This window comes from Bidens hawaiensis, unplaced genomic scaffold, assembly GCF_021521415.1.
Source record: "Bidens hawaiensis isolate Kalapana, Puna unplaced genomic scaffold, B.hawaiensis_p1.1 tig00001647_1, whole genome shotgun sequence".
In the NCBI taxonomy this organism is placed as follows: domain Eukaryota; kingdom Viridiplantae; phylum Streptophyta; class Magnoliopsida; order Asterales; family Asteraceae; genus Bidens; species Bidens hawaiensis.
Window position 1 is genome coordinate 1144204 of NW_027491093.1, and position 144179 is coordinate 1288382.

General features: G+C 36.9%; 4 protein-coding genes and 1 pseudogene across 5 annotated transcripts; 3 read left to right on the plus strand and 2 right to left on the minus strand.

The window, feature by feature from the left end:
- Positions 1 to 17789: 17789 nt before the first annotated feature.
- LOC143590456 (valine--tRNA ligase, mitochondrial 1-like) lies at positions 17790 to 37949 on the plus strand (annotated as a pseudogene). The gene is made up of 21 exons (XR_013145475.1): positions 17790 to 18029; positions 24884 to 24982; positions 25066 to 25137; positions 26345 to 26514; positions 27496 to 27568; positions 27681 to 27746; positions 27830 to 27913; positions 28452 to 28529; positions 28657 to 28740; positions 28824 to 28903; positions 29814 to 29871; positions 29949 to 30251; positions 31001 to 31171; positions 31256 to 31455; positions 32171 to 32573; positions 33931 to 34184; positions 34965 to 35459; positions 35547 to 35638; positions 36600 to 36699; positions 36792 to 36937; positions 37712 to 37949. The product of XR_013145475.1 is annotated as a valine--tRNA ligase, mitochondrial 1-like (transcript).
- An 11482-nt stretch (positions 37950 to 49431) lies between these two features.
- Positions 49432 to 53291, minus strand: LOC143590339 (uncharacterized). Its single transcript, XM_077070849.1, has 5 exons — positions 52799 to 53291; positions 51994 to 52331; positions 51607 to 51906; positions 50250 to 51521; positions 49432 to 49970 (listed from the first exon to the last, which is right to left on the minus strand). The coding sequence occupies exons 1-5, from the start codon at positions 53139 to 53141 to the stop codon at positions 49599 to 49601; spliced, it is 2625 nt and encodes an 874-aa protein (XP_076926964.1). The 5' UTR covers positions 53142 to 53291; the 3' UTR covers positions 49432 to 49598.
- A 4772-nt stretch (positions 53292 to 58063) lies between these two features.
- LOC143590467 (uncharacterized) lies at positions 58064 to 60560 on the plus strand. The gene is made up of 6 exons (XM_077070939.1): positions 58064 to 58074; positions 58176 to 58332; positions 58413 to 58482; positions 59810 to 60007; positions 60168 to 60267; positions 60355 to 60560. The coding sequence occupies exons 1-6, from the start codon at positions 58064 to 58066 to the stop codon at positions 60413 to 60415; spliced, it is 597 nt and encodes a 198-aa protein (XP_076927054.1). The 3' UTR covers positions 60416 to 60560.
- A 436-nt stretch (positions 60561 to 60996) lies between these two features.
- LOC143590329 (uncharacterized) lies at positions 60997 to 100827 on the plus strand. The gene is made up of 8 exons (XM_077070842.1): positions 60997 to 61031; positions 61123 to 61237; positions 98212 to 98368; positions 98449 to 98518; positions 99847 to 100044; positions 100205 to 100304; positions 100392 to 100604; positions 100688 to 100827. Exons 2-7 carry the CDS (start codon positions 61188 to 61190, stop codon positions 100450 to 100452), a joined length of 636 nt encoding a protein of 211 aa, XP_076926957.1. The 5' UTR covers positions 60997 to 61031; positions 61123 to 61187; the 3' UTR covers positions 100453 to 100604; positions 100688 to 100827.
- LOC143590320 (uncharacterized) lies at positions 89586 to 93346 on the minus strand. Its single transcript, XM_077070836.1, has 4 exons — positions 92857 to 93346; positions 92052 to 92389; positions 91665 to 91964; positions 89586 to 91579 (listed from the first exon to the last, which is right to left on the minus strand). Exons 1-4 carry the CDS (start codon positions 93197 to 93199, stop codon positions 90215 to 90217), a joined length of 2346 nt encoding a protein of 781 aa, XP_076926951.1. The 5' UTR covers positions 93200 to 93346; the 3' UTR covers positions 89586 to 90214.
- Positions 100828 to 144179: the final 43352 nt, after the last annotated feature.

The following is a 144179-nucleotide window of genomic DNA, read 5'->3' on the forward strand; positions in this document are numbered from 1 at the left end:
TGTATAAGGAAGGTATGATACGTATGCTTTGTGTATGAACGTGATAAAGTTAATAAAAGAAGGAAATGTATGGTTGTATGGTTGTATTGATACGAAAAGGGTACCGAGTCCTAATAATACTCGAGGTACGATGTATGGTTGTATGGTAACGAAGAGGGAATCGTACCCTACTAATATTCGAGAACTAGGGAACCGAACCCTACTAATATTTGAGGAAAGAGGGTACCGAGCCCTAATAATACTCGAGGAAGGAGGGTACTGAGCCCTAATAATACTCGAGGAAGGAGGGTACCGAGCCATAATAATACTCGAGGAAGGAGGGTACCGAGCCCTAATAATACTCGAGGAATGTAGGGCGTAATGCTCTTTATAACGTAAGATATGAAAGCAAATTAGTACAAAAGAAAGTATGAAAGTATGAAAGTATGAATGAAAGAATATAAGTTTGTGTGTATTGTATAATGTATGATTAACTAGAACTCACTCAGCGTAGTTGACTTTTAGTATGCACGCAGGTGAGTAGGATGAGGCAGCTCGCTTGAGGAGACACGTGGCATTGAATAAGAGGCTGGCATCAGAAGGCTCAAGACTGATATGTTTTAATTACTTTGTTTTTGAAAGACAAGTTGTTTGTTTAAGACAAGTTTTGGATTGGTACGAAATGTTTTATGAAAGTTTTTAATGTTCCGCGATTGTTTTAATTAACTTTGATATTTAGAACTGCGTTTATGAGTAAATCCAACACGAAAGTAGGGCTACCGGTAACGGGGCCTTACACAAAACGCTTTACCCACAAAAGATTTCCGTTTTAACCATTTTATCAAATTGCCCTTTCATTTTCAAGGCTGAGCCTACCGACACATCCCAAGTTAAGTGTGTTTTCTTTTATTTATCTCATATTATTAGTAGTTTGAAAAACCAATTTCACAATAAATATCATCATCTCCCACTTTAACGCAAAAAACTAGATTCAAGGGACATTTTTTTAAAACTTTATTCAATCTTTTTTTTTAACATAAACTCGATTAAAACTACGACTCAAATATCCTACGACTCAAATATCCTATCCCCACACTTAAATTATGCATTGTCCTCAATGCAAGGATATGGACGACTTAAAACAAAAATAAAATAAAATCGGACTACAAAAACTAAAAATCTAAAAATTAAAAACAAAAGCAAAGTGAAAAGGTAAAAGCTAGATAAATGGAAAAGACTTAGCTGGTAATATGCGAATGAAACATGAAGCTAAAGTCTTCTTCCATGAATGCCCTCCAACTACGAACGTGCTCAGAAAATGTAACTCTTTTTCTCACGAACGTAAGCGGCCAAACCAAACAAACATGTCTAAAAATGTATCTTATCATAACGATAGATATTAAGCAATTAAAGTATTTTACCAACCAACAAATAAATCATGAATAATTAGCAGAAAATAAATAAATAAAAAGTATACGGCTCGGCTGCTCCATCCCCACACTTGTCTTTTTCAATAAATTCTTCCTTGGGGATCATCTCTCTAGCTCATACAATCTCTCTTTTACCTAACAAAAACTTAAAATCGCAAAAACAAAGACGAACTACAAAAACTACGTTAGTGACTCGATTAAATATACAAACTCCGTGAAAACTCCCTACACTTGAACTTAATCAGGAGGTTTCTCCTTGATCTGGACCCTATCTAACCCGTTTAGTTCCACCCGGAATTTATTAAACATTAATATATCAATGATGGAACCGCAAAATATTAAACTAGAACTAAAAATCAGTAACGGTTCAGACCACCTATATTTAAACTTACCTGGCAAGAGCCGAATGCGTTTTAAGTATCGAGAAGACTGGTCGTGTTTGACTATTAATGGATTTTTCATTCCCGTAGACCATCTTCTAAAGAATATGCAACTTCGGTTTTCAGGTAACCGATCATCCTCGACCTTCTCCCATGGTTTTAATTCCCGATAAGCATTCAAAACATAGTCCACGGGTCGGCAATAGTGTTCTTCCTCTAACACCACATCCTCATCTACACTGTCCTCTACAAGTAGGGCCTCGAGAAACGCAACATCCTCATTAACGTCTAATGTGTCTCCCCGTCATAATCTAACATTCCATCTAACTCTGGATTCAAAATATCATCTTCCTCGTTAAGCTCATTATCCACCTTAACCATATCCTCAACACCAAACATTAGCTCGAGTGACTCTCCCAATTCTATCTCTTCCTCAAACACAGGTTTCACCATAATTGATCTCAGATATGCAGCTCACTCCTCCTCGTCACAATCATCATCGGAGTCACTACAAAACTCTGTACAATTAGTAACACATACTTGTGAAACCTGAGGTGGGACTTCATCAACCACTCGTGTCTCCGTATCCGGGATGATCTCCTCTTCTTCATCTACATATTCCATGATTGGCTCTTTCCCTTCTTCTAGAAATGATGTTCTTAAAACAGTCAATTAAATATTAACTAAATTAACAAGTAATAAAAACTAGACTTAAGACTCAACTACACAAAACACCGGCAAGTGAACCGGTCAATTGTACCAAAGCTAAGTAAGTCCGGAATATCGAACCCACAGGACTCTATAAATTACGTTAATTAACTAATTAGACTCGACTTACGACACGACTATTTATTATTAATGTTTTAAGGGGGATTTTTAAACTAAGATTAAACTAAGAAAGTAAATAAACAAGCAAACGAGAGACAAGCAATTAAACACAAGATCGAAACCAATCAGAGAAGGAATCTACCTAGGTAAGAATCCCATGTATCAACAATTATCAAGCAATGGACAAATAACATGATTATGGAAACTAATCTCTAAACATATTCATCTAACAATACCCTAAGGACCTTTGACTGAATCAAATGAAATCCAAAAGAACAATTATTAGATTATTAAGCAATCAGTATTATTGATTTCCGCTAAGTCATCAATTAGCGTTAATTAATAGTATCTATAGCAAGCAATCTTACGAAACACTAAACCTTAGATAACTTGATAAACTAACATGACATCATGAACATGGATCAACACAATAAGCAAGAATATTGTCACAATCTATCCTAGCATGTAATTGACCAAGACACACGAACAACTCCTCACCTCACAGCTATTGGAATTTAGCAAAATATTTAAAACCCTAACCAACTATCAACAAGCTTCTATGATCTAATAGGCCTATTCAACCATAATAATCAAAACACCAAGTAAAGATTAAACACGAACCCTAAGATCTAAAGAACACAATCAATAGAAAACAAAATCCATGTGAAGCAATAGTTAATAATCAACCAAGATAATAAACACTTATATGCATCATGTAAACAAAATCAAGTCTTTTACTATTAATAAAATGAAACCATAATCAAAGCATAAGTCCAAAGCAAGAATCAAGTCTCAAACTTGTTCATCGAATCTAGGTAGACATGAAGTCAAGCCTAGAATCATTATTGAAAACAATTCTAAACAAGTCTTAAAAACAAAGAAGCAAGACATGATAAATAATGAACAAGGAACGAAAGTTAGAGCGATAAAACCCTTTGCAATTGATCCTTGAACACCCGGATGAAAGCTCTCTTGATCCTCCTTGATTCCTAGTTCCAAGACTCCTTCAAACCCTTGGTTTCTGGCTCAAAATCGGCTGCAATCTTCCTTTTTTACGGCTGGGAATGTAATGATGTTTATATAAACGAGTTATCGGGCTTGGACTTTGCAAAACGTGTGAACAGTGAGCCCTAGGCGCCGTGCCTAGACCCCTCCGCGGGCCGCGGCGCCCCTTTTGGGTGGCAAACGGATTTTTTTTTGGTTATTTTCTTCTTATTTGTTGCTAAATCTTGATTAATCTTCTCTTGAACTCCAAGTAACATTGAGAAACTTCTAGACCTCCTTTCCTTTGATCACAAGCCACCAACTTCATGAAAATAAATCAAAACTCTTAAGTGAAGTAATCATGTAACCGTTGACGAATAAAACGGACATAAGCTTCGCATGAAATGATATAAAGAATTAAGACTTATCATGTAAGACACCAAACGATTAAAAACATGTAAAAATATAATAAACTTGACTCAAAAACCTTAATTAATAAAAGATTAACAAAACTTGAACTAAAACGAACTCAAAACATTAAATAAATATAACTTTACATGGGATTCGAGATGTATAAATAGATGTATATCAGGAAACGTAGGGAACAACTCGCCCAACCGATTCATGTATCCCAAATAGTTGCCTTCCGCATCATACTTATAACCAGGTGTCGGCTGCTCCTCCAGCCTCACACTCTCCTCTTCGGTTTCTCGAATAAATCCGCTATCTGACTCGTACACGCATTGGGGTTTCTGCTTTGACTCTTCTTCCACCTTTGTCAGTTTTCTAGAGAGTTCTTTAACTGCCTCTTGGAGACCTGCAAAAACAGATATTTGATTTCTTAGTATAGCATCATGTTCAGCTAATGTTGTTGGTATTGGGCATCTTTCTCCAATGGTCGGGCCAACAACTCCTCGATCTTATTCAAATACGCCTCGTCACCCCTGTTAGGGTTGCTCTCGGAATGTTGACCATAATCTTGCCCATGTTTGTATTGATATCCCTGATCTAGTTCAATATAATATGATGAGGACCCCTGTGAAAGATAAGACCGTTGCTGCACACAAGGGTTAGTACGATTATATGGAAATGCACGAGTCATATGACAACCAGCGCTTCTATAACAAATAAAGCGAGAACCCTTGTATGGACAATCATAGTGTAAATGAGGATCACCACATGTATGACAATTAAGGTTACTAAAATATGGACATTTAATGGTAAAGTGAGGTCCATTACAAATTTCACACATAATTACAAGAATCTAAACAAGTAAAAGACACGGACAATTAGACACCTACGACTCACAATAATAATAAAATAAATAAAAAATAAAAAATAAAAATAAACATGTAAAAAGCTAATTAACTAAAACCCTAAAAACTCAAAAGCAAAAACACAATAGTACGTATATAGCAAGTAAGTCCAATCAAAACTAATAACGCAATCGCCAGGAGTCCCCGGCAACGGCTCCAAAAACTGATGTGGTGAAAACAGTCAATTAAATATTAACTAAATTAAACAAGTAATAAAAACTAGACTTAAGACTCAACTACATAAAACACTGGCAACCGGTCAATTGTACTAAAGCTAAGTAAGTCCGGAATATCAAACCCACAGGACTCTATAAATTACTTTAATTAGCTAATTAGACTCGACTTACGACACGACTATTTATTATTAATGTTTTAAAGAGGTTTTTAAACTAATATTAAACTAAGAAATTAAATAAAAGGGTAAACTAAAAATAAGCAATAAAACACAAAATCGGAACCAATCAGAGAAGGAATCTACCTAGGTAAGAATCCCATGCATCAACAATCATCAAGCAATGGACAAATAACATGATTATGGAAACTGATTTCTAAACGTATTCATCTAACAAAACCCCAAGTACACTTGACTGAGTCAAGCGAAATCCCAAAGAACAATTATTAGATTATTAAGCAATCAGTTATATTAACTTCCTTGCGGTTATCAAATAGGGTTAATTAATAGTATCTAAAGCAAGCAATCTTACGAAACACTAAACTATAGATAACTTGATAAACTCATCATGACATCATGAACAAGGATCAATGCACTAAGCAAGAATATTGTCACAGTCTATCCTAGCATGCAATTGACCAAGACACACGAACAACTCCTCACCTTACAGCTATTGGAATTTAGCAAAACATTTAAAACCCTAACCAACTATCAACAAGCTTCTATGATCTAATAGGCCTATTCAACCATAATAATCATAACACCAAGTAAAGATTAAACATGAACCCTAAGATCTAAAGAACACAATCAATAGAAAGCATGATCCATGTGAAGCAATAGTTAATAATCAACCAAGATAATAAACACTCATATGCATCATGGAAACAAAATCAAGTCTTTTACTAATAATATAACAAAATCATAATCAAACAATTGTCTAAAGCAAGAATCAAGTCTCAAACATGTTCATCAAACCGAGGTAGACATGGAGTCTAGCCTAGAATCATTATAATCAAAGACAAATAACTACAACCAAGTAAACAAAAGAGAATCATGATATAAATTGAACAAAGATAATGAAGAAGAACGAAAGAACCCTTTTTAATCGACCCTTGAACAATCGTGTGAAAGCTCTATGATCTCTAATGTAATCAAACTCCAAAAATGTTCATCCTCTTGCTCTTTCCTCTCCAAAATCGGTTGCCAATGATTGTCCATTCGGCTAGGTTTGCAAAAAGATGTTTATATAACGAAAATCGGGCTTGGGCTTGCAATTTTAGGCTGACCAGAAGGCCTAGGCGCCCCGCGAAGGCATCCTGGGCATTTGCCTTAGCGCGGCGCCGCGCCCCTTTGAGGGGGGTCCGGATTTTTTTTTAATTGTTGTTATTTGTTGCCAAATCTTCATATTATTCTTCCTTGAACTCCAAGTAATGCTTAGAACCTTCTAGATATTCCTTCCCTTGATCACCAAGCCACCATCTACATGAACACATAACAAATCATTAGTGAAGTAATCATGTAATCGTTAACGAGCAAAACAAGCATAAACTTCGCATGAAAAGATAGAATGAATTAAGTTTACAATGCAAGACACCAAAAGAGTTAAAACACTAAAGATATAAACTACTTGACTTAAAACCTAAATTAATAAAAGATAAACAAAACACGAACTAAAACGAACTCAAAACATTAAACAAACATAACTTTACAAGGGAATCGAGATGTATAAATAGATGTATATCACCCATTCTTGAGAAGACCAAGGGCCGATTCCTTTTTCCAACGAAGTTGCGGGCCGATTCCTTTTTCCAACGAAGGTGCGGGCCGAACCCTTGGTTTCGGACTCGACCTTTGAATCAGGTGCGTATGTTTTAAACCCTCCTCCACTTAACGGCCTCACTTCTGATGGGGCAATCTCCATTCTATCATCGAGTGACGATTCCACCACTCAAGAATAGGGGAGCTCTGATGACGATGCCTCTGAATTTTCCTCTGTCTCGCACCTATTGGCAGAGTTGGAGAAGAAGAGGGCATTCTCATTCTTTTAGGCGGGTGATGCGAGTGCAAAAACCGCGGACTCTGGAGAGGGATCTTCGAAGAAGAAACGGAAGACTCACCGTCCTAAAAAGCCGCAATATAGTCTTGCTGAGCGTATGGAAACGGTAGAAGGTATGTATTTCATCATTTTTTTGAATGTTATCTAAGCATGACCTTCTTGTGCAGATCCATTGATCTTTGGGGACGATGTGTTTGAGAAGTTACCATCTCCAACCCCCATATCTGAGAAACAACCGTCTCCTCTTCTTGAGAGGACAACAGAAGATAGGACGTCTACTCCTCCGGTTGAGACTACGACAGAGGAGCAAACGCCCAGTCTGGGAATGATAGTTCTTTTGACTATCTTTTTCAGACTGGGACTGTTGCCGGTTTCTAAGATGGCGGCTCGGCTGTTAATACGGAGGGTTTTAGGACCGACGAATCTCCGCCTCGTCCTCCTAGACAAATTTTTTCTACCTCTTCCCCTTTAACTACTGGTAGGGAAGTAGGTTTTCAGGTTGGGCAAGCATTCGGGGGGTACCCGGGAAGCGACAACACAAAATGCTCCTCAGCAATCATCCTCCATCCCTGTTCGCCTTCATACAACAAGTTTTGAATATTGCAGAGAATCGAATCTGGGTGATGACTACAGTTTGTTTGTTCCTGACTGGGACATCGTCAACGGGTCTCGTTTTACTAACCCGGACGTTTGTATGTCGTTTGTTGGCCAGTGTGAACACCCGCAAAGCGTAATCATCAACGCGGCCGCTCTCACTATGATCTCCACACTGATTTTTCTTCGTCCTTTGCCAATGATTTGTCTTGTGGACAAGAAATATTATGCGAGTGGTGAACAATAGGTGGTAAACTGGGGGAAGATTCTTGAACCGTTGAGGAAGCTAGTAAGAAGGCAGCGGAGCATCGGTCGGCGGCGAAATGGAAATTATCTGATGCCGAGATCGCCCTTAAGGGTGAAAAAGACCGGAATGTTGCCGCTGCCCGTCAATGGAAAGAGGCATGTAAAAAGCAAAATTCCATTCTTGAAACTGCCCGGGCTGAAGCTTAAAAGAGAAAGGAAGACTTGGCGGGAGCCCTTAACGCAAATTCGGCTTTAGAAAGCCAAAATCCTGCCAAGGCAACCGGATTCAAGAGCTTGAAGCGGAGCTAAAGCTGCAAAGGGAACAGGCCGAGATTAAAAACAAAAGTGTCACTGAAATACAAGCTGCCTATGACTCCCTTTTGCAAGCTCGTGAGGAAGCCAAATCTCGCGCCACTGAAGCTTCTGCAGCTAATCAAAAAATGACCGACGAGATGCGGGATCTTAAGAGCAGGGCGGAGCGTGCGGAGCAAGATCGTCAGTGGTTCCTCATGCGGGGGCTTGACTCTGTGTGTTTTTTTCGTCCGTTATCAATATGTATTTGATGCTACTGATATTAATGAATTGCTTTTTTCCCTTGTCAGGTCATCCGTCATATTAAAGGAAGCGCAAAGCTAACTGACAGCTTTGCCAACTTAATGACCGCCTCATCCTAGCTTGGTCACGTGAGAGGCTTTATTGAAGGGATGGCCTACGCTCAAAGTAATCGTTCTTTTAAAGATCATCCGCTTCATGGCCTTGATGTCAAGCACGAGCGAGATATGCGGATTAGGGAACATGATGGTCTGATCTTCCCGCTACAAAATATGCTCCCGAAGTTTGCCTCAGCCAGTGACGACGTGCAACAATTGAGGAACTTCTTGACTGATGAGTCTGAGGAAGCCTCGTCTGAGGATACTTCACCAAAGGCTCCGGAAGATACAGCAGCCTCGAACCCATAGAACAGGTTTAGATGTTTAATATTCTGTAATCGTTTCTCCATCTTTTTGTAACTGTCTTTTGACTACTTAATGGAAAGAAACCTTTTGTCTTGTTTGAGAATATTATATTGTTTGAGGAAAATATCCTTGGAAGATATTTTTGTAAGTCGGATAACTTTGATGACGTGGAGGAGAGAGGAACTTTAAGGGACAACTGACAAGACGTGTATGACGCCGCCTGATAGCCTGTTCGCACTTTCTTGAATTTCTCGCCTGACGTGTCAATCATCTGACGGTCCGTGGTTTCTCTCTCCTCTGATACTCCATCAGTCGCATTAATTGCGATGCATATAAATAGGTCACTTGTGGTTTCCAATTTATCTCTTTCAAACTCTTTTTCTCTCAAACTTTCACAACTTGAACTTTCTAAGATTTATCTTCTTCGTTGATCAAGCGTAATGGCTGGTAACAAGAAGAATACTCTAGCAATTCATGAAGTTATGGTGAACTTAAAGCAAAAAGACTATGATGATGTCGTCAATGTGTACGGTCTTGCACCGGAGAGGGGACCGGAATGTCTGGCCGACGGTTCAATCGCCACTAATCCTCCATCGAGGAAGATGGCCATATATATTGATTTCTTTACGACGGGAAAATTCCGGTTACCCGTGACAAAGTTTATGAGGGCCATTTTGACATCTTATAGCCTTCATTTGTCCTAGATTCATCCCTTTGGGATACTGCGGGTTCGTCACTTCGAGTTCTACTGTTAGGCCCAGGTTATGAGCCTACAGTTGCTTGATTTGCTGTTTTTTATAATCTGACGAATCGCGACGGGTGGTATGGTTGGGCTTCTACCAGAAAGGGTCCCATTGGTACTGAATGGTACCGGAGCCTTTATGAGTGGAAGCCCAAATTCTTCTGGATTCGGGAAGATGCCATTCCGTTTGCGATGACTCGTCGCAAAGCGGAAGACGCTTCCCCATCCGTTACTGCGACCACTGAGATCAAACTTCCATGGTATCGTACGTTAACCCAGACGCCTACGCCATTGCGGGCGATTCATGAGGGAGCTCTGGTGCACGCGAAGATGAGTCGATTATGGTCGTTTCCCAACTTGGAGCCATATTTCGAGAACTCTAACAAGAGTGAGCCGTTACTTTTGTTGTTCAGAATTTCCTTTCGATATCCTACAATTTTTAATGACAGGTAAAGGCTCTATTCTTTCTTCCCTCCTGAACAAGGTGGAAGGGATGATGGTGCGCCAGCCCATTCATCCTAACGAGTTGCCGTTTCTTGAACGCACCCGGAGTAATTTTTTAGTCTCCACCATTCATGCGGAACCCGTGGTTTCTGAGGCCATGTACGCCAAAGGTGAAAAAATTACCGCCGAAGGTGAGGGAATTCTAAAACCTCGCCCTCTTACCGCTATGACTTCCAGCGGGGTGATAGTTCTTCTGTCATCTTGTGAGGAATCACTACCCCGTGATGGCGATGAACTTAATGAAACTATTGATTCTACAAACGTCATGCATTCATCTATAGGTTTGACCCGGAAACTTGACAAGAATCCTGCCACTGCGGGTGATGATGACGCTGACGATACTGCTGAGGGTAATCGTTCAACTGCTGATGACGTTACCCCTGAGGGTGTGCATCAAACTGTTGATGCGGGCGTTTCCAATGCGGCCGGTAAACGGAAGGTTAATCCTGCCAAGGCTGTTCCATCAAAGAAGCCGAAAAGGCAAAAGCCTGCTGATTTGGAAACGCGCCTACAACAACTAGACTCGGAAGACAACTCCTTGGGTAAGTTTAATGTTCTTCCAATTTATCGTTTGTTATGGGTCACATGTATATCTGATCCATTGTTAACATTTATCAGTGGCCCTGAATGATTTCTCTGAAGATTTTTCAGGTCTAAAAAACTCAAAAGTGTCGTCTCATCCATCATCTCCTCCTCCTAACACCGCTCAAGAACCAATCGTTGTGGCAGATGAGTCTCCTTTGAAGAATAAGGAAGTTGATGATACTGATCACATCAGTATGTCACCTTCCTTCAATGTTCATCGCTTCAGAGATCAAGGAGGTGTGAGCACATTCGCCTATGGGCCTCAAACCTCTCCACCTTCTCACGAGGAAGATCCTACCCCACATCACTCACGTTAGTCTCTACGCCGAGATTCGACATTCAACGACGTGGATGTATGTTTTGAATACTTGCGGGAAAGCCTTCCTCTCGCCGAAAGGGAGCGACAACGTCGCCGTATTCGCCAAGAGTTATTAAACTCAAACTCTTAACATATGGCGAATACTATTTCTACCAATCAGGAAATAACCCAGGATTGGTTGGCGATGAATGAGGAGTGGGACTAGCTGTCGGCTGCAACGTCTGATGCTAAGGAGGAAGCCCTTAAGGCTATTGATCAGACCAGAGAAAGCCGCCAGGCGTTGGAAGCAGAGAAAGCTGCTCGTTCCGCCGCTGAGGAAACCAAAGTTGTTCTTCAAAAGCAACTGGATGAACAAGCTGAGTTGATAAGGACTCTTCAGCCTGAGTCAGCGGTAAAAGACAAGCGCTTGACTGACCTTGCTGCTAAGATCCGAGATCAGGCCTTGGAATGTGCAGGTCATAAGATGGAGCTTGTCCGCGCTCAGGCGGACAAGAAGTGGTTGTTGGCGGAAGGAATCCCCGAGGTAATTGTGTTTTTATATTCTCATGATTATTTGTGAAACACTTGCTTACAATTTGTTTGCCAGGTCATCACCCAAGTCCGGGCGAGTGATGAACTCGGGAATTGTGTCGCCATACTGCTATACGCATCCAAGCAAGCTGGCCGCCAAGTGGACTTCTTGATGCAGCGGTAAAACCAAACAAAAGATTGAATCACGTTGATTCAATCGAATACCGTGATGAACTTCCAAAGCCTAAAAAAAATCCCACCCAAAGGTTAGGGAAAATGAAGAGAAAAATTAATTATTATCAAATTCAAGTCTGCCTTTTGAAATTACATAACAAACATATAAATAAGAGTTCTAATACTAAATGGGCCTAAGACGGGCCATGGGCCAAACACAAACCCAAAAATAAAAACATAAAAAGTGCTGAAAAAACAATAAAAGGCCCATAACTTTACTTAGGAGTCATATTTGGGCTTTGGACAGGGGCCAAACCGCCGTAGGCCGGTTGCCACAATGGGCTCCTCGTCTCAAACTTCAATTTGACTGGTAATAGGCCAGAAACGGAGCTTCGTGGGCCAAGTTATGCCCGTTTTCGTGGGCCACCTTTGGAGACACGATCATGGGCATCCAAATATAACATGGCCTGTTCATCAATACATGGGCCTGCATCACTTCTAGGAAGGTTATAAATTTGCCTCAGAATCTAAGCTTCCGGAAGAACACATTTTACATGGCAAGAATACTGTTGCCGTACTTATAGAGAAAACAAAAATCTTTGATAATTTGAAGTTTTCTCTCGCGGAGCAAATATCCGAACTTGCAGACAAAGAGGACGATATTGAACAGCTTAAAGACCTTCTTGACCTTGATAAGGAAAAAGATCCAAATAACGCGGAAGGCAATAACGCGGAGCATGAAAATGCAGCGCCATAGATACATTTTTCTTCCTTGTAATTAAGATCTTTTTGTAATCCCTTTTAAGAAGTATTAAGAAGTTTTTGTTGTCCGGTACACTTTGTTTTATTCTTCATAATATAAGTGTTTGTAGGATCTTCTTGTGCGTCAATAAAGGATTACATAATATATGACAGAAAAAAAATTTCCATAGATGAGGCATAAGCCGAATTACAAAATATGAAATTACACAACTTTGCTAGTCTATTTAGGCGCGCAGACTGAAAAGAAAAAACTTATTACATATAACACTTCTTCAATTGGGCCCCATTCCAATTCCTAGGGATCTCAGTCTCGTCCAACTTTTCTAACTTGTAGGCACCTTTAGATAACACTTGTTTAACTTTGTAAGGTCCTTCCCAAGTCGGGGCCAACTTGTCCGGAGGCCTCATTGTTGTGGAAGACAAAGTCTCCCGCATCGAACTCTCATTTTTGGACCCGCGAGTTATAATACTTTTGCAATTGGCGTTTACAATTGTGCTCACGGATCGATGCTAGTTCCCTCCTCTCCTCAAGGAGGTCAAGATTCATCCGGAGTTCATGATCATTTTCATCAATCAACAAAATTCTCGCGGATGGAATCCCAATCTCGGCTGGAATCATGGCCTCTGTGCGGTAGGTTAAGCTAAAGGGGGTCTCAGAATTACTAGAATTCTTTTAGGCGCGGAAGGCCCAAAGTACATGGGGCAATTCGTCAACCCAACCCGTCCATTTAGTTCCTAACCTTGCTTTGATTTCTTCCTTGATTGTCCGATTAGTTCTCTCAACCTGACTATTTGCTTGCGGGTGGGCTACGGATGTGAAAATTTGAGAGATCTGTAATTCTTTCAAACATTCATGTAGCCCACTGTCCGCGAACTGAGTACCATTATCACTAACGAGTTCCAGCGGAAGACCAAACCGGCAGATTATGAATTCCCACAGAAATTTTTTTAACGCTTGTTGCTGTTATAGAAGCAACCGGTTTGGCTTCCACCCACTTCGTGAAGTAGTCGATGGCTACTATTAAAAATTTGACGCATCCCGAGGCTTCGGGGAAAGGTCCCATTATATCGATAGCCCATTTCTGGAACGGCCAGGCTGAAGTGACTGGAACGAGCTCGTTCTTTGGTCGTAGTGTGTTAGGAGCATGACGTTGGCATGAACCACACTTTCTGATTTCATGCACAGCGTCCAGATGCATTCCTGGCCAATAATATCCGGCATTCATTAATTTTGCCACGACCATGCGCGGGCCTGCGTGAAGACCACATATGCCTTCATGAACTTCTCTGATTAAATAGTTCGCGTCCTCGGCGTCTACACATTGAAGTAGTGGTCCGAGGAAGGAACGTCGGTATAGAACACCGTCATGCAGTTGATAGTTCAAGGCTTTGTGTTTCATCTTCCGAGCCACCGCTTTTCCTTCTAGGAGGGCTCCTGAAGACAAGTATGCTATGATGGGTGTCATCCAGGATTCCACTCTGGTTTGAATTACCAAAACTTGATGTTGCGGGACAGATGGGCGATCCAGTATTTCAATGCGGATGTCTTTAGCGAAGTGTTCGAAGTTCGTTGAAGCCAGCTTGTTAAGAGCATCCGCCGACTTGTTCTCGCTTCGTTTTATGTGAATTACTTTGCACGAAGAAAACTGAAGCATCAAATCTTTCGCTTGTGACACGTATGAAGCAATTATGTCATTCTTTGCTTCGTAAGTGCCATTGATTTGTCCTGCAATCAACATGGAGTCCACGCGGGCTTCTAAGTGTTTCACCCCAAGCTTTTTGGCTATCCGTAAGCCTGCCAAGAAAGCTTCATACTCTGCCTCGTTGTTAGTACTCTTAAAATATAACTTTATGCATATGTAAACTCGTGGCCTTCGGGATTGACTAGCCTAAGGCCTGCGCCAAATCCCTCGCTGCTTGAAGCCCCGTCCGTGAACAATGACCAAATTTGTCCTTGCTCAGGAGGTGCTTGGGGTTGCTGCTCAATCAAACATTCTTTCTCTTTATGTTGCGGAACTTCAGTGACGAAGTCCGCTAACACCTGCCCCTTGATTGTTGGCCTATGTTTATATTCTATCGCATGTTCACCTAGCTCAATGGCCCATTTCGCCAATCGCCCAGACAATTCCGGATTACTGAGAACGTTCGTGAGTTTGTATCCAGTTAATACGTTGATGGGGTGTCCCTGGAAGTACCTGCGGAGGCGTCAAGCGGCATAGACCAGTGCTAAGACAAGTTTTTCCAGCATTGAATATCTAGTCTCTGGATCTGACAATGTTCTACTGACGTAATAGATCGGCGTCTGAACGTTTTTTCTATCCGTCAGGAGTACAGCCCCAATAGCAATGTCTGATGCTGACAAATATAACGTCAAAGGTTCCTCCGCATAAGGTGCTGTCAACGTGGGTAGTTCCATCAAACATTTTTTTACCTCCAAGAAAGCTTGTTCCGCTTCCGCGGTCCATTTGAATTGTGCTTTCTTGAGGCAGTTTCTTAATGTTGAGACGAACGGATAATATTTAGCTGCATGATTCGCCAAAAAACGATTCAGGGTGACCAATCGACCGTTAAGTGTCTGAACCTCTTTGAGGGATGAAGGAGAAGGCATGCGGGCTACGGCTTGGCCCTAGTCCGGATTGGCCTTGAAGCCCGCACTAGTAACAATTACTCCAAGAAATTTTCCTTCTTCCATTATGAATGAACACTTGGCTGGATTCAACTTCATGTTGATACCTCTTAAGGTTTCGAATGTCTCTTCGATATCCCTCAACATTTGGTCTTCCTCAACACTCTTGATCACAAGGTCATCCATGTAGACCTCCAAATTTCGACCAATCTAATTTTTAAATGCTATGTACATCAGTCGTTGATACGTGGACCCCACATTCTTTAGTCCGAAAAGCATCATTTTGTAGTAAAAGGTGCCTTGATCGGTACGAAGTGCTGTTTTGTCCTCATCGCCCGCAACCATACGGATTTGATGATACCCTTTGTAAGCATCCAAAAAGCATTTGAATTTGAATGGGGCTACATCATCAACCTTGAGATCTATTTCGGGCAACGGATAATAGTCCTTGGGACACGCCTTGTTTAGATCCTTGAAATCTATACACATCTGCCACGTCCCGTTGCTTTTGGGAACGATAACCGGATTAGCGACCAAGGGATGATATTGAATTGGACGAATGATACCAGCATGGAGCAAATCTTGTACTTGATCATTCATGGCTTTCGTCTGTTCTGGGCCCATCTTTCGCTTTTTCTGGACAATTGGTGTAAACATTGGGCTTATCCTTAACTTGTGTTCCGCAATACTCCGCGGGACACCAGTCATGTCCGCAGGTTGCCAAGCGAAGATGTTCATATTTTTGGTCAACAGCTGTTTTAAGAAAGTCCTCACTATTTCTGAAATAGCGGGTCCGATTATGACTGTCTGATCGGGGAATTTCTTGTTCAAAACCCATCTTTCCGGTTCAGTCCTTAGAGATTGTTTTGGAATCTTACTGGGCTTTGAGCTTTCTGTTGCGAAGCAATGTCGACTAACATGAATTATTGCTACACCGGTGCGGGTTGGAACTCCTACCGCGCCGTGAGCCATGGACGGGTGAGCATTAAAGTCACCGATTGCTTCTCTCCCTAAGATGATGTCATGTTTGGAAGTTGCTGGAAGAACCAAAAACTCAACTTCCTCAGTTCTTGAGTGGATCCCATCACTTAAAGTAACTGGGAAGGAAATCACCCCTCGCGGGTGCATTACCTCCCCTCCAAATCCAGATACAGGAGCATGAATAGGCTTCAACCTCTCCTTATCTTCCTCATCAAGCTGTTCAAAGCACTGTTCGTACATGATGTTAGATGTACTACCGGTGTCAAAGAAAACATATTGGGAGCGATAGTGGCCGAAGAGAGCAGTGATGATCAAGGGGTTTTTGTTACTGGGACCTCCTTTGATTCGTGGAAATATCACTGGCTCATTCTTCCACTCTTCTTCGTCGGACTCTCACCTCTTCCCCCCAACCCTTCGTCCGCCTTGGATCATGTGCACGTTCAAGTCCTTGACTTGTTTTTAGATGGGCCCTGGTTATCCCGCACGGGAACTTTACCAGTCCCAGGTTTTCCATCTTTTACCAAGTGTCCAAGTTTCCCATACTTTACAGCCGCCTCAATCTCGCTTTTCAAAGCGTTACATTCGTTCGTGTTGTGACCGATGTCATTGTGAAACGAACAATGTTTTTTGGCATCGAGGAATGATCTCCTCGTGAGTGGCTGCGGTTTTCTGAAGCTCACATTCTCTGTGGTGAGAATTTCAGCGGGAGTCTTTTAAAGTGGAGTCCAACTGTTGGGACCTCGATTCGAGGGTCCCCCTTTGTTCTTATTACGGATGAGAGATCTTGCATCGAATGGTTTTGATGTTTCCGTATTTGGCTGCAGTCTTGACCAGATTAGTCCCTTTGCTTGTTTATTGGGTCGTGGAGTTTGGAACTCTACTTTAAACTTTTGCTTCGAATTATTATATCCCAATGTTTTTTCAGTTCTGGCAAATAATTTTGCCGCAGTCATGATATCATCCCATTCCTTTGGCATTCCATCTCTACCAGTAAGTGTGCGAATCAACGTGTCACACTTGACATTCTTGCGGAAGGCACCGCGAAGCCTGTCCTTGCTGATTCCCTCGATGTTAAGACTTTCGTCGCTGAACCGGGTAATAAAGTCTTCCACCGATTCGTTAACTCGACGGACAACATCTAAAATTTCTGACTGGTCACGCGTATGCTTTTTCTGCTGGCTGAACTGTTGAGAAAAATTTTTCACCGGATCATCCCAGCTGGAGATTTGACCGTCAGGTAGCTTTTCAAACCATTCTCGCGCTGCCCCTGTTAGTATCAATGCGAACATGTGACACCAATAGGGGAGCGTCCATCCGCTCACACCACCAACCGCCACGAAGTTTTGAAGATGATCGCTTGGACCAGTCATACTATTGTATTTACTCACCGATGTAGGTATCTTAGCGTTAACGGGAAAAGGTGCTGTAGCAATGCTTGCAATAAATTTTGACTTCTCGGCAAAGGATGCTGGACGGTATGGTTTGGTGAAATCCTCCTATGCATCGCTATGATACTCAGTGTGGCGGACTACATCCCGCAGACGACAATTTTTTGTCCGCGAACTCATCCTGCTGTCACCCGTATAAAAACTGAAGTCTCTCGGGTGATAAGTTGAATCATAGTTGTCATACTCATCCAGGTAGGATGGCATCCGCATGTCGATGCGAGGACGAGGGCGCAACCTTTGTAGTTCACCAAACTCTTGTTCCGTCTGTTGACTATAACGGATCTGACTTCCTCTCACTGTTGGTGGAGAAGAAAGAGATCTCCGGGGAGATTCTTCGTAAGTCAGAGTGCGAGCGTGGAAACGTTTATTCCGCACTCTACGCTCATATTCAGTTGTCAGGTTCTCTTGCTGGATGCGGAGCCACTCTTCCGGAGACAGTATTTTCTTTTTATAACTAAACTAATTAAATAAAAATCAATTTATTTAAATAATTAAATAAAAATGTATTAAAATTAAAAAATAAATACAAAAAAATACATAAACTAAAAAAAAATACACGAATAATAAAAATAAATTATAATAAAAAAAACACACCGAAATAAAAATATACATAAAAAAACTAATCTATTCGTCTTCATCCCCGTCGTCGTCATTGTCCTCCTCCTCGTCTTCGTCCTCGTACTCGTCTTCGTCCTCCTCAACGGGACGATATCCCACACGTGTTGAACCAAATCCGCTTTCAGTTGGTTATGTATATCACTTGATGTGAGCTGGTGAATGTTATACGTTCGTTGGTCTTGGGTTGGTTCAGGGAACTGTTCTGGAACGCTTCCTGGTATATAGTGTTGACATATTGCTTTTCCCTCGTCTTCTAAAATCATATTATGCAATATGATACACGTATACATGGCATCGCTCATTTTTGCCAACGTCCATACACGACAAGAGTTTTTCACATAATGCCAACGTTTTTTCAGAACCCCGAAACACCTCTCGATATCCTTTCTCGCGGACTCTTGCTTCTTCTTAAAATAATCTCTTTTTTCTTCGATAGGGTCTTGAAACGTCTTGACGATGATCGAGTACTCTTGAAACGTTCGTTGGTCTTTGGTTGGTTCAAGGAACTGTTCTGGAACGCTTCCTGGTATATAGTGTTGACATATTGCTTTTCCCTCGTCTTCTTAAATCATATTATGCAATATGATACACGTATACATGGCATCGCTCATTTTTTCCAACGTCCATACACGACAAGGGTTTTTCACATAATGCCAACGTTTTTTCAGAACCCCGAAACACCTCTCGATATCCTTTCTCGCAGACTCTTGCTTCTTCTTAAAATAATCTCTTTTTTCTTCGATAGGGTCTTGAAACGTCTTGACGATGATCGAGTACTCTGGATATATCCCATCTCCCAAATAGTATCCGTGACGATAAATGGTATCGTTGGCATAAAACGGTAAGACCGGTATGCTACGGCTAATGTAATACTCTAACACGGGTGACGCGTTGAGAACGTTTATGTCGTTGTTGGACCCGACTGAGCCGAAGAAGGCTGACCAAATCCAGAGGTCGTGTGAAAAAATGGCTTGAAGACTAACCGTTGGCACTCCATGGTCACCACGAGTGTATTGACCTCGCCATGCGATTGGACAGTTGGCCCACTCCCAATGCATGCAATCTATACTCCCGATCATTCCTGGAAAAGAATGTTTGCTTTCGTGTACATCATATATGCGAGTCAGGTCGTTTGATGTAGGAATCCTCAGATAACGACGAGAGTATAATTGTATTATCCCTATACAAATAAATTATTAAACAATATTTATATTTAAAACAATAGTTAATACAAACAATTTAAATATTACCGATGCAAAAATTCTCCAACGCATCTCTCGTTGTTTTCTCAGCCATCTTTAAATACTCGTCATTGATATTGGTCGTGTTGCCGCATGCGAGGATGCGTATATGTGACACTCATCAATTTCAGGTTAACTCCGTTAATCCAAACTCCGTCAATTCAAACTTAAGATCACTTGATCTATAACGCACATCTCATTACATTTAAAATAGAGTTTTAAATGACACTTGACAATCACTACATACGTAGTCTTTCGGGATTGCACCGAAAGGCAAACGAGTTGACGCAAACCATTGGTGAATAAACGAAAAACATCCAAACAATAATTATTTGATAATTATGTGTTAGGCTTATGTGCTATTTGATAATATTATATAGAACACTAAATCAAGATGCAAACAAGTCACTTTAAGCTAGAAAAGTAATAATTAGAAGTTGAGGGGCCTTTGTGTGTAACATATTATTATTAATAATATTAAAAACCCTAACTCCTCTCTCCCTCTCTCTAACCCGATCGGACTCCCCCCCCCCCTCTCTCTTGCGACGACAGCCACCACCACCACCATATCACCTTCGTTTTGGCCTTAGTTTTCATAATCGGAGCATCCCGCACTTAGTTTTCATTAGGGAGATGAAAGTGGTAATAAATTGATGTTTATAACAATATTCTATATAATATTTCTCTTGGTTAAATTATCTTCACACTATTGTTTCCTACTATTGTTCATTCAAAATCCTTCTACAACACAATATAGATTGTTCAAATGCCCTTTATAAGGTATATGAAATATTGAAATTTGGTTGGTTTTTAAATATTTATATTCTCTATTTTCATGATACAAATGATGTTGATATTCGACAATTCTACAATTACTTCAAGTTTGGTCACATGAATATTGATAGAATCTTCTAGTGTGATAGGGGATCAAATAAAAATCCATTGGTAAACCCAAGCGGTGTCGATACCGGACATTAAGGCGGTAACTCAACACGAATTTGTTAGATTTCAACTACGTTCGTTACGTTATCAAAGCTAAGAAAACAAAATAAATATAAAAATTGAGGTGGCCCAGTTAGATAGTGTCAGTCGGCAAAACTTGAGCGTTGGTAAAACTCGTACGTTATCGGTCCCGGGCCGTTGAGACGATTAGTTTTTACTTGATTCCAATATCGGAAATAAAAAAAACGTAAAAAATAATATCCAGAGAAGCAACCAAAATTTGACTTCAAAATTCTTCATTACTTTTACTTGTTCACCGTGTTCTTACTCTCTTCGTAAACCCTAGCCGCAATCGCTTAAAGTAATCCATTCATTCGGTAAGAAGTGTAGGGGTATGGTACTAAACCCGGTTTTACGACCCTAAATTTATTATGTTTGGCTTATTTTATTATATGGACTAATACAATGTTATTGGGCTGAGAGGGTTTTGTGGAGGTAACCCTAACTGGGCTAGGCCCATTAGGGTATCATGATGGTGGCCATGAGACTCTCTATATAAGGAGGTCTCCACCTCCTTACTAAAGGGTCATGCTCAATAAGAGCCACCACCACTTTTTTGTGTCTGTAAACAAGAGATCTTTGAGATTTCTTAGCAGTCACCTCCACACCCCCGAAAAACAATTGCAGGTCTCAAGCAGCCGGAGAAGAAGATCAAGACGTGGTTCGTTCATCTCGAAAATCCGTGGAAACATCGTCATGGATCAGGTCAGATTCATTTCATGCTTCGACATTGGCGCCATCCGTGGGACGGCAACGAACTACTCTTCGATCTTCATCTCGGCTGTCAGATCTCTCCCAGGAAAAACCCAGATCTGGAAGTTTACAGAAAAAGGCTTCAAGGCTTGTTCTATTAAAGCTCAAAAAGATCCATAGATCTAAGGGAGGCTTCCAGATCTATGCAAAAAGAAACTGCCTGATTCGAATGATCAGGTCTCCGGATCTGTGATGTTTTTAAATCTGCTCCGAGCTTCAGATCTATCTAGATTTGATTTACAGATCTAGATCTAGATTACAGACCTGGATTTTAGGTTTAAAGTTGCAGATCTGACTCTAAAATTGCAGATCCAGAAATTACCAGACTTCCACCGCCATGTACGCGCGCCTGCGGATTCTCACTCCGCAACCGTGCATGTGCCGTCGCGGAAACCACCATGTGGGTTTTGCGCAAGAGACCTCCGCCATGCACGCGCACTCACGAGTCACCACTCCGTCGCCGTGCATGCGCGCATCAGGCCTCGCGCCAAACTTAAAGGTTGGGAATCCTCATAATATCCCATATGGCTACGCGCCAAACTTAAAGGTTGGGAATCCTCATAATATCCCATATGGCTACACGCCAAACTTAAAGGTTGGGAATCCTCATAACATCCCATATGGCTACGCGCCAAACTTAAAAGTTGGGAATCCTCATAATATCCCACATGGCTACGCGCCAAACTTAAAGGTTGGGAATCCTCATAATATCCCATATGGCTACGCGCTAAACTTAAAGGTTGGGAATCCTCATAATATCCCATATGGCTACGCGCCAAACTTAAAGGTTGGGAATCCTCATAATATCCCATATGGCTACGCGCCATACTTAAAGGTTGGGAATCCTCATAAACCCATACGGCTTCGCGCCAAATACAAGACCGAACGCGGCTCCGCTCCGTTCAACATGCACACCACCATGATGCTTGAGCGCAGTCGCATATCACATGCTCATGCACCACATATGCTCACGCATCACAGAGGCTCACGCATATTACATATGCTTACGCATCACATGCTCTCACATCAGTCTACGCGTACGCGCACGCAACATCTGCGCATGGCGCATGACACAAAGTCTACGCGCACGCGCATGCAACAACTGCGCGTGGCGCGGGACATCAAGTCTACGCGCACGCGCATGCAACATCTGCGCGTGCGCATAACACAAAGCCAGAGCCTATGCGCACGCGCACGCAACATCTGCGCATGGCGCACAGTCTACGCGCACGCGCATGCAACAACTGCGCGTGGCGCGGGACATTAAGTCTACGCGCATGGGCATGCAACATCTGCGCGTGCGCATAACACAAAGCCAGAGCCTATGCGCACGCGCACGCAACATCTGCGCGTGCGCATAACACAAAGCCAGAGCCTATGCGCACGCGCACGCAACATCTGCGCGTGCGCATAACACAAAGCCAGAGCCTATGCGCACGCGCACGCAACATCTGCGCATGGCGCACAGTCTACGCGCACGCGCATGCAACAACTGCGCGTGGCGCGGGACATCAAGTCTATGCGCATGCGCATGCAACATCTGCGCGTGCGCATAACACAAAGCCAGAGCCTATGCGCACGCGCACGCAACATCTGCGCATGGCGCACAGTCTACGCGCACGCGCATGCAACAACTGCGCGTGGCGCGGGACATCAAGTCTACGCGCATGCGCATGCAACATCTGCGCGTGCGCATAACACAAAGCCAGAGCCTATGCGCACGCGCACGCAACATCTGCGTATGGCGCACAGTCTACGCGCACGCGCATGCAACAACTGCGCGTGGCGCGGGACATCAAGTCTACGCGCATGCGCATGCAACATCTGCGCGTGCGCATAACACAAAGCCAGAGCCTATGCGCACGCGGACGCAACATCTACGCATGGCGCACAGTCTACGCGCACGCGCACGCAACATCTGCGCGTGGCGCGGGACATAAAGTCTACGCGCACGCGCAAGCTTTATTATTATTATAGCTCGTAAGCCGCAACTCGCGCAAGCTTTATTTTTCTTATAGCTCGTAAGTCGCCTCACGCGCAAGCTCCATTATTATTACAGCCCGTAAGTCGCCTCACGCGCAAGCTTTATTTTTCTTATAGCTCGTAAGTCGCCTCACGCGCAAGCTTTATTTTTCTTATAGCTCGTAAGTCGCCTCACGCGCAAGCTCCATTATTATTACAGCCCGTAAGTCGCCTCACGCGCAGGCTTTATTATTATTATAGCTCGTAAGCCGCAACTCGCGCAAGCTTCATTTTTCTTACAGCCCGTAAGTCGCCTCACGCGCAGGCTTTATTATTATTATAGCTCGTAAGCCGCAACTCGCGCAAGCTTCATTATTCTTACAGCCCGTAAGTCGCCTCACGCGCAGGCTTTATTATTATTATAGCTCGTAAGCCGCAACTCGCGCAAGCTTCATTATTCTTACAGCCCGTAAGTCGCCTCACGCTCAGGCTTTATTATTATTATAGCTCGTAAGCCGCAACTCGCGCAAGCTTCATTATTCTTATAGCTCGTAAGTCGCCTCACGCGCAAGCTTTATTTTTCTTACAGCTCATAAGTCGCCTCGCGCGCAAGCTTCATTATTCTTATAGCTCGTAAGTCGCCTCACTCGCAAGCTTTATTTTTCTTACAGCTCATAAGTCGCCTCGCGCGCAAGCTTCATTATTATTATAGCTCGTAAGCCGCAACTCGCGCAAGCCTTATTATTCTTATAGCTCGTAAGTCGCCTCACGCGCAAGCTTTATTATTCTTATAGCTCGTAAGTCGCCTCACGCGCAAGCTTCATTATTCTTATAGCTCGTAAGTCGCCTCGCGCGCAGTTTTATTATTCTTATAGCTCCGTAAGTCGCCTCGCGTGCAGGCTTTATTATTCTCATAGATCCGTAAGTCGCCTCGCGCGCAGGCTTTATTATTCTCATGACTCATAAGCTGCCTCGCGCGCAAGTTATGTTACATTATTATCAAGATGCGCGCTCCATCTTTTATCAGGCCTCGCGCCACTATGATGCGTGCTATATCTTATTTATGCCAGGGCACCATCATTATCACAAGGACCGCAACATGTCACCATCATGGGGAAAACCTCCCAAAACTCAGACAATAAAGACAAGGCCGAAGGAAAGGGAAAAAACCGCCCCATGACCTAACACACCTCATAAAGTCCAGCGCTCCACCTACACGCTTGCGCGCCCAGGAGCAACGCTGGACTTGGGGGGCTTGTAGGGGTATGGTACTAAACCCGGTTTTACGACCCTAAATTTATTATGTTTGGCTTATTTTATTATATGGACTAATACAATGTTATTGGGCTGAGGGGGTTTTGTGGAGGTAACCCTAACTGGGCTAGGCCCATTAGGGTATCATGATGGTGGCCATGAGACTCTCTATATAAGGAGGTCTCCACCTCCTTACTAAAGGGTCATGCTCAATAAGAGCCACCACCACTTTTTTGTGTCTGTAAACAAGAGATCTTTGAGATTTCTTAGCAGTCACCTCCACACCCCGGAAAAACCATTGCAGGTCTCAAGCAGCCGGAGAAGAAGATCAAGACGTGGTTCGTTCATCTCAAAAATCCGTGGAAACATCGTCATGGATCAGGTCAGATTCATTTCATGCTTCGACAAGAAGCATCATTCCCATTGATTATCTGCTGCGTAATTTGTTAGTTATATTGTAGAACAACAACAACAACAACAACAGCATGTCAAGTGGAACAAATCCGGATGTTCAATTGTCAGAAGAGGAGCTTGAGAGGAAGAAGAAGAAAGAAGACAAGGTCTATCAATTCATTCATTCATTCATCTTTTATTTAAACATATTATTATTATTCACTTAGGGTTTAATTTTTTGTATTTATGATTCACAGCAAAAGAGAAGGAGTTGAAGAAACAAAAGGCTGCTCAGAAAGCTGCTGAAGCTGCTAAACTCAAGGTATTTCTAATTTATAACTAATTTCATATCTGAATGACTTTTTTTTGTTAGTTAGAGCATATGGTTAGAGTTAGTTATTCTGTTACAGTTTGTTGCATTTTCTGTTATGATTGCCACTCTTGTAGAACTCGCTTGTTGCTAGTTAGAATAGGGACTGGCTATTAATCAGGATTAATCGTAATGGAATTTATATGTAATTTTCCAAATATACACACACACGCACGCCAAGTTCTATATATAAAATTTTCTAAGACCGATTTTTAACAAATTGTGATTAGTCGGTGGGGTAGCGACACGCGATTAATCGGTGCCTAGTCGGGATTTTTGCAACAATGATTATGGTATGTTTTATCCTTAGGGACCTTTGCATTGTATAAATTGGTTGATTGGGATATTGCATACACTTACATTGAGTCAGTATTATTTATGAAGTTTAAATTAACATTTAACACGCTTTTGATGTTAATCGAGTGTTTTTTTTAAGTGTGCTTTATTTTTAGCATTGCATTGTATAATCATTTGATTGAGCTATTGCAAAAAGTTACATGGATTTGATATAGTTTATGAAGTTTAAATTAGTATGTTTTGATTTTAATAGAGTTTTCTTATGTTTAGTATTAGAGCTTGTAGTTTGTTATTCTGTTATAGTTTGTTGCATTTATGGTTACTTTCTTCTTGTTTTATGCTTTGTTTTCAGCTCTGCATTGTATAGCTCAGCTGATTGAGCTATTGCATACACTTACATTGATTTGATATTATATGAAGTCTAAATTATTATGATTTGATGTTAATACTTAGTAGAATTCTATCATGTTTATTATTTGAGCATGTACTTATAGTTAGTTTATGTGCTATAGCTTGTTGTGTTTACAGTTACTCTGTTATTATGATATGCCTTTTCACTTTTGCATTGTATAGATCAGTTAATTGAGCTAGTACGTACACTCACATTGATTTAATATTATTTATGAAGTTTAAGTTAAAATGCCTTGATTTTAATAGAGCTTACTTATGTTTAGTATTAGAGCTTGCAGTTGTTTGTTATTCTGTTATGGTTTGTTGCATTTACGGGTTATTGCATGCTTAATTTTCAGCCTTGCATTGTTTAGATTAGTTGATTGACCTATTACATACACTTGCATTGATTTGATGTTGTTTTTGAAGTTTAAGTTAATATGATTTTGATTTTAATTGATTTGCACTCAAGGCTCAACAAGGGCAAACTTCTTCAAAAGCCAGTAAGAAAAAGCCGGGACGGGCTGACACAGGTGATGAAAATCCTGAAGATTTTATCGACCCGGAAACGCCTTCGGGTGATAGGAAAATACTTTCCAAACAAATGGCAAAACAGTTCTCACCTGAAGCAGTGGAGAAATCGTACGTTTTGATATGAATTGTTCTTATTTTACGGATCCACATGGGCTTTTAAACGAATTTTAACTTTAATCATACAAACGGTATAACGCACAATTAAATGGGTGGGTTTTTCTTGTTTGAGCTTGTGGTTAAGAAAACTAATGTGTTTTTGTTCATTTATGTTTGCTCGTTAACAGTATAAAAAAACGGTGCACTGACGTAAATGAACAAGCATAGCTGAAAATAGATGAACAGACATCACTTGTCACTTACTAAAATTAAATAAAAGTAAATGTGAACAACAATGCGTGGAGCCTAAAAAAGTTTTTAAAAGGTAGACTAAATTTTAATGGTTCTAAAACTTTAAAAACTATATAATAGTGAAAGTAAATGAATGAACTTAAATAAACGCGAATTAACGAATAAAAATGAAGATAGATAGATTTTAAATGAATGAACGTATACGAATCTTCATGAACGTAAATGAATGAATGAGACATTTGTTAATGCTCGTTTGTTTAACCAAATGTGAAGAATATTGTGTTCATGTTCGATCATTTATTAAACACAACAAACATAAATGAACACACATAGCTGAAAATAGATGAACACGCATAACATACTAAGGCCATTGGTGGAGCCTAAGAAAGTTTATAAAGGTAAATTAAATTGTAATGGGTTTAAATTTATAATGAATGTATAATTGAACGTAAACGAATGAACTTAAATTAACGTAACATAATGAACGTAAATTAACAAACATAAACGAATTTAAATCAACGGATGTTTACAGACATGACTGAACAAACGAGACATGCGTATATGTTAGTTCAATTATTAAGTAAACGGGCCTTTTCTGCACAGTTCGTTAAATGTTGGTTTGATTACAGGCCTACGTCTACTGGCTACAAGTTTTTATTTTCTTTAGTATAGTCGATACTTTTTTTTTTATTTATTTTATTTATTTATTTTTTTGCTTATTTTGAAATATTTTTTTGTTAGATGGTATTCATGGTGGGAGCAGTTGGGTTTCTTTAAGGCGGATTCCAACAGCACTAAACCTTCATTCACAATTGTGAGGGTTTCGTTACTTCACTTATGAATATTAATAATCACTTTGTAAGTATTTTTAAATATCTGTAGAAACGGTTGATTAATTTACATGGGTTTTGTTTGTGTTAATTCAGGTTCTTCCACCTCCTAATGTGACTGGAGCTTTACATATTGGTCATGCTTTAACTGCTGCAATTGAGGTTTAACATCATCTTTTTATGTATCAAAGTTATGGTTTTAGTTTCTTTTAGTTTTAAATTGATGTTGATTTTTGTTCATTTAGGATACGATTATTCGTTGGAAGAGAATGTCAGGTTACAATACACTGTGGGTGCCTGGAATGGACCATGCAGGGATTGCAACTCAGGTTCACTTGGCCTTTTAAGATATAAATACTAAGGGTTGGTTTTGGGCTCACCATACCAAAAACCAAAAATTTGGTCTTGGTTTTTCAGTTAGGTTGGTTTTTCGGTTTTAGGTACATGCAAAACCGAAACCGAACTGAAATTTTGGTTCTACAAAAACATAAAACCAAAATGTTGGTTTTTGTTTGGGTTCAGTTATTTTGGTTAGATTTTTACGGTTACAGATCTGTTTTTTTAGTTTCGTGCACACCACTAATAAATACTAGAGCTGGCACAAAATGGTGGGTTGGTAAGTTAACCTAAAGATACTTTTTTTGAGTTATTTTTTATTAACAAATAATTAGTCTCAAATATGATCACAAAAGTAAATATACACTTTTAGCAACTTTTACGTGTGACCCTGTTTTACTTCAAGCTAATTGCTATGATTTCGTCTTTATCACCCGTTTATAGAATTCAAATTGACCCATGCATAATATAGTAGGTCAAAATGTTGTGGCAATTTGTTTCTATATTTATTTGATGCTGCTTCGCTAATAGGTCGTGGTGGAGAAAAAAATCATGAGAGAAAGGAAGTTGACCCGGCATGACGTGGGCAGAGAAAACTTTGTAGCTGAAGTGAGTTTGACTTTCTTTATATCATATCATTCTCTAATAAGTGATACTTATTAATTATCAACCGGTGCACTATAATAGCTAGATTGAGTTCTAAAAAGTTTCCATCATAATTTTGTATTGATGTAAGGTATGGAAGTGGAAAAACGAGTATGGAGGTACAATACTAAAACAACTTCGGCGATTGGGTGCATCTTTAGATTGGTCACGCGAGGTAACAAAGAAATAAAGTTTTACCATAAATTCTTTTTTTGTTTGTTCGGAAACTGGTCAACCTTTTGTTCTGTTTTATGATAGTGTTTCACAATGGATGAGAAAAGATCAAATGCTGTAACAGAAGCTTTTGTTAGGCTTTATAAGGAGGGTCTTATATATAGGTATTATTATTATTGGTGTCAGAGGTTCAAATTTTCTAACCATTAATGGTGTTTTGTCAAAACGGGCTTTGCCTGTTGATGTTAGGGCTCAGTAGCTCACTGTTTTGATCCAGTTACATGCAAGCAGGTTGTATTGGGTTATGTTATATCTCTAACGCGTCAAATTGGCAATTTAAATCATTTAGTTTTAATGGGAATTGGTTAAATGGGTCTAAAGACACCCAGGGGTGTAAACTAGCCGAGCCTGAGCTCGACTAGGCCCGAGCTTGACTTGTTTTGCTCGTTTGAGCTCTTTTTCTAAAGCTCAAGCTTGTCTTATGTGTTGTTTTTTCTAGTTCGAGGTCGTGCTCGGCTTGTTATTATTTATTAATTAATTTATATACATTTTTATCATTTTAAGTTTCAACTTTCATAGATAACATTATATATTGTCTCACAAACAAGCTTATTTTATGTGAACCTAAGGCTCGTTCATTAAACAAGCTAATTTTAAGGCTCGAGCTCATTTAAGGTTGGATTGCTTGAGTTTTTAACTAGCCAATCTTGAGTAGCTCACCAGCCGGGTTGGCTCGGTTACACCCCGATGTACAACCATTTAAATCACTTTATGCATTAAAGTTATAATAATACTGTAATAAAATGGTTTTGTCACTGAATTTAAAACTTACTATTTGAAAAAAATTGAAGGATGGGATAAGAAGTATTTTGGGTGATCTGGTCAACTCAACTTGATCCGACCTGTACAGAATTGTTAAAATCTACCAGTTTCGACCCATAACAAAATTAAGTATTCACTTGAGTTTTTTTTTTTATATTTTTTATTGTGAATGTTTGTTTCTTAAAAACTGACATTATTATTTCTTAACTTGTCATTTGACTAAAAATGTTTTATCTTTTGCTTTCACTTCAGAGATTTACGGTTAGTCAACTGGGATTGCGTGTTGCGAACAGCTGTATCTGATATCGAGGTACGCAATTACTTTTTATTTCTTCACATTTGCAAATAACAATTTACTCATTTTACATTTTACCGCTTTATTTGTAGGTTGATTATGTTGATATTAAAGAAAAGACACCTCTAAAGGTTCCTGGATATAAAAACATGGTGGAATTTGGTGTTTTAACATCGTTTGCATACCCGTTAGAGGAAGGTCTTGGTGAAATTGTTGTGGCTACTACTCGAATTGAAACAATGCTTGGAGACACTGCTATTGCTGTTCATCCTGATGACCCGAGATACAAACATCTTCATGGAAAGTTTGCGAGTCATCCATTTAATGGAAGAAGACTTCTTATTGTTTGTGATTCTATACTCGTTGACCCTAAATTTGGAACCGGTGCAGTGAAGGTAAGATATTGTTTAAGATATTTTTTTTTAATGATTGGGTCTGGCGTAAGGGTTTTATTGATACATGTCAAATGGGTCGAATGTATAATAGTCAAATGGGTCAACTTAACCAGCCTGAAGCATATTAAAGTTACCAGTTTGACTGAACCTGTTTTGACTCGTTACACATTCGGTCCGGTCTGACAAGGACCATTGTGTCATGTTTGTTAAAGATATTATTAGTGCTTGTGTCTTGTGATTAGGGGTGTAAACGAGCTGAGCTTAACTGAACCTGAGCTCGTTTAGGCTTGAGTTTGACTTACGGGAGCTTGAGCTAGGGCCGTTTAACTTTTGCTTATTTATATATAATTAGTTTATATATATATATATATATATATATATATATATATATAGTTCGTACACATATTACAATTGCTTGTTTAAGCTCATGAGCTGGCTCAAGGTTGAGCTCGTTTACTAAATGAGCCTCAATAAAAAGCTCAAGCTTGTTTAAACTCGGCTGTGTTCGAGTTTTTAGCGAGTCGATTAAACGAGCTGGCTTAGCTTGAGCTCGTTCCTTAATATAAAGCTTGATCTTGTTTAAGCTCAGATGGATTTGAGTTTTTAGCAAGCCAGTCTCGAGTAGCTCATAAGCGGCTTTGTACATTTAAGCTTGGCTTGATTTGAGTTTGGCGGGCCAATATTGAGTAGCTCACGAGCAGCTAAGCTCGTTTACACCACTTCTGATGATTCGAAGGTGGTGATTTCAGATAACTCCAGCGCACGACCCTAACGATTTCGAGGTTGGAAAGCGTCATAAACTAGAATTTATCAACATTTTCACTGATGACGGGAAGATAAACAGTAATGGAGGTTCAGAATTTGTTGGGTTGCCACGTTTTGAAGCTCGTGTGGCTATAACCAATGCTTTAAAGGCTAAGGTATTCATTAATGTTACTTATAAAGTTAAAATTGGGCAAATGTTTTCTAGTTTTTTTATTTTAATATTTTTTCAATGGATATAGGGACTGTACAAAGGGGAAGAGAAAAATGAAATGAGGCTAGGGTTATGTTCTAGAAGCAATGATGTGATTGAACCTATGATTAAACCACAGTGGTATGTTAACTGCAATGGTATAGCTAAAGAAGCTCTTGATGCTGTTATGGATGACACAAATAGGAAAATTGAGATAATGCCAAAACAATATGCTGCTGAATGGAGAAGGTATGTGATTACAGAAAGTTTGTAACAATAATAATTTAAGTTTGTGAATAAATTGATTAGAAGGTTTTATATAGGGGTTGCATGGGTCGGTTTGGGCTTAAACTGAACTGATGATTTCGGATTTTGTGGAATTGAGTTTTTGAAAATTATTTTGTTTTGGTTTTTTCAGTTTTTATTTTGGGTTCTGTTTGGTTTTGTCATTTGGGCTTGAAAACTTTTAGCCAAAAAAAATTATTTGGTTTACACTATTTTTTTTAATTTTTATAAATTACTAAAAACACAAATCAAAAATGAAAATCCATAAATCTGGTTTGGCCTTTTTGGATTTTTATTACGAACGAAAAACCAAACCTGTGGTTTTTGTTTGGGTTCGGTTTTATCAGTTTAACATTTCAGGTATTTTCAGTTACAGATGTTTTTCTGGTTTCATGTACACCCCTAGTTTACACATTATAGTTACGCTTTGGGCAACTTTCAGCGTGTTTGACCTGTTTGGAATCTTTTTTCGGAGTTAGTTTCTCGATTTTACTCGCTTGACATGCTAAATGTTAAACCTAACCCGAATCTATTCATTAGTCAATAAACGGATAAAAGATGTCACATTTATTACGAGTGCTCACTTTAAGCACTACACCATATTGGTATCATACATATACGTAGTATAATATCATTTTTCTTATCATTCAAACATTATATTAAATTTTTACCTCCTCAGATGGCTCGAAAATATTCGTGACTGGTGTATATCAAGGCAGCTTTGGTGGGGCCATCGTGTTCCCGCATGGTACGTTACATTGGAAGATGATAAACTTAAAGAACTCGGGGCCTACACGGACCACTGGGTGGTGGCCCGCAATGAGAAAGAGGCTGAGGAGGAGGCTAACAGAATTTTCCCGGGAAAAAAGTTTCAGTTGGCCCAAGATCCTGTCGTACTAGACACTTGGTTTTCTTCTGGGCTTTTTCCATTATCTGTATTGGGCTGGCATGATAACACCCAAGATTTGAAGACGTTTTACCCGACTTCTGTTCTTGAAACCGGGCATGACATTTTGTTTTTTTGGGTTGCGCGTATGGTGATGCTTGGAATGAAGTTGGGAGGGGATGTACCTTTCAAAAAGGTTTGTTTAGTTTTTGTTAATTTTGACTGTTTCCATATATATCCGGTGCATACTCGCGTTGTTTGTTTGTTTAACTTTTAACCGAATAAAAGATCGAACACGAAGAATTGAACGAACGTGGTTTACTTGGTCGTGCTTATCTGTTTTTTGGTGAGCCTTTTGATCTACGTTTTGGTGAACCTTTTGATTTACGTTTTGACTTCTTCTATAAACAATAGGCCTATATATGACCTGGACGAACATGAACGGGGCATGTTCATGTTCATTTGTTTAACTTTAAATAAATAATTGAACAAATGACGTATTTATGTTCTGTTTTTTACTGATCTAAAATTAGTAAAAAGGAGCCGTGAACAATAATATGTTGGGCCTAAAAAATTATTATAATAGACCAAGTTATAATGGGATTAAAAATTTCATCATCATCATCATCGTACTCAGTATATCCCACCAATAGCAATGCTATGGTAGGGTCTGAGGAGGGTAAGATGTAGACAGCCTTACCTCTATCCCATAGGGATAGAGAGGCTGCTTCTGGTGAGACCCCCGGCTCGATAGTAGTTTTGCATCAAGCCTTGGACATAAGGCACATAGCACTCAATCATCGGGACACCGGCTGATTGGTGCATGTGCCCTTGTCTTTCGGCTATCAACGCCACCACATGATGCCTGATTAACCTTCCGCCACTTTTAACGTTATTTTCACGAGATTAGTAAAATAACGTCAAAATTAGTGCAATTTTACTTTTGCCCACCCGAGGGTTCACACATATATACATTATATGCGCGCACCGCAAGCAGGGCGTGGGATTAAAAATTTAAACTAATCTATTATTAACAAAGGTAAACGAGAACGTAACTAAATGAACGTAAATGATCTAAACTCAATAAAATGTAGCCTTGAACAACAATATGTTGGGCCAAAAAGTTAATATAATTAGACTAAATTTTAATGGGCTTAAAAATTTATAAAATGCATATTAATGAACATGAACGAACTTAAACAAACATAAATGCACGTAAATGAATGAACATAAACAGCCGAGCAATAACAGATGTTCACAAACATATATGATCGAATGAGACACTTGTTCATGTTTGTTTGTTTATTTAATAAACAAACATAAACGAATTTCTTATGAATGGTTGACTGAATGTGGTGAGTTTATAGACCCAATAAACAATAACTTTGTTAGAAATGGTTACACAAAATATATACTTCAGTAATACTCTTTTTTCCAAATGCTTAAAAAATGCACTTCTAGTGAGTATTATTATCTATCCATTTGACCATTTTTATATCTATTTCTTTTTAAAGCATTTCTTTGTTAATTTAAATACATAAGTTTGTGTGTAGGTTTATTTACATCCCATGATTCGTGATGCACATGGACGAAAAATGTCCAAATCCTTGGGCAATGTGGTGGACCCCATTGATGTCATAAGTGGCATCAAATTGGAAGATCTTATTAAGCGACTTGAGCAGGGTAATTTGGATCCATCCGAGATGAAGGTTGCAAAAGAGGGTCAAAAGAAAGATTTTCCTAATGGCATTGAGCAATGTGGTGCTGATGCCCTTCGTTTTTTGCCCTTGTGTCTTACACAGCTCAGGTACCCATCTTTATATTTCTATGTTGTATTTATTATTTGTTTTGTGTGTTTCACAAATTCTTAATATGTAAAGAACTTTTAGATAAACCACTAAAATGTAGGGCTGTAAAGGGAGCCGAACTGAGCCGAGCCAGTTTGAGCTCGGGCTCTAGCTCGAAGTTAAGCAAGCTGGATCAGTTCAGCTTGTTTATGTTAACCAATTGAAAAGTCGAGCTAGTAAATAATTCTAGGCAGATTGTGGCTTGTCAAGCCGCCTCGTTATTTTCACATTGATATATATATATATATATAGCGAAAATCATAATTTTTGAACATGCACAATGCAAATCTTATAAACTAGAGAGTTTGTAGTATTATGTGTGTGTGTATATGTATATTGTATATATTAAATTATTTATGGTTCAGTTTAAACGAGCCAAACGTGTGAGCCAGTTTTTAGGAAAATGCTTTTTGAACAGCCTTACCAAAACGAACATTCCTATATATATTATATATATAGTGAACTATAAAATTATTTTTAAATATAATTGCTTTGTTTAAATTTTTTTTTTCTATTTTAAATGATTTATGTAGTTATATTTTCTTCCATTAGTAATTTTAACTTAGTTTTGAAAAGATGGGTAAATAAGTAATCTTATTATTTCTAGATAATTAGTTTTGCTATCACACATTTGAAACCGATCATCAAAAATTTATTATTGAAAAGCTAATTAATTAGACCTTTATATTTAACAAGTTTGATCCTTATAGATACTAACGTTGTGTTTTGCATGATTCTAGTCGGATAAAATAAACCTGGACATATTACGTGTGGTTGGATACAGACAATGGTGCAACAAACTATGGAACGCTGTGCGATTCGCCATGAGTAAACTTGGTGACGATTATACCCCTCCAACAACAATAGAACCACAAAAGATGCCATTCAGTTGCCAATGGATACTTTCAGTACTAAACAAAGCTATATCAAAAACCATATCTTCTTTAGACTCTTATGAGTTTTCAGATGCATCAAGTGCTGTGTATGCATGGTGGCAATCTCAACTTTGTGATATTTTCATTGAAGTTATTAAACCTTACTTCTTTGGTGATAATAATGAATCTGCCAAGCGTTATGCACAAGATACGTTGTGGGTGTGCTTGGATACAGGGTTGAGATTACTCCATCCGTTTATGCCATTTGTTACTGAGGAGTTATGGCAACGACTTCCGGTATCAAAGAATTTTACACGTGAGAAGTCTATTATGATATGTGAATATCCGTCTGTTGTCGAGGTAAGTATTGACCAACTTTGACCTAGCATTTGTCAGATCTAATAACTGACACTTTACTTATTTTTTTGTTTTTGTGTTATTTTATAGTCTTGGACTAATGATCAGATAGAGTATGAGATGGAAGTGGTTGAGTCAGCAGTGAAATCGTTCAGATCAATCAGAGGGGAAACAAAAGAGAAGTAAGTGGTGTTATTAAGCGAACCAAACGAACACGAATGGATCATGTTTGTGTTCGTTCGTTTAACTTTAACAGCACAAACGACCGAACACGGATGGGCAATTAAAAGAATGTGGTTTTCTTGTTCTTGTTTGTGTTCGTTCTGTTAACTTTAACAGAACAAAAGACTCAACACGAACAATTAAACGATTGGGGTGTTCTTTCTATGGTCATTCGTTAAGAACGTGAACGTGTTCTTGTTTGTTTGTTAACAAAATAAACGGGCGGTTCACCAGCGTAAACAGATCTGTTCATGTTCGTTCAGTTAACACGAACAATTAAATGAACAGGGTTTTCTTGTTCATGTTCGTTTTTTAAGAAAATGAACGTGTTTGTGTTTGTTAACACTGTAAACTAGAGGTTCATGAACGTAATCAACCCTGTTCGTGTTTGTTTGGTTAACGTTAACGGAACAAACTATCGAACACGAACAGTTACATACGTGGTTTTATTGTTCATGTTTGTTCATTAATATAATGAAAGTTTCCTGTTCTTTTGTAAATAGTAAACGAACGAACATAGTTAAAACCAATTAAAATTAAACAACAAAGGCCTTAAAAGTAATATATTAACGAACAAACAGTAACAGATTAAAATTATCGAATGTAAACAAACGTTCATGAACATAAATAAGCTGCAAGACATGTGCTCATGTTCGCTCGCTTAACTATATGAACAAAATTTTTGTTCATGTTCATTCGTTTATTTAAAATGGTTAACCAAACCATCGATTTTCAGTTCGATTCAGTTTGGTTAGTTGTAATAACGTTAGTTCTTTCTAAGTTTTGTAAACCAAGTTAACTTTCTTATTTCTAAAAAAGCATTCTGCTTGTAAGTTATTTTTGCTCACTTGTTAATCTGTTGATTGGATTTTGTCAGTTATTTTTAATATTTAATATAAAAGAATTTTTCATCTTTTTCAGGCGAGCAGGTTTTGCAGTGTCACGAACAGATCAAATTGCAGACCTTTTAAGGCGTCATGAAATGGAGGTTTCAACACTAGCAAACTTGTCATCTTTGAAGGTGGACGAACTTGTCACATGTTAATGGATTTTAAAGCAATTTTTTTAGAAATCTTATTATAATATATATATTTTGGTTTTGACATCTGGCAGGTACTCACTGAAAACGACCCTGCTCCAGTTGGATGTACAGTGGCGGTTGTAAACGAAGCACTTTCAGTATATCTCAAGAACCAAGGAGCTATTGATGTTAAAAAGGAACGGGAAAAGCTTAATGCTAAGTTTACAGAGTTACAGAAGTAAGCAAAACTCTCCTTGTATAGTGTTAATGGTCATAATACCATCTCTGTTAAATAAAACAGGTAAATAGGAAATTATGAGTATTAAAAATGGGTTTATTTGATTGGGTAAATATGATATGATGCAAGTTTTCAGAGGTATATATATTAAATTGCTCACGTTCATTATGTTTATTTAGAAAAAGGAGCAGTTTCAAATCTATTCCAAGTTTTATAATATCATATTTACTTTCCTAAAAACTAAAATAAAATCATTTACTTGTAATAAACTTGTTTCGCTGAATGAACAAAGAGAAGAATATGCTTCATGTAATACTGCTGTTTGCGTATTATGAAACTAATTTCGAAGAATACATGTGACTATATTATTAAATACATAATGCACTAACTTAACAGAAACCCTATTATTGCAATAATAATTTAAATTTGAATAAAACAATTTAGGAGGTTGTATGTATTAAAATTATTCTTTGGTTGACTTTCTATCCGTTTGACATTGCTGGATGCCTGGACCCGTTGTTTTTTCTAGCCAAAGTTTGTTATTTTCAGCTTAAAAGGGGTTTTTTTAATAATTTTTTTATTATTACAACTTTTCTACGGTTTTTTGTGTTTTCAAATCAATTGTCAAATATGATATAAAGTTCCAATGATAATCAAAATATTTAAAAATACATATGGGGGACGACAATTGACCATAACCTGTCTTTTTGGTAGCTTTCTTTATATGTTTTCTCAACTTGATTTGACTCTATTAACGTCTTATTATTTTTGTAGGCAAAAAGATAGTTTAAACAAGGCGATGGGTGCCAAGGGGTATGAGGAGAAGGTGCCCGCTCATATAAAAGAAGAAAATGTTGCAAAACTCGCTTCGTTGATGCAGCAGCTACTTTCCATTGAGGAAGCCACTCAACACATTGAGAGCCAAGTAGCTGCGAATTCTGAAACCTAAGCCTAAACTTCAGTTTTTGTGTTTTGTTATTCGTACTTTAACTTATCATGATTTTAATAGATTTCAAGCATTTTAATAGATTTCAAGCGAATGCTTTGATTTCGTATACAATACTTAATGACAATTTTGATCTAGTTTGACATTTGTGAGTATTTGTATTCTCAACTTGATAATTCAAACATGGTAACATTTATCTTTCTAGTGGCACTATGGACACTAGTTTTCGTAGTTTTTATATTTTTTTTAAGTAACAAACAAAACAAACCTTTTACCAATATATTTTAAAAATAATAAATTTTATATAATAATGTATTTTATGCTAAGATAACATTTTAGACGGCTTTCATACCGTTTCTTGGACCTCTTAAGATTTACGTGACATATACTAACATGTAGATGCAAATATCGGTTAACCGGCTTGGCCACATTTGTTGATAACTGAATCAATTATTGTTCCGTGGGCGTCATGGGTGGAAATATAGAAATCGTCTAATAAACACATATAATTACAAACGACAATATTTCCCGTCCTCGAAAGTAAGTTAATAGAACTTGTCTAAATTCGAAGGATAGACAAAGTCTATTAAATCAGATATTAGATATAATGAATTGTTAATTAGAAGATCATCAGAATTTGTACATTCATCTGTCGTCATTTGAAACCCCCCCCCCCCCCACCACATTCCCTTCACCTATATCCAATAGTTAATTCGCAAATTATTTTATCTCTTCAACATATAAGGATTGACATCTAACTGTGAGCCTCGTGTTTTTTTGATAGTTTAAGTAACTTGTGCTTTTACAATGTGTATGAAAAACTACTTGAAGTGTAATTTAAAATAAACATGAAGAAAATTCTATACGGTTTAACTATTTATTTATCAAAAGTATTATAAATTTAGTATCTACAACTTCCTAAATACTTCCTTGTATATAAGATTTATACTTTAATTTGTAATTAATCAATTTAAAGGTCAAAATTAAATTAACTACGCAATTGATGAATATAATGTAAGAAATTACCTTGTATTCAAATTCCACTGTCAAGCTCCAGATATGTAATTCTAATAAAAATATAGTTTATAAATATTTCGATAAATAAAGTAAAAAATCTTATACAACAAACACCAAATAAATTAAGGTTTTTACCTAACAGCCGATTAGAGATTGAGCATGAGATGATAGTTTATATAGCCTTTTGATATCTTATTTTCCATTAGTAAGATACTAATAATGTATTCATTTTTTAATACATACAAAAGGTGAATAAAATATATTTTAGTGGTTCTTAAATATTTAGTAGTAATTGAAGCTTACAATTGTATAATAGCATTATTCCTCCTAATCATTATACCTCCACATGGGGCGTCATCACCATAAAACTGCCTAAAAAAACTTTTAATAATTCCTACAAAAGTAAATGATATAAATTTAAGTAAACATAATAAATAAATTAAATATGAAAATATGTTATTAAGCTTGGTACCATATATTGTGAAACTGAATCTCTTAATTTCTTAAAATTAAAAAAGTCAACACATGTTCCCATTTATATAGAGAATAATTAAAGATTTTAATTACAATTAATTCATAAACTGATTATTTTGTATAATTATGGTAAATTGAATGTTATGTGATTTTGGTAATTGAATGTGATTTTAATCCGGTTATTCAAATGATTTTGAATTTTGGGATATTTAATGATATTAGAAAAGTTAGTCTCATCATTTTTATTATAGAAAGCAATTAATTTTGATAAATGACTATCATAAAGTAAATTAAGGAAACTTTTAAATGATTTATCATAAAGTAAATTATCCCTTCTTTAGTAAACATCATTTTAATATAGAAATATAGTATATACATAGGCTTAATTAATTGTATCATATCCCGTGTAAAAAACATCCTTTGAAGTTATTTTATACATTTATTTTTAATTAGTTGACTCAATTAAAAATTTTCATTTCCATATCCCGTCTCTAGTAAAAATTATTTTAATATATAGGCTTAATTAGTATACATTATTTTTTTATAAAGCTAAACAAAGTTATATTCTAGGCTTAATTATTTATGTTATTGTTAACTGCGTCTAATTTTAGATCTATGAGAATTGACAATTCATACCAGTTACCAAAATTCGTTTAATTGATATGACTAATTATATTAATGGTAATAAATATCAATTACTAACTTATTCTTGTACATTACTAATTTTATGCTCTAGCTTGAAATATGGTGTAGAGTTAAACATATCAACTTTAATTATATTGTAATTAATCGTGTTTAAAACATTATATCACCTGACCTAACTAAAACACGTATTATAAGAATCTTTATAAAAACGTAAATACTTTAATTAATTAACAATAATAATTTATTGGTTACCTTAATTAAAACACGATAATTAAAAAATTATAATAAATACATATTAAATTGGTCAAATGTATTAAAGATTCCATAATGTACGTGAGCACCGGATTATTAACTATGTACCTAATTTTGTAAGTGGTCAATAATTCGAATTTCAAAATGGTTCAAATAAATAATTTTTATTATTCACTTAAGGAATTTAGTTGAAATTGACATTAAATTCACAATAACTTGAAATATTTAGAAGAAACTAATATTTTTTTATTTAATGCATGAATATTGAATAATTATGAAATGAGTTTATATTTATGGATGGTATTCAAAAAAATAAAAAGGGTTGAAAAAAATTAGTCAAATTAGGAATGAGAATTATGTTTATATATGTAAATTTTATTTAAACCTATTCAATATAAATGGTCAAATTGAGTCAAATCGTTAATTTATTCAAATTGTTGTTATTTAAACCTATTCAATATAATCAAATATGTAAATGTTATTTAAACCTATTCAATATAATTGGACTTTGACCAACAACAATATAAGACTGATTATCTTACTATAGATAATTTAATGTATTATAGAATAATCAACTAAATTTCATTTCGGGATTATATAATAATCAATTAAATTACATAAATTGTGAAAATAAATAAATACATGAATACTAACATAAATATAAATCAATATTAAACAAAAATAAAAGACATCTTATCAAACAATTCTCAATCCATGAAATTAGCTATACCAAGTTGGGGACAATAACCTGAGATGATAAAATTAAATACTAATATTAATATCACATAATAAATATATTACAAATTATGGAAGATTTGAATCATGTGAAAAAATGTAAAATTGATGTTATAACTTACAACCGGAAATTTGAATCGCGTTACCAGAAAAACGAAATAGTGAAGATCTCCATTGAATCTTCGATTTTGATATATAACCTAAAAAGACTATAAGAAAAAATCATATAAATATTAATATAAATACAAACAAAAACAGAAAATTATCAGTTTAATCTTTAATTTTGATATAAAATTTAAAGATATTATAACAAAGTAATATAAAAATTAAAATAAATATAAAACCTTACTGGAAAACCGTAATAACTCCAACATATTAATTCAATCTTTGATTTTGATTTACAACCTAAAGAGATTATAAAAAATTTATATAGCAATTAAAATAAATATAAAACATTACCGGAAATATGAATACAAAAATGGACGATATAATAAAAACAACACAAAATAAAAACCTTTGGCACAAGGCTAATCGTTTTTGCTAAATAAGGTTTGATGGTGTAAGATTACCCTATTAAAGTTACTTATTTATACGAAATGAATTATGGGAGACTCATTTATAGAAGGAAGGTATATAGCTAATTGATTAGAAACAAAAATTTAGGAAATTTCAAAAATTTTCAAATAACTTTTAGTAAGAACGAATAAAAGGGAAATCGTAATTAATGGAATTTTCAAATTTTGAATTTAAATCCGTAATATAAATCTAAATGTTGACTATATATAAACATTTAAACATCAATTATAACACCATATATTATGTAATGTAATTTATATAAGGTGTGAAAATAAAAGTTACTAATTTTGTTTTTATGTATTAACATTAACAGAATATGAATACAATTGAACACTAATTATCAAATCCAATATAATCAATTAGAATATTTAAAATCAACAATTATTTAAATCAGTCAATAGGTCAACATTTGTATTTATAGTAAATCTTAAGGATGTTTAATAAAATATTTAATTAATTGAGATGAATTATGGGAGACTTTTTAATCTAGGAAGGTATACAGGTAATTGATTAGAAACAAAAATGTAGGAAATTTCAAAATTTTCAAAAAACTTATAGTAAGAACGAATAGAATGGAAATCGTTTAATCTAGGAAGGTATACAGGTAATTGGTTAGAAAATTGTAGGAAATTTCAAAAATTTTCAAAAAACTTATAGTAAGAACGAATAGAATGGAAATCGTAATTAATGGATTTTCAAATTTTGAATTTACTAATGCAATGTTACAAATTAGATTAGTATAAATGTAATATTATTTAATCTAAAAGTTGACTATATCTAAACATTTAAACATCAATTGTAATGTAATTCATATAAGGTGTGAAAATAAAAGTTACTAATTTTGTATTTATTTATTAACATGCGTCGAATACTATGATGTCTAGTGTTTTAATTTATCCAATATTATCAATTTTGTTATTTTAAATAACCAATTATTTAAATTAGTCAATAGGTCAAATCACCAATCTGTATATTATTTGATTTGATTATTTGTTACGTATATTTGTTATGATTAACCATCATTAAGTTTTACTACATTCACTAAAATTAATTATTGTATATTATTTGATTTAAATCCAATATAATCAATTAGAATATTTAAAATCACCAATCTCTATATTAAATCCGTAATCTCTTCTGTTGATGAAATATCAAGTAATTATCTAAATTATATATATTATATATTAAATCCGTAATATCTTATATATTAAATCCATATATTATATATTATCTATATCTATTATATAAAAAAAATAAAGCCTGACGTAAAGAAAAAAATGTTGTGAATGAAATAAACCAAAAATAATAAAATAAAATTAGTTATAAAACATAATTATATGGAGAATTATTAAGTTCAAACATAATTATAAAATATTCAAAATTCAAAATTAAACATTAAATGAAAGAAAATACTGTAATAGCATTGATGAATCTTATTTAAATATATTTTTGATTTATTTTATTAAGATGAAAAATAGAGAAGCAATTGATATACATGGTAAGTATAGTCATCAACCAATAGGAAGGGAAGATTTTGACATAAAGCCTATTGCTTTAATTGTATAGTTAGATTCAGCTAATAATTTATAATACAACACAATATTTGATAATTCCATTTTCAGACGACCTCTGTCGATGGTATTTCAGCACCTATTTGTTTTATGAGTTTGTTTTACTTTCGTTCTCTCATTTTGATCATTTCCTGTAATTAGTATGTTATCAACATTAACCAATAAAATCACAAGTGAGGAATTCTCACTTTTAACAAAGAGGAGTGCTCACATTTTCATTGAATAAAGCCGCGTTCAATAAGATGGGCCAGTAAAGTCATAAATGATACAAATGGGCATTTACTGGTCAAGGAGCAGGATATCAAACTAAGATGACAAACTTACTTCCAAAATCTTTTTAACAATGGAAGAGCTTACCAAGAAGAATATGACAACACAACCTTCCAACGACAACAACCGAATAACTGCTATAGCCGACGGATCACACGGGAAGAGGTGCAGACTGCACTTAGGAGGATGGGAAGAGCTAAGGCGCTTGGCCTAGACAACATACCCATCAAGGTGTGGAAGTGTCTGGGAGAGGAAGGAGTCATGTGGTTAACTACTTTGTTCAATATTATCCTCAAATCTGGTAAGGTGCCAGACCAGTGGAGGAGCAGTGTTGTAGTTCCTGTATATAAGAATAAAGGAGACGCCCAATGTTGTTGTAAATACCGTGGAATCAAACTACTAAGCCATACTATGAAGCTATGGGAAATAGTGATTTAGGTTAAACTAGACAGGACACTCAGGTTATGGTGAACCTATTTGGCTTCATGCGGGGCCGTTCCACCATAGAGACAACACACGTTATCAAGGAAGATTGATGGAAAAGTATAGGGAGAAGAAGTGTGACTTGCATATGGTGTTTATTGACCTAGAAACAGCCTACGACAGTGTGCTACGACAAGTTCTTTGGGAGTGCTTGGAGGGTAGAGGAGTCCCGAGGAAATATATAGAGATAACTATGGATATGTATACCAGGAGTGCAACAAGTGTCCGTGCGCCCGTGGGGGATACTGATTTCTTCCTCGTGGAGGTAGGCCTTCACCAGGGGTCAGCGTTGAGTCCGTTTCTTTTTGCAGTAGTCTTGGATGAGTTGTCAAAGTCGATTCAGGGGACACTACCGTGGTGCATGATGTTCCCAGACGATATTGTGTTAGTGGCTGACAGAATACAAGATCTAAACATGAGGCTAGAGGAGTGGCGAACAACCATAGAGACAAAAGGTTTAAGGATTAGTCGCTCTAAAACAGAGTACCTCAACTGTGATTTTGGTAGGTAAATGACAATGAGGACGCCCAGATCACCATTGAAGGGCAAGTGGTTCCGCAGGTAACGAAGTTTAAGTATCTAGGATCATTTATTCAGAGCGATGAGGAGTTAGATAGTGACGTGACCCATTGAGTTCAGGTAGGATGGTGTAGATGGAAAGCAACCACAGGTATATTGTGCGACAAGAGATTCCCAACTAACTAACAGGAAAATTTTATAGGGTCGCAGTTAGACCTTCAATGTTAAATGGAAAAAAATGTTGGGCCATCAAGAAGGCACAAGTGCAGAAGATGGAGGTAACAGAGATGAGAATGCTACACTGGATGTGTGGGCACACAAGGTTAGACCGAATAAGAAACGTTGTGTTTCAGGAGATATTAGGGGTAGGTAACATATCAGACAAGATAAGAGAGTGGAGATTGAGATGGTTTGGACATGTGAAGAGAAGACAGATGACGAATCCTGTTAAATCCGTAGAAAACATTACTATAGAGGGGAGGATGGGTAGATGACGGACTAAATTGACTTGGGATGAGATGATTAGGCATGATTTGATAAATCTAAACCCCTCTGAGGACATGGTTGAGGATATGAATTCTTGGAGACATAGAATTAAAGTAAGGATTTTTAGGGAGAAATGAATACCTTAGGGGCTTCTATTTACCTGGTTTTTGGTCACACACCATTATGGTATTTTCTTTTCACACAGATATATATATATATGGTGCAATTACTGTACGCTAATGCCTTAACGTAAGGTAGGTTCGCGAGACGCTCAACGGCAAAAACCTAAAGTGCTCAGAAAACGCTCACAAAACTTAAACGCTCAGCAAACGCTCAAAAAACGATCTTTGTAAAAAAAGTGAAAAATTGATCGATTAACCATCCAAAACAGTTTTTTTCGGTGAACAAATGATTGATTGGATATGTATTGACGATACCGAGATGTTTGGATGTGATTTCATGGATCGATTCGTGAAAAATGGATTCGCGTACGTAATATACGTTAAGCATTAGTGTATTGGATCTTTTCACTATATATATATTATCTATTAATGTATAAGTATTATTATTTTTACTACGTGCTATTATTAATTATATTAATATTGAACTTTGATTTCCTCTTATATTTCCTCATACATATGTTTTTTTAGAGCTGAGGGTCTCTCTGGAAGCCATCTCTCTTTCCCATTGAATAGAGGTACGGTGTGCCTACATCCCACCCTCCTCAGACCCTACTTATAACTTTTATATTGATGGGACTTCACTGGGTATGATTGATTGATTGACTAGTTTTTCATTCCACATTTTAGGGACTTGTTTGCCCTTATTAGGATTTACTAAATCTGCATACTTTGGTTTCATTCTTTGAAAATAATACCTTATAGTAAGCACATATATACTTCTTCATTTAGAGTACCATAGGAAACAAAAACTTTGTTAATGTCAAGCTGGTAAAGAGACGAGATTTGTTCAACAACAAAGCTGATGACACATCGAACAATGACCATTTTTACAACTAGAGAAAATGTTTCATCAAAGTCCACATCTTTCTTTTTAACTATGTCTTTTTGCAACAAGTCTAGCTTTGTATATTTCAATTTCACTTGTGGATTTGTATTTGATTTTGTAAATCCACTTATATCCTATTAGTTTTCTAACCAGGTCGACTAAGATCCATGTGTTCTTTCTATTCAACGCCTTTATCTCTTCATTCATAACATTTACCCAATTAAAATAATGTTTTATTTGAAGGTAATTTTTTGGTTCACATGAATGACTTATTTAAATAGGGCACATGTTGGGTTTGTGGAGGCTTGGACTCGGTTTACATGAAGACGGATTAAATGGGTGTTATAAAGATGGAAGACATGAGAGGTTTTGGGCCGGCCCTATATCTCTTTATTAAAGCCCGTTTATGTTATCTTATTCCTTAAGCTAGAAAGCCTAACTAATATCTATATAATGTGATATTTGTACTTGTATTTCCTCACAAGTGAGGCAGTAGCAATAATAAAATACCCTGGTTGTAGCCTGTGAACGTAGGTCAGTCTAGACCGAACGTAAATCTCGCGTTTTCATCTTCGTTTCTTTTTCTCTTGCGGTATTATTCGTGTTTGTGTGTTCGCGAGATCCTAACAGTACAAAGCATTGATTTTCAAAGAGTAGTTTCGAGTAAGGGATTACTCCATAGAAGAGTAACCAAGTTTCAGTTTTGTTCTAATCAGGACACTGAAGTAAAGTTTTGTTCTATTTAGGTCACTTAACCTTTATTTAGTGTTTCAATCCTAATATTTGGTCTGGATAATAGGTTATGTAGGTTTTTATTTTATTTTATCATTGTTTAATCATATTCTTTTATGACAATATAATTAAAAGGTTTCTAATTTTTTTTGGTATGACTGCAATTAATAATTTCTACCATTAAAATTTTGAATAGCACCCAAGTATTATTCCAAATTTTTATAAAAAAATTGGTATTTGTTTTATAAAAAAACCATAATTTTTATAAAGAAATTGGTGAATTTTTTTTCATTATTTCAAAATTTTTGTGCACGTCTTTACAACTTTAAAATTATTCTTTGCACTTTTTTTTACTAATTTTTGTAATTTCTAAAAAATATTATGCAATGTCAAAATATTTGATAATAAAAAAAACCTAAATAACATAATATCCGGATTAAATATTTATGACTGAAACATTAAACAAATGTTAAATGACTCAAATAGAACTAAACTTTGCACCAATTTTCTAATTGGTATAAAACTAAAACTCGATTATTATCATATAAAGTAATTCATTGGAGTAATTTACTACCTTTTTCATATCATATATAACAATTTTTTTAATGATGAAGTCATTATTATTAGTATTATTATTATTATTATTATTATTTTACTTTTTCATTATTTTTTTTGGTGTGGACGAATTTCTTGTGGAACTCTTAACAAGGGTAATTTCACCATCAACCTCACTGATAACTGCAACCATTTCCTGAGGCTGCTGAGGTATACTCTCGTCATCAAGGTTTTGATGGTGGGAACCAAGCTGGTGATTGGTGTTAGCCGGCTCATTGTGGGACCTCTCATCATCATTGGGTATTTCACTATTATGAATATCTCGCTTACATGAGTTAAAACAATAAAAAAAAATTTAAGTGTTTATCTCATGTACAGTTTTGCAATAAGGATGCAAACAACGATGTTATCATCAACTATGATTATCTAACAGTTCAAGTACGGTTGATATAGTTGAAGCGTAATCAAAATATGGTTTTTGGGATGGAATTTGTGGCATCAACCTATATGGTTTCTAGTTTTTCTAAGTTCTCCCCTAGCCGAGTGTGAACGATTACCTTTTGATTTACCAGAAGAAGAATTAATAGCATGTTATCAAACTGAATATTCCGGTATCCAATTTGGTTTATTTTATGTTCCTTCATTCTTTATTATTTGTCACAATAACTCTTTTTTTTGGTGTGTGGGGGGGGGGGGGGATATTTCTATTATAGTGGATAATTTATTAATATCAATTGTCATTGAAATGACTTTTCATTTTATATTTTGGCTATTTAATAACATAATTTAGTAAATTATAAGTAATTAAAAATTAATGTTACATCCATGTTATTAGCTGACTAATTATGGATGAAATGAGAAACAAAGTAACATATTAAAACATATTTAATTTTAATTTTAATTTAAATTACTTAATTAAATAATTGTTAAAATTGGTAAGAGTTTATGTAGCATCCTATGTGGACATGCTAGAATGGTGCTATGTGTCCAAATAGTTTTGTTTTAAAAATATAGTAAGATGCTTAAAACGCACAATTTTTAAAATCGCTCTATTAATTTAAACATCATCATTTAGTTTTCATCATAAAAAATATAGGATTTCATTTATCGAAAGGTCAATGAAGGAATGCCAACATGCGTCTATTATTGAATTCACCCGACCCGACATTACCCGTTTGGGAAACATCTTGTGCGCAAGGTAACTAGATGGGTAAGTTGTCAAACCCTAAAACGGACAATTGGGTTACGAGCGGTCATTTTACTAGAGGTTTATAATCTACCATTGTGTGAATCCTGTTGAAGCACATACTCAAGGGGTGGGTTCATGATAGACGATTTGAAATTGTAAAGCAGACTCCCCGTTTGTTGAAGTCTTACCATTCGTGAAAGAAGTATGGATAAAAGTTTGATGGTGTTTATGGGAAATTAAAATGGGGTGTTAGCGTTGCCATTAGCTTCAAATGTTGATTTCGGTTGCTAAAACATATCTAAATGGACCACTTTTTCCCCAAAAACAATTTCGTTCCATCAAAGTCGTCTTCAGATTTAATCAACACTAGAAGAAGAGGTTCCCTCCACTCGGATAAAATCGGAAGTGCTACAAAGATTATGACAGGCTCTATTTCACCTTACCTCCAGCTTCCACATACAATGAACGCTTGCATTTGTTGAAGTACATTTCGTGAACCGTCATGACCAACCAGTTTCTAGTTTATGTAACCAACCCCCAACGGTTAATCCACACGTACTTTTGAGTTAACAGTTATTCCTTTCTTTATTATGGAACAACAAGTCGATAGTAACATCCGAAGTGGTCCAGGCGAAACTTGATCAATTCACAACCTCCAATAAGTCATGTGGCTACGACCGCTGGATCAATAATTCGTGTTTGTAATTCATTTTTTTTCTATATCCTAAGTTTTCTTTTATTAACTTACTTCTTTTATAAATTAATAATCCCAGACACCAGATACATGCCATTCTTTCTCTTATTGCTTGATTGTATCATCCCATAGGTTTCACATGCAACTAGGGTTTTATTTGGTCACATTCTCGTAATCTGGTTCAAATGAATTTTTCATATAGTTGCAAGACAATTTATGTCTATGCAGTTACCTTTTCCTTTCTAAGTGCTACCAAATGAACAAACATATTTATTACAACCTGTGCACCCAGAAAAGCACAATGACAACTTACAAAGGCAACCATTTAGTCCTACTAACAGAAACAAATTATTCAACCCAAAATCAGACATGAACTCCCACAATGATCTGCAACACAACTTACAAAACCAATAATTAAACCTACTACTAGATACAACATAAAGACATTATTATTCTTAGAAAATTAGACATGAACTCGACCATTAAGCTTCTCGAATTCTGTCTCATCATTACAGTCTTCGTTGGTTTTGAACCCCGGTCTTGAATCCACCACCTGCCTCTCTTCTGGCTGCTTCTTCATCTGCTTTTCTTGCTCTTTGTGCCATCTCTTGTTCTTTCTTCATAGCAGCCTCTCCTTCACCTTGTGCTTCGTGTTGGTGTTCACTTCCTTCACCACCGCCCCATCGTGTTACCGTCTCTTCTTCATATCCTCTACCCTCCTCTTGTTGTCTAGCGGCCTCTTCAATATGTTTCTGTCTCATAGCCGCCTCTTGTTGTCTAGCGGCCTCTTCTTCATGTTTCCGCTTCATAGCTGCCTCTTGCTGCCTAGAGGCGGCCTCTTCTTGTTGCCTCCTCATTGCCTCCTCTTGTTGACGAGCAGCCTCAGCTGCTTCTTGTTGTTGTCTTCTAGCCTCCTCATGTTGTCGAGCAGCCTCAGCCTGTTGTTGTTGCCTTCTAGCCTCTTCATATCGTTGAGCAGCCTCAGCTGCTTCTTGTTGTTGTCTTCTAGCCTCCTCATGTTGTCGAGCAGCCTCAGCCTGTTGTTGTTGTTGCCTTCTAGCCTCCTCATATCGTTGAGCAGCCTCAGCCTGTTGTTGTTGTTGCCTTCTAGCCTCCTCATATCGTTGAGCAGCCTCAGCCTGTTGTTGTTGCCTTCTAGCCTCTTCTTCTTGCTGTTTTCTAGCGGCCTCTTGTTGTCTAGCAGCCTCTTCTTCTTGTTGCCTCCTTATGGTCTCCTCTTGTTTTCTGGCTGCGGCCTCTTGTTCTTGTTGCCTTCTGGCTGCGGCCTTTTGTTCTTGTTGTCTTCGGGCTGCGGCCTCTTGTTCTTGTTGTCTTCGGGCTGCGGCCTCTTGTTCTTGTTGTCTTCGGGCCGCCTCTTCTTGTTCTTGCCTTTGTCTAGCTAATTCCTCCTCTTCCTGTCTTCTCCTTTCGGCTTTCTGTTCCTGTTCTTCCGCAGCCTCCTCTTCTTGATGTCTCCTTCTGGTGGCTGCCTCCTCTTCTTGTTGTCTCCACCTTTCGACCGCCTCCTCTTGCTGTCTAGCAGCCTCCTCTTCCTGCTGTCGCCTCTTGGCCTCCTCCTCTCTTCTCGCCGCTTCTTCTTCCCTCCTTCGAGCTTCCTCTCGTTCTCTTTCCTCTGCCTCTTTCTGTCTAGCTGCCTCCTCTTCCTCCCATCGCCTCTTAGCCTCTTGTTCTTCTTGCTCTCTTCTCGCTGCTTCTTCCTCCCTCTTTCGGGCTTCTTCTTGCTCTCTTTCCGCCTCCTCTTGTTTTCTAGCAGCTTCCTCTTCCTCCTGACGCCTCTTAGCCTCTTGTTCCTCCTGCTCTCTTCTTGCAATTTCTTCTTCCCTTTTTCGGGCTTCCTCTTGCTCTCTTTTTGCCTCTTCTTCAGCCCTCTTTTGTGCCTCCTCTTGCTCTCTTCTCGCCTCTTCTTGTCGCCTTGCTTCTTCTTCCGCTTCTCTCTCTCTTTCTTCCTCTTCTCTTTCCTTAGCTTCCTCCTCTTTTTCCCGTTGAATTTCCTCTTTCATTAACCTTTCTTCTTCTTCCGCACATGAGGTGCATTCCAGAATAATGGCATCACTCTGAGCTGATAACATTTCATCCATTGTTGTGTTGCTCACACCCAAAGAAGCTGCCAGCACCCCTTTATCCAATACCTGGAAAACCGATGCTGAACCAACCAAGTATTGTGGATGGTTATTCTTTTGTGTAGTCGTGAATCCCAAGAAAATAAACGACCCGTTGTTAAAAGAGATCTGAGCCATTGGATGATATCTTGGCACTACAAACACATCACCTTCTTCAACTCTAAACCGCAAGTTTTTACACTCCGCTTCGTCTACAGTACTAGGACACACCACATGAACCATTCCACTTCCTTCCAAAACTACTGCAATCTCCGCTGTCATTGGGTTCCAATGCGGCCCCATCATCGACCCCTAATGTCATCACATAATAATATCACTGTGTAAATAATTTCAAAATATGTATGTTACAAAATATTAATTCTTCATGGTTGCTAACCTTGGTCAGATTAACCAAGAAGATTCCAAAATCCGAGTCCTTCAACGCGTCCATCTGTTTGCTTGTAACAACAAGACTCCACCCGTTGCAATTCTCGAAATCATGCTTCGCTTCTAGGATGTTAAACGCCTTTCCCTTTTTATTTTTGTTCAGTTCAATCAAGCCGTTACCCATAATCCCAAGGAAGGCTCTCATGCTCCTATAATGCATCTCGAACATTTCATTCGCGGTCGAGACTCCGTGCACAATCATTTGTTGTCGTCCTCCGCTTCTCAACTCCTGTAACACTACCTCGTTAACCTGAACAAGAAACATAACAGTTTAGGTTTAGCAAGTTGTTGATCTTCTAAGTATCTTTGTTGTCTTAATGCTTTGAACTCTTCTTACATTAAGTGCTGCTTGAAGGACTTTGTTATCAAACCCGAACAGCAAATCACCAACGCTTGAATAGGGTCCAAACGATGATCCTTCCTGCATAGAAACATATATTTTGTAAGTGTGGTGTTTGAGCATTGAGTTTGAAGTTTGAATACATACTCGTATCTCCTCCTTGGAGTCGGAGAAAATGGCGGTGATACGAAACTTCCGCCGTTCGGATTCTAAGTTGCTTTGTAAGTAGAAAAAAGATCCGGTGCGGAGCCGATAAACATCTCCGGTTCTCAAGTCTACTTGTCGAAGTTTTTTCTTATCCTTCTGAAGATCAACCCAATTCAAAGTTCCACTTCCTGATTAAATGAACCGGTGTATTATTAGTTCAAATATAGAAGAGGCCATAACGGTTATTTATTTAAGACATGTTATATATTTGATTTTTTTTTATTAACATCCTATTTAGGTTGTAACATCTACCAAAGTTAATATCCAAAGTTAATCAATACCCAGCCCGTTTTCGGCCGGTTAACTTCCTTATCTAAATGAGACACATTTATTTCTTTAGTAGTCTTCTCTTTGGGTTAAATTGTTTCACTAAATATTTAGTCGTGTTTAATTAACTTATCTAACTAGTAGCCTTTGGGCTAACTTGTTTAACTAAATAGGTAGTGTTGGCTACACATGTTTAATAATTAAATGGATTACACTTGTTTACGTAAATGTGTCGTTTTGGCATGGCATATTTATTTAATAACTAAATGGGCAACTCGATCGTTAATTAAACATGTTGACCCGTCCATTTAAAATGTGAAGTAAGTACCTGAGTTGACATAGAAAACCATGTCGGAATGAAGAAGCACAGGAACAAAAAGAGAGTTTGGTTCCATGGTAATGAACCGGAGATCATAGAATCCATCTTTACCATCACTCACTTTCACAACCGCAATCTCTCCGAACTCGGTAGAAACCGCAACCCACCGCTGATCTTGTCTCACCACCGTCCCATGTGTTCCGGCCACCGGCACCGGAACACTGCCACCACCTCCCACCTTTCCACCACCATGCAAGGCTGTCGTTGACTGTGGGTAGAAAACACAAACAGATACGATAAATATAACCCAAATTGAAAGAGAATTATTATTATTATTATTATTATTAGACATTGTTGATGAAGCTTTGAGCTGGTTGAGCTAGCTAGTGTGTGTTTCTGTGAAGAAGATGGTCACATTTATTATATGGAGTGTGAGTTATGTGGCAGTCGGGTGTTGGACACGTGGATGATGGGTTGGGTACGTGGAGGGGATTGGTGTGAGGCATTGACTGTCTTTTTCCTTATATATTTGCATGAGAAGTTTTAAGTTTATCAGAACCATTCATTTCATGACCAAGACATAAATAAAAATTCAATTTGGATAATCGGAATAAGAGTATTTCTTTTACATTTTTTAACTTTTACCATGTGATTCACGGATATACGGCAGAAATAACTGGGTATTTATATAAATAACTGGGTATTTATAAGTAACCTTCTAGTTTCAAGCATTATTAATAAGAGCACCCACATCGCTATGATCGTAATTGTAATTGTGGCCCGTCCAATATGGCACACAACAAACGTGATGTCGCAAACCTCAAGTGTTGTAGAAAGTTATCCGAAAGGGTGGGGTTTGTGCATGCCAGAAGACGAACGAAAAGTGAAGGCCACCCCCCCCTCTCTCTCTCTCTCACACTATTATAATAATTTTTTAATAGAGTTTTTCGAAAGTTTGGTGTCGTGGAAGAAAGTAAGGGTTTTTGAGAAAAAAATTGAACATGATGTTGCGCTGATATAGTGGTTTTGGGATTTTTTTAAATGGATTAGGTGGTTTAAAAAATAGTTTTAGGTTGTTGACCAAATTTTAAGTTCTTTTAGGTCGTTCAAAAATGATGGTTTACATTTTGAACGCTCTAATTGTTATATTATCCCCCTATATAATAAAAGACAATCTTTTAAGCCACTTGTCCCATTCTCCTTAAAAATGCTGATGTGTCACTCATATAATCAATTTGCTGACGTGTCAGTTTTTTAGCAACGGTAAAACAAAACGGGTTCACCAATCCATTATCCGGTTCATCAATACATTCAATTTTCAGAAACCCTAACACATCTCACAAACATATCGCTTCTCATGTTCTCTTCTCTGCCTCTTCTTCTTTCTTCTCCAGAAACCCTAAATAAATCACTGTTCATCTATGCTACTGCCATATTTCTCTCCATCAAATCAACCTTGGCTTCTTGAATAACCTACGAGTCATTTACTTGACGAACGTTCCCCTCATTTCAAGGTACGACTCTTTCTCAAACTTTAGATCTGCTTTATTTGTTAGTTATTTTTGATATGAATTAGTATCATTACTTTGATTCTGTTATGACTTCCTTTTTCTTAACATTTTTATAGGTTTGACAAACAAAAAAAACTGAATGTTCATACAATGAATTGGTCAAATCCTAACTAAGTTGTACTTGACGGGCACCTAATTTTATGGTATGAGTATTTTGTCAAACTTCATATCTGGTTCATTTGTTAAATTTTGTTGAAATTAATTAGTGGTGTCATATATTTGGACTAAGTTGTACTCTTTGCTGATTATTATATTATGACTTTCTTTTCTTTCACTTTTTTTTTATAGGTTTCACAAACAACCAAATGCTAACTGAGTGGTCTTACGTTGGAGGCCATTATGTAAAAGCTATCACCATCAAACATTTCATATTTAGGCTTCCTTATCATTCAAAATACGTAAGTTAAAATTATATATTTATTTTTGAGATTTGAATACTTTTCACCCGCTTAACTTTTGTATAATTTCTTCATTTATTTTATTAGACATTTGCAAAGGGTGTAAAGAACAATGAGATACCTGCAAGAAGCGTGTTTGGGTTGGAATTATATCAGAACCATTAGTAACATTTGCTCTTTCATGTGAAACTTGATCCTCTCTTGCCGTAAGTTATAGTTAATGTTTATTATAACCACATTTCTGATACATAAACATTTATGATAAAAGTTTTTGATCTTTTATGGTTAATTGCAAAAGTTATAACCAACTATATTGTGCCATTTCCATCTGCAAAGCTAAAACATTGATGGTTTTCTACCTAAAATAAAATTTAGACCAATGTTGGCTACCTTTTTATTATTTAGTAAATATAATTAAACTTAAAAGCAAATATCAAAACTGATTCGGGTATTTGGGTTACTAAAACTATTCGGTTCACGTAATTACATTTATGGTATGAGTATTTGGTGGTTCGGGTAGTTCGGGTATTTGGTCAAATCCTAACTAAGTTGTACTTGACGAGCACCTAATTTCATGATATGGGTATTTGGTCAAATCCTAACTAAGTTGTACTCGATTCTCACGAGTTTGGTTCGGTTTCAATTTTTTTCCATCTTTACTAAATTTAAAAAACATAAACTTAATAACAAAAACTGGTTTTTTCGGTTTTTAAAGGTTTAGTTCAGTTTTGCAGTTTTCGGTAAATGAAATACCGAAACCGAACCAAAAACTTGGTTGTTAGAAAAATCAAACTTTATATTCTCTCTATCGAAACCGAACCGGAAAACTCAGTTGTTTTAAAAACCAAATATATGTGTGTTCAGTTTTTCAAAAGTTTCATTCCTGATCTCCACATATTATGAAAAAATAAAACCCCTACTTTGAATTTGCAATTATAAAACAAATGCTCAGTAACAAAAACTTTTTTTACGTTTTTAAAGATTTGGTTCAGTTTTCGGTACATGAAATACTGAAACCAAACAGGAAACTCGATTGCTTGAAAAACCATCTGTTATTCAATAAAAAATGGATTTATATTTTTTAATATCTTGATTTCAGGAATTCTAGCTTTGATTCTGAGACGTTTCGAGTTGACCCGTAACGTAATGCTTTATGCTCATATTGCTTCTCCTCTTGCTTCGGTCGTTGATTATTGGTTCCCTTGCCCAAGTAATTATAATTATATCTTTATACAAAGTTTGGTTTTTAGTTACTAAAACCGTTCGGTTCTCGATTTTGACGAGTTTGGCTCGGTTTCAAATTTTTCAGTCTTTATTAAATTTAAAAAAACATAAACTTAATAACAAAAATTGGTTTTTTCGCTTTTTAAAGGTTTGGTTCAGTTTACCAGTTTTCGGTAAATGAAATACCGAAACCGAACAAGAAACTCGGCTGTTAGAAAAACCATAAACAATAAAAAAAGGGATATATGTATTAAGTATTTTGATTTCATGAACTCTAGCTTTGATCCCGAGACGTTTCGAATTGACCTGTAACGCAATGTTCAGTATTTTTATGCTCATATGTTGGTTACAAATGCTTGGGATGTTGATCGTTGGTTCTCTTCCTCAAATAATTTTCTTTATATATATTTATACAAAGTATGGTTTTTGGGTTACTAAAATTGTTCGGTTTTTGATTTTCACAACGAGTTTGGTTTGGTTTTTTCACTCTTAATAAATTTATAGAACAAAAATTCAATAACAAAAACTGCTTTCTTTTCCAGTTTTTAAAGGTCTGGTTAAATTAAAGGTATGACTCTTTTTACATACATATCAATGTTTTTAAATCTTTTCAAGACCTTACACCAAAAAAGTATAAAACTTTATACTCTAAGCACTTCAAACTTTATTCATATATTCACTTTTCTTAAAATAACTTTACAATTGATATATCTTTCTCAATTCAAATCTGACTTTTTTGTTTTGTAACACTCAATATACAATCAATAAATATATTTTAAATATTTTCAAAACCTTACACCAAAAAAGTATAAAACTTTATACTCTAAACACTTCAAACTTTATTTATATATTCAGTTTTCTTAAAATAGCCTTACAATTGATATATCTTTCTGAATTCAATATGATTTTTTTTTGTTTTGTAACACTCAATATATAATCAATAAGTATATTTTTAAATTATTGTTTTGTTTATATGTCTGATTTATATTCTCTCTATCGAAACCAAGCCGGAAAACTCGGTTGCTTGAAAAACCATAAACTATCTGTTATTCAATAAAAAATGGATTTAAATTTTTAAATATTTTGATTTCAGGTATTCTAGCTATGATCACGAGACGTTTCGAGTTGACCCGTAACGCAATGTTTTGTATTTTCATGCTTATATGGCTTCTCCTCTTGCTTTCCATGTTGATCGTTGGTTTCCTTGCTCAAGTAATTATCTTTATATGTTTATACAAAGTTTGGTTTTTGGGTTACTAAAAGTGTTCGTTTTTCAATTATCACCGGTCTGGTTCGGTTTCAACTTTTTTTCAGTCTTTTATTCAATAATAAAAACTGTTTTTTTCGGTTTTAAATGTTTGGTTTAGTTTCCAGTTTTCGGTACATGAAAAACCGAAACCGAACCGGAAACTTGGTTGTTTGAAAAACTATCTGTTATTTAGTACAAAAAGGATTTCTAGATTTATAAAAGAAGGTTTTTTTTTTAAAAAAAATTATAACAATTTTGCATTCTTTCTTAAAGTTACTTTTAAACACAGATTTGAAATTAATCTCATTTGTCTTTACATAAATCTGAATTTGATTTGACCATACATATAAAACCTCAAATGAGATAACTATTTGAGGTTTACAACTTCTATAAATTTTACTTTTTCAGTCAACGATTTATGTTGACATGCACATATCTACTATTTAAGCCTTTTCTAGACTTTACACCAAATAGGTAAAAAAATGGCTACCCTAAAAAGTTCACACATTCTTCATATATGCAAACATCTTTCAAATAATTACCCTAAAAAATTCAAAATTTGTTTCTCTTTTGTTACAATTAATGAGGTTTTAACTTTTATACAGGGATTTGGCCTTAAACTTTTTGATTGGGACTTGTCACTTTTTATAACCTTTTCACGTTTACCAATAGAGATTCAATTTCATGCTTTTTTGATGCATACTTAAAATGCATTTTTGCTTTACATTTCAACATTATAAATACTACTCATTCTCCATCACATTTCAACCAAACCCTTTTCTCACTTCTTTGTGTTCATTGAGTTCTTACTCTACCAAATACCACTAAACTCATGGAACCCAAGTACTATTATATTCTATTCATATTTTGTTTTCTTTACCATGTTTCAACATAGTTAATACATTTTTAAACATTTATTGATAAACATCTATATTTCTATACAGCTTGCCTGCACTTGGTAACATTACCTACCTGAAGGATCTGGATTTGTCTCGCTGTGATTATACGGTCAAGGTTCGTGTCATCGGGTTATGGAAACAACCGATGTACAACAATCCTGAACAGTTGTACTCCATTGAAATGATCGTTGTTGACGAGCAGGTATATGTTTCTTCATTAATCATATTATCATTAAGTTTATTTAATAAAAAACATCACACTTTTTCATTTTATCCCTGTAGGGTACTACTATGCAAGCAAATATTCTTCGTCGATGGATTTCTAGATTTGAAAGTATTCTCAATGAATCAGGTTATACTTTATGGCTTATCAAAACATGCTCATGTACACTCTTTGCTTAAAGAATAGTACTAGGTTTTCTTCTATGTTTAGAAAATACCACATTTACTCATTGTTTTGTAGGACTACCCTTACAAAAGTAGTCTTTTTTTCTTATTATTCATAGCATTGTAAATTGTTTGGATTTAGGATTGTAAATTGTTTGAATCTAGGAGAATATTTTAAGTCACTTTATGCAACTCGAGATTTAGGATCTGAGTCGATGTAGGTAATAATTCTGAAGTTAGGTTAATATAATGTGTCAATGAATATTAATTTGAATGGTTATGGCTATTGCAACTTGAGATACAAAAAATTGTAAGTATAAGCTAATATTTTATGTGAATGAATATTTAATTTGAATGGTTCTAATAGTAGTTATCACTTTAGAACACCATTCAGTTTTTATTTGGTTTCATTGATTTCAATACATTTAGCTATTAAGGTCTTACAACTAGGGCTGTCCAAAATGCTCGTCGCTCGTTCGTCATTCGTTCAAAAATTGCTCGAAAAATGTTCGTTCAATTTCGGCTCGGTTTGGAAGTGAGCCGTTCGGCTCAGTTTGGTTTAAAAACAAACCAAGCACGAGCAAAGCCTCGCTCTGTTTGGTTCGGTTCGTTTTGCTCGAATTATTTTTTATTTGTTAGTTTTATATATAAACTTTCTGAATATACATAAAAGTATACTACTTTTTAAAGTTTTTATAATTTTAATCTTTTGTGTTGATTTCAAAGTTCAAATTTAAACCATAACCGCTCATTTTATATATGTTTTGTTGTTAACTTTTAGTTTTTTACATGTTAAAGGTGGAACTTTAGACAATTTAGAGTTGAAAGTATTGAACTAATGATATTTGAAAGTTTTAGAAATTTTAAATTGGAAACTTCGTACGAAATCAAGCAAAACCAAGCCGCACCAAGCCGCTCGGTTTCAAACCAAACCAAGTTCAAGTATAAAGATATCGCTCGTTTCTTTAAATTCAATCCACTCGGTTCGGCTCGCTTTCAAACCAAACCAAGTATGAGCATATCCGCGTTCGGTTCGGTTAGGTTCGTGAACAACCCTACTTACAACTAACTGTATGAACCTGTTTTCATTCTCTCTACATTAAAAGCATGACGAATTATTTTTGTTATATTTGCTGCTATTTTTAGAAAGTAACATTTTATAACTATAATTATATGAACCTGTCTTATAATTATAATAATCCTATTTATCCATTGTTATAGTAATTTGAAAGTAACACTACCTTGCATTACTAAACAATTTAATTAAAAGCTATAACATTTATTTTTTCTAGACTGTTACTACATTGTCAAACCGACGATTGGTTTAAACGAGTCCAAGTACAAGTACGTTGAAAACCAAAGCAAGCTAGGAATCTATTGTGACACCGAAATCTACCGCTGCAATCAATTCTCTGGTCCAACATATGGGTTTTCCTTCACAAACTTTAAGGGCATGGTTGAACAAACTATTCCTGAAAATCAACCACTAGGTAATAAAACACCTCATCAGTTTTATTCATTATAACTTTACAATAACTTTACAAATAGTCTCCGCTGTATAGCTCAGTTGGTTAAGGGGGTGTAAGACTTGGAAAAATAACTTTACAATACTTATTTGTTTATTATATATTTTTAATGGTTATTTGTTAGATGTTATTGGATTTGTTGCTGATGTTGGGAACCCTAAGAAAATCAAAACACAAAGGGGGGATGACACAAAGAAACTGAATGTCGTTCTTCAAGATCTACAGTTTGTCTTTTTCTTATATTATTTAAATATAAATTTTAACTCTCACCAACTATTTGATAAACATTTTTCTTAATTACTTTCTTGAAGGATGCAAAAAATTTACTTGTCGTTGTGGGGTTCTAATGCGGATATGATGCTTGAGCATTGAGAAAAAAGAGAACAAGATGGTCTCATTGTTGTTATCCTACAGTTTGGTTCACTGAATTACTTTGGAAGTTCGGCTTTTGTTAACAGTTGTTTCAGTGTTTCAAAGATTTTCATCAACTCTGACATTGATGAAATCACTTTCTTTCGAAACATGTATCCTAACTTTAATACTGAAACAATACTTTTTAACATCTTATTATTTACTTCTATTAACCAGTTGATGTTTTTTTTAACAGCCTTCTTGAGAAATCTGCTGCTTCTTCATGTTCCACTCAATCTTCTAAGCTCTCAGGAATGTTTTTATCTTTGTATGATGAATTCATTGTAAGATCTAAGTTCAATAACATAGCTGAACTGAATCTGCATCAGGTTATATACATTAATTTATTATAATAATTGCTATATCTTTTAAGTGCTTATAACTTATAAATACATTTTTTAGGTGAAATATGTTGTAATTGTTGGGATAGTTTGGTTGATACCCAAAGACTTGCCGTGGTATTATTTGGCCTGTAAAACCTGCAACAGGAAGGTTACCAGCGTTTTGCTGACGAGGGGGAGGTTTACAAGTGCAAAACCCAAACATGCAATAATAGTGCCATTCACTTTCTGCAAAGGTATTAACAAATTCATGAGTTATCTTAATTACATTATTTATTTCATATTGTTTATATTTGCTTACCAACTTAACTACAATATACTATTTAGGTTTAGACTTCCACTAGCTGTCCAAGACTCAAGCGGAATTGTTTCATTGACATTATTTGATCGGGATGCTTGCAAGCTGCTCAACTCAACAGCCTCAGCTCTTATCGACAAATATGTAAGTCTAAGATCTGCATATTACGCAAACTATAATTAAAGATTTTTAAAATTTTTCCTTCATTTAAAAATTTATGTATACTACAGGGGATTGATACCGGCGACTCTCCCACTGAATTTGATGTCCTTATAGGAATAAAAATATGCTTTTAAGATTGACATCTCACAGTACAACTTAGATACCAGTTCCTCAGTTTTTGCCATTACTATACTGACTGATGACGTGGACGTCATTGCTGAACTCGAAAAGAAGGCAAACATTGTTGCTGTTGTACTTCTATTTTTTTGGTTCATTAAAGTTTTATGTTTTAATCATAATCATTTTTTTATAATCAAGATTTTTATTAATATGTAGGTGGACAACTCTACTTCCATTGGCAACGAAACCAATGATAACCAGTCACAAGGAACTGTTGAGTTGAAGGTATGTCTTATATGAACTTTTTTTTCATTACTTACATTTGTGATAGTAATTATTTGAGTTAAAATGTAGGATGCTCAATCTGAAGATCTTACTAATCTGAAGATCTTACTATGGAAGTCCTTGCTGTTGACTCAACCCAAACTCGCAACTCAAAGGTATTTTACATGAAATACAAAATTTTGATATTCTGTTTCAACTATTAATGTTTAAGTAATTATATATCTATTACATATTTTGACACGTTTGGTTTATATTTATGTTTAGGTCGTAGCTGAATACATGGCTGAAAATAGCACTCCTTTGGCAAAAACTTTGAATGAAAAATGCATTGAAAAATGCATGTGGTTGAAGCTGTAAAATTTAAGAGGAAGTCAAAACATCCAGAATTAAAGAAAAACTTAGCTGACAGTTTTGATTCAGAGGATGCTGGCCAATTGTCTACCACCTAGCCGCCTTTTTATGGCAAGCCAACTCTTCTTACTCCCAAGATTGAAAAATGATGTCTTCAAAATCTTAATGTTCTATGTTTAATTTTCGTATTTTCTTTAAATGTCTTTGCAATTAGTTTCATGGTTTAAGAACTTCAAAATTATTTTGTTGGGGTAACTTTTGTAACATTTCGAAACTATTATTATCTTTTGATCACTTATGTGATGTTTATTTTGTTAGTAGTTGGATGTTGAATTTCTTGGTGGTTTTATGTTTTTTTTGACAGAGTTACAGAAATTGTTCTTTATGTTTACCCCAAATTTCACTGGTGGTCTTTTATTCTCAAAATTAACATAATTTGTACTTTATGTTTCAAAATGTTACACTGTTTGTCCTTTAACACTAACCCAGTTAGATTTTCTCGTTAAATATGATCATGTGCCTTGCACATGAGGTCATATTAGTCATTTCCATACTTTATTTAAAAAGACATTTTAAAATAATTGGAAACAATTTAATTAAAATATTTATACATATATAATTATAATTAACCCAACCCACAGTCTCTTCTTCCTCCATTGCCACCGAGCTCCATCTCCAGCAAGCCACCACAACCGTCGTCTTCTCTGACGACGAAAGCCCTCTCCGTTCCCACTGGAAACCACCACCATCACATCCCTCTCACACCCATATCTCTAACCTCCCGTAGACACCGTCTTCCCCTTCCACCGCTGACACCGTCTTCCCCTTCTACCGCTGGCACCGTCTCCCACCTCCACGGGAACCAAAAACTCTTCTCTCTCTCATAAACCCTTTATAACCACCGTCTCCGCTGTCGGAAACCCACCGACGCCGCTAGGACCATAATTGAACCCTAATAATCGATGCCAAAAACCTAATAATCGAAGACAGATCTGATGAAGGGAAAGTTGTGGTGGTGGTTTCCGGTAATGGTGATGGGTGGAGGTGGAAGACGGTGGTGGTAGTGACAGATGGTGTGTGGTGGTGGGTGGTGGCCGACTGTTCTATGGTTGGTGGTTGTAAGATCCCGAAATTTCTAAGAATAAATAATTAATATATTATTTATTTAAGGTGGAAAAGTCAACTTGAGTTAATAAAGAAATAGTAAAATAATAAAGATGGAAGGATAAGTAGGCTAATTACATGGTATTAATTATGGATAAAAAAGGAAAGATGGGCCTAAGGTCCATGGGTTTAAGGGAGTATAAATACCATTTAAACCCTAATCTTTTCCATTTCCAACAATCTCTACACCATAAAAATGGGTACTTGAGCTAAGCAAAGAGTGAAAAGATAGGAAAAATGCAATATGAAAGCATCAGACATGGGTTTTTGGTCAACCTGAGTTTTCGGTCGAGTTCTCGGTCAACCCATGTTCTCGGTCAAATATGGGTTCTCGGTCAAGTATGGAATTTCGGTCAAACATGGGTTCTCGGTCAACAGGGGTTCTCTGCCTGGAGTTCTCGGCCACCCAGTTTGGTTTGGGCCTGAACCCAGTTGGACCTAGATGCTTTAATGGACAGTTGGGCCTGATCTAGCTAGTCCACAAGTTGCTAAGCCTTATCTAAATTAAAGCAAAACTAGCCCATCATCTTAAGCTAAACAAACAAGCCCAACCTAGAGAAGTCCGTTGGTAACTAAAATACCGACTTAATTAAATATACGGTTAATTAACAAATATATATCTTTAACAGTTTGCCGTGCACAGCTAAAGAAAGGAATAACGATTAACAGCGAGCGTAACAGGATCCATGTGAGTTTCTAGCCCCATTTGCCTTGTTGTGTTTTTCGGGGCTGTGTGCATACTCGATGTGAAGTGTGAATACACTTACCTTAAGTGGTAAATGTATGCTATAGATGATATACGAGATAACTAATATATAATTCTTGTCGGTGCGTGAACGATCTTCGGATATTGCACGTATCGCCAAGGATAGTGATTGCCAAGTGGTTATTAGTGTGTATGAATGCTATGATGTGACTTGCTTATTACGTTAATAATGAACTGATAGGAAGTGTGTTATAGAAAAGTAGAAGTAGAGTGTGATAAAAGTGGATAGGGGTTTAGTAAGGGTGTTAGTGGCATGGCGATAATTCGTGGTAGGGTAAGCCTATGTGTGCCATCGTTATTAAAGTGGCATAACGTGAGTGCGTGGTAGAGTAAGTCTATGCGTGCCTTCGTTATTAAAGTGGCATAACGTGAGTGCGTGGTAGAGTAAGTCTATGCGTGCATTCGTTATTAAGTGGAATTACGTGAGTGCGTGGGAAGGCAAGCCTCATTGTGCTTCCGTAATCAAGTGGCTAAGCAGTAGGTGTAAACAAGAGGTTAAGTGGTAAGGTGAACAGGTTAGACAGTGAATAATGTGTCTTCGGATACGTATATACTGTATGTAGTGGTTGTATGGTAAGTTGCTTGATTAACTAGAACTCACTCAGCTTAGCTGACTTTTAGTATGCACGCAGGTAATCAGGTTTAAGGAACTCGCACGAGGACGGCACATGGCATGGAATGAATGGCTGTCATCTAGTGATAAAAGAAATAACGATTTAACAAGATGTTTTATGTTATGATTTAAAGACAAGTTGTAATGTTTTGTAAAGAATGATTGAAGTTTTATTTATTCCGCGAAAGTTTTGATTAACTCTGATTTGTAAGAACTGTGTTTATGAGTAAATCCGACGCTAAAGTGAAGCACCGGGAACAAGGCCTTAGAGTGGTGGCTGACGCTTCTCTTGATGGTGGTGGCCGGCGGTTCTATGGATGGTGATGGTCGACGCTTCTCTTGATAGTGGTGGCTGACGATCCTGTTGCGGTGGTTGGATAGTGGTTTGGGGTTGAGTGGGTAAAGTGTAGAGAATGTAAATGAGAGAAAGAGAGAGAGAGAGAGTGTGGGCAGAAAGAGAGAAACGAGAGTTTGAGTTAGAGAGAGAGAGAGGGGGGGGGGGAGAGAGATCTTTTATATATTAAAATGTTATTATAAATAAATTGGGAAAATGACCGATTTGCCCTCATGTGCAACGCACATGATCAGAGTTAACGATAAAATCTAACTAGGTTAGGGTTAAAGGACAAACGGTGTAGCATTTTGAAAACTTAAAGTACAAATTATGTTAATTTTGAAAATAAAGGACAACGAGTGAAATCTGATACAAATATAAAGGACAATTTCTATAATTCTGTCATGTTTTTTTTAACAAACTTTTTCCAAAAAAGTAATCTTTCTTTTATTATAAACTTTTTGGTAATTGCAATACTCCTTTATAAACTCTAGTCTTACGTCTTCAAGTTTGTATATTAAATTTTTTAACAGACACAACCATTAGAAATACAAATTCAAAGCTTATGTGAAAGAAAAGGAAATTATATAAAGGAAATTATATTTGGATGCCAAAATATCAAAAGTACTCGATTCCGATTGCAACGTCAGAGGTCATATTCTCAATACTATTTAATATGTATCATTTTAGTGTTGAATTTCACATTTATAATCCACCACAAAACTTATATTATACAAATTCAAATAGATGAACACTTAAAAAACACTTCTAATTTCTTACTATTTTAATTGACTGTTTATGTTAGGTTTACACAATATACAACAAACTTTAACCCGCTAATAGATTGTGGAGGTTTTGGTTATATGCCAGCAATGCTTAGTCGTTATACATCATATCCATTTGAACATACCAATATTTGTTCCCCAAACGTATAGGCTAAAAGTCCATTATCTAACATTACAAATGGTATAAATTTTCATAGTTATACTTGATTACATATTTATTTGATATTCAAATTTTCAAATATTATCTTTATGAAAATGGTATAAAAATAATTTTAAACATAGAAACCTAAAACAACAAAAATATTTTCATATTACATTTCAATACTTACACTAAAATTTTATGGAATTAATTTGTTAATATATAACTACATGTAATTTGATTATTAATACAATTGTTATTACTTAACATATTTAACTAAAATAATCGGACGAATCACTAATCTACATCCCTCAATTTCCCAAATTATATTTAATAACCTATAATTATATGTCTTATCCCATAATCAGTTTAATTCGTTCACTTCATAAAATCCGTTAACCATCTTTTATTTTCAATCAGACATATTAACGTATAATTAATTCAACCAATAACTTAACCATATTAACTTGATTAATTACAAATTTTTTTCACTTTGTATACTAATTATCATATTATCCATTCAGTTCTTATAGATTTTACAATCTAATTAAACTTATAACTTATTCTACATTTACCTTTTATAGCGTCTTTTGTGTTACATTGCTAACAAGATTAATGCTTATGATGGAATTGCAACAACCTTTGTTAATCCCCAAGGTCGTAAAACAGATATGAAACTTTATGATGAACAATCAAACCCGAACCTCAAATATAATTTTCCAAAATTGAGAAAATTCATGAAAGCAAGTGCGTTAGAGGACAGTCATGAATGCAACTTTCAATACAACTGCAATGAAGTATCTATGTTGGTTTCTAAAGTTCTTCATTAAACAAAATCAGTACAACTGATGTTTAAAATGAATGTGGAAAAGAAAACTTTATTTTGTTAATTGTCAAGAAAAGTTTGAATGGTTTGATGTTTTCTGTTGAAACATCTTTTGACTTTGTTGTGTTCAATGTTCATAGTATGGTTTAAACACTTATAAGTTAATGTATTTGTTGTTTTAGTTTTGAATAGAGATCACTATTTTTTAATGTAGCTCTTATCATTGTTATTTTTGTTTTTCTTAATGCATTTGCTTCCATGTTCACCTTCAAGTAAAACAAACAATTGCGTTTTTAATAACAAAGTTAATATGTAAACATAGTATCATTATACAACTTTGACAAATCTTCTTATTAGTGACTTCATTTGTGATTTATTTTTTGTCTTAACATAAATCCTTATTAAAGTATAATATCAATTTTAATGTATTATATTTTATTTTTATTTTTTTACATTTTTTTACCCATGTATCACATGGGCATTTAGCCTAGTACTATATATAAAATGAAACCTTTTGCTAAAGCAAATTATACATTTTTGCATCTTTAGTCCCTTGTTGAGAATACATGTTTTGAAGGAGTATAGAATTAATTATTACATCTTTAGTTCCTTGAGATTACATTTTTGTTCCTTTATTAGTGTTTATTTTCTTTGTGTTTTCTTCATCACCTTTTCACTAACTTCGACCATTACGTTTTACTGTGATGTTTATATGTTTCTTTTGCTTACAGTAGAAGGTCGATTTGTGTTGCTATTGTGGTTTATGTGTTGTTCAATTTTGTTTTTTTTTTGCGTATAGATCGTTGTTCATTTTAGACTTTTTTTGAATGATATGTTTTTGTATTCGCCTTTTGATATTTGAGTGATCCAACCCAAGTTGACCCGTTAACCAACATGACATGACCAGTTTCAATTTTGTTAAAAAACAACCCCCACCTCATCCTAGAGCACGAGTATAACCCACTAGTTTACTAATACTTGTACATTATTTTATAACAAAACACTTATAGAAAATAGATAAACTAGTTAAAAGAGTACCAACGTTATATTTCTTTGAGGATACAAAGTCATCTCATTCCCGGTTCCCCGACCAAACTCTTAGCAAAAAGTTACCAAAATCATCGAGAAAAACACTTGAAAATTCCCTGAATTCAGTGAAAAAAAGCTGGGAAAAACCTAATGTATAATAATTTATACATCTTTTCGGCACTAAAATATCTCCAAATAAGCATAATATCGGCAATTGTATTAGAATAAATAACCACTAATGTTTATAATTTCCATCTTAAGGTAAATATAAAACTTAAAGAATAAAACGAGCTAAAAACAAAGAAAAATAGAGAAAAACGGTGAAAACAAACTCAACACACCCATGGTGAATCAAAGCATGACCATGTCTAGAACGTACGAAGAAAAGACAAAATTCAGGAAGTCATAACATGACCATGTTAACATCAACACACTCATGTTTAGAAGAACAAGAGGAATGTAGGTTCCCAGCCGGATCTACACGAGATATCTCGTTCTACGTAGGTGCGGAATCCCTACGTAAGACGTTACGAGCGTAGAAGACGATACGAGTTAACACAATCGACCACACGTTACAATAAACAAAGACTCGTTATATTGCAACCGGAAACACGTGATACAATGATCACTGAATACAGAACTCGTAAACACGTAAACTCGAATAACTGATTAACTATCTATACTGCCGTAACCTAGCTGATTATAAAGGCGACAACTTCGCCTGGCATGTTCAGGCGAAGTTGTCCCTAACTTCGCTTAGTTCACAAGTTCGCCTGTATCAGCGAACTTGTGAGCTAACTTCGCTTACATACAAAAACACAAATCTAACAAACTCGATTACAGACACTTGACACTGAACTACTGACATCATGTACCAACAAGGAAAAGATAAAATAGAAAATTCTGAAGCTAAAAATGACCATGTTTTACCAAAACACACCCCATGTTGAAAGTACAAGACAAAGAAAAATTTGGATTCTTCTGGAGTCACCACGGCCGTTCCCAACTCACCACGTCCGTGTTCACTTCCCTGCTGTACAATCTGTCAACGATCCTTAATTACAACATGACAAAAAAAGTCACCATGACGGTGTTTAGCAAAACATGGCTGTGTTTTGATGACATGATCAGCCTGTTGAATGCTTATCTTCCACATTCATTAGACCTTGAAGAACATTAAATCCACTTCAACCACCTCCTTTCACCACCACCCACTTTTGAAAATCAAGGAGATTAAGCTATTGGAAGATGTAATTAGCATAAAAGATTAGACATCCAAATTGGTTAGATTGTTATAATTAGATAATGTTTGTATTTGTTACTTTGATGTATAACATTATGCTTACTATTGGTTAAACTTTCAAAGTAACATCTTGGTTTATAATGAATCTTAATTGAAGTTCAATAATAATATTAGTTAAACATGTGATCGGTTTATAATAAGTATAGGTTATGTTTTAATTATCACTTGATGAGGAATGTTAGAATACTCTTAAAAGATACCTCAAGTGCCAAAGTTGACGATAAGCCAAGGAATTGCTAGTCTTATAAGTAACTGGTTATGAACTTTAAAAGAGACACCAAGTACCGAGCTTGATGATAAGCCATAGAACTGTCATTTTTGTAAGGGCTTGGTTGAGAAAAAAACACAAATCCTAATATGAACATTGACCAAATGAAATATTAGTAGTAACTGATCATCTTAAAATGAAAATTATTGACAATGTTGTGAAAACATATTGTTGATGTTCATCCACTAAAATTGGTTAATTACTTTGTCAAGTGAGTGTGCAACATAACCTATTTTAAACAAATCTTGGATGGTTATTGATGTGGTGTGCACGCGCTAGTAAAATTATAATGGATGAGAGATTTAGGTTTTGCACAAGATCGTGTTTTAAATTTATAAAAGTGATTTCCACTAAGACTAAACACACACAAAATAGGCAAGTGTACCTATCGTATATGTAGAATAGTATTGGTAAGAACCAAGTATCGATCCGTGGACACAAATGTTTCTAATGATGAATCTTCGTTTTAGTTTAATCAGAGAGTTTTAATCATTTTTTGGGTTGATTTTTAAACTTTTTATAAAATAGAAATACTTATATAATAAACATGTGATAAACTTGTCCTAATAATATATGATAGAATATGCCCTCATTTCTAAGCAAACATATTATATGACATAAAATAAAGTAGCATGCGTATTTTCAATTCCATTCTATTCTTAATAGCATGCTACCATGAGAATGTCAATTTAAGTAGACAAGTAGTTTGGTAAAGTAGAATGATTAGGATTGACTTCGATTTCTCAACCACCAATCCTAACAACATCGTGTGGTTGTAGTTAACTCACACAATCTCCCCTTGGTTGATTTGATTAGGTTATAATTACATATTCCATTAACATATGATTTCTTTAAATAGCATGATAACCTAAGCAATCATGTTAACAATGTTATTTTAGAATTATCAAAACTAGAGAAATAGATCATAACTTATATTTCATCATTTCTAAGTCCAACATAAGGTATCATATTTTATCTTTAATAAGTTTTCAAAGTATTCTTTTTACCATTTCTAGTCTCCAAGAACATGAGTGAATCATGAATGATTTTTAGTCATCAACCTTGATGTATTGAGTTAAAGTGATAAAAAAACTTCTTCATCAAAGGATAATTGCAAAATAACCATGTACTTTACCAAACTAAATCACATGTTAAAATAATCATCAAGTAAAACAAAGCTTCTTCATAGATTTTAGATGGTAAATGGAGTTTAGCTCATAATAAGCATGGTTATGTACATTAAAAGAGATGGTGATAACAAACACATGATCAAACTAGAACAATCTATCCGAATGTGGATGAATCTTCCTTCTTCAATGGTGATGGATGATGATGATGATGATGGATGATGATGATAATAGCCTCTAAGCCTTCAAACTCTACACAAGATCTTCAAAATGAGTGTAATGTGAGTGTTTTTATAAGAGAAACCCTTATGGAACTTTTCTTCAAGCACACTTGATTAATGCAACATGCTTCTCTATTTATAGGCAGTCTGGAGAGTCAAGCACGGCCCCGTGATTCTTGAGGCACACCCCCGTGTCCATTTGCATTAAATGCTATGTCAGATCGTACATCTTGACTTACCATGGGGGCGTGCTCTCTGAGGCACGGTCCCGTGCTTTTGGTGACATGTTATGTTTCTTTTGTCTTTTTCTGAAAGGTTACCACGGCCCCATGCTTACTAAAGCATGGCCCCATGCTTCGGTGTCAGTGTTTTGTCTTTTCTTGCAGATTTTTTGTCTTTTCTTACATTCAGAGGCATGGGGCGTGTCTAGGGGGCACGTGGGCGTGTCTGGGGGTTTTCTTGGGTTTTCTTTCGTTTTTCTTCGTCTTTATGCTTGTTTCTTCGTTGAAGGCTTGAGTTTACCTGAAATTGCATTTTAATGTGATAAGTAGCCTTCTGAGCTATATTATTTGATAGAAGTTACAGTTTTTAGAGATTATTTGATGAAAAAAGATGTATAATTTTATGTACATCAAACACCCCCACACTTGAACCTTGCTTGTCCTCAAGCAAGCTATTTAGAAATATTCTCTAAAATAGCAAGTTAGGACCATGGCATAAACATCCTCAAAAGAGTTCCAAGAAAATGGGAACAAAATAACCAACCTTAAATCATCGGAATATATGTAGTGATATATAAAAAGGTTAATTGTTTTTATGAGCTTCCATTTTTGCAAAACGTCACGTTCTCACAATGTTCACTAACACTAGGTTTTATATATGATCATGCATGTTATGTATGTATGTGAACACTCTTAGCCAAGATGTAACCTGTGATAAATAAACTTGTAACAAATTCAAATCTCCACCTTTGTGAAGAGTTGCATAGATCATAAGGTAATATGGGTTGGTTTTGTCTAAATAGGGATTGGTATTTGTCGGTTCAAGGGTTTAGGTTAATGAGGATGGTAAATACAACTTCATCTGATTGTCGGGAATCTTAAGATGTCTTCGATGGTTAGCTTCTTTTCTCCCGATTGTGTTTTTTTTCACAAACCTAGTGACTATTTTAAGGTCAGATCGTCAATACCAGTTTTTTCGAGGATGTGGATTAGCTGTTCCTCAATCCTGCTCTGAACATAACTTCTAACTCTAATGGGTCATTCGGCTTTGAGCCTAATAGCCCCCATCCTCATTAGTTCGGTATAATAATGTTGAGACTGAGTTTGACTTTTTCTACATCTTCCTTCGTGGGACCAGTTTCCGCATCCTAAACATCGTTCGTATCATTTTGCACTTCTTTTCATTGCGCTTTTGGAAACTCCACAAAATGGTGGTCTTTGTTCGTCTCGGCGCCACTTTTTCCTCACCTCATTGCTAAAGAGAAAGATTCTCTCCCTAAGTTCTGGAGGCAACCTAGGTTTTGCGAAATGTATGCAGCAAAGGAAATTGAAATTGAACGAATGTATTTCCAGTTCTTTAGGGTCTTCTGGTAAAAGACCAGTGTTGTATTTGCCGGTGAGATGGATAAAGTGGTGAGGTTTTGGTTTTGTAAGGATTTTGGGTTTTGTAATTTGGAGAATGATTTGAGGGGATTGTGACAATATTACCTTCTTCTTTATACAACGCTTCGTGTGGCCTTGAAATGAATAATTGCGAAAAGTTCTAAATCACACGAAACATATGACTCACTCAAAGCTTCCGAAAAAATATTTATATGGCATGAGGTTTTTCTCACAGTAACGGAGGAATTAGGTATAAACGCCATATTTTGCATAAATTTATTCTCAATATTACAAAACTTCTTTTTTACTTTTTCACTTTTTTGGTTATAATAGATTTTTAGTTGGTTATTTGCAAAAAAAAATTTCTTAGACTTTCTTTTGGTTTTAGTCTTTGTTTGCTACAAATTTTTTTTGTTTATTTAGAGAATCTTAATGATTAGTTGTGCAAGCAATTCGTCATGTAATTCATTCCCTCACCACACTTGAATCTCACATTGTCCTCAATTTGAAAATATTCATAAAAAGATTCATATGAAGTATGGTGGGTAAAATGGAAAGGAACCTCCCTACGAGTTAACGAAATTTCGACAGAGCGTCCCCTGTTTTTGTATCTGTTTTCCTGTTTTGTACCTGAATAATAGAAACCGCAAAAAACCACAAACAACCAAGCATAATACTACAGAAAATCGGGTATGGAATCATCCACACCCTGCCCACACGGGCTAAATAAGTACCTACTAAAATGTCTTGGCACCCGCGACCATAAAAAGTACCAAACAAACCAACAAAACGACAGAATGTAAATTGTTTCAACAAACATGATAATAATGTCATAAAAGTACTACCACCCAAACCCATGCCCATACCAGACTTACCAGTGCCGCTGCTCGTCAGTTACCCGTAGAATCCGGGTCAAAGGGTCCCCACTGCCTGTTCATACGCTCACTCAAACGGTTAATCTTGCGCCTCGTCTCTGCATAGTCTACAGCCCTTTGTGCGTTTGAGTCTGCAATATGTCCTGATAAACTGCCAAAAGAGGCGGTAGTGTGAGTCTGGAACTGGTCAATTAGCCCGTATAGGCCCTCAAAAGAGTACTGGCTGTGGTACGACGAGCTGGGGCCGGCTCCTGATGATGATGGGCCGCCCTGCTGAGAGTAAGTGCGGAGGCGGGTCTGTCGGGGTGGTGATCCTCCTCTCCTCTCGGGTATGTTCTGGATCGTCATATCAGCCGTGTCCTCAGGATCCAAATCTAGTTCAGAGCATCCTGAAATCTCCACATGTCCGGGTTCCTGCTAATCTGTTGGACCATTTGCATGCTGATACAGAAGCTGAGGTCAAGAGCGATCTGGTTTGGGCTTCAGGTTCCTTCTGTATCTGCATGGTAAGCTTTGTAAAGCTTGTAGATCCATGAACCACCAAATATCGGGGTATTTGGGCTCTTCGCATTTGCATTGGTTCTGAACAGTTGACAGAACAGATAAATGATGTTGCAAGCTATTTCAATCTTGATGAAATAAAGGGCCCACTTATCCCTCAAGTTCACGACCCCCTCACTCTGACCACGTGCAGTGACTGTGTGGCTCAGTTTTCGATGAATGTATCTCATCAATGGGTCGCATTGTGCGGTGCTTTTGATGCTGCTTGCCTAGTAAGTTTCATCCCCATAACTTAATTGTTCCCATCCTTGTAATCTGGTGTCACCTGCCTCAACAGTATCGTCAGCATCTTTATCTGTAAATGTGGTCATGGAGTCGAACCAAATGGGTCTGTCAGTTTCATCACTCGTATAAATACCCAAATCGATCCCGAGATGGGTGACCGATGTCGTGTACCACTCTCCCCCACACCTAAACTCAACAGCATCTTCATCCCACATATACAAATTCCTCGTCTTGAAAGAGAATGAGGCTAAAAACTCCTTGGTTAATTCGGTTACTGCTTTACCCTTTTGATTCAAACACGCAACCACGGCCCTTTCACAAACTTCTTGTATCTCTCCCATTGGTTTAATTGCTTTAACGTTTCCTTGTAAGCATAGAAATTCAGTTCTGGGAGGCGATTGTTAAGGTAGCCCATTCTTTGTCGGGCCCATGCATCTCTTTCGGTATTTTTGTGGAAGATTAAGAAAGCGTGCTCGTCATCACCGTATTTAGCCATCTGCAATTTATACTCAGATCAGTTTAAATTTATCAAAAATTTCTGAAAGCCTGGAACAGAAGGTAAACCATGGTGCCGTGCTTCTAAAAGCACAGCCCCATGCTGAGGCAAAGCACGGTACCGTGGTTTTAGAATCACGGCCCCATGCTGCGGGTGTTTGGCACTTTTGATCAAGTGTCTGATTTTGACTTATGTTGACCTGTGGTTGACCACGGGTCGGGTTTTTTTTTTTTGCAAAGCACAGCCCGTGTTTTTAATCTTAATTCTTTAATTGTCAAGACTCGAATTTGTGATTCAAACCGGTTCTACATATCATTCGGGTTTGATTTGTTATATGAATCATCCAAGATTCTAACCCGAATGGTTTTTCTCAACAAAACATAAGTGCAAATCTATATAACAAATCAATATCCTAGATTTAAACAATTGACCCATCTATTTCCCGGGTTTAGACCTGATTTCATCAATTGGTAATATTTGGGGTTTATTTGAGACCTAAAATGATGAATTTGAACAATAGATTCACTAAATTAACATACCTTTGGTTGGAAATCAAAGATTTGAAGCAAAGAATTGAGTAATAGACAAAGAGGCGCTGGTTTTTGGTTGTAGACGAAATTGTTTTAGGGTTAAGTGAGTGGAAAATGTTATTTTGTTGAAAAAATATGTTACTGCACTGTAGTGTGGGGCACGACCCCGTGCTTTTTGAAGCACGGCACCGTGCTGCTTGCAGTAGTTAGGTTTTTCTTTGTATGTTGTTTATTTGTCGAGCTGGTTATTTTTTTAATTGATTTTCTTTGAGGAATAAGGTTAAAATAGAAATAAAAAGTCCTAATATTCATTAAACATCATAGAGGAAATAACAGTCCCAAACACTAAAACATGAAACTAGCAAGAGAAAATCCTAACAAGACAAAGTCCGAACTGCTAACGACCACCATTCCCGAACAAGTCTTGAATGTGTAGTGGGGCTCTTTTGGCCTCCAAAAGTTCGAAAAGCTTTTTGTCGAGCTTTGCGATCTCTCGGTTAAGATAGTTGAGCTTGAAATCCACATCTTTGTTGTGACTTTCAACGATGTGGAAATTCTTGAACCTAAGCAGTTTGACTTTGTTGGTCAGCTAAATTAGGAGAGCTTCGGCTTGGATGTTACCCTCGATTTGGCCTCTAACGATTTCTTCCTCAAGGTGTGAGAAAGAATCGCCATTCTTGCTCATTCTCACTGGTCTCCATTCCATCCTTTTGTTTTCCATATCATTAAATTTTTGTTTGGTATGAATGGAATAGTGAGTTTTGCATGCATTATAAAGAGACTAGAACATCGAGCACGACCCCGTGCTTGGCGAAGCACGGCCCCGTGCTGCTAGGGGAATAAATGTTTCTGATTCAGAGAATTGTACGGAGTCAACGCGTATCATGCTGAAGATTTTAGGGTGACCACGGCCCCATGCTTTTTGTCACTGAATTTTTTCTTGATTTTTTAGCAAAACGCGAGAGCCAGAATTATTGGAATGACATTTAACATGTTAATTGAACAGTTTGATTATCCTAAAATTACTTTTCATTAAATTAAAGGTCCCAGAATCAAATACGGGATAAGCCCGGTTTTCCTAAAACATAGATTTTGATCGGGTTAAGCCCGAGGGTCCTAAACTTTGTACCTATTGCACTTGATTACAAATAAAAAACATAAAAATTAATGTCTCTACATCCCACCGAAAGTTTCTCCTCCGTCGAATGGTCCGGGCGGAGGAAAGTACGTGAAACGAAGGATTTGAAATTGGAGTTGTTCGTTGATGTCTAGAAGCACCATTTTCATGCTCTCCACCGATTTTTTGAGTTGGATCAGAAACATTTCCGCAAGGAGATTCATCTCGGTGAGTTCTTTAATAAGCTCTTGGAGTTTCATGAGAAGCTCGGTTTTGGAAATGTGTCGGGTTTTGTTCCTTGGTTGACGAGGAACGGAAATTTCTTCGTTCATCTCAATAGGCGTTTTGTGTTCTCAGGCTAGAGTGTTTGTGTTTGGTTTGGTGCAAGAAATGCATGGGCAAGAGGTGCAATTTATAGCCAAGCAGCTGTCAGGAACGGCCCCGTGCTTGGCGAAGCACGGCCCCGAGTTTGGCGAAGCACGACCCCGTGTTTTGAGACACTAATTTACAAGGCCTGGTTTAACGAGGGTTTTGGCCAGAGCCTTCTTCTTGTATGTTCATTGATTTTAGTGGAGGATTAACACCTTAGAGACATCTTCGAATGGTCCATCTATGTACGATTTTAATCGATGTCCATTAACTTTGAACTTGTGGCTGTTAGAATTTGAAATCTCAACTATTCCATAGTAAAAAACTGATTCAACTATGTATGGACCTGTCCAACGAGATTTCAGTTTCCTGGAAAAAGACGTAAACGTGTATTATATAACAGTACTCGATCGCCAACTAAAACTTTTTGTTTCCCTTCAAATGGGCGTCGTGTAAATGTTTAGTCTTTTCTTTGTAAGACCAGGAGTTTTCATAGGCTAGTGCTCTTAGTTCTTCTAGCTCATGAATCTGATCTTCCCGGTTTTCACCGGCGGATGTAAAATCAAAACTTACTGCTCTAAGAGCCCAGTAAGTTTTGTGCTTCAGTTCTACGGGTAGATGACATGCTTTCCCATAAACAAGTTTGAAAGGTGTTGTTCCTATGAGGGTTTTGTAGACTGTCCTAAGGCCCACAAAGCGTCATCTAACTTTTCTGCCCAATTTTTGCGATTCATTCCTATAGTTCTTTCGAGGATCCTTTTTATTCCATGATTCGATACCTCTACTTTCCCACTAGTCTGAAGGTGATATGATGTTGCCAATCGTGGTGAACTCCATATCGTAGTAAGACTTTGTCCATTGGAGCGCTACAGAAGTGAGTACCTCTATCGCTAATTAGGGCTTTCTGAGTACCGAAATGTGAAAATAGCTTCTTCAGAAAACGTACAACTACTCGAGTATCATTAGTGGGAAGAACTTGTGCTTCTACCCATTTAGACACGTAATCAACTGCTACAAGGATGTACTTATTTCCGATTGCGTTAGGAAATGTGCCCATGAAATCCATTTCCCATACATCAAAGACTTCACATATTTGAATGCCTTTTTGAGCCATCTCATTCTTGGCTGAGATGTTTCCGGCTCTTTGACAAGTATCGCATGCTTGGATCAAAGCATGTGTGTCCTTGTATATGGTGGGCCAGAAAAATCCTGCGTCAAACACTTTTCTGACCGTGGTGGCGGTATTGTGGTATCCACCAGTAGGTCCTTCATGGCGGTGTTTGAGAATATCTAAGGCTTTCTGTCCTGATACACACCTACGAACAACCTGACCGGCACATATCCTAAACAAGTACGGATCTTCCCAGAAGTAGAACTTAAGGTCGGAGAATAATTTCTTCCGCTGTTGATGAGTTAGACCTTTCCTTAGGATTATAAAGGCTAAATAGTTTGTGAAATCGGCAAACCAAGGAATTTCATCCTCTTCCTGCATGACTGCTTGGATATGCATGAGAACTACATGTGGAAAATTATCATCGATAATTTCCTCGTGATGTTCTTTTGAAGCTGGGGATTCTAAGCGTGAAAGATGATCTGCGGCTACATTCTCTGCTCCTTTCTTGTCCTTGACTTCTATGTCAAATTCTTGGAGTAGTAAAATCCATCAGATAAGTCTGGGATTGGCATCTTGCTTGTTGAAGAGGTATCGTATCGAGGCATGGTCGGTGTAAACTATGGTTTTGGAAAGAACTAGGTAGGATCTAAATTTTTCGAAGGCAAAAACTACTACTAATAACTATTTTTCTGTTGTTGTGTAATTTTCTTGTGCATCATTAAGAGTTTTAATAGCATAGTAAATTGGATGAAATTGCTTTTCTTTGCATTGTCCGAGTACGGCTCCAACTGCAAAGTCACTTGCGTCGCACATGATCTCGAATGGAATGGTCAAATCGGGTGTAGTTATGATTGGTGTATTGACGAGTTTGTCTTTCAGTATGTTGAATGATTCAACACATTCTTCAGAGAAGACAAATGATGCGTCTTTCTCCAGAAGTTTGGTCATAGGTCTAGCAATTTTGGAGAAGTCTTTTATGAAACGACGATAGAATCCTGCGTGACTTAGAAAATTTCTAATGGCTTTGACTGAAGTTGGAGGTGGAAGTTTGGATATGGTTTCGATTTTTTCCCTTTCAACTTCTAGTCCTGCTTGGAATATTTTGTGATCTAGAACAATGCCTTTCTTGACCATAAAGTGGCATTTTTCCCAGTTTAGTACTAAATTCACTTCTTCACACATAGCCAACATTTTGTCTAGGTTTTTTAGACAATGATCGATGGAGTCTCTGGAGACTGAGAAGTCGTCCATGAAACTTCCATAGAGTGTTCGATCATTTCATGAAATATGGCCACCATGCAATGTTGAAAGGTGGCCGGGGCATTACATAGTCCAAATGGCATTCTTCGGTAAGCGAAGGTGCCATACGGACATGTAAAAGTGGTTTTCTCCTGTTCTTCAGGAGCAATTGGGATACTATCCAGAGAATCCATCAAGAAAACAGTAGAACATTTTTCCAGATAAACGTTCAAGCATTTGATCGATAAAGGGAAGTGGAAAATGATCTTTTCTTGTGGCGTCATTAAGCTTCCGGTAATTAATGCAAACTCTCCAGCTGTGATAGTCCTCATTGGTATTAGCTCGTCCTTCTCGTTCGTTACAACTGTCATTCCTCCCTTCATGGGTACTACTTGAACGAGACTAACCCAAGGTGAATCCGAGATTGGGTAGATTAATCCGGCGTCAACTACTTTGATTACTTCCTTCTTCACCACATCTTGTATGTTGGGATTGAGACGTCTTTGGTGTTGGCCCATGGGTTTGTATTCTTCCTCCATGAGGATTTTGTGAGTACAAAAGGAAGGACTAATGCCCTTGATATCCATGATCTTCCATGCGAAGGCCTTCTTATGGTTTTGGAGAACCTTAAGAAGCTCGTCCTTCTCTTCTTTAGAAAGGTGAGATGAAATAATTACTGGGAGTTGAGAGTATTTTTCTAGAAAGGCGTACTCGAGATGGTTTGGGAGTTCTTTTAATTCTAAAGCTGGTGGTTCTTCGATTGATGGTTTTGATTTTTCATTACATTCGGTGATCTCACATAGTACTTCTGATGTTTCTTGATGATTATTGTTAGTATCGAGATTATCGTTTTCTAAGTGATAAAGTTAGTTAAGATTTGTGTTTCTAGTGGGATGTTAATGGAAGATTTTCGCACATAGCAACTCACGATTGAATTGATGATGTCAACACAATATAATGTGTCATCGTGATGTTGTGGATGTTGCAAAGATTTTCCTATGTCAAAAGTGATAGCCTCATCATTAACCCTGAGAGTGAGCTTGCCGGTGCAAACATCAATAATAGCCTTTGCAGTGGCTATCATAATTTTGATAAATGACTATCATAAAGTAAATTAAGAAAACTTTTAAATGATTTATCATAAAGTAAATTATCCCTTCTTTAGTAAACATCATTTTAATATAGAAATATAGTATATACATAGGCTTAATTAATTGTATCATATCCCGTGTAAAAAACATCATTTGAAGTTATTTTATACATTTATTTTTAATTAGTTGACTCAATTAAAAATTTTCAATTCCATATCCCGTCTCTAGTAAAAATTATTTTAATATATAGGCTTAATTAGTATACATTATTTTTTTATAAAGCTAAACAAAGTTATATTCTAGGCTTAATTATTTATGTTATTGTTAACTGCTTCTAATTTTAGATGTATGAGAATTGACAATTCATACCAGTTACCAAAATTCGTTTAATTGATATGACTAATTATATTAATGGTAATAAATATCAATTACTAACTTATTCTTGTACATTACTAATTTTATGCTCTAGCTTGAAATATGGTGTAGAGTTAAACATATCAACTTTAATTATATTGTAATTAATCGTGTTTAAAACATTATATCACCTAACCTAACTAAAACACGTATTATAACAATCTTTATAAAAACGTAAATACTTTAATTAATTAACAATAATAATTTATTGGTTACCTTAATTAAAACACGGTAATTAAAAAATTATAATAAATACATATTAAATTGGTCAAATGTATTAAAGATTCCATAATGTACGTGAGCACCGGATTATTAACTATGTAACCTAATTTTGTAAGTGGTCAATAATTCGAATTTCAAAATGGTTCAAATAAATAATTTTTATTATTCACTTAAGGAATTTAGTTGAAATTGACATTAAATTCACAATAACTTGAAATATTTAGAAGAAACTAATATTTTTTTATTTAATGCATGAATATTGAATAATTATGAAATGAGTTTATATTTATGGATGGTATTCAAAAAAATAAAAAGGGTTGAAAAAAATTAGTCAAATTAGGAATGAGAATTATGTTTATATATGTAAATTTTATTTAAACCTATTCAATATAAATGGTCAAATTGAGTCAAATCGTTAATTTATTCAAATTGTTGTTATTTAAACCTATTCAATATAATCAAATATGTAAATGTTATTTAAACCTATTCAATATAATTGGACTTTGACCAACAACAATATAAGATTGATTATCTTACTATAGATAATTTAATGTATTATAGAATAATCAACTAAATTTCATTTCGGGATTATATAATAATCAATTAAATTACATAAATTGTGAAAATAAATAAATACATGAATACTAAAATAAATATAAATCAATATTAAACAAAAATAAAAGACATCTTATCAAACAATTCTCAATCCATGAAATTAGCTATACCAAGTTGGGGACAATAACCTGAGATGATAAAATTAAATACTAATATTAATATCACATAATAAATATATTACAAATTATGGAAGATTTGAATTATGTGAAAAAATGTAAAATTGATGTTATAACTTACAACCGGAAATTTGAATCGCGTTACCGGAAAAACGAAATAGTGAAGATCTCCATTGAATCTTCGATTTTGATATATAACCTAAAAAGACTATAAGAAATATAAATATTAATATAAATACAAACAAAAACAGAAAATTATCAGTTTAATCTTTAATTTTGATATAAAATTTAAAGATATTATAACAAAGTAATATAAAAATTAAAATAAATATGAAACCTTACTGGAAAACCGTAATAACTCCAACATATTAATTCAATATTTGATTTTGATTTACAACCTAAAGAGATTATAAAAAAATTATATAGCAATTAAAATAAATATAAAACATTACCGGAAATATGAATACAAAAATGGACGATATAATAAAAACAACACAAAATAAAAACCTTTGGCACAAGGCTAATCGTTTTTGCTAAATAGGGTTTGATGGTGTAAGATTACCCTATTAAAGTTACTTATTTATACGAAATGAATTATAGGAGACTCATTTATAGAAGGAAGGTATATAGCTAATTGATTAGAAACAAAAATTTAGGAAATTTCAAAAATTTTCAAATAACTTTTAGTAAGAACGAATAAAAGGGAAATCGTAATTAATGGAATTTTCAAATTTTGAATTTAAATCCGTAATATAAATCTAAATGTTGACTATATATAAACATTTAAACATCAATTATAACACCATATATTATGTAATGTAATTTATATAAGGTGTGAAAATAAAAGTTACTAATTTTGTTTTTATGTATTAACATTAATAGAATATGAATACAATTGAACACTAATTATCAAATCCAATATAATCAATTAGAATATTTAAAATCAACAATTATTTAAATCAGTCAATAGGTCAACATTTGTATTTATAGTAAATCTTAAGGATGTTTAATAAAATATTTAATTAATTGAGATGAATTATGGGAGACTTTTTAATCTAGGAAGGTATACAGGTAATTGATTAGAAACAAAAATGTAGGAAATTTCAAAAATTTTCAAAAAATTTATAGTAAGAACGAATAGAATGGAAATCGTTTAATCTAGGAAGGTATACAGGTAATTGGTTAGAAAATTGTAGGAAATTTCAAAAATTTTCAAAAAACTTATAGTAAGAACGAATAGAATGGAAATCGTAATTAATGGATTTTCAAATTTTGAATTTACTAATGCAATGTTACAAATTAGATTAGTATAAATGTAATATTATTTAATCTAAAAGTTGACTATATCTAAACATTTAAACATCAATTGTAATGTAATTCATATAAGGTGTGAAAATAAAAGTTACTAATTTTGTATTTATTTATTAACATGCGCCGAATACTATGATGTCTAGTGTTTTAATTTATCCAATATTATCAATTTTGTTATTTTAAATAACCAATTATTTAAATTAGTCAATAGGTCAAATCACCAATCTGTATATTATTTGATTTGATTATTTGTTACGTATATTTGTTATGATTAACCATCATTAAGTTTTACTACATTCACTAAAATTAATTATTGTATATTATTTGATTTAAATCCAATATAATCAATTAGAATATTTAAAACCACCAATCTCTATATTAAATCCGTAATCTCTTCTGTTGATGAAATATCAAGTAATTATCTAAATTATATATATTATACATTAAATCCGTAATATCTTATATATTAAATCCATATATTATATATTATCTATATCTATTATATAAAAAAAATAAAGACTGACGTAAAGAAAAAAATGTTGTGAATGAAATAAACCAAAAATAATAAAATAAAATTAGTTATAAAACATAATTATATGGAGAATTATTAAGTTCAAACATAATTATAAAATATTCAAAAATCAAAATTCAAAATTAAACATTAAATGAAAGAAAATACTGTAATAGCATTGATGAATCTTATTTAAATATATTTTTGATTTATTTTATTAAGATGAAAAATAGAGAAGCAATTGATATACATGGTAAGTATAGTCATCAACCAATAGGAAGGGAGGATTTTGACATAAAGCCTATTGCTTTAATTGTATAGTTAGATTCAGCTAATAATTTATAATACAACACAATATTTGATAATTCCATTTTCAGACGACCTCCGTCGATGGTATTTCAGCACCTATTTGTTTTATGAGTTTGTTTTACTTTCGTTCTCTCATTTTGATCATTTCCTGTAATTAGTATGTTATCAACATTAACCAATAAAATCACAAGTGAGGAATTCTCACTTTTAACAAAGAGGAGTGCCCACATTTTCATTGAATAAAGCCGCGTTCAATAAGATGGGCCAGTAAAGTCATAAATGATACAAATGGGCATTTACTGGTCAAGGAGCAGGATATCAAGCTAAGATGACAAACTTACTTTCAAAATCTTTTTAACAATGGAAGAGCTTACCAAGAAGAATATGACAAAACAACCTTCCAACGACAACAACCGAATAACTGCTATAGCCGACGGATCACACGGGAAGAGGTGCAGACTGCACTTAGGAGGATGGGAAGAGCTAAGGCGCTTGGCCTAGACAACATACCCATCAAGGTGTGGAAGTGTCTGGGAGAGGAAGGAGTCATGTGGTTAACTACTTTGTTCAATATTATCCTCAAATCTGGTAAGATGCCAGACCAGTGGAGGAGCAGTGTTGTAGTTCCTGTATATAAGAATAAAGGAGACGCCCAATGTTGTTGTAACTACCGTGGAATCAAACTACTAAGCCATACTATGAAGCTATGGGAAAGAGTGATTAAGGTTAAACTTAGACAGGATACTCAGGTTATGGTGAACCTATTTGGCTTCATGCGGGGCCGTTCCACCATAGAGGCAACACACGTTATCAATGAAGATTGATGGAAAAGTATAGGGAGAAGAAGTGTGACTTGCATATGGTGTTTATTGACCTAGAAACAGCCTACGACAGTGTGCTACGACAAGTTCTTTGGGAGTGTTTGGAGGGTAGAGGAGTCCCGAGGAAATATATAGAGATAACTATGGATATGTATACCAGGAGTGCAACAAGTGTCCGTGCGCCCGTGGGGGATACTGATTTCTTCCTCGTGGAGGTAGGCCTTCACCAGGGGTCAGCGTTGAGTCCGTTTCTTTTTGCAGTAGTCTTGGATGAGTTGTCAAAGTCGATTCAGGGGACACTACCATGGTGAATGATGTTCCCAGACGATATTGTGTTAGTGGCTGACAGAATACAAGATCTAAACATGAGGCTAGAGGAGTGGCGAACAACCATAGAGACAAAAGGTTTAAGGATTAGTCGCTCTAAAACAGAGTACCTCAACTGTGATTTTGGTAGGTAAATGACAATGAGGACGCCCAGATCACCATTGAAGGGCATGTGGTTCCGCAGGTAACGAAGTTTAAGTATCTAGGATCATTTATTCAGAGCGATGAGGAGTTAGATAGTGACGTGACCCATTGAGTTCAGGTAGGATGGTGTAGATGGAAAGCAACCACAGGTATATTGTGCGACAAGAGATTCCCAACTAACTAACAGGAAAATTTTATAGGGTCGCAGTTAGACCTTCAATGTTAAATGGAAAAAAATGTTGGGCCATCAAGAAGGCACAAGTGCAGAAGATGGAGGTAACAGAGATGAGAATGCTACACAGGATGTGTGGGCACACAAGGTTAGACCGAATAAGAAACGTTGTGTTTCAGGAGATATTAGGGGTAGGAAACATATCAGACAAGATAAGAGAGTGGAGATTGAGATGGTTTGGACATGTGAAGAGAAGACAGATGACGAATCCTGTTAAATCCGTAGAAAACATTACTATAGAGAGGAGGATGGGTAGATGACGGACTAAATTGACTTGGGATGAGATGATTAGGCATGATTTGATAAATCTAAACCCCTCTGAGGACATGGTTGAGGATATGAATTCTTGGAGACATAGAATTAAAGTAAGGATTTTTAGGGAGAAATGAATACCTTAGGGGCTTCTATTTACCTGGTTTTTGGTCACACACCATTATGGTATTTTCTTTTCATATATATATATATATGGTGCAATTACTGTACGCTAATGCCTTAACGTAAGGTAGGTTCGCGAGACGCTCAAAGGCAAAAACCTAAAGTGCTCAGAAAACGCTCACAAAACTTAAACGCTCAACAAACGCTCAAAAAACGGTCTTCGTGAAAAAAGTGAAAAATTGAACGATTAACCATCCAAAACAATTTTTTTCAGTGAACAAATGATTGATTGGATATGTATTGACGATACCGAGATGTTTGGATGTGATTTCATGGATCGATTCGTGAAAAATGGATTCGCGTACGTAATATACGTTAAGCATTAGTGTATTGGATCTTTTCACTATATATATATTATCTATTAATGTATAAGTATTATTATTTTTACTACGTGCTATTATTAATTATATTAATATTGAACTTTGATTTCCTCTTATATTTCTTCATACATATGTTTTTTTAGAGCTGAGGGTCTCTCTGGAAGCCATCTCTCTTTCCCATTGAATAGAGGTACGGTGTGCCTACATCCCACCCTCCTCAGACCCTACTTATAACTTTTCTATTGATGGGACTTCACTGGGTATGATTGATTGATTGACTAGTTTTTCATTCCACATTTTAGGGACTTGTTTAAGCCCTTATTAGGATTTACTAAATCTGCATACTTTGGTTTCATTCTTTGAAAATAATACCTTATAGTAAGCACATATATACATCTTCATTTAGAGTACCATAGGAAACAAAAACTTTGTTAATGTCAAGCTGGTAAAGAGACGAGATTTGTTCAACAACAAAGCTGATGACACATCGAACAATGACCATTTTTACAACTAGAGAAAATGTTTCATCAAAGTCCACATCTTTCTTTTTAACTATGCCTTTTTGCAACAAGTCTAGCTTTGTATATTTCAATTTCACTTGTGGATTTGTATTTGATTTTGTAAATCCACTTATATCCTATTAGTTTTCTAACCAGGTCGACTAAGATCCATGTGTTATTTCTATTCAACGCCTTTATCTCTTCATTCATAACATTTACCCAATTAAAATAATGTTTTATTTGAAGGTAATTTTTTGGTTCACATGAATGACTTATTTAAATAGGGCACATGTTGGGTTTGTGGAGGCTTGGACTCGGTTTACATGAAGACGGATTAAATGGGTGTTATAAAGATGGAAGACATGAGAGGTTTTGGGCCGGCCCTATATCTCTTTATTAAAGCCCGTTTATGTTATCTTATTCCTTAAGCTAGAAAGCCTAACTGATATCTATATAATGTGATATTTGTACTTGTATTTCCTCACAAGTGAGGCAGTAGCAATAATAAAATACCCTGGTTGTAGCCTGTGAACGTAGGTCAGTCTAGACCGAACGTAAATCTCGCGTTTTCATCTTCGTTTCTTTTTCTCTTGCGGTATTATTCGTGTTTGTGTGTTCGCGAGATCCTAACAGTACAAAGCATTGATTTTCAAAGAGTAGTTTCGAGTAAGGGATTACTCCATAGAAGAGTAACCAAGTTTCAGTTGTGTTATAATCAGGACACTGAAGTAAAGTTTTGTTCTATTTAAGCCACTTAACCTTTATTTAGTGTTTCAATCCTAATATTTGGCCTGGATAATAGGTTATGTAGGTTTTTATTTTATTTTATCATTGTTTAATCATATTCTTTTATGACAATATAATTAAAAGGTTTCTAATTTTTTTTGGTATGACTGCAATTAATAATTTCTACCATTAAAATTTTGAATAGCACCCAAGTATTATTCCAAATTTTTATAAAAAAATTGGTATTTGTTTTATAAAAAAACCATAATTTTTATAAAGAAATTGGTGAATTTTTTTTCATTATTTCAAAATTTTTGTGCACGTCTTTACAACTTTAAAATTATTCTTTGCACTTTTTTTTACTAATTTTTGTAATTTCTAAAGAATATTATGCAATGTCAAAATATTTGATAATAAAAAAAAACCTAAATAACATAATATCCAGATTAAATATTTATGACTGAAACATTAAACAAATGTTAAATGACTCAAATAGAACTAAACTTTGCACCAGTTTTCTAATTGGAATAAAACTAAAACTCGATTATTATCATATAAAGTAATTCCTTGGAGTAATTTACTACCTTTTTCATATCATATATAACAATTTTTTTTAATGATGAAGTCATTATTATTATTATTATTATTTTACTTTTTCATTATTTTTTTTGGTGTGGACGAATTTCTTGTGGAACTCTTAACAAGGGTAATTTCACCATCAACCTCACTGATAACTGCAACCATTTCCTGAGGCTGCTGAGGTATACTCTCGTCATCAAGGTTTTGATGGTGGGAACCAAGCTGGTGATTGGTGTTAGCCGGCTCATTGTGGGACCTCTCATCATCATTGGGTATTTCACTATTATGAATATCTCGCTTACATGAGTTAAAACAATAAAAAAAAATTTAAGTGTTTATCTCATGTACAGTTTTGCAATAGGGATGCAAACAACGATGTTATCATCAACTATGATTATCTAACAGTTCAAGTACGGTTGATATAGTTGAAGCGTAATCAAAATATGGTTTTTGGGATGGAATTTGTGGCATCAACCTATATGGTTTCTAGTTTTTCTAAGTTCTCCCCTAGCCGAGTGTGAACGATTACCTTTTGATTTACCAGAAGAAGAATTAATAGCAAGTTATCAAACTGAATATTCCGGTATCCAATTTGGTTTATTTTATGTTCCTTCATTCTTTATTATTTGTCACAATAACTCTTTTTTTTGGTGGGGGGGGGGGGGGGGTGGGAGATATTTCTATTATAGTGGATAATTTATTAATATCAATTGTCATTGAAATGACTTTTCATTTTATATTTTGGCTATTTAATAACATAATTTAGTAAATTATAAGTAATTAAAAATTAATGTTACATCCATGTTATTAGCTGACTAATTATGGATGAAATGAGAAACAAAGTAACATATTAAAACATATTTAATTTTAATTTAAATTACTTAATTAAATAATTGTTAAAATTGGTAAGAGTTTATGTAGCATCCTATGTGGACATGCTAGAATGGTGCTATGTGTCCAAATAGTTTTGTTTTAAAAGTATAGTAAGATGCTTAAAACACACAATTTTTAAAATCGCTCTATTAATTTAAACATCATCATTTAGTTTTCATCATAAAAAATATAGGATTTCATTTATCGAAAGGTCAATGAAGGAATGCCAACATGCGTCTATTATTGAATTCACCCGACCCGACATTACCCGTTTGGGAAACATCTTGTGCGCAAGGTAACTAGATGGGTAAGTTGTCAAACCCTAAAACGGACAATTGGGTTACGAGCGGTCATTTTACTAGAGGTTTATAATCTACCATTGTGTGAATCCTGTTAAAGCACATACTCAAGGGGTGGGTTCATGATAGACGATTTGAAATTGTAAAGCAGACTCCCCGTTTGTTGAAGTCTTACCATTCGTGAAAGAAGTATGGATAAAAGTTTGATGGTGTTTATGGGAAATTAAAATGGGGTGTTAGCGTTGCCATTAGCTTCAAATGTTGTTTTCGGTTGCTAAAACATATCTAAATGGACCACTTTTTCCCCAAAAACAATTTCGTTCCATCAAAGTCGTCTTCAGATTTAATCAACACTAGAAGAAGAGGTTCCCTCCACTCGGATAAAATCGGAAGTGCTACAAAGATTATGACAGGCTCTATTTCACCTTACCTCCAGCTTCCACATACAATGAACGCTTGCATTTGTTAGAAGTACATTTCGTGAACCGTCATGACCAACCAGTTTCTAGTTTATGTAACCAACCCCCAACGGTTAATCCACACGTACTTTTGAGTTAACAGTTATTCCTTTCTTTATTATGGAACAACAAGTCGATAGTAACATCCGAAGTGGTCCAGGCGAAACTTGATCAATTCACAACCTCCAATAAGTCATGTGGCTACGACCGCTGGATCAATAATTAGTGTTTGTAATTCATTTTTTTTCTATATCCTAAGTTTTCTTTTATTAACTTACTTCTTTTATAAATTAATAATCCCAGACACCAGATACATGCCATTCTTTCTCTTATTGCTTGATTGTATCATCCCATAGGTTTCACATGCAACTAGGGTTTTATTTGGTCACATTCTCGTAATCTGGTTCAAATGAATTTTTCATATAGTTGCAAGACAATTTATGTCTATGCAGTTACCTTTTCCTTTCTAAGTGCTACCAAATGAACAAACATATTTATTACAACCTGTGCACCCAGAAAAGCACAATGACAACTTACAAAGGCAACCATTTAGTCCTACTAACAGAAACAAATTATTCAACCCAAAATCAGACATGAACTCCCACAATGATCTGCAACACAACTTACAAAACCAATAATTAAACCTACTACTAGATACAACATAAAGACATTATTATTCTTAGAAAATTAGACATGAACTCGACCATTAAGCTTCTCGAATTCTGTCTCATCATTACAGTCTTCGTTGGTTTTGAACCCCGGTCTTGAATCCACCACCTGCCTCTCTTCTGGCTGCTTCTTCATCTGCTTTTCTTGCTCTTTTTGCCATCTCTTGTTCTTTCTTCATAGCAGCCTCTCCTTCACCTTGTGCTTCGTGTTGGTGTTCACTTCCTTCACCACCGCCCCATCGTGTTACCGTCTCTTCTTCATATCCTCTACCCTCCTCTTGTTGTCTAGCGGCCTCTTCAATATGTTTCTGTCTCATAGCCGCCTCTTGTTGTCTAGCGGCCTCTTCTTCATGTTTCCGCTTCATAGCTGCCTCTTGCTGCCTAGAGGCGGCCTCTTCTTGTTGCCTCCTCATTGCCTCCTCTTGTTGACGAGCAGCCTCAGCTGCTTCTTGTTGTTGTCTTCTAGCCTCCTCATGTTGTCGAGCAGCCTCAGCCTGTTGTTGTTGTTGCCTTCTAGCCTCCTCATATCATTGAGCAGCCTCAGCCTGTTGTTGTTGTTGCCTTCTAGCCTCCTCATATCGTTGAGCAGCCTCAGCCTGTTGTTGTTGTTGCCTTCTAGCCTCTTCTTCTTGCTGTTTTCTAGCGGCCTCTTGTTGTCTAGCAGCCTCTTCTTCTTGTTGCCTCCTTATGGTCTCCTCTTGTTTTCTGGCTGCGGCCTCTTGTTCTTGTTGCCTTCTGGCTGCGGCCTTTTGTTCTTGTTGTCTTCGGGCTGCGGCCTCTTGTTCTTGTTGTCTTTGGGCTGCGGCCTCTTGTTCTTGTTGTCTTCGGGCCGCCTCTTCTTGTTCTTGCCTTTGTCTAGCTAATTCCTCCTCTTCCTGTCTTCTCCTTTCGGCTTTCTGTTCCTGTTCTTCCGCAGCCTCCTCTTCTTGATGTCTCCTTCTGGTGGCTGCCTCCTCTTCTTGTTGTCTCCACCTTTCGGCCGCCTCCTCTTGCTGTCTAGCAGCCTCCTCTTCCTCCTGTCGCCTCTTGGCCTCCTCCTCTCTTCTCGCCGCTTCTTCTTCCCTCCTTCGAGCTTCCTCTCGTTCTCTTTCCTCTGCCTCTTTCTGTCTAGCTTCCTCCTCTTCCTCCCATCGCCTCTTAGCCTCTTGTTCTTCTTGCTCTCTTCTCGCTGCTTCTTCCTCCCTCTTTCGGGCTTCTTCTTGCTCTCTTTCCGCCGCCTCTTGTTTTCTAGCAGCTTCCTCTTCCTCCTGACGCCTCTTAGCCTCTTGCTCCTCCTGCTCTCTTCTTGCAATTTCTTCTTCCCTTTTTCGGGCTTCCTCTTGCTCTCTTTTTGCCTCTTCTTCAGCCCTCTTTTGTGCCTCCTCTTGCTCTCTTCTCGCCTCTTCTTGTCGCCTTGCTTCTTCTTCCGCTTCTCTCTCTCTTTCTTCCTCTTCTCTTTCCTTAGCTTCCTCCTCTTTTTCCCGTTGAATTTCCTCTTCCATTAACCTTTCTTCTTCTTCCGCACATGAGGTGCATTCCAGAATAATGGCATCACTCTGAGCTGATAACATTTCATCCATTGTTGTGTTGCTCACACCCAAAGAAGCTGCCAGCACCCCTTTATCCAATACCTGGAAAACCGATGCTGAACCAACCAAGTATTGTGGATGGTTATTCTTTTGTGTAGTCGTGAATCCCAAGAAAATAAACGACCCGTTGTTAAAAGAGATCTGAGCCATTGGATGATATCTTGGCACTACAAACACATCACCTTCTTCAACTCTAAACCGCAAGTTTTTACACTCCGCTTCGTCTACAGTACTAGGACACACCACATGAACCATTCCACTTCCTTCCAAAACTACTGCAATCTCCGCTGTCATTGGGTTCCAATGCGGCCCCATCATCGACCCCTAATGTCATCACATAATAATATCACTGTGTAAATAATTTCAAAATATGTATGTTACAAAATATTAATTCTTCATGGTTGCTAACCTTGGTCAGATTAACCAAGAAGATTCCAAAATCCGAGTCCTTCAACGCGTCCATCTGTTTGCTTGTAACAACAAGACTCCACCCGTTGCAATTCTCGAAATCATGCTTCGCTTCTAGGATGTTAAACGCCTTTCCCTTTTTATTTTTGTTCAGTTCAATCAAGCCGTTACCCATAATCCCAAGGAAGGCTCTCATGCTCCTATAATGCATCTCGAACATTTCATTCGCGGTCGAGACTCCGTGCACAATCATTTGTTGTCGTCCTCCGCTTCTCAACTCCTGTAACACTACCTCGTTAACCTGAACAAGAAACATAACAGTTTAGGTTTAGCAAGTTGTTGATCTTCTAAGTATCTTTGTTGTCTTAATGCTTTGAACTCTTCTTACATTAAGTGCTGCTTGAAGGACTTTGTTATCAAACCCGAACAGCAAATCACCAACGCTTGAATAGGGTCCAAACGATGATCCTTCCTGCATAGAAACATATATTTTGTAAGTGTGGTGTTTGAGCATTGAGTTTGAAGTTTGAATACATACTCGTATCTCCTCCTTGGAGTCGGAGAAAATGGCGGTGATACGAAACTTCCGCCGTTCGGATTCTAAGTTGCTTTGTAAGTAGAAAAAAGATCCGGTGCGGAGCCGATAAACATCTCCGGTTCTCAAGTCTACTTGTCGAAGTTTTTTCTTATCCTTCTGAAGATCAACCCAATTCAAAGTTCCACTTCCTGATTAAATGAACCGGTGTATTATTAGTTCAAATATAGAAGAGGCCATAACGGTTATTTATTTAAGACATGTTATATATTTGATTTTTTTTTATTAACATCCTATTTAGGTTGTAACATCTACCAAAGTTAATATCCAAAGTTAATCAATACCCAGCCCGTTTTCGGCCGGTTAACTTCCTTATCTAAATGAGACACATTTATTTCTTTAGTAGTCTTCTCTTTGGGTTAAATTGTTTCACTAAATATTTAGTCGTGTTTAATTAACTTATCTAACTAGTAGCCTTTGGGCTAACTTGTTTAACTAAATAGGTAGTGTTGGGCACACATGTTTAATAATTAAATGGATTACACTTGTTTACGTAAATGTGTCGTTTTGGCATGGCATATTTATTTAATAACTAAATGGGCAACTCGATCGTTAATTAAACATGTTGACCCGTCCATTTAAAATGTGAAGTAAGTACCTGAGTTGACATAGAAAACCATGTCGGAATGAAGAAGCACAGGAACAAAAAGAGAGTTTGGTTCCATGGTAATGAACCGGAGATCATAGAATCCATCTTTACCATCACTCACTTTCACAACCGCAATCTCTCCGAACTCGGTAGAAACCGCAACCCACCGCTGATCTTGTCTCACCACCGTCCCATGTGTTCCGGCCACCGGCACCGGAACACTGCCACCACCTCCCACCTTTCCACCACCATGCAAGGCTGTCGTTGACTGTGGGTAGAAAACACAAACAGATACGATAAATATAACCCAAATTGAAAGAGAATTATTATTATTATTATTATTATTAGACATTGTTGATGAAGCTTTGAGCTGGTTGAGCTAGCTAGTGTGTGTTTCTGTGAAGAAGATGGTCACATTTATTATATGGAGTGTGAGTTATGTGGCAGTCGGGTGTTGGACACGTGGATGATGGGTTGGGTACGTGGAGGGGATTGGTGTGAGGCATTGACTGTCTTTTTCCTTATATATTTGCATGAGAAGTTTTAAGTTTATCAGAACCATTCATTTCATGACCAAGACATAAATAAAAATTCAATTTGGATAATCGGAATAAGAGTATTTCTTTTACATTTTTTAACTTTTACCATGTGATTCACGGATATACGGCAGAAATAACTGGGTATTTATAAGTAACCTTCTAGTTTCAAGCATTATTAATAAGAGCACCCACATCGCTATGACCGTAATTGTAATTGTGGCCCGTCCAATATGGCACACAACAAACGTGATGTCGCAAACCTCAAGTGTTGTAGAAAGTTATCCGAAAGGGTGGGGTTTGTGCCTGCCAGAAGACGAACGAAAAGTGAAGGCCACCCCCCTCTCTCTCTCTCTCTCTCACACTATTATAATAATTTTTTAATAGAGTTTTTCGAAAGTTTGGTGTCGTGGAAGAAAGTAAGGGTTTTTGAGAAAAAAATTGAACATGATGTTGCGCTGATATAGTGGTTTTGGGATTTTTTTAAATGGAATAGGTGGTTTAAAAAATAGTTTTAGGTTGTTGACCAAATTTTAAGTTCCTTTAGGTCGTTCAAAAATGATGGTTTACATTTTGAATGCTCTAATTGTTATATTATCCCCCTATATAATAAAGACAATCTTTTAAGCCACTTGTCCCATTCTCCTTAAAAATGCTGATGTGTCACTCATATAATCAATTTGCTGACGTGTCAGTTTTTTAGCAACGGTAAAACAAAACCGGTTCACCAATCCATTATCCGGTTCATCAATACATTCAATTTTCAGAAACCCTAACACATCTCACAAACATATCGCTTCTCATGTTCTCTTCTCTGCCTCTTCTTCTTTCTTCTCCAGAAACCCTAAATAAATCACTGTTCATCTATGCTACTGCCATATTTCTCTCCATCAAATCAACCTTGGCTTCTTGAATAACCTACGAGTCATTTACTTGACGAACGTTCCCCTCATTTCAAGGTGCGACTCTTTCTCAAACTTTAGATTTGCTTTATTTGTTAGTTATTTTTGATATGAATTAGTATCATTACTTTGATTCTGTTATGACTTCCTTTTTCTTAACATTTTTATAGGTTTGACAAACAAAAAAAACCGAATGTTCATACAATGAATTGGTCAAATCCTAACTAAGTTGTACTTGACGAGCACCTAATTTTATGGTATGAGTATTTTGTCAAACTTCATATCTGGTTCATTTGTTAAATTTTGTTGAAATTAATTAGTGGTGTTATATATTTGGACTAAGTTGTACTCTTTGCTGATTATTATATTATGACTTTCTTTTCTTTCACTTTTTTTATAGGTTTCACAAACAACCAAATGCTAACTGAGTAGTCTTACGTTGGAGGCCATTATGTAAAAGCTATCACCATCAAACATTTCATATTTAGGCTTCCTTATCATTCAAAATACGTAAGTTAAAATTATATATTTATTTTTGAGATTTGAATACTTTTCACCAGCTTAACTTTTGTATAATTTCTTCATTTATTTTATTAGACATTTGCAAAGGGTGTAAAGAACAAGAGATACCTGCAAGAAGCGTGTTTGGGTTGGAATTATATCAGAACCATTAGTAACATTTGCTCTTTCATGTGAAACTTGATCCTCTCTTGCCGTAAGTTATAGTTAATGTTTATTATAACCACATTTCTGATACATAAACATTTATGATAAAAGTTTTTGATCTTTTATGGTTAATTACAAAAGTTATAACCAACTATATTGTGCCATTTCCATATGCAAAGCTAAAACATTGATGGTTTTCTACCTAAAATAAAATTTAGACCAATGTTGGCTACCTTTTTATTATTTAGTAAATATAATTAAACTTAAAAGCAAATATCAAAACTGATTCGGGTATTTGGGTTACTAAAACTATTCGGTTCACGTAATTACATTTATGGTATGAGTATTTGGTGGTTCGGGTAGTTCGGGTATTTGGTCAAATCCTAACTAAGTTGTACTTGACGAGCACCTAATTTCATGATATGGGTATTTGGTCAAATCCTAACTAAGTTGTTCTCGATTCTCACGAGTTTGGTTCGGTTTCAATTTTTTTCCATCTTTACTAAATTTAAAAAACATAAACTTAATAACAAAAACTGGTTTTTTCGGTTTTTAAAGGTTTAGTTTAGTTTTGCAGTTTTCGGTAAATGAAATACCGAAACCGAACCAAAAACTTGGTTGTTAGAAAAATAAAACTTTATATTCTCTCTATCGAAACCGAACCGGAAAACTCAGTTGTTTGAAAAACCAAATATATTTGTGTTCAGTTTTTCAAAAGTTTCATTCCTGATCTCCACATATTATGAAAAAATAAAACCCCTACTTTGAATTTGCAATTATAAAACAAATGCTCAGTAACAAAAACTTTTTTTTACGTTTTTAAAGATTTGGTTCAGTATTCGGTACATGAAATACTGAAACCGAACACGAAACTCGATTGCATGAAAAACTATCTGTTATTTAATAAAAAATGGATTTATATTTTTTAATATCTTGATTTCAGGAATTCTAGCTTTGATTCTGAGACGTTTCGAGTTGACCCGTAACGTAATGCTTTATGCTCATATGGCTTCTCCTCTTGCTTCGGTCGTTGATTATTGGTTCCCTTGCCCAAGTAATTATAATTATATCTTTATACAAAGTTTGGTTTTTGGTTACTAAAACCGTTCGGTTCTCGATTTTGACGAGTTTGGCTCGGTTTCAAATTTTTCAGTCTTTATTAAATTTAAAAAAACATAAACTTAATAACAAAAATTGGTTTTTTCGCTTTTTAAAGGTTTGGTTCAGTTTACCAATTTTCGGTAAATGAAATACCGAAACCGAACCAGAAACTCGGCTGTTAGAAAAACCATAAACAATAAAAAAAGGGATATATGTATTAAATATTTTGATTTCATGAACTCTAGCTTTGATCCCGAGACGTTTCGAATTGACCTGTAACGCAATGTTCAGTATTTTTATGCTCATATGTTGGTTACAAATGCTTGGGATGTTGATCGTTGGTTCTCTTCCTCAAATAATTTTCTTTATATATATTTATACAAAGTATGGTTTTTGGGTTACTAAAATTGTTCGGTTTTTGATTTTCACAACGAGTTTGGTTTGGTTTTTTCACTCTTAATAAATTTATAGAACAAAAATTCAATAACAAAAACTGCTTTCTTTTCCAGTTTTTAAAGGTCTGGTTAAATTAAAGGTATGACTCTTTTTACATACATATCAATGTTTTTAAATCTTTTCAAGACCTTACACCAAAAAAGTATAAAACTTTATACTCTAAACACTTCAAACTTTATTCATATATTCACTTTTCTTAAAATAACTTTACAATTGATATATCTTTCTCAATTCAAATCTGACTTTTTTGTTTTGTAACACTCAATATACAATCAATAAATATATTTTAAATATTTTCAAAACCTTACACCAAAAAAGTATAAAACTTTATACTCTAAACACTTCAAACTTTATTTATATATTCAGTTTTCTTAAAATAGCCTTACAATTGATATATCTTTCTCAATTCAATATGATTTTTTTTTGTTTTGTAACACTCAATATATAATCAATAAGTATATTTTTAATTTATTGTTTTGTTTATATGTCTGATTTATATTCTCTCTATCGAAACCAAGCCGGAAACTCGGTTGCTTGAAAAACCATAAACTATCTGTTATTCAATAAAAAATGGATTTAAATTTTTAAATATTTTGATTTCAGGTATTCTAGCTTTGATCACGAGACGTTTCGAGTTGACCCGTAACGCAATGTTTTGTATTTTCATGCTCATATGGCTTCTCCTCTTGCTTTCCATGTTGATCGTTGGTTTCCTTGCTCAAGTAATTATCTTTATATGTTTATACAAAGTTTGGTTTTTGGGTTACTAAAACTGTTCGTTTTTCAATTATCACCGGTTTGGTTCGGTTTCAACTTTTTTTCAGTCTTTTATTCAATAATAAAAACTGTTTTTTTCGGTTTTAAATGTTTGGTTTAGTTTCCAGTTTTCGGTACATGAAAAACCGAAACCGAACCGGAAACTTGGTTGTTTGAAAAACTATCTGTTATTTAGTACAAAAAGGATTTCTAGATTTATAAAAGAAGGTTTTTTTTTTAAAAAAAATTATAACAATTTTGCATTCTTTCTTAAAGTTACTTTTAAACACAGATTTGAAATTAATCTCATTTGTCTTTACATAAATCTGAATTTGATTTGACCATACATATAAAACCTCAAATGAGATAACTATTTGAGGTTTACAACTTCTATAAATTTTACTTTTTCAGTCAACGATTTATGTTGACATGCACATATCTACTATTTAAGCCTTTTCTAGACTTTACACCAAATAGGTAAAAAAATGTCTACCCTAAAAAGTTCACACATTCTTCATATATGCAAACATCTTTCAAATAATTACCCTAAAAAATTCAAAATTTGTTTCTCTTTTGTTACAATTAATGAGGTTTTAACTTTTATAGAGGGATTTGGCCTTAAACTTTTTGATTGGGACTTGTCACTTTTTATAACCTTTTCACGTTTACCAATAGAGATTCAACTTCATGCTTTTTTGATGCATACTTAAAATGCATTTTTGCTTTACATTTCAACATTATAAATACTACTCATTCTCCATCACATTTCAACCAAACCCTTTTCTCACTTCTTTGTGTTCATTGAGTTCTTACTCTACCAAATACCACTAAACTCATGGAACCCAAGTACTATTATATTCTATTCATATTTTGTTTTCTTTACCATGTTTCAACAAAGTTAATACATTTTTAAACAGTTATTGATAAACATCTATATTTCTATACAGCTTGCCTGCACTTGGTAACATTACCTACCTGAAGGATCTGGATTTGTCTCGCTGTGATTATACGGTCAAGGTTCGTGTCATCGGGTTATGGAAACAACCGATGTACAACAATCCTGAACAGTTGTACTCCATTGAAATGATCGTTGTTGACGAGCAGGTATATGTTTCTTCATTAATCATATTATCATTAAGTTTATTTAATAAAAAACATCACACTTTTTCATTTTATCCTTGTAGGGTACTACTATGCAAGCAAATCTTCTTCGTCGATGGATTTCTAGATTTGAAAGTATTCTCAATGAATCAGGTTATACTTTATGGCTTATCAAAACATGCTCATGTACACTCTTTGCTTAAAGAATAGTACTAGGTTTTCTTCTATGTTTAGAAAATACCACATTTACTCATTGTTTTGTAGGACTACCCTTACAAAAGTAGTCTTTTTTTCTTATTATTCATAGCATTGTAAATTGTTTGGATTTAGGATTGTAAATTGTTTGAATCTAGGAGAATATTTTAAGTCACTTTATGCAACTCGAGATTTAGGATCTGAGTCGATGTAGGTAATAATTCTGAAGTTAGGTTAATATAATGTGTCAATGAATATTAGTTTGAATGGTTATGGCTGTTGCAACTTGAGATACAAAAAATTGTAAGTATAAGCTAATATTTTATGTGAATGAATATTTAATTTGAATGGTTCTAATAGTAGTTATCACTTTAGAACACCATTCAGTTTTTATTTGGTTTCAATGATTTCAATACATTTAGCTATTAAGGTCTTACAACTAGGGCTGTCCAAAATGCTCGTCGCTCGTTCGTCATTCGTTCAAAAATTGCTCGAAAAATGTTCGTTCAATTTCGGCTCGGTTTGGAAGTGAGCCGTTCGGCTCAGTTTGGTTTAAAAACAATCCAAGCACGAGCAAAGCCTCGCTCTGTTTGGTTCGGTTCGTTTTGCTCGAATTATTTTTTATTTGTTAGTTTTATATATAAACTTTCTGAATATACATAAAAGTATACTACCTTTTTAAAGTTTTTATAATTTTAATCTTTTGTGTTGATTTCAAAGTTCAAATTTAAACCATAACCGCTCGTTTTATATATGTTTTGTTGTTAACTTTTAGTTTTATACATGTTAAAGGTGGAACTTTAGACAATTTAGAGTTGAAAGTATTGAATTAATGATATTTGAAAGTTTTAGAAATTTTAAATTGGAAACTTCGTACGAAATCAAGCAAAACCAAGCCGCACCAAGCCGCTCGGTTTCAAACCAAACCAAGTTCAAGTATAAAGATATCGCTCGTTTCTTTAAATTCAATCCGCTCGGTTCGGCTCGCTTTCAAACCAAACCAAGTATGAGCATATCCGCGTTCGGTTCGGTTAGGTTCGTGATCAACCCTACTTACAACTAACTGTATGAACCTGTTTTCATTCTCTCTACATTAAAAGCGTGACGAATTATTTTTGTTATATTTGCTGCTATTTTTAGAAAGTAACATTTTATAACTATAATTATATGAACCTGTCTTATAATTATAATAATCCTATTTATCCATTGTTATAGTAATTTGAAAGTAACACTACCTTGCATTACTAAACAATTTAATTAAAAGCTATAACATTTATTTTTTCTAGACTGTTACTACATTGTCAAACCGACAATTGGTTTAAACGAGTCCAAGTATAAGTACGTTGAAAACCAAAGCAAGCTAGGAATCTATTGTGACACCGAAATCTACCGCTGCAATCAATTCTCTGGTCCAACATATGGGTTTTCCTTCACAAACTTTAAGGGCATGGTTGAACAAACTATTCCTGAAAATCAACCACTAGGTAATAAAACACCTCATCAGTTTTATTCATTATAACTTTACAATAACTTTACAAATAGTCCCCGCTGTGTAGCTCAGTTGGTTAAGGGGGCGTAAGACTTGGAAAAATAACTTTACAATACTTATTTGTTTATTATATATTTTTAATGGTTATTTGTTAGATGTTATTGGATTTGTTGCTGATGTTGGGAACCCTAAGAAAATCAAAACACAAAGGGGGGATGACACAAAGAAACTGAATGTCGTTCTTCAAGATCTACAGTTTGTCTTTTTCTTATATTATTTAAATATAAATTTTAACTCTCACCAACTATTTGATAAACATTTTCCTTAATTACTTTCTTGAAGGATGCAAAAAATTTACTTGTCGTTGTGGGGTTCTAATGCGGATATGATGCTTGAGCATTGAGAAAAAAGAGAACAAGATGGTCTCATTGTTGTTATCCTACAGTTTGGTTCACTGAATTACTTTGGAAGTTCGGCTTTTGTTAACAGTTGTTTCAGTGTTTCAAAGATTTTCATCAACTCTGACATTGATGAAATCACTTTCTTTCGAAACATGTATCCTAACTTTAATACTGAAACAATACTTTTTAACATCTTATTATTTACTTCTATTAACCAGTTGATGTTTTTTTTAACAGCCTTCTAGAGAAATCTGCTGCTTCTTCATGTTCCACTCAATCTTCTAAGCTCTCAGGAATGTTTTTATCTTTGTATGATGAATTCATTGTAAGATCTAAGTTCAATAACATAGCAGAACTGAATCTGCATCAGGTTATATACATTAATTTATTATAATAATTGCTATATCTTTTAATTGCTTATAACTTATAAATACATTTTTTAGGTGAAATATGTTGTAATTGTTGGGATAGTTTGGTTGATACCCAAAGACTTGCCGTGGTATTATTTGGCCTGTAAAACCTGCAACAGGAAGGTTACCAGCGTTTTGCTGACGAGGGGGAGGTTTACAAGTGCAAAACCCAAACATGCAATAATAGTGCCATTCACTTTCTGCAAAGGTATTAACAAATTCATGAGTTATCTTAATTACATTATTTATTTCATATTGTTTATATTTGCTTACCAACTTAACTACAATATACTATTTAGGTTTAGACTTCCACTAGCTGTCCAAGACTCAAGCGGAATTGTTTCATTGACATTATTTGATCGGGATGCTTGCAAGCTGCTCAACTCAACAGCCTCAGCTCTTATCGACAAATATGTAAGTCTAAGATCTGCATATTACGCAAACTATAATTAAAGATTTTTAAAATTTTTCCTTCATTTAAAAATTTATGTATACTACAGGGGATTGATACCGGCGACTCTCCCACTGAATTTGATGTCCTTATAGGAATAAAAATATGCTTTTAAGATTGACATCTCACAGTACAACTTAGATACCAGTTCCTCAGTTTTTGCCATTACTATACTGACTGATGACGTGGACGTCATTGCTGAACTCGAAAAGAAGGCAAACAATGTTGCTGTTGTACTTCTATTTTTTTGGTTCATTAAAGTTTTATGTTTTAATCATAATCATTTTTTTATAATCAAGATTTTTATTAATATGTAGGTGGACAACTCTACTTCCATTGGCAACGAAACCAATGATAACCAGTCACAAGGAACTGTTGAGTTGAAGGTATGTCTTATATGAACTTTTTTTTCATTACTTACATTTGTGATAGTAATTATTTGAGTTAAAATGTAGGATGCTCAATCTGAAGATCTTACTAATCTGAAGATCTTACTATGGAAGTCCTTGCTGTTGACTCAACCCAAACTGGCAACTCAAAGGTATTTTACATGAAATACAAAATTTTGATATTCTGTTTCAACTATTAATGTTTAAGTAATTATATATCTATTACATATTTTGACACGTTTGGTTTATATTTATGTTTAGGTCGTAGCTGAATACATGGCTGAAAATAGCACTCCTTTGGCAAAAACTTTGAATGAAAAATGCATTGAAAAATGCATGTGGTTGAAGCTGTAAAATTTAAGAGGAAGTCAAAACATCCAAAATTAAAGAAAAACTTAGCTGACAGTTTTGATTCAGAGGATGCTGGCCAATTGTCTACCACCTAGCCGCCTTTTTATGGCAAGCCAACTCTTCTTACTCCCAAGATTGAAAAATGATGTCTTCAAAATCTTAATGTCCTATGTTTAATTTTCGTATTTTCTTTAAATGTCTTTGCAATTAGTTTCATGGTTTAAGAACTTCAAAATTATTTTGTTGGGCTTTTGTTGGGGTAACTTTTGTAACATTTCGAAACTATTATTATCTTTTGATCACTTATGTGATGTTTATTTTGTTAGTAGTTGGATGTTGAATTTCTTGGTGGTTTTATGTTTTTTTTGACAGAGTTACAGAAATTGTCCTTTATGTTTACCCCAAATTTCACTGGTGGTCTTTTATTCTCAAAATTAACATAATTTGTACTTTATGTTTCAAAATGTTACGCTGTTTGTCCTTTAACACTAACCCAGTTAGATTTTCTCGTTAAATATGATCATGTGCCTTGCACATGAGGTCATATTAGTCATTTCCATACTTTATTTAAAAAGAAATTTTAAAATAATTAGAAACAATTTAATTAAAATATTTATACATATATAATTATAATTAACCCAACCCACAGTCTCTTCTTCCTCCATTGCCACCGAGCTCCATCTCCAGCAAGCCACCACAACCGTCGTCTTCTCTGACGACGAAAGCCCTCTCCGTTCCCACTGGAAACCACCACCATCACATCCCTCTCACACCCATATCTCTAACCTCCCGTAGACACCGTCTTCCCCTTCCACCGCTGACACCGTCTTCCCCTTCCACCGCTGACACCGTCTTCCCCTTCTACCGCTGGCACCGTCTCCCACCTCCACGGGAACCAAAAACTCTTCTCTCTCTCATAAACCCTTTATAACCACCGTCTCCGCTGTCAGAAACTCACCGACGCCGCTAGGACCATAATTGAACCCTAATAATCGATGCCAAAAACCTAATAATCGAAGACAGATCTGATGAAGGGAAAGTTGTGGTGGTGGTTTCCGGTAATGGTGATGGGTGGAGGTGGAAGACGGTGGTGGTAGTGACAGATGGTGTGTGGTGGTGGGTGGTGGCTGACTGTTCTATGGTTGGTGGTTGTAAGATCTCGAAATTTCTAAGAATAAATAATTAATATATTATTTATTTAAGGTGGAAAAGTCAACTTGAGTTAATAAAGAAATAGTAAAATAATAAAGATGGAAGGATAAGTAGGCTAATTACATGGTATTAATTATGGATAAAAAAGGAAAGATGGGCCTAAGGTCCATGGGTTTAAGGGAGTATAAATACCCTTTAAACCCTAATCTTTTCCATTTCCAACAATCTCTACACCATAGCTTACACCTTCAAAAGCACACACTTCTCTCAATTCCCGTTTTTGATAAAATAGCCCACAAAGACACAATGATTACCGGAGATCTAACCGTCGGATCGGTCTCAAATTTTAACTGATAATTCATGGCATATAAATGAATATTTTCACCGATTAGATCTTTGATCAGAATTTGGAAAGTTCGGTTTTTATCAGAAAAACCGTAGCAGGTCATAAATGAAGATTCCAGAGACTGTTCAGCTTTTCCGGCGAATGTGGCAGCAGTTTCCGGCGAAGGAAAGCTGATGGGTTTGTAGATCGGGGCGAGACGGTTCTGTGTCCGCTTGAATCACTCAATTCCGAGTTCGTTTGATATGGTTTTGGTCTATTCGAGTGATTTGATTATAAACATCAAAGGTACGTTTTTGTTTAAAAGGTTTATTTTCGTGTACGTAAATTACATGTAAATTGGTAGGATGATATATTGGGTCATGATTATTGATAAAGTAATGAACTTGATAGTAAACGGGTTAGTTGGTTCATTTCGGGTAAAACGAGTAGTATTCGGTTCGTGAAAAGGACGGGTAAATGAAGTCGGTTTGCATGAAACTTGGTAGGATAGTAAATCGGGTATTGATGTGCCATAAAAATGTAAACTTGATGTTAAAAGTGGACTTAATGAACTTACGGGTATATACGGATTTACTTAGAAACCCTAGATCTAGTAAAATGGGTACTTGAGCTAAGCAAAGAGTGAAAAGATAGGAAAAATGCAATATGAAAGCATCAGACATGGGTTTTTGGTCAACCTGAGTTTTCGGTCGAGTTCTCGGTCAAATACGGGTTCTCGGTCAACCCATGTTCTCGGTCAAATATGGGTTCTCGGTCAAGTATGGAATTTCGGTCAAACATGGGTTCTCGGTCAACAGGGGTTCTCTTCCTGGAGTTCTCGGCCACCCAGTTTGGTTTGGGCCTGAACCCAGTTGGACCTAGATGCTTTAATGGACAGTTGGGCCTGATCTAGCTAGTCCACAAGTTGCTAAGCCTTATCTAAATTAAAGCAAAACTAGCCCATCATCTTAAGCTAAACAAACAAGCCCAACCTAGAGAAGTCCGTTGGTAACTAAAATACCGACTTAATTAAATATACGGTTAATTAACAAATATATATCTTTAATAGTTTGCCGTGCACAGCTAAAGAAAGGAATAACGATTAACAGCGAGCGTAACAGGATCCAGGTGAGTTTCTAGCCCCATTTGCCTTGTTGTGTTTTTCGGGGCTGTGTGCATACTCGATGTGAAGTGTGAATACACTTACCTTAAGTGGTAAATGTATGCTATAGATGATATACGAGATAACTAATATATAATTCTTGTCGGTGCGTGAACGATCTTCGGATTTGCACGTATCGCCAAGGATAGTGATTGCCAAGTGGTTATTAGTGTGTATGAATGCTATGATGTGACTTGCTTATTACGTAAATAATGAACTGATAGGAAGTGTGTTATAGAAAAGTAGAAGTAGAGTGTGATAAAAGTGGATAGGGGTTTAGTAAGGGTGTTAGTGGCATGGCGATAATTCGTGGTAGGGTAAGCCTATGTGTGCCATCGTTATTAAAGTGGCATAACGTGAGTGCGTGGTAGAGTAAGTCTATGCGTGCCTTCGTTATTAAAGTGGCATAACGTGAGTGCGTGGTAGAGTAAGTCTATGCGTGCATTCGTTATTAAGTGGCATTACGTGAGTGCGTGGGAAGGCAAGCCTCATTGTGCTTCCGTAATCAAGTGGCTAAGCAGTAGGTGTAAACAAGAGGTTAAGTGGTAAGGTGAACAGGTTAGACAGTGAATAATGTGTCTTCGGATACGTAAATACTGTATGTAGTGGTTGTATGGTAAGTTGCTTGATTAACTAGAACTCACTCAGCTTAGCTGACTTTTAGTATGCACGCAGGTAATCAGGTTTAAGGAACTCGCACGAGGACGGCACATGGCATGGATTGAATGGCTGTCATCTAGTGATAAAAGAAATAACGATTTAACAAGATGTTTTATGTTATGATTTAAAGACAAGTTGTAATGTTTTGTAAAGAATGATTGAAGTTTTATTTATTCCGCGAAAGTTTTGATTAACTCTGATTTGTAAGAACTGTGTTTATGAGTAAATCCGACGCTAAAGTGAAGCACCGGGAACAAGGCCTTAGAGTGGTGGCTGACGCTTCTCTTGATGGTGGTGGCCGGCGGTTCTATGGATGGTGATGGCCGACGCTTCTCTTGATAGTGGTGGCCGACGATCCTGTTGCGGTGGTTGGATAGTGGTTTGGGGTTGAGTGGGTAAAGTGTAGAGAATGTAAATGAGAGAAAGAGAGAGAGAGAGAGAGTGTGGGCAGAAAGAGAGAAACGAGAGTTTGAGTTAGAGAGAGAGGGGGGGGGGGGGGGGAGAGATCTTTTATATATTAAAATGTTATTATAAATAAATTGGGAAAATGACCGATTTGCCCTCATGTGCAACGCACATGATCAGAGTTAACGATAAAATCTAACTAGGTTAGGGTTAAAGGACAAACGGTGTAGCATTTTGAAAACTTAAAGTACAAATTATGTTAATTTTGAAAATAAAGGACAACGAGTGAAATCTGATACAAATATAAAGGACAATTTCTATAATTCTGTCATGTTTTTTTTAACAAACTTTTTCCAAAAAAGTAATCTTTCTTTTATTATAAACTTTTTGGCAATTGCAATACTCCTTTATAAACTCTAGTCTTACGTCTTCAAGTTTGTATATTAAATTTTTTAACAGACACAACCATTAGAAATACAAATTCAAAGCTTATGCGAAAGAAAAGGAAATTATATAAAGGAAATTATATTTGGATGCCAAAATATCAAAAGTTTATGCGAGGAAATTATATAAAGACGTAAGACTATCGAAAGAAATATCGAAAGAAAAGGAAATTATATAAAGGAAATTATATTTGGATGCCAAAATATCAAAAGTACTCGATTCCGATTGCAACGTCAGAGGTCATATTCTTAATACTATTTAATATGTATCATTTTAGTGTTTGAATTTCACATTTATAATCCACCACAAAACTTATATTATATAAATTCAAATAGATGAACACTTAAAAAACACTTCTAATTTCTTACTATTTTAATTGACTGTTTATGTTAGGTTTACACAATATACATCAAACTTTAACCCGCTAATAGATTGTGAGGTTTTGGTTATATGCCAGCAATGCTTAGTCGTTATACGTCATATCCATTTGAACATACCAATATTTGTTCCCCAAACGTATAGACTAAAAGTCCATTATCTAACATTACAAATGGTATAAATTTTCATAGTTATACTTGATTACATATTTATTTGATATTCAAATTTTCAAATATTATCTTTATGAAAATGGTATAAAAATAATTTTAAACATAGAAACCTAAAACAACAAAAATATTTTCATATTACATTTCAATACTTACACTAAAATTTTATGGAATTAATTTGTTAATATATAACTACATGTAATTTGATTATTAATACAATTGTTATTACTTAACATATTTAACTAAAATAATCGGACGAATCACTAATCTACATCCCTCAATTTCCCAAATTATATTTAATAACCTATAATTATATGTCTTATCCCATAATCAGTTTAATTCGTTCACTTCATAAAATCCGTTAACCATCTTTTATTTTCAATCAGACATATTAACATATAATTAATTCAACCAATAACTTAACCATATTAACTTGATTAATTACAAATTTTTTTCACTTTGTATACTAATTATCATATTATCCATTCAGTTCTTATAGATTTTACAATCTAATTAAACTTATAACTTATTCTACATTTACCTTTTATAGCGTCTTTTGTGATACATTGCTAACAAGATTAATGCTTATGATGGAATTGCAACAACCTTTGTTAATCCCCAAGGTCGTAAAACAGATATGAAACTTTATGATGAACAATCAAACCCGAACCTCAAATATAATTTTCCAAAATTGAGAAAATTCATGAAAGCAAGTGCGTTAGAGGACAGTCATGAATGCAACTTTCAATACAACTGCAATGAAGTATCTATGTTGGTTTCAAAAGTTCTTCATTAAACAAAATCAGTACAACTGATGTTTAAAATGAATGTGGAAAAGAAAACTTTATTTTGTTAATTGTCAAGAAAAGTTTGAATGGTTTGATGTTTTCTGTTGAAACATCTTTTGACTTTGTTGTGTTCAATGTTCATAGTATGGTTTAAACACTTATAAGTTAATGTATTTGTTGTTTTAGTTTTGAATAGAGATCACTATTTTTTAATGTAGCTCTTATCATTGTTATTTTTGTTTTTCTTAATGCATTTGCTTCCATGTTCACCTTCAAGTAAAACAAACAATTGCGTTTTTAATAACAAAGGTAATATGTAAACATAGTATCATTATACAACTTTGACAAATCTTCTTATTAGTGACTTCATTTGTGATTTATTTTTTGTCTTAACATAAATCCTTATTAAAGTATAATATCAATTTTAATGTATTATATTTTATTTTTATTTTTTTACATTTTTTTACCCATGTATCACATGGGCATTTAGCCTAGTACTATATATAAAATGAAACCTTTGGCTAAAGCAAATTATACATATTTGCATCTTTAGTCCCTTGTTGAGAATACATGTTTTGAAGGAGTATAGAATTAATTATTACATCTTTAGTTCCTTGAGATTACATTTTTGTTCCTTTATTAGTGTTTATTTTCTTTGTGTTTTCTTCATCACCTTTTCACTAACTTCGACCATTACGTTTTACTGTGATGTTTATATGTTTCTTTTGCTTACAGTAGAAGGTCGATTTGTGTTGCTATTGTGGTTTATGTGTTGTTCAATTTTGTTTTTTTTGCGTATATCGTTGTTCATTTTAGACTTTTTTTGAATGATATGTTTTTGTATTCGCCTTTTGATATTTGAGTGATCCAACCCAAGTTGACCCGTTAACCAACATGACATGACCAGTTTCAATTTTGTTAAAAAACAACCCCCACCTCATCCTAGAGCACGAGCATAACCCACTAGTTTACTAATACTTGTACATTATTTTATAACAAAACACTTATAGAAAATAGATAAACTAGTTAAAAGAGTACCAACATTATATTTCTTTGAGGATACAAAGTCATCTCATTCCCGGTTCCCCGACCAAACTCTTAGCAAAAAGTTACCAAAATCATCGAGAAAAACACTTGAAAATTCCCTGAATTCAGTGAAAAAAAGCTGGGAAAAACCTAATGTATAATAATTTATACATCTTTTCGACACTAAAATATCTCCAAATAAGCATAATATCGGCAATTGTATTAGAATAAATAACCACTAATGTTTATAATTTCCATCTTAAGGTAAATATAAAACTTAAAGAATAAAACGAGCTAAAAACAAAGAAAAATAGAGAAAAACGGTGAAAACAAACTCAACACACCCATGGTGAATCAAAGCATGACCATGTCTAGAACGTACGAAGAAAAGACAAAATTCAGGAAGTCATAACATGACCATGTTAACATCAACACACTCATGTTTAGAAGAACAAGAGGAATGTAGGTTCCCAGCCGGATCTACACGAGATATCTCGTTCTACGTAGGTGCGGAATCCCTACGTAAGACGTTACGAGCGTAGAAGACGATACGAGTTAACACAATCGACCACACGTTACAATAAACAAAGACTCGTTATATTGCAACCGGAAACACGTGATACAATGATCACTGAATACAGAACTCGTAAACACGTAAACTCGAATAACTGATTAACTATCTATACTGCCGTAACCTAGCTGATTATAAAGGCGACAACTTCGCCTGGCATGTTCAGGCGAAGTTGTCCCTAACTTCGCTTAGTTCACAAGTTCGCCTGTATCAGCGAACTTGTGAGCTAACTTCGCTTACATACAAAAACACAAATCTGTAGGTTCCCTGGACGGATCACACGAGATATCCCGATATGCACAGGTGCGGAATCCCTGTGTAGATCGTTACGGACGTAGAATATAATCACACAAACACACGTACACACGATACGAACAAAACTCACGTTATATTGATAACCCGAACCGTGTTACTTACAGACTCACGTCAATAGACTCACGTAAACTGAACTCGATCAACCAAAAACACTAACTGACCAATTACTGATTAACCTTTAAACCGTAAACAGTTAAACTACTTAAATACACGACAACTTCGCCTCAGGCGAAGTTGTCTATAACTTCGCTCGTTGAACAAGTTCGCCTAGGCGAACTTGTCAACAACTTCGCTTGGTTAACAAGTTCGCCTAAGCGAACTTGTCAACAACTTCGCTTCTAAACAAACAATTACATAAACAATATTACAGACTCGATTACAGACTTTAGACATATGAACTACTGACATCTATGCACCAACAGACTCCCCCTTGGCAGTAGCTTCATATCTTGATCTTTCAGCTCTTGTCTCGTAATCCTGTATCATCATGCGTGCACTCCTTCTCTCACACACACCGTGACTACTCGCTGATATTTCCTTGCTTCATCCTTCCAAGCAGGAATGTAGAATATCTTCTTTTCGTTCAATGCTTGCAAATCAGCTTTCGATAAGTTAACAAGATGCATCGGGTCATACACCCTCAGCACTTCTTGTTCATCTTCATCTTCCATCACGGCTTCTGCAGTCTGGCAATCAACGTACCACCATTTTAGATTCTTCAACACATCTTGAGGCATAATCTTCATTGGAACCTCCTTGATGCATCGGATCGGTTTGTACTTCATCACCATCCATGGCTTGCCATCTGCTCTCAATCCCCTCTCTGTATCCTCCACGAGCTTTCCCTTCTGTGGCTTTAATAGTTCAAACTTCTTTTCTTTTACGCCTTCTTTCCACACAATCTTCTCAATCATTCTTGCCATATTGTTGTCACTTCTGTTTATCAGGCCCAACCTGCCCAAATCTTTCACCTCGCATTCCGGCAACGTATTGAGAGATCTCAACATTCGCTTGAAGTATTGAATGCCATGATAACGCTTCACCACAAACAACTTGATCTGTTCGTCATAAATCCAACAGATTATTCCCTTCTTCGCCTCAGCATAGCCTTTGATGTTATAAGTCTTCTTGAACATGGCTGGAACAGCAGGCTTCTTGGTCTTGATAAACCAATGAGCACAGCCTTCCTTCCACCTAGGCTGCTCCTCCTACTCAGTCTCATCCATCTCAACACTCACATCGGCTTTCTCAACCTCAGGGATCTCGTGTTCAACGTTTTCTTCTACTATCTCCCCCTCTTCTATTCCATCTTCAATCACAATCTGCTCACCGATCGTCTCAATCATATCACTCGGTAGCACATCTTCATCAAACAGTACCTCATCACTGAACATGTCATCGTCGAGCTCTTTCAGCGCATCAATCACATCATCTTCAACTAACACCACATCATCACCAGAACCACCAGCCACGTCAGTAGACCCCCCCTCAGCTGTGGAAGTACCAAGAGCTTCAGAAGTTCTTGGCAGCTCACCACCTGCATCTTTCGATGCATTGGGATCATCGTCACGGTCGTTTCTCTTCTTCGTTCTGAGCTCGTCGCCCTTACAGCTCATCTCCCCCTGAGATGCCAAGAACTCCTTCAAGGCATCTATGATTTTCCCGTGCTCAACCAGGAGGGATGCCTGTAGTTGATTTGCTTCCACTAGGCTTTGAATAGTCTTCGACTGTTCTGCCACGATCCGCTCTAGTGAAGCTATCCTTTCTGTGTCTGACATTGGCGAAGGCGAGACTCCAGAAGCAGGCGTAACCGCAGGTGGTACCATACCTGATACCCCTACAGCTGTGACAACCGTTGACTCCACAAAACGAGCAGCTACCACCGGTTGAGTAAGCGTTGGCGGTGGTAGAGACACGATCTCCGGAGTCGATGTCTGGATGGTAGTGGTGGATGGAATGCCAGCCGTTGATGTAGCCACCACGGAAACATCCGCAGCGCTTGTACTCGTCACCTGTATAGAAGAAGGAACAATGGACATACCAGACAGTGCGGCCGGAGCAAATCGTACAGTCCTTGAAGTCTCTCCAGCTCCCATGCCAGCACCTGTCCTCTCCCGTCTTGATCTTCTTATCAGCTTATGAATGTCCTCTTCTTCTTCCGACTCATCATCATCCTCCGTTCTCTTCCTCTTCCCAAATGTTCTTTCTCTAGACACCATCAACCGTCTCCCCTCATTCATAATCTCATCTAGATCGGAGTCAGCCATCGACGTAGCTGCTCTAGTCATACTCACACCCAAACTTTGTGCAGCTGAGACTTGCACCTCTTCCACTTGATCCATGTCAAAGTAGCCTTGACCTCCAAAGACAGCGTCAAGGTCTATATCCTCAGCAGTCGATGCAACAGGCACAGCAGGAGCAGGAACAGCTTGAGTTGCTCTTGCCTGTTGCGGTTGAGGATCTCTGAACTCGTCCCCACCAGCAGGAACATACTCTGGGTTAATTAAAAACCCAAATAGAGGAGTATGCCTGGGACGACGTTCAGGATTGCTCCTCGCACTTGACGTGCGGCATTGAGCAAAGATACGTTTGCTCACTGATTCTACGTATCTGATCGGGCGTCTCTGAGGTAGATTCGGAGCCACATGGTTCAATATCATCTGTAAAAAGCATGGGTACATGATGAACCGCTCCCGAGACATCGCCCTTCTTTGTCTATCAAGCTCGTAAATGACCATTTGACTGAAACTATAACGCTTGTTATAGGTCAGTGCAGTCATGGCAGACTGCATGGTCGCACCCATACCGTCTGTGCCCGCCTTCCTCCCCGACATGCACACGATCATAACGTGCATGAGGAAGCGCCACTGGTCTAGAAGGAAACCCTTCCTCCTCTGGGTATCTCCTAATGGACCAGAGTAGCCCATTCGAATCAATGCTCCATCACGAAAAGGAGCTACGAACTCAGTTGGATCATCTCGAGTCTCGTCTCCGAACCGTAGCGCCACCCGGATCTGTTCAGAGTTGAACTGAACCTGTTGATTGTTCACCGTAGCTCTCATCACCGGGGGCTCAACACGGCAATCATATTCTACCGTCTCCCAGAAGTCTTCGATGTTCGGTAGAGATATCGGCAGTGTGTTGGTGATGGCATGAAAGATCCTCGAGCGCAAGAGGAAAGTGATAATTTCACGGTAGTCGTCCACACCGCTCGCCTCCGGGTCAAGAGTGATGTACATATTGTGACCCGGGAAAAACTGTCTCTGATTGTCACCATCATCGCCTCCTGCACCACCAGCACCCGCTATCGCAGCCATATCTGCAACAAACTAACCAAGTTAGAACGACACAAAGACATAGCACAAGTTCGCTTTGTTACCATGAGCGAAGTTGTGATAAACTCTGTATAGGCGAAGTTAAAGTTGAGGCGAAGTTGGGAACAACTTCGCTTCAGCTTTAAGTTCGTCTAATTAATACTAAGTAAAATTGATCTTAGGCGAAGTTAAAGTTAACTTCGCCTCATCACAACATCGCCTCAGGCGAATTTAAGTTCTGGGCGAAGTTACGGATAACTTCGCCTCAGGCGAACTTAAGCTTCGGGCGAAGTTACGGATAACTTCGCCTCAGGCGAACTTAAGCTCCAGGCGAAGTTACGGATAACTTCGCCTAAACCCTAACTTCGCCTGAATCTGAATCGGCGACAGTGAGATTCATGGAACAACGTGCAGGTGATGATTCGGCTAGTTTTAGACGATTAAGCACTCGTAAACACAAGTTTTAAGGACATGTTGACGATCAGTATGGTGTTCACCACGTAAAAACATAGGTTATGAAAATCGGTTTCAAAACCGATGGTTCGAGGTTAATAACCGGGTCGAAACGACCCTTGATTAGCATGAACGAACTTGTAATATATGATAATACAACATCTCGAACCTTTGATCGGTGTGAAAATCGGAATAAATAACACGTAATCGTGGTTAAATCAAGTTCGCCGGAGAATAATTCGACAGTGGCTATAAGTTCGCCGGAAAAGATGAATAAGTTCGCTGGATTTGAAAAACTGATGAACAGTTTGACGTTAAGTATCCCTTATATAGGGGCGGAGTTATACAGGCGAAGTTACGGATAACTTCGCCTAGGCGAAGTTATCCACAACTTCGCCTGTTCAACAACATCGCCTATATATTTACAAAATCAAACCTTATAATTTTAACAGTTTTCCAATTAAGTTATAAAACTTTCCTAGAAGAAATAAATAACATGATCAATTCTAAGTAACCAGTTAAAAAATCATAAAACTATCTAAGTACAAAACTTAAAAAAATTTAAAGTATAAGGGATCAAATTTCAGTCTTGCTAGGGACTGCTACGTTGTAGAAAAGATCCGAACAGGAATCATACTAACTACGTGACTGTCACATAGATCCGTGTTTAGCTGTATTATGACATATAGCGACAGGTTGTAAGCAGGTAATATACTTAAGATGGTTTTCATCGTTTCTGTGATATGAGTTAGGTTCAATTAATCCTTAAAATTTAAGTGGGCAACAATTCAGAAATATTGATGCCTCCTATCTATCCTCAAAGCGTATTTGGCTTTCCCCAAGTCACCCCGAATTGACTTCGACCCATAGTGTCTGATTAAACATGTAAGTACTCTTCTTCTGGTTCCCGTTTTTCTTCTTACTCAACGATTGTGAAGTCTTTATTTTTTTCATCACTAATATGTTTCAATAACTTCAAAAAGTTTTTTTTTTTTTTTTTGAACAAACATAGACTTCAAAGTAGAAATTAACTGCAAGTCCCGTATCTGGATCACTACAGTATCTTGAAACGCTATCTTCACGGGAATCAGAACACACATGGGCTCGTGTATGACTGGGTAATCGCTTTTCTGCCTATCATTCGGAAAGATATATATGAAGACACGCAAAACTCTTAAGGAGTTTCCACGTAAAATCAAGTAAAATTAGTTTGTATCACATCTACTTTTACGCACCATGAAAAGTTACCATGACATACAATGACTGTCCTAAAGCCTTTTAAGCCTAATAACTTTACTAGTTAAGCACACAGAATTAGTATACTATCATTTTCCAAGGTTGGATCAATTTTCTGTTTAACATAGCTAACGAACTTCTTACGAAGTAACATACTTGAAAAATAATTTCATTTCCCTTTTTTCTTTCAAAATTTAAACAAAAAATCGCCCCGATCAAAACAAAGTCTTCAGGTAAACGGCTATCCCGAAGATCCAAAGGATCAACTGGACCGACCACATACTAGTATGTGTCCTTCTAACTAAATATGATCGACTAATTTTAAGCGAAAGAACGAAAAACTCATCATAAACCGCCCCGATCACTATCAGTAATCTGGTTAATGGCTATCCTCAAAATCTACAAGTAGATAATGAGGACCAAAACATATCCGAAGACAAGTCCTTCAAACTAATGTAACCGACATAATTTTAAGCGATTAGTGACGTCTTTTTTTTTTTTTTTAAAATAACACAAGAAAAGCATGGTTACTCGGGATTGATCATCCCATTTAGTTCAATAAGGTTTTGAAATCTGGATTTGTCAAACGCTTTAGTGTATAAATCAGCGAAATTATCAAGCGTATCCACGTTTTCAAGAATTATCAGTTTCTTCTCAGCACAATCCCGTATGAAATGATGACGTATGTCAATGTGTTTAGTTTTACTATGTTTCACGGGATTGTTAGTTTCTGAGATAGCAGCTGTGTTATCAATGCAAATAGGAGTAAGTAAGAAATTCAGACCATAGTCGCGCAGCTGTTGTTGTATCCAAAGAACCTGAGAGCAGCAGTTGGATGCAGCCATGTATTCTGCCTCACAGGTTGAGATTGCGACTGAAGTCTGCTTCTTGCATTGTCACGACACCAATCTGCCACCAAGAAACTGACATCCTCCAGTTGTTGACTTCCGACTCTGATTGCACCCTCCATAATCAGAGTCTGTGTAAGCGACCAGCTCCAAGTCTCCTCCTCTCGGGTACCACAACCCCAGCTTCGGCTTGCCCTTGAGATACCGCAGTATCCTCTTTGCACCTTTCAAATGAGATTCTTTTGGATTTGCCTGAAAACGTGCACAAAGACAAACAGGAAACATTATATCAGGCCTAGATGCAGTTAAGTACATTAAAGAACCTATTATCGCCCGATATTGAGTTGGGTCCACATCTGCATCACCGTCTACTTCAGCACCCAATTTGTGATTGACGCAGATTGGAGTATCATATGGAGAACTGTCCTCCATCTTGAAGCGCTTGAGCACATCATGAACATACTTCGTTTGATGAATGAACATCCCGTCCTTCCTCTGATCAACCTGCAATCCTAGAAAGAAAGTTAGTTCACCCATAGCACTCATTTCAAACCTTTTCTTCATGACGGCTTCAAACTCCTGACACATGGAGACTTTTGATGCAGCAAATATAATGTCATCCACGTAGACTTGTACCAGCAGGAAGTCACTTCCATCTCTTTTGAAGAACAACGTGCTATCAATTTTCCCTCTTTCAAAACCATTCTCGAGCAAGTAATCCGATAAAGTTGCATACCAGGCACGAGGTGCCTGATGTAATCCATACAACGCCTTGCTCAACCTGTACACGTGATCTGGATAGTCTGGGTCAGGAAAACCCGGAGGTTGCTCAACATACACAACCTCATCAACTTTCCCGTTCAAAAACGCACTCTTCACATCTAGCTGAAACACCTTCATCTTTTCATGAGCAGCAAACGCCAAAAACAATCTTATGGCTTCCAACCTGGCGACAGGAGCAAACACTTCGTTATAATCAATCCCCTCTTGTTGATTAAAACCTTTGACTTCTAGCCTCGCCTTGTTTCTAATAATAATTCCCTTATCATCTCTCTTGCACTTGAACACCCATTTTGTGCCAATCGCATGCACATTCTTTGGTTTTTCAACCAAAGTCCAAACTTCCATCTTCTCGAATTGAGCCAACTCTTCTTGCATGGCCTCGACCCACGAGCTGTCCTTTAAAGCCATTTGATAATTCTTCGGTTCAATCTGGCTTATAAAGCAGGTATACAGGCATTCATCGAGTATTCCTGTCTCCTTAATGCTTGTATAAACACAGGTATGTTCATTCAAGCTACTTCTCGTTTGTACACCTGAGGACACATCACCAATCACATTATCCAAAGGTTATCTTTATGAATTCTCGTGGTCGGAACAGAACCGACATGCAAATTATCTTCCAAATTAGAAGAGATCTCATCAATGGTTGTTTCATGCTGAGAGTGAAAAGGATTGATAAATTCTTCTTCAGCTGAGGCAGCAGGGGTATCAATAGCGTTTGATGAGGAAGGTTGACATTTATCAATCAGCTGTCTATGTAATAGATTTTCTTCCTCATCGAGTATCATCTTCGTTGCAGCTCTTTCTTCTTCTTCAGAAATCTCCAAATCCGGTACATTAAATGACTTAAAAAGCTTAACATAGTCGAAAAGCTCAGCAGGTCCATTGCTAGGTTTTGGCGGTTGGTAACTTGTGATGTCAGTGTTACACACCACCTCCACCTTGCAAGTCGAAGTATTGAAGACCCGTCTGTTGGGAGTACCAACAACATAACCGACTAATATTCCTTCATCGGCTACTTCCCCAAATTTAGAATTTTTCTTCAAGATCGAACAAGGGGACCCGAATGGTTCAAGACCACTCAAGTTGGGCTTCCTTCCATGCATAAGCTCGTAACATGTTTTACCAAGTCTCTTAACGGTTAACACCCTATTCAGAACATAGCAGGCTGTAGCAACCGCTTCAGCCCAGAACATCACAGGAAGCTTCGAATCTGCCAGCATAGTCCTGGCTCCTTCAATTAAAGTTCGGTTCTTCCTTTCAGCCACTCCATTCTGTTGCGGAGTATACGGAGCGCTGTATTGATGTTCAATTCCTTTCTGAAGACAGAAGATCTCCATTTCAAAGTTCTTGAACTCCGTCCCATTGTCACTTCTGATGAACTTAACAGTTTTACTCATGACATTCTCAACTTTAGTAATCAAATTCTTCACCATTTGAGCCGTCTCATCTTTCAATTTCAGAAAATATACCCACGAATATCGCGAGTAGTCATCAGTGATCACCAAGCAGTAAGAAGTACCTCCTAGACTTTGTACATTCACAGGACCGAAGAGATCCATGTGAAGCAGTTCTAGAGTACTGGCAATTGAGTTGACCTTCTTGGTGAGATGGGATTTCTTGTGTTGCTTTCCCTTCTTGCATGCAATACATTTGTCTTCAAAGTTAAAACTTTTCAAGGGAACGCCCATCACAAGCCCATTTTTGACAATGTGGTTCATCTTCCGAAGATGAATGTGCCCCATCCTTCTGTGCCATAGTTCGGATTCTGATTCGCTTGCCTTCGTCATTAAACATGATTCTCCAGTGTCCATTTCAGTAGACCTCATATCCATCACATACGTATTTGTATCACGTGGAGCTTTCATCACTATCCACTCGTCTGGTATCTGAAAACCAGGCTTCAACACGATCGCCTCATTCTTCGTGAAGTGAACAGTATACTCCTTATCACAAATCTGCGACACACTCAGCAGATTGTGCTTCAGCTCTTCCACAAAATTCACATTCTCAAGTGTCATCTTCCCATTGGACACCGTTCCTCTCCCAGTAATTTTTCCTCCACTTTCACCAGCAAAACTAACTCTGGCTCCCTGAACAGGTTTTAAGTCGTGCAACAAGTATTTGTTGCCTGTCATGTGCCGGGAACAGCCGCTATCTACAATCCAAAGACTGTGGGCAGCCCTGTTCAACTGTTCCTGCACAATAAAGCAAATGATTAGAATCTAGGGACCCAAGACCAATTGGTCTTGGATCTATACATCCCGTACTTCTGCTTTCCGAAGTTAGCATTTGGATAATTCCTGTCAGTCCTAGTAGGAAGTCTCCTTGGAAATTGAGTGTGAGGCCTACCAAACCTATGTGTATTGAAAGTATTATATCTTGCGGTTTGGTTATTAGCATTGTTAAACTGAGGTTTGTTTCTGTGAAAACCTGAATTAGTTACATTTTGAAACTTTAAAGGGTTTTCATTCTTAAAATTACCATTAAGCTTATGCTCAGTTTTAATAGGTCTCACGCCTCTGAATTTAGGCGTCAGAGGACAATCTGCAACAAGATGTCCTACCTTATTACATCTAAAACAACACCTATACTCCATTTTCTTTTCGAAGGTTTTTTTGGATGTCGAGGCAGTGTTACCGGCCGTTCGTCTCACATAAGGTGGGACGTACGGGTTGAGTGGAGTACTCTTTTTAGAAGTTTTATCTTTATCTCCACCAGTGGGTAACACTACCTTCTCTTTTGTCTTATCTGATTCGGACAACTTATCCGCATCCGATGAGACTGGACTTGTAACAGAAATGTTTACACTTGAAATAGGCGAACTAATTTCGCCACTACTAACACTTGATTCTTTACTTGTAACCTTGATTGGAACTGTCTGAGGAACTTCAAAATCAGCAGATTTCTGTACACTAGGGTTAAAAGTGTAATTGTGGTTATACGGTGGTGGAACCTCGTGATAACCAATTCCTCCTCTCTTTGTAGAGGTACCTTGATCACTAACAAGGTGATCAAGAATAGCTGAGGAATTTCGGAACTGCTCCAGTTTTCGGTTTAGTTCCACCACTTTCACCTGGTGGTCAGCAATCTGCTTTTCTCGTTCAGCAATCAGTTTAGTCTTTTCTTCTAAAACCTCATAACTAAGATCAATAACTTCAATTTTTTCAGCAAGTTTAGTTTTTAAGCTTTTAACATCTTTTTCACACGCTTTAATTTTAACTTTGTAACTGTTTTCTCTTGCTTTTGTAAAGTGATGATCTTCTTTAAGAGTTTTAAATTCAGCATCTAAACGAAAATACTGATCAGTTATGGTAGCAAGTTGCTCAGACAAATTCTCACATTTAGTACAAAAAGATTTAGAACTTACCTCGGAGATTTGATCATTGTTATCTGCCATGAAAGCTTTTTCCTTACCAGTCGCTTTCTCTTCTCCGGTAGTCTTCTCACGTTCTTCAGTCTCAACCTTAGCCATATTAGCCTGTTCACTAGTTTCATTCAAATGCAGGTTCCAGTTGTATTCACCTGCTTCTCTAGACAGCATGGCATTGACATCTTTAGTACTTCCAGTGTGCTGAGCAGGTCGGCCTTGACCACGTTCAACTCTCTCGTTTCTGCAATCTTTGGCAAAGTGCCCGTTTTGTTGACAGTTATAGCACCTCACCTTAGACTTGTCGAATCCTGGCCTGCCTCCAACAAACTTTCTTCCCGTCTTTCTCATGAACTTCTTCACTCTCCTCACTATCATGGCCATCTGCCATTGTAAATCCATCTCCTCCAGATCATCAGCATCGATCTGGTCATAGTTTTCATCTAGCATCGCCGGATCAACCACCTTTCCTTGAATATAATTTTCATAAGAAGCAATAAATGAAGCATAGAGTCCAAACTGCTCTTCAGCAGATTTGACGCTCATTGGCATCTTAGAGAAATTATTGCTTGAGGAACTTGAAGATCCACTAATCTTGTTTGCTGTCTGTTGAGTACCACTTGATCCACCCGCAACAAAGCAAACATCCCCATTCGAGTTTATGGACACTTGCCCCTCCTGTGAAGAATTAGCACCCGACTCACCCTTCGAGTAGTAGGCGGCAGAATCAGTCTTTGAATTTGTATTGGAGTTTACTTTCGCACCGTACATGCCTGGATCTTGAACCTGATCCATAGATGTTTCTTTTCTTACCATATTAAGCTCAAAAGTTCTGAGCTTGTTCACAGCGGTTTCAAGATCGTAAGTAGGGAAGTCCTTGTCTTCCCTCATCAGCACTGTATACATCTCCCATTTTGGTGGGAGAGCATCGAGAAGTTTTTCCACAATCTCTTCTTCTCGGTAGGAAATGGAGTAGTTACTCAATTCCGTCATTAGATGATAATATCGCGTGATAATATCATCAAGAGATTCGTTCTTTAAATACTTAAAGACTGAAAATTGAGTCTTGAGCAACTTAATCTTTGAGGCCCGAATGCCTACATTTCCTTCGAATCTGCTCTCAAGAGCTTCCCAAAGCTCTCTAGCTGATGTATACTTTCTGAATGTATGTAGGATCTCCTGTGGAAGAGCCATTGTGATTGCAGCATGAGCCTTGCTTTCGGCTTCATACATCTTCTTCTCCTCTTCTTCCATTTTACTGTATTTCTTAATTTGGTCTCGACCCTCATACTCCATGATCGGTGGAATATATCCATCTTGGATGCATACCCACATCTTCGCATCCTGGTACTTAACATACTGTATGAACCGATCCTTCCACGCGACAAAATCGGTTCCCTTCAGCAACCTTGGGGCCTTTGTAGCTGACCCCGCTTCAACTTCCATCTTGACAAGCTCTGAAATGTTGATTGACGACATCCTTCTTGAAGACTAATAAACCCGAAAAATTCTGAAAAGGCGAAGTTAGAAAAATTTCTTCGAAACAGTACTGTAGGCGAAGTTAAGGATAACTTCGCTTAAGTAATAACTTCGCTGGATCCTTCGTAAATTCGCGTAAATGAGCGAAGTTGAGAATAACTTCGCTTAGGATAAGCGAACTTAGAAAGTAAGCGAACTTGAAGAGAACTTCGCTGAACGAGGCGAACTTGAGAAGAACTTCGCTGAGTTATGCGAAGTTGAGGAGGTAGGCGAAGTTGTGAATAACTTCGCTTCTCCTTATATCTTCGCTGAAACCCTACGAATCCTGACGGAAACTTCGCCTGATGGACAGCAACTTCGCCTGACGAACTTGAACTTTCTGCAGATCTGAAAAACGGATTTTAACGACGATTTTGACGGTTTGAAGGCTTGAACACACTGGTAGGAAGCTAGAATGAGCAACAACACCACAAACTCGTCCCGGTAATACCCGAAATGAAACGAATTCTACACCCGCGTGAATATCCCGAACCACACAATCGAGCAAATGCTCTGATACCAATTGTAGGTTCCCTGGACGGATCACACGAGATATCCCGATATGCACAAGTGCGGAATCCCTGTGTAGATCGTTACGGACGTAGAATATAATCACACAAACACACGTACACACGATACGAACAAAACTCACGTTATATTGATAACCCGAACCGTGTTACTTACAGACTCACGTCAATAGACTCACGTAAACTGAACTCGATCAACCAAAAACACTAACTGACCAATTACTGATTAACCTTTAAACCGTAAACAGTTAAACTACTTAAATACACGACAACTTCGCCTCAGGCGAAGTTGTCTATAACTTCGCTCGTTGAACAAGTTCGCCTAGGCGAACTTGTCAACAACTTCGCTTGGTTAACAAGTTCGCCTAAGCGAACTTGTCAACAACTTCGCTTCTAAACAAACAATTACATAAACAATATTACAGACTCGATTACAGACTTTAGACATATGAACTACTGACATCTATGCACCAACAAAATCTAACAAACTCGATTACAGACACTTGACACTGAAGTACTGACATCATGTACCAACAGACTCCCCCTTGGCAGTAGCTTCATATCTTTATCTTCAAACACGTGTCTTGTAATCTTCAAAAATCTTGAATCTTCATCTTTAAGCATGAACTCCTTCACGTACACAAACTGATACAATTCTTTGATATTTCTTCGCTTCGTCTTTCCAAGCAGGAATATAAAATATCTTCTTCTCATTCAGCACCTGCAGATCAGCTTGCGACAAGTTCACTAGATGCATCGGATCATAGACTCTCAGCAGCTCTTGTTCATCTTCGTCTTCCATTACTGCTTCAGCTGTCTCACAATCTACATACCACCACTTCAGATTCTTCAGCACATCCTTGGGCAATTGTTTCATCGGCACTTCTTTCAAACACCGGATCGGCTTATACTTCATAATCATCCAAGGCTTGCCATCTGCTCTCAACCCTCTATCTTTATCTTCGATAAGTTTTCCCTTTTGTGGTTTCAACAGCTCGAACTTCTTTTCCTTTATACTCTCATTCCATACTATTTTCCCGATGACTCTAGCCATATTATCATCACTTCGATTTATCAATCCCAATCTGGCTAAGCCTTTCACTTCACATTCAGGCAATGTATTCAATGATCTCAGCAGCATTTTGAAGTACTGAACACCATCATATCTCTTAATCACAAAGAGCCTCAACTGCTCATCATATATCCAGCAAATGATCCCCTTTCTCGCTTCAGCATAGCCTCTAATGTTGTAACTCTTCTTGAACATTGTGGGGACCGCCGGTTTCTTCGTTTTTACAAACCATTGAGCATAGCCTTCTTTCCATCTTGGCTGCTCTTCCCATTCTGTCTCATCATTTCCAATCTCTTGACTCATATCTGCGTTATCGACTTCCGGTATCTCATGCTCCACATTCTCCTCTACTATCTCTCCCTCTTCTATCTCATTATCAATAACAATTTCTTCTCCAATCTTTTCTATTTCTTCAACCGGTAATACATCATCATCACCTATATACTCATCATCCATCTCCTCAACGTCCACTACCACCACATCATCACCACCAGCTGCACTTGTTGACTCCCCCTGAGTTGTGGAAGTCCCAAGAGCTTGTTCAGTTCTTGGCAACTCTCCACCTGCACCTTTCAATGCACTGGGATCATCGTCTCTATCATTGCGCTTCTTCGTCCTCAACTCATCGCCTTTACAGCTCGTCTCCCCCTGAGATGCCAAGAACTCCTTCAAAGCATCTATGATTTTACCATGTTCTACCAGCAGGGACGACTGCATCTGATTCTCAGCAACTAGGCGTTGAATAGCCTGGGTCTGGATAAGATTAATCCTTGACTGTTCTGCCACGACCCGTTCAAGTGCTGTTATTCGTTCAGAGTCTGATAAGGTTGCATCGAAATCAAACCTCAGATGTGATATATCTTGAGTGTACTGAGGAGGGATTTCCGATGTAACCGGGACCTCAGAAGTAGACATAGACGTAACCGCAGGTAGTATCGTCACCGATAACCCTGCAGTGGCCACAACCGTCGACTCAATAAATCGTGCTACGACCTCCGTTGGAGTAAGAGTTGGAGGTGGCAACGATACAATCTCCGGAGCCAATAGTTGGAATGTAGTTGGTGGGAGGCCAAAGGCAGATGAGGTAGCCACCACGGGAACATCCGTGGCGCTTGGCCTTGTGACCTGTAATGATGAAGGGACCATTGTCATACCGGACAGTGCGGGTGGGGTGAAACGTACCACCCTCGAGCTCTCACCGGCTCCCGAACCTGCACCTGCCCGTTCCCTTCTTGATCTCCATATCAACTGATGTACCTCTTCTTCATAGTCTGACTCGCTGTCCTCATCAGTTCTCTTTCTTTTCCCTTGAACCCGTTCTTGGTTAACTAGAATTCGTCTCGCTACAGCCAACTCATCATCAGAATCAGAGTCAGCCACCGTTGTAGCTGCCCTAGTCACGTTCACACTCGACACCCTCTCAACTGAGACTTGCACATTCTCTTCAGGGTCTACCCTCTCCATGTCAAAAATCCTTGACCGCCAAACTTTGCGTCAAGATCTACATTCTCCTCCGGTGACACAACAGGAGCAGCAGGTATAGCTTGAGGTGCTCCTGCCTGTTGTGGTGTCGGTTCCCGAAACTCGTCCCCACGAGCAGGCACATACTCCGGGTTGATCAAGTACCCAAATAGTGGAGTATGCCGAGGACGGAGCTCAGGTTTGCTCCTCACACTGGAGGATCTGCATTGGGCGAAGATCCTTTTGCTCACACTTTCAACGTATCTGATCGAGCGGCACTGAAGTAGCGTTGGAGCAACATGATTCAAGATCATTTGGAGGAATCTTGGATACATGATAAATCTCTCACGCGCCACCGCTCTTCTTTGTCGATCAATCTCGTAGAAGACCATCTGACTAAAGCTGTAACGCTTATTATAAGTCAGAGCAGTCATCGCCGACTGCATGGTCGCGCCCATGCCATCAGTGCCCGCCTTTCTCCCTGACATGCATACTATCATGACATGCATGAGAAAGCGCCACTGATCAAGAAAAAACCCCTTCCTTTTCTGAGTATCTCCCAGGGGACCAGAGTATCCCATCCTCAGAAACGCTCCATCACGGAAAGGAGCCACAAAATCTGTCGGGTCATCCCTCGTCTCATCTCCAAATCGTAAAGCCGCCCGGATCTGTTCAGATGAGAACTGAACAATGTGATTGTTGACTGTTGCTCGCATCACCGGGGGCTCGACCCTACAGTCATATTTCACAATCTGCCAAAAATCCTCAATGTTTGGCAAGGATATTGGCAGTGTTGTCGTAATCGCGTGGAATATACGCGAGCGTAGTAAGAATGTGATGATTTCGCGGAAATCATCAACTCCGCTCGCCTCCGGGTATAATGTTATGTACATGTTATGACCCGGGAAGAACTGTCTTTGGTTATCACCATCGTCATCACCGCCTGCACCACCTACAGCAGCCATATCTGCATCAAACATACTAAGTTAGATAAACGTCAAAGCAAATCACAAGTTCGCCTGTTACCATGAGCGAAGTTGTGATTTATTCTGTATAGGCGAAGTTAGAGGTGGGGCGAAGTTGGGAACAACTTCGCCTCAACTTGAACTTCGTCTGTTAACTGTTAAGTAAAAAGGTCCAGGCGAAGTTAATGATAACTTCGCCTAACCACAACATCGCCTCATAAACTGTTTCAAAATTAATTATCAGGCGAAGTTAAACCTCAGGCGAAGTTACGGATAACTTCGCCTAAACTGTAACTTCGCCGAATACGAAACGGCATCAGTTAAGGTTTTCAATCGACGTGAATCGGGTCAATTTGGAGATTGTGGTCAGTTAAGCATATGTTGTAGAGACGATCTGGACGATTAATATGTTTACGATCACGTGAAAGTAAGTTTGAAAGTCGGGTGTTAAGGTTTCGGAAAAACGAGGTTGTTAATCGGGTCGATACGACCTCTGAAAAACATCAATAGTCAACGAATAATCGATGAATCGACACTACACACCTTTAATCGGAGTTGAAAACGAGAAAGAATGAACACAGAATGATCGATGGTTAAGTTCGCTTAGGGTTACGTAGGATAAGTTCGCTGGGATTTTGAAATTAATGAACAGTTTGACCTTTACTCTTCTTTATATAGGGTCAGATTTATTCAGGCGAAGTTATGGATAACTTCGCCTATTGCAGGCGAAGTTATGCACAACTTCGCTGATATTAAAATATTTCAAAACCAACCCCATAATTTGAACAATTTGCAATTAAGTTTTAAAACAACCTTCAAAGCGTTAAATGATACGATCAAGACCAAGTAACCAGGTAAAAAATCATACAACTACATAAGTAGGAAAAAAAATTTAAAAATAAAGTACACGGGATCAAATTTCAGTCTCGATAGGGACTACCATGTTTTAGAAAAGATCCGAACAGGAATCATACTAATTACGTGACTGTCACACAGATCCGTGTTTAGCTGTATTATGACATAAAGAAACAGGTTGTAAGCAGGTAAATAACTTAGAATGGTTTTCATCGTTTCTGTGATACGGGTTAGGTTCAATTAAGCTCAAAACTTAAGTGGGCAACAACTCAGAGATTATGATACCTCCTATCTATTCTCAAAGCGTATTTGGCTTTCCCCAAGTCACCCCGAGTTGACCTCGACCCGTAGTGTCTGATTAAATAGAAAGTACTCTTCGATCTTTAGACTCTTCTTCCCGTTCTCGTTCTAACATCTTGATTGATGAGTCTTAACATTATGAACTCAATAACTCACACATTTTTTTTTAAGTATTTACCCAAACTTCAGATAAACTACTGCAAGTCCCGAATCTGGATCACTGCAGTATCTTGACACTCTATCTTCACGGGAATCAGAACACTCACGGGCTCGTGTATGACTGGGTAATCGCTTTTCTGCCTATCATACGGAAAGATATATATGGAGACATGCACAACTCTTAAGAAGTTTCCACATAAAATCGAGTAGATTTAGTTAGTATCACTTATACTTTTACGCACCATAAAAAGCTACCATGACATACAATGACTGTTCTAAAGTCTTTTAGGCCTAATAACTTCACTAGTTAAGCACACAGAATCAGTATATGTATCACTTTCCAAGGTTGGATCAATTTTCTGTTAAACATAGTAAAGGAACTTCTTACGAAGTAGTAGACTTGAAAAATAATTTCATCTCCCTAAAAAATTTTTTAACTTCAATCGCCCCGATCAAATTGAAGTTTTCAGGTAAACGGCTATCCTGAAGATCCAATGGATCAGCTGGACCGACCACATACAGGTATGTGTCCTTCTAACTAAGTATGATCGACTAATTTTCAGCGAAAGAATAAAAACACATCATAAACCGCCCCGGTCACTTTCAGTCATCTAGTTAATGGCTATCCTCATATTCTACAAGTAGAAATGAGGACCAAACATATCCGAAGATATGTCCTTCAAACTGAGGCAACCGACATAATTCCAAGCGATAGTGACGTGGGTGTTTTTTTTTTTTTTTTTTTTTAAGCAAAGTCACAAAACACGGTTACTCGGGATTGATCATCCCATTCAGCTCAACAAGGTTTTGAAAACGATTTTTGTCAAACGCTTTAGTAAACAAGTCAGCGAAATTATCTAACGTATCAACCTTTTCGAGCATAATCAGTTTCTTCTTAGCACAATCCCGTATAAAATGATGACGAATGTCAATATGTTTAGTTTTACTATGTTTTACGGGATTGTTAGTTACTGAGATAGCAGCAGTATTATCAATGCAAATAGGAGTATGAGTGAAATTCAGACCATAATCGCGCAACTGTTGTTGAATCCAAAGAACCTGGGAGCAGCAGTTTGATGCTGCCATGTATTCTGCTTCACAGGTTGAAATGGCGACTGAGGTCTGCTTCTTGCATTGCCATGACACTAATCTGCCTCCAAGAAACTGTCATCCACCTGTCGTTGACTTCCGACTCTGATTGCATCCTCCATAATCAGAATCTGTGTAGGCGACCAACTCCAAGTCTCCTCCTCTCGTGTACCACAACCCCAGCTTAGGTTTGCCTTTGAGATAGCGCAATATCCTCTTCGCACCCTTCAAGTGAGATTCCTTCGGGTTTGCCTGAAAGCGTGCACAAAGACAAACTGCAAATATAATATCAGGTCTAGAAGCAGTTAAGTACATTAAAGAACCTATTATTGCCCGATATTGGGTTGGGTCCACGTCTGGATCGTTGTCTGAATCAGCACCCAATTTATGGTTGACGCAGACTGGAGTATCGTAAGGAGTGCTGTCCTCCATCTTGAAGCGTTTGAGAACATCATGGACATACTTAGTCTGATGAATGAACATCCCATCTTTCTTCTGATCAACCTGCAGTCCTAAAAAGAAAGTTAGTTCACCCATAGCACTCATTTCAAATCTCTTCTTCATGACGGCCTCAAACTCCTGACACATGGCGACTTTTGATGCAGCAAAGATGATGTCGTCCACGTAGACTTGCACCAGTAGAAAGTCGCTCCCTTTTCTCTTGAAGAACAAAGTGCTATCAATCTTTCCTCTTTCAAACTCATTCTCAAGCAAGTAGTCGGATAGTGTTGAGTACCAGGCACGAGGGGCCTGATGTAGCCCATACAGTGCTTTACTTAGCTTGTATACGTGATCAGAAAAGTCTGGGTCAGGAAAGCCCGGTGGTTTCTCAACGTACACGACCTCATCGACTTTACCGTTTAGGAACGCACTCTTCACATCTAACTGAAATACCTTCATCTCCTTATGTGCAGCAAATGCCAAAAACAATCGAATGGCTTCCAATCTTGCCACAGGAGCAAACACCTCATTGTAATCAATCCCCTCTTGCTGATTAAAACCTTTTACAACCAGCCTCGCCTTGTTCCTGATAATAATCCCTTTCTCATCTCTCTTGCATTTGAAGACCCATTTTGTGCCAATCGCATGCACATTCTTTGGTTTTGCAACCAAGTTCCATACCTCCATCTTTTTGAACTGGGCTAATTCTTCTTGCATGGCTTCGACCCACGAGTTGTCCTTGAGAGCCATTTGATAGTTCTTTGGTTCAATCTGTCTGATGAAGCAGGTGTACAAGCATTCGTTGATTATGCCTGAATCTTTAATGCTTGTATAAACACAGGTGTGCTCATTCAAGCTTTGTCTTGTTTGTACACCGTCGGACAGATCACCTATCACATTCTCCAATGGGTGATTTTTGTGAACTCTCGTAGTCGGAATCGCACTGACTTGCAGATTGTCTTCCAGATTCGAAGATAGCTCATCAGTGGGTGATTGTTGTTGAGAGTGAAATGGATTGAAGAATTCCTCTTCTGTAGAGGCAGCAGGGGTGTCGACAACATTTGACGAGGAAGGCTGACATTCATCATACTTCGGTCGTTGCACATAATTGTCTTCCTCATCATAAATCATCTTCGAAGCAATTCTTTCATCTACTTCTGCACAATCCAAGTAAGGTATGTTAAAAGATTTGAAAAGTCTATCATAGTCGAAAACCCCAGCGGGTCCCGTGCTTGGTTTTGGTGATTTGTAACTTGTGATATCAATGTTACACACCACCTCAACCTTGCTGGTCGATGTATTAAAGACTCGTCTGTTGGGAGTCCCAACAACGTATCCGACTAAAATTCCTTCGTCGGCTACTTCACCAAATTTAGAATTTGTCTTTAATATCGAACACGGGTACCCGAATGGTTCAAGACCACTCAAGTTGGGCTTTCTCCCATGCATAAGTTCATAACACGTTTTATTTAATCTTTTAACGGTTAACACTCGATTAAGGATATAACAGGCTGTTGCAACAGCTTCAGCCCAGAACATCACAGAAAGTTTCGAATCAGCCAACATGGTTCTGGCTCCTTCAATTAATGTTCTGTTCTTCCTCTCAGCCACTCCATTTTGTTGCGGAGTATAAGGAGCGCTGTACTGGTGTTCGATTCCTTTCTGTAAGCAGAAGAGCTCCATCTGATAGTTCTTGAACTCAGTCCCATTGTCACTCCTGATGTATTTCACTCTTTTTCCCATAATGTTCTCAACTTTGGTAATCAAATTTATTACCATCTGAACAGTTTCATCCTTTGACTTCAGGAAATATACCCAAGAGTATCGAGAGAAATCATCAGTGATCACCAAGCAGTAAGATGTTCCTCCTAGGCTTTTTGCATTCACGGGACCAAAGAGATCCATGTGAAGTAAGTCTAGGGTACTGACTATTGAATTAACCTTCTTAGTGTGATGGGATTTCTTGTGTTGCTTTCCCTTTTTGCAAGATAAACATTGGTCTTCAAAGTTGAAATTTTTCAAAGGAACACCCAGCACAAGCCCATTCTTGACAATGTAGTTCATTTTCCGAAGATGAATATGCCCCATTCTCCTATGCCATAATTCGGACTCCGACTCAGTTGCTTTCGACAGAAGGCACGATTCTTCTGTTGCCATTTCAGTCGACCTCATGTCCATAATATACGTATTCTTTTCTCTTAGAGCCTTCATAACAATCCAATCCTCTGGTATCTTGAAACCAGGATATAGCACGATCGCTTCATTCTTGGTAAAGTGCACGGTGTAGTCTTTGTCACAAATCTGCGAAACACTCAGCAGATTGTGCTTCAGTTCTTCAACAAAATTTACTTTCTCTAACGTCATCTTTCCGTTAGTCACCGTCCCAATTCCTGTGATCCTTCCACCACTCTCTCCAGCGAAACTCACTCTTCTCCTTGAACAGGTTTCCATTCGTGTAACAAACTCTTGTTACCCGTCATGTGCCGGGAACAGCCGCTATCCACAACCCATAGATTGTTTGCAGCCCTGTTCAACTGTTCCTGCACGATTAAAACAGATGATTAAAATCTGGGGACCCAAGACCTATTGGTCTTGGGTCGATACATCCCGTACCTTGGCTGTCCAAAGTTAGTATCAGAATAATTTCTGTAAGTCCTAAAAGGATACCTTCTTGGAGATTGACTATGAGGCCATCCATACCTTCTAAAATTAAATGAATTATTTCTCATGATTTGGTTGTTAACGGGGAAAAACTGAGGTTGATTTCTTTGAAAATCTGGATTAGTCCAATTTCTGAACTTTGAAGAGTTTTCATTTTTACCATTATAGTGATTAGTTCTATTCTCAGTTTTTGAAGGTCTCATACCTCTGAATCTCTGCTTCAGAGGGCAATCAGCAATTAGGTGTCCTAATTGATTACATCTGAAACAACTCATGTGTTCAACTTTCTTTTCAATAGTTGTTTTAGATGATGAGGCTGCATTACTGCCCGTTTGTCTCACATATGGTGGGACATACGGGTTTAGTGGAGATTTCTTTTCAGTTGTTTTATGTTTCTCTCCACTTTTTGGTAACACTGCCTTTTCTTTTGTCTCACTCGACTCGGATGACTTATCCGAGTTTGATGAGACAGGACTAGGAACAGAAATCTTCACATTAGACACAGGCTTACTCGTTTCGCCTTTACTAACTTCTGGATCTTTAATAGTTACCTTAACCGGAACTGTCTGACTATAATCAACATCAACAGATTTCTGATTACTAGGATCATAAGTGTAATTATGATTGTAAGGTGGTGGAACTTCATGATAACCAATTCCTCCCCTTTTAACTGGGGAACCTTGATCACTAACGAGGTGATCAAGTATAGCGGAGGAATTTCTGAATTGCTCAAGTTTCCTGTTTAGTTCCACCACTTTCACCTGGTGATCAGCTATCTGTTTATCCCTTTCAGCTATTAGTTTGGTTTTCTCTTCTAATACTTCATAGCTAACATCAATTACTTTAATTTTTTCAGCTAGATTTGCTTTAAGACTCCTAATACTTTCTCACTAGCTTTTATTTTCACTTTATAACTGTTTTCTCTAGCTTTAGTGAAATGATGATCTTCTTTTAAGGTTTTAAATTGAGCATCCAAACTAACATACTGATCAGTTATAGTTGTCAATTGTTCAGACAGATTTTCACACTTAGTACAAGGGAGTTTGGTACTTACCTCAGAGAGCTGGTCTTTCACATCTGCCATGTAAGCTTCATTTTGAGCTTCTGCCATGTAAGCTTCACTTTCGCCAGTCACTTTCTCAGTATCTGCAGTTTCGATGTTCGCCAAATTGGCCTGTTCGAACACTTCTTCAACATGCAGATTCCAGTTATACTCCCCTTCTTGTCTGGAAATCATGGCTCTATTCTCATTACCACCCCCACTCTGTTGTGTAGACCTGTTTTGACTACGTTCTACACGTTCATTTGTGCACTCCTTCGCAAAATGGCCATTCTGTTGACAGTTGTAACACCTGACCTTCGACTTATTGAACCCTGGTCTTTCACCAACAAACTTCCTACCTGTCTTCTTCATAAACCTCTTCACCCTTCTCACAATCATCGCCATCTGCCACTGCAGATCCATCTCTTCCAGATCATCAGCATCGATCTGATCATAGTCTTCATCCAATGTTGCAGGATCAACAATCTTACCCTGAATGTAATTTTCATACAAAGCAATGAAAGATGCATAGAGAGCAAACTGCTGTTGAGCAGATTTAACACTCATGGGCATCTTTGAGTAGTTGTTGTTCGAAACACTTGGGGAAAAACTACTCTTGGTTGCTTGAGGTTTAGAAGCGTTTGATCCACCAGCTACAAAACACACATCACCATTCATGTTGAGAGAAACATGACCTTCATGTGTTGAGTTAGCGCCTGAGTCTCCCTTAGAGTAGTAAGCAGACGATTCAGACTTCGAACTTGAACTTGAGTTTACTTTTGCACCATACATTCCTGGATCCTGAATCTGATCAGTTGGTGTCTCTTTTCGAACCATGTTTAGTTCAAAAGTTCGTAGCTTGTTAACTGCTGTTTCCAGGTCATAGTTGGCAAAGTCTTTGTCTTCTCTCATCAACACAGTGTACATCTCCCATTTCGGTGGGAAAGCATCAAGAAGCTTTTCAACGATCTCATCTTCTTTGTAAGTAATGGAATAGTTGTTGAGTTCGGTCATCAGATGATAATATCTAGTGATGATATCATCAAGTGATTCATTCTTCAAGTACTTGAATACCGAGAATTGGGTTTTAAGTAGTTTAATCTTTGATGCACGAATCCCCACATTACCCTCAAAACGGTTTTCAAGTGCTTCCCAAAGCTCTCTAGCAGTTTTATACTTTCTGAAGGTGTGTAGAATCTCTTGTGGAAGAGCCATTGTTATCGCTGCATGAACTTTGCATTCAGCCTCATACATTTTCTTTTCTTCTTCTTCCATCTCTTTGTATTTCTTTATCTGATCACGACCCTCATACTCTGTAGTTGGTGGAATGTAACCATCTTGTATGCACACCCACATTTTAGCATCTTGGTACTTGACGTATTGCTCAAACCGATCTTTCCACGCTACAAAATCAGTTCCTTTAAGCATCTTCGGTGCCTTTGTAGCTGAACCCGCTTCCACTTCCATCTTCACCAGTTCCGTAATGTTTATTGAAGACATCTTTCACAAAACACAAAGAAACCCGAAAAATAAAAATTTTATTTTTAACAGTATTGTAGGCGAAGTTGTGGATAACTTCGCTTAAGTCTGAACTTCGCTGATTCTGAACTTCGCTCTCCTTGTTAAATTCGCCTGATTCGGCGAAGTTGTGTATAACTTCGCTTAAGGTAAGCGAACTTGTGAGGTAGGCGAAGTTGTGGGTAACTTCGCTTGAGATAAGCGAACTTGAGAAGGTAGGCGAAGTTGTGGATAACTTCGCTTAACCTTATATCTTCGCCGAAACCCTACGAACAGTGACGGCAACTTCGCCTGATGAACACGATGGTTTTGCAGGTTTGAATTCTGGATTTTACGAGGTTTGTGAAGGTGTTATGGGTTGTTTATGATGGTAGGAGGTGAGTATAACACAAAAACTCGGTAAACTCGTCCCGCGAATAGTCGAACGGAAAGATTTCTACACCCGCGTGATAATCCCGAACCACACAATCACGAGCAAATGCTCTGATACCAATTGTAGGTTCCCAGTTTGATCTACACGAGATATCTCGTTCTACGTAGGTGCGGAATCCCTACGTAAGACGTTACGAGCGTAGAAGACGATACGAGTTAACACAATCGACCACACGTTACAATAAACAAAGACTCGTTATATTGCAACCGGAAACACCAGATACAATGATCACTGAATACAGAACTCGTAAACACGTAAACTCGAATAACTGATTAACTATCTATACTGCCGTAACCTAGCTGATTATAAAGGCGACAACTTCGCCTGGCATGTTCAGGCGAAGTTGTCCCTAACTTCGCTTAGTTCACAAGTTCGCCTGTATCAGCGAACTTGTGAGCTAACTTCGCTTACATACAAAAACACAAATCTAACAAACTCGATTACAGACACTTGACACTGAACTACTGACATCATTTACCAACAAGGAAAAGATAAAATAGAAAATTCTGAAGCTAAAAATGACCATGTTTTACCAAAACACACCTCATGTTGAAAGTACAAGACAAAGAAAAATTTGGATTCTTCTGGAGTCACCACGGCCGTTCCCAACTCACCACGTCCGTGTTCACTTCCCTGCTGTACAATCTGTCAACGATCCTTAATTACAACATGACAAAAAAAGTCACCATGACGGTGTTTAGCAAAACATGGCTGTGTTTTGATGACATGATCAGCCTGTTGAATGCTTATCTTCCACATTCATTAGACCTTGAAGAACATTAAATCCACTTCAACCACCTCCTTTCACCACCATCCACTTTTGAAAATCAAGGAGATTAAGCTATTGGAAGAAGTAATTAGCATAAAAGATTAGACATCCAAATTGGTTAGATTGTTATAATTAGATAATGTTTGTATTTGTTACTTTGATGTATAACATTATGCTTACTATTGGTTAAACTTTCAAAGTAACATCTTGTTTTATAATGAATCTTAATTGAAGTTCAATAATAATATTAGATAAACATGTGATCGGTTTATAATAAGTATAGGTTATGTTTTAATTATCACTTGATGAGGAATGTTAGAATACTCTTAAAAGATACCTCAAGTGCCAAAGTTGACGATAAGCCAAGGAATTGCTAGTCTTATAAGTAACTGGTTATGAACTTTAAAAGAGACACCAAGTACCGAGCTTGATGATAAGCCATAGAACTGTCATTTTTGTAAGGGCTTGGTTGAGAAAAAAACACAAATCCTAATATGAACATTGACCAAATGAAATATTAGTAGTAACTGATCATCTTAAAATGAAAATTATTAACAATGTTGTGAAAACATATTGTTGATGTTCATCCACTAAAATTGGTTAATTACTTTGTCAAGTGAGTGTGCAACATAACCTATTTTAAACAAATCTTGGATGGTTATTGATGTGGTGTGCACGCGCTAGTAAAATTATAATGGATGAGAGATTTAGGTTTTGCACAAGATCGTGTTTTAAATTTATAAAAGTGATTTCCACTAAGACTAAACACACACAAAATAGGCAAGTGTACCTATCGTATATGTAGAATAGTATTGGTAAGAACCAAGTATCGATCCATGGACACAAATGTTTCTAATGATGAATCTTCGTTTTAGTTTAATCAGAGAGTTTTAATCATTTTTTGGGTTGATTTTTAAACTTTTTATAAAATAGAAATACTTATATAATAAACATGTGATAAACTTGTCCTAATAATATATGATAGAATATGCCCTCATTTCTAAACAAACATATTATATGACATAAAATAAAGTAGCATGTGTATTTTCAATTCCATTCTATTCTTAATAGCATGCTACCATGAGAATGTCAATTTAAGTAGACAAGTAGTTTGGTAAAGTAGAATGATTAGGATTGACTTCGATTTCTCAACCACCAATCTTAACAACTTCGAGTGGTTGTAGTTAACTCACACAATCTCCCCTTGGTTGATTTGATTAGGTAATAATTACATATTCCATTAACATATGATTTCTTTAAATAGCATGATAACCTAAGCAATCATGTTAACAATGTTATTTTAGAATTATCAAAACTAGAGAAATAGATCATAACTTATATTTCATCATTTCTAAGTCCAACATAAAGGTTTCATATTTTATCTTTAATAAGTTTTCAAAGTATTCTTTTTACCATTTCTAGTCTCCAAGAACATGAGTGAATCATGAATGATTTTTAGTCATCAACCTTGATGTATTGAGTTAAAGTGATAAAAAACTTCTTCATCAAAGGATAATTGCAAAATAACCATGTACTTTACCAAACTAAATCACATGTTAAAATAATCATCAAGTAAAACAAAGCTTCTTCATAGATTTTAGATGGTAAATGGAGTTTAGCTCATAATGAGCATGGTTATGTACATTAAAAGAGATGGTGATAACAAATACATGATCAAACTAGAACAATCTATCCGAATGTGGATGAATCTTCCTTCTTCAATGGTGATGGATGATGATGATGATAGCCTCTAAGCCTTCAAACTCTACACAAGATCTTCAAAATGAGTGTAATGTGAGTGTTTTTATAAGAGAAACTCTTATGGAACTTTTCTTCAAGCACACTTGATTAATGCAACATGCTCCTCTATTTATAGGCAGTCTGGAGAGTCAAGCACGGCCCCGTGATTCTTGAGGCACACCCCCGTGTCCATTTGCATTAAATGCTATGTCAGATCGTACATGTTGACTTACCATGGGGGCGTGCTCTCTGAGGCACGGTCCCGTGCTTTTGGTGACATGTTATGTTTCTTTTGTCTTTTTCTGAATGGTTACCACGACCCCATGCTTACTAAAGCACGACCCCGTGCTTCGGTGTCAGTGTTTTGTCTTTTCTTGCAGATTTTTTGTCTTTTCTTACATTCAGAGGCATGGGGCGTGTCTAGGGGGCACGTGGGCGTGTCTGGGGGTTTTCTTGGGTTTTCTTTCGTTTTTCTTCATCTTTATGCTTGTTTCTTCGTTGAAGGCTTGAGTTTACCTGAAATTGCATTTTAATGTGATAAGTAGCCTTCTGAGCTATATTATTTGATAGAAGTTACAGTTTTTAGAGATTATTTGATGAAAAAAGATGTATAATTTTATGTACATCAAACACCCCCACACTTGAACCTTGCTTGTCCTCAAGCAAGCTATTTAGAAATATTCTCTAAAATAGCAAGTTAGGACCATGGCTTAAACATCCTCAAAAGAGTTCCAAGAAAATGGGAACAAAATAACCAACCTTAAATCATCGGAATATATGTAGTGATATATAAAAAGGTTAATTGTTATTATGAGCTTCCATTTATGCAAAACGTCACGTTCTCACAATGTTCATTAACACTAGGTTTTATATATGATTATGCATGTTATGTATGTATGTGAACACTCTTAGCCAAGATGTAACCTGTGATAAATAAACTTGTAACAAGTTCAAATCTCCACCTTTGTGAAGGGTTGCATAGATCATAAGGTAATATAGGTTGGTTTTGTCTAAATAGGGATTGGTATTTGTCGGTTCAAGGGTTTAGGTTAATGAGGATGGTAAATACAACTTCATCTGATTGTCGGGAATCTTAAGATGTCTTCGATGGTTAGCTTCTTTTCTCCCGATTGTGTTTTTTTTCACAAACCTAGTGACTATTTTAAGATCAGATCGTCAATACCAGTTTTTTCGAGGATGTGGATTAGCTGTTCCTCAATCCTGCTCTGAACATAACTTCTAACTCTAATGGGTCATTCGGCTTTGAGCCTAATAGCCCCCATCCTCATTAGTTCGGTATAATAATGTTGAGACTGAGTTTGACTTTTTCTACATCTTCCTTCGTGGGACCAGTTTCCGCATCCTAAACATCGTTCGTATCTTTTTGCACTTCTTTTCATTGCGCTTTTGGAAACTCCACAAAATGGTGGTCTTTGTTCGTCTCGGCGCCACTTTTTCCTCACCTCATTGCTAAAGAGAAAGATTCTCTCCCTAAGTTCTGGAGGCAACCTAGGTTTTGCGAAATGTATGCAGCAAAGGAAATTGAAATTGAACGAATGTATTTCCAGTTCTTTAGGGTCTTCTGGTAAAAGACCAGTGTTGTATTTTACCGGTGAGATGGATAAAGTGGTGAGGTTTTGGTTTTGTAAGGATTTTGGGTTTTGTAATTTGGAGAATGATTTGAGGGGATTGTGACAATATTACCTTCTTCTTTATACAACGCTTCGTGTGGCCTTGAAATGAATAATTGCGAAAAGTTCTAAATCACACGAAACATATGACTCACTCAAAGCTTCCGAAAAAATATTTATATGGCATGAGGTTTTTCTCACAGTAACGGAGGAATTAGGTATAAACGCCATATTTTGCATAAATTTATTCTCAATATTATAAAACTTCTTTTTACTTTTTCATTTTTTTGGTTATAATAGATTTTTAGTTGGTTATTTGCAAAAAAAAAATTTCTTAGACTTTCTTTTGGTTTTAGTCTTTGTTTGCTACAAATTTTTTTAGTTTATTTAGAGAATCTTAATGATTAGTTGTGCAAGCAATTCGTCATGTAATTCATTCCCTCACCATACTTGAATCTCACATTGTCCTCAATTTGAAAATATTCATAAAAAGATTCATATGAAGTATGGTGGGTAAAATGGAAAGGAACCTCCCTACGAGTTAACGGAATTTCGACAGAGCGTCCCCTGTTTTTGTATCCGTTTTCCTGTTTTGTACCTGAATAATAGAAACCGCAAAAAACCACAAACAACCAAGCATAATACTACAGAAAATCGGGTATGGAATCATCCACACCCTGCCCACATGGGCTAAATAAGTACCTACTAAAATGTCTTGGCACCCGCGACCATAAAAAGTACCAAACAAACCAACAAAACGACAGAATGTAAATTGTTTCAACAAACATGATAATAATGTCATAAAAGTACTACCACCCAAACCCATGCCCATACCTGACTTACCAGTGCCGCTGCTCATCAGTTACCCGTAGAATCCGGGTCAAAGGGTCCCCACTGCCTGTTCATACGCTCACTCAAACGGTTAATCTCGCGCCTCGTCTCTGCATAGTCTACAGCCCTTTGTGCGTTTGAGTCTGCAATATGTCCTGATAAACTGCCAAAAGAGGCGGTAGTGTGAGTCTGGAACTGGTCAATTAGCCCGTATAGGCCCTCAAACGAGTACTGGCTGTGGTACGACGAGCTGGGGCCGGCTCCTGATGATGATGGGCCGCCCTGCTGAGAGTAAGTGCGGAGGCGGGTCTGTCGGGGTGGTGATCCTCCTCTCCTCTCGGGTATGTTCTGGATCGTCATATCAGCCGTGTCCTCAGGATCCAAATCTAGTTCAGAGCATCCTGAAATCTCCACATGTCCGGGTTCCTGCTAATCTGTTGGACCATTTGCATGCTGATACAGAAGCTGAGGTCAAGAGCGATCTGGTTTGGGCTTCAGGTTCCTTCTGTATCTGCATGGTAAGCTTTGTAAAGCTTGTAGATCCATGAACCACCAAATATCTGGGTATTTGGGCTCTTCGCATTTGCATTGGTTCTGAACAGTTGACAGAACAGATAAATGATGTTGCAAGCTATTTCAATCTTGATGAAATAAAGGGCCCACTTATCCCTCAAGTTCACGACCCCCTCACTCTGACCACGTGCAGTGACTGTGTGGCTCAGTTTTCGATGAATGTATCTCATCAATGGGTCGCATTGTGCGGTGCTTTTGATGCTGCTTGCCTAGTAAGTTTCATCCCCATAACGTAATTGTTCCCATCCTTGTAATCTGGTGTCACCTGCCTCAACAGTATCGTCAGCATCTTCATCTGCAAATATGGTCATGGAGTCGTACCAAATGGGTCTGTCGGTTTCATCACTCGTATAAATACCCAAATCGATCCCGAGATGGGTGACCGATGTCGTGTACCACTCTCCCCCACACCTAAACTCAATAGCATCTTCATCCCACATATACAAATTCCTCGTCTTGAAAGAGAATGAGGCTAAAAACTCCTTGGTTAATTCGGTTACTGCTTTACCCTTTTGATTCAAAACACGCAACCACGGCCCTTTCACAAACTTCTTGTATCTCTCCCATTGGTTTAATTGCTTTAACGTTTCCTTGTAAGCATAGAAATTCAGTTCTGGGAGGCGATTGTTAAGGTAGCCCATTCTTTGTCGGGCCCATGCATCTCTTTCGGTATTTTTGTGGAAGATTAAGAATGCGTGCTCGTCATCACCGTATTTAGCCATCTGCAATTTATACTCAGATCAGTTTAAATTTATCAAAAATTTCTGAAAGCCTGGAACAGAAGGTAAACCATGGTGCTGTGCTTCTAAAAGCACAGCCCCATGCTGAGGCAAAGCACGGTACCGTGGTTTTAGAATCACGGCCCCATGCTGCGGGTGTTTGGCACTTTTGATCAAGTGTCTGATTTTGACTTATGTTGACCTGTGGTTGACCACGGGTCGGTTTTTTTTTTTTTTGCAAAGCACAGCCCGTGTTTTTAATCCTAATTCTTTAATTGTCAAGACTCGAATTTGTGATTCAAACCGGTTCTACATATCATTCGGGTTTGATTTGTTATATGAATCATCCAAGATTCTAACCCGAATGGTTTTTCTCAACAAATATAAGTGCAAATCTATATAACAAATCAATATCCTAGATTTAAACAATTGACCCATCTATTTCCCGGGTTTAGACCTGATTTCATCAATTGGTAATATTTGGGGTTTATTTGAGACCTAAAATGATGAATTTGAACAATAGATTCACTAAATTAACATACCTTTGGTTGGAAATCAAAGATTTGAAGCAAAGAATTGAGAAATAGACAAAGAGGCGCTGGTTTTTGGTTGTAGACGAAATTGTTTTAGGGTTAAGTGAGTGGAAAATGTTATTTTGTTGAAAAAATATGTTACTGCACTGTAGTGTGGGGCACGACCCCGTGCTTTTTGAAGCACGGCACCGTGCTGCTTGCAGTAGTTAGGTTTTTCTTTGTATGTTGTTTATTTGTCGAGCTGGTTATTTTTTTAACTGATTTTCTTTGAGGAATAAGGTTAAAATAGAAATAAAAAGTCCTAATATTCATTAAACATCATAGAGGAAATAACAGTCCCAAACACTAAAACATGAAACTAGCAAGAGAAAATCCTAACAAGACAAAGTCCGAACTGCTAACGACCACCATTCCCGAACAAGTCTTGAATGTGTAGTGGGGCTCTTTTGGCCTCCAAAAGCTCGAAAAGCTTTTTGTCGAGCTTTGCGATCTCTCGGTTAAGATAGTTGAGCTTGAAATCCACATCTTTGTTGTGACTTTCAACGATGTGGAAATTCTTGAACCTAAGCAGTTTGACTTTGTTGGTCAGCTAAATTAGGAGAGCTTCGGCTTGGATGTTACCCTCGATTTGGCCTCTAACGATGCTTTGGAGCCTAGTGATTTCTTCCTCAAGGTGTGAGAAAGAATCGCCATTCTTGCTCATTCTCACTGGTCTCCATTCCATCCTTTTGTTTTCCATATCATTAAATTTTTGTTTGGTATGAATGGAATAGTGAGTTTTGCATGCATTATATAGAGACTAGAACATCGAGCACGACCCCGTGCTTGGCGAAGCACGGCCCCGTGCTGCTAGGGGAATAAATGTTTCTGATTCAGATAATTATACGGAGTCAACGCGTATCATGCTGAAGATTTTAGGGTGACCACGGCCCCATGCTTTTTGTCATTGAATTTTTTCTTGATTTTTTAGCAAAACGCGAGAGCCAGAATTATTGGAATGACATTTAACATGTTAATTGAACAGTTTGATTATCCTAAAATTACTTTTCATTAAATTAAAGGTCCCAGAATCAAATACGGGACAAGCCCGGTTTTCCTAAAACATAGATTTTGATCGGGTTAAGCCCGAGGGTCCTAAACTTTGTACCTATTGCACTTGATTACAAATAAAAAACATAAAAATTAATGTCTCTACATCCCACCGAAAGTTTCTCCTCCGTCGAATGGTCCGGGCGGAGGAAAGTACGTGAAACGAAGGATTTGAAATTGGAGTTGTTCGTTGATGTCTAGAAGCACCATTTTCATGCTCTCCACCGATTTTTTGAGTTGGATCAGAAACATTTCCGCAAGGAGATTCATCTCGGTGAGTTCTTTAATAAGCTCTTGGAGTTTCATGAGAAGCTCGGTTTTGGAAATGTGTCGGGTTTTGTTCCTTGGTTCACGAGGAACGGAAATTTCTTCGTTCATCTCAATAGGCGTTTTGTGTTCTCAGGCTAGAGTGTTTGTGTTTGGTTTGGTGCAAGAAATGCATGGGCAAGAGGTGCAATTTATAGCCAAGCAGCTGTCAGGAACGGCCCCGTGCTTGGCGAAGCACGGCCCCGAGTTTGGCGAAGCACGACCCCGTGTTTTGAGACACTAATTTACAAGGCCTGGTTTAACGAGGGTTTTGGCCAGAGCCTTCTTCTTGTATGTTCATTGATTTTAGTGGAGGATTAACACCTTAGAGACATCTTCGAATGGTCCATCTATGTACGATTTTAATCGATGTCCATTAACTTTGAACTTGTGGCTGTTAGAATTTGAAATCTCAACTATTCCATAGTAAAAAACTGATTCAACTATGTATGGACCTGTCCAACGAGATTTCAGTTTCCTGGAAAAAGACGTAAACGTGTGTTATATAACAGTACTCGATCGCCAACTAAAACTTTTTGTTTCCCTTCAAATGGGCGTCGTGTAAATGTTTAGTCTTTTCTTAGTAAGACCAGGAGTTTTCATAGGCTAGTGCTCTTAGTTCTTCTAGCTCATGAATCTGATCTTCTCGGTTTTCACCGGCGGATGTAAAATCAAAACTTACTGCTCTAAGAGCCCAGTAAGTTTTGTGCTTCAGTTCTACGGTTAGATGACATGCTTTCCCATAAACAAGTTTGAAAGGTGTTGTTCCTATGGGGGTTTTGTAGGCTGTCCTAAGGCCCACAAAGCGTCATCTAACTTTTCTGCCCAATTTTTGCGATTCATTCCTATAGTTCTTTCGAGGATCCTTTTTATTCCATGATTCGATACCTCTACTTTCCCACTAGTCTGAAGGTGATATGGTGTTGCCAATCGTGGTGAACTCCATATCGTAGTAAGACTTTGTCCATTGGAGCGCTACAGAAGTGAGTACCTCTGTCGCTAATTAGGGCTTTATGAGTACCGAAATGTGAAAATAGCTTCTTCAGAAAACGTACAACTACTCGAGTATCATTAGTGGGAAGAACTTGTGCTTCTACCCATTTAGACACGTAATCAACTGCTACAAGGATGTACTTATTTCCGATTGCGTTAGGAAATGTGCCCATGAAATCCATTTCCCATACATCAAAGACTTCACATATTTGAATGCCTTTTTGAGCCATCTCATTCTTGGCTGAGATGTTTCCGGCTCTTTGACAAGTATCGCATGCTTGGATCAAAGCATGTGTGTCCTTATATATGGTGGGCCAGAAAAATCCTGCGTCAAACACTTTTCTGACCGTGGTGGCGGTATTGTGGTATCCACCAGTAGGTCCTTCATGGCGGTGTTTGAGAATATCTAAGGCTTTCTGTCCTGATACACACCTACGAACAACCTGACCGGCACATATCCTAAACAAGTACGGATCTTCCCAGAAGTAGAACTTAAGGTCGGAGAATAATTTCTTCCGCTGTTGATGAGTTAGACCTTTCCTTAGGATTCTAAAGGCTAAATAGTTTGCGAAATCGGCAAACCAAGGAATTTCATCCTCCTCCTGCATGACTGCTTGGATATGCATGAGAACTACATGTGGAAAATTATCATCGATAATTTCCTCGTGATGTTCTTTTGAACCTGGGGATTCTAAGCATGAAAGATGATCTGCGGCTACATTCTCTGCTCCTTTCTTGTCCTTGACTTCTATGTCAAATTCTTGGAGTAGTAAAATCCATCAGATAAGTCTGGGATTGGCATCTTGCTTGTTGAAGAGGTATCGTATGGAGGCATGGTCGGTGTAAACTATGGTTTTGGAAAGAACTAGGTAGGATCTAAATTTTTCGAAGACAAAAACTACTACTAATAACTATTTTTCTGTTGTTGTGTAATTTTCTTGTGCATCATTAAGAGTTTTAATAGCATAGTAAATTGGATGAAATTGCTTTTCTTTGCATTGTCCGAGTACGGCTCCAACTGCAAAGTCACTTGCGTCGCACATGATCTCGAATGGAATGGTCAAATCGGGTGTAGTTATGATTGGTGCATTGACGAGTTTGTCTTTCAGTATGTTGAATGATTCAACACATTCTTTAGAGAAGACAAACGATGCGTCTTTCTCCAGAAGTTTGGTCATAGGTCTAGCAATTTTGGAGAAGTCTTTTATGAAACGAAGATAGAATCCTGCGTGACCTAGAAAACTTCTAATGGCTTTGACTGAAGTTGGAGGTAGAAGTTTGGATATGGTTTCGATTTTTTCCCTTTCAACTTCTAGTCCTGCTTGGAATATTTTGTGATCTAGAACAATGCCTTTCTTGACCATAAAGTGGCATTTTTCCCAGTTTAGTACTAAATTCACTTCTTCACACATAGCCAACATTTTGTCTAGGTTTTTAGACAACGATCGATGGAGTCTCTGGAGACTGAGAAGTCGTCCATGAAACTTCCATAGAGTGTTCGATCAT

Coding starts and splice junctions, on each gene's coding strand:
- LOC143590329 (XM_077070842.1), top strand. CDS start 61,188: ATGCTTGCAAGCTGCTCAACTCAACAGCCTCAGCTCTTATCGACAAAT. Junction 98,369..98,448: donor TGATCGTTGTTGACGAGCAG/GTATATGTTTCT, acceptor TTATCCTTGTAG/GGTACTACTATGCAAGCAAA. Junction 100,305..100,391: donor GTCGTTCTTCAAGATCTACA/GTTTGTCTTTTT, acceptor ACTTTCTTGAAG/GATGCAAAAAATTTACTTGT.
- LOC143590339 (XM_077070849.1), bottom strand. CDS start 53,141: ATGTCTAATAATAATAATAATAATAATAATTCTCTTTCAATTTGGGTT. Junction 52,332..52,798: donor GGTTTTCTATGTCAACTCAG/GTACTTACTTCA, acceptor TCATTTAATCAG/GAAGTGGAACTTTGAATTGG. Junction 49,971..50,249: donor GAAAACAGCAAGAAGAAGAG/GCTAGAAGGCAA, acceptor GAAGCAGCTGAG/GCTGCTCGTCAACAAGAGGA.
- LOC143590467 (XM_077070939.1), top strand. Junction 58,333..58,412: donor TGATCGTTGTTGACGAGCAG/GTATATGTTTCT, acceptor TTATCCCTGTAG/GGTACTACTATGCAAGCAAA. Junction 58,483..59,809: donor AAGTATTCTCAATGAATCAG/GTTATACTTTAT, acceptor TATTTTTTCTAG/ACTGTTACTACATTGTCAAA.
- LOC143590320 (XM_077070836.1), bottom strand. CDS start 93,199: ATGTCTAATAATAATAATAATAATAATAATTCTCTTTCAATTTGGGTT. Junction 91,965..92,051: donor TCCTTCAAGCAGCACTTAAT/GTAAGAAGAGTT, acceptor TTTCTTGTTCAG/GTTAACGAGGTAGTGTTACA. Junction 91,580..91,664: donor TCTTGGTTAATCTGACCAAG/GTTAGCAACCAT, acceptor TGATGACATTAG/GGGTCGATGATGGGGCCGCA.